Source organism: Panicum virgatum, chromosome 4N (assembly GCF_016808335.1).
Source record: "Panicum virgatum strain AP13 chromosome 4N, P.virgatum_v5, whole genome shotgun sequence".
Taxonomy (NCBI): Eukaryota; Viridiplantae; Streptophyta; class Magnoliopsida; order Poales; family Poaceae; genus Panicum; species Panicum virgatum.
In genome coordinates this window covers 1,145,010-1,280,357 of record NC_053148.1, presented here as the reverse complement: position 1 = coordinate 1,280,357, position 135,348 = coordinate 1,145,010, and the positions used below count along the sequence as shown (strand labels likewise).

Below are 135,348 nucleotides of genomic sequence, written 5' to 3'. Positions count from 1 at the left end.
GAAGAAAGAGAGACCCCATAATATGGGAGGGGCCTCTTGGACCTGATTCCTTTCCGGAACCAGTGTTTGAGTTTCCGCCACAGCACAAGAGTGAATTTACCAATCAAACTCCTCTTCGACAATACGATAACCGTAGAGAACCGTGGTCAAAATGCAGACATGGTGAGGACTGCTTAGTGCAGATGTGCACCGACGGGATGGATGGTGGTCGGCGTTTCTTCAAATGCCCACACGCATGGGTAATACTCGGTTGTTTTATTTCTTTATCTTCATTGAGACACCTTATATGAAATTTATTTTGCAGTCTTCAGATGCTCCAGAAAACTGTGATTTTACCAGGTGGGTCGATCCTGCACCAATTGATTCAGTTCAGGAGTTCATCGAGTACCTCTAGATAAAGATCTTTGATCTGGAATGCAAGGTGAACCATTACGAGGAAGTGAGCGAGGGTAACAAAGACGACGAAGATGATGATACCAGCAATGCTGCCGCTTCACAGGATGAACCATGCACTATTCCTTACTGCAACTACCCTTGTCACAAGAAGAAGGGCCCTGCCCCTCCGGCGCCACCGCCTGCACCACCTGCAATGGGTGGATACTGCGGAGAAGGCTCAACGCAGTTTGCTACGTGGGGGTACGGCTACTAGGACTACCTAGTGCTAGTGACATGCTGCATCGTTGTGTTTGTTGTGTTTTTTTAAATTACCTAAGGCATGTTAGCTTAGTTCAGAATCTGTTTACCGTAGTTGCAACGAGTTCTGCCATGCCACTGCATGTCTGATGTGTGTTTCATTAACGTTGTATTATGATGTAATTCCTATGGTTTACATTGTGTAATGCAGTTTTTAGTTCTTAATTCTTACCGTTATATTTGATGTGTGGTTCACAGTATTCTAGTCTCCTGAAAAGGTCCGAAAATATTAAAGGCAAGTTCGAAGATTCACTAGATTGTTTGTACGTGCATGGCACCTCGGCGCCGTGATCTGTGGTGCCAAGACGTGTTATCTCGGCGCCACATATTACGGCGCCGACCCCCAGGGTCTATTTCTGCAAAAAATTACAAAAGGGCATATATCTGAAATTATTTCGTGAAAAGGGCTAAATTGCAAAACTTACGGCCGGGCGGGGTGGCCGGCCCCAGGGACCTGCGCGCAATTTTTTCCGTGAATTTTTTTCCAAAAATACCCCTGTCGCCCCGCTGCTGGGCGGCTGGCGGCCGGAGTATATTCCTGTAAATTTCCAAATCGAAAATATATTTTTATAAAAAACAAAAATAAAAAATATAAAAATAAAAAGACCCCGCCCCCTGACCCATCAAAAAGCCCAACCCAACTCAATCCCTTACAATTGTTGGCTTGCGGTTTTTTCTTTTTTATATTTAAAAAAATTTAAAATTTCAAAAATATATGTCCGTTTTGGAAAATTTGAAAAATATACCCCGGTCGCCCTATGGGGGGGCGACAGGGCTCAAATGTAATTTTTTTCTTCTTCAAATTTGCAACAAAGTACCTGGAGAAAAAAAAGAGGGGGCCTGTCGCCCCCCCAACGGGCGACAGGGGCCTTCCCCTCTATTTAAGCCCTGGCCGCCATTCGCCGCCATTCCCTGTCATTTGAGCCTAAAAATTCAGGAAAAAAGAGAGGGGTGAGGAGAAGAAAAGCGGCGAAGCTCTGCCGAATTGCGTACTCCTGATCTACAGGTAACTTCCGTATGAATCCATTGATATTGTATAATGGGACACCTGCTAGAACGTCGGAAGATATACATGAGAGTATGTGAACTAGCAAATCATTCTAATATCATTGGATTCTTACAAAGTTCTTGTAAGATATGGATGCGGCCAGAGGTGTATGAGATGCACATTAAGGTAACTCTCATTCAGTTCTAATCCCGTCCGTCATTTCGAATCCATATTTATGAAACAGTAACATTGTTTTTTAATTATATGCTAGGATTACCCCGAGGACACGGAGTTGATTAACAAAACGATACCAAATTTCCGTAAATTGGTATGTATCTTCGGTGGTGGACTTATGCCGCAAACTAGACGAAGGAGGCGGATAAGATCTTCGGGTGATAGTACTTGGCCTGCGCAAGAACAGATGCCCGGATGTTCGTCGAGTCATGCTTCAGCACCTCAACCACCAACTTGTGTTAACTGGGATGACGACATGGATGACTTCATGCCCCCCAAACCATGGCCTCCAACACATGATGTTCCTCCCCCTGTACATGAACCTAGAATCAGAAAGGAGACAAATGGAAAGGCAAGAGGTTCGTCAAGTCATGTTGCACCACCTACAGCACAAACTTGTGTTAACTGGGATGACGACATGGATGACTTCATGCCTCCCAAACCATGGCCTCCAACACATGATGTTCCTCCCCCTGTACATGAATGTAGATCCAGAAAAGAGAGAAAGGGAAAGCCAAGAGGTTCGTCGAGCCATACTACACCACCTGCAGCACCACAATCTGTCAACTGGGATGACGACCTATATGATTTCATGCCATGATCTATAACATATGATGTTCATCGGTTTAAGATGTATTCGCATTTAGTATTGTTAATGTTGTATTATGCTTGTATGTATGTCTCGTATCTAACTTGCATTCACTGGACATGTACATAATGTCGAGTTTGAATCGTACTTAGTCGTAATGGAGCATCGAAGTATAAGCATACCATCTATTGTATGTAATGGAAAATACGAGAGTGATCAGTGACGAACGTTGAAGTGTATAAATAAGCGGTCCACAGCTATCACACATGCAGTGGCATGTCTGAACCCGTTACAAACTACGGTAAACAGATTCCGGACTAACCTAACATGCCTTAGGTAATTTAAAAAAAAACAGAACAAACACAACGATGCAGCATGTCACTAGCACTAGGGAAGTCCTAGTAGCCGTACCCCCACGTAGCAAACTGCGTTGAGCCTTCTCCGCAGTATCCACCAATTGCAGGTGGTGCAGGCGGTGGTGCCGGAGGCGCAGGGCCCTTCTTCTTGTGACAAGGGAAGTTGCAGTAAGGAATAGTGCATGGTTCATCCTGTGAACCGGCTGCATTGCTGGTATCATCAACTTCGTCGTCTTTGTTACCCTCGCTCACTTCCTAATAATGGTTCACCTTGCATTCCAGATCAAAGATCTTTATCTGGAGGTACTTGATGAACTCCTGAACAGAATCAATTGGTGCAGGATCTATCCACCTAGTAAAACCACAGTTTTCTGGAGCATCGGAAGACTGCAAAACAAATTTCATGTAAGGTGTCTCATTGAAGATAAAGAAATGAAACAACCGAGTATTACCCATGCGTGTGGACATTTAAAGAAACGCCGACCGCCATCCATCCCGTCGGTGCACATCTGCACTAAGCAGTCCGCACCATGTCTGTATTTTGGCCACGGTTCTCTACGGTTATCGTATTGTCGAAGAGGAGTTTCATTGGTAAATTCACTCTTGTGCTGTGGCGGAAACTCAAACACTGGTTCTGGAAAGGAATCAGGTCCAAGAGGCCCCTCCCATATTATGGGGTCTCCCTTTCTTCCCCCTTTTTCTTTCCCAAAACTATAGTAATTCTTCCCGCTAGACCCACCTCCAGACATTGGGTATACAATGAGGTTTGGTGTTTGAGTTGTGCTGGGAGTTCACAAACTTGGGAGTATTTATAGGCGCACAAAGGTCTGATACCCGGAGTGTGGAGTGTAAATGCACCTAAAAAACCTACATGACAACACAGTGAAGAGGCTAGCTGACCTAACACTGAAAATGCTAGATTCGATGCTCGAAATGACTACTCGATGCATCTCTGTGCATGCAGACTCACATCACTGCATTGCTGCCGCTCGGTCGATCGCGCCTAGATGCCGCCTTCCCCACTACACGCCACAGACCTTCGTTGTAGAATGACAGGTCCGTCGTCCTCGCCAGAGAGACTGCTTTGAAGGTGAGCTGGTGTGGTTGCCGTCTTGTCACATCTATTTGAAATGGTGGAAGAGCACTGCTATTTGAAACCCGTGATCGCCGTGCTGAGCAGTGGCAACCTGTGATCTCGTACTCGCAGCTAGATACACTATGGTTCCTATTTTGAGCTATTCGAGCGTGTAGTCGTCATCATCGTCGGCGGGTGAGGTCTCCGGATGCTTTTTAGTATTCTAGTGACATGAAAATGTGTGCTTTTTTCAGCAGACCCCGATGTATTTCTTAGTTCTTAATTCTTATCGTTATATTAATAAAATGTGTGTTTTTAGTATTCTAGTGACATGAAAAGCTCCTAAAATATTAAGGACAAGTTCAAAGATTTCATAGACTCCCGGCTACAACTACAAATTAATGGTAAAGGCTACAACACACAAAGTTAAGCTCTCAACTTAAAACATAAACAACTGATTGCAGTGGCATGTGCACGCGACAAGATAATTTCTTGTTGCATCTAAACCTATCATGCCTTATGGAATGTAAAATGCCGGGATTACATGGTACTACTCTACTGAGTGCACCTAGGATATTTGCCCTTCCTAATTGCTTCGGCCCCGGCTTCCTTCGCACGGCGTGCCCTCTCTCGCTTTATCTCCCTGTCAGCTTCACGTTCGGCCGCCGCCTTACGATCCACCTCTTCAATCCTCTTGCGGATCTCTTCTTGCTCTTTCTTGCGCTTCTCCTCTTACTGTTCCTCGTGCTTCATTCGGCGCCAACGTTCTGCAGCCCACCTTGCTTTTTGTTCCACAATGTCCTTTGCCTGCTGCGACTGCACGGTGTCGAACCACTGCATAAAATCACAAAGAGGCGGAGGAGACTTTGTCCAACACAAGTTAGAATCATAACTCAATGTTAGGTCACAGAGAAAAATAGCATATGTTCTCCTGCTACCTTGGCCCGGTCTTTGCTGTATCGCTTAGGTGGATCATATTCGTAGTTCTCACACATAAAGAACCTCATGCCGTAGTCATCTCCTAAAATCTCAGATTGCATGAACTTGCATAACGAACCGCAGAAGTACATTGGCACATCAATTCCTTCGGGTACGGTGGCTTTACACTTGCTCCACAGAATGTAGGTTGATCCTGACGAAGACATTGGCGCTATTGTGTGGTGCGCCAAATAAAAAAACAATGATTTAAGCAATGCACATATCGTATACCAAATCGATGCGTGAAAATATAGGTACTGTCATAATTCTATTGTCTTATACTGCAATATCAATAAGGTACTGTCATAATTCTATTCTAATGTATAATTATTTTATTTGAAAAAGTCTGTAATAGTACTCAAATTGTAATACTAAACCAGTGTTCTAAAGCACCAAATCTAATTCAGCTAATCCACTAATTAAATTAAATTGTTATACAATATCAACGAATTTATACGGAAGTTACCGGTAGATCACAAGTGCGGAATTCGGCAGAGCTTCGCCGCTTCCCTTCTCCTTACCCCTCTCTTTTTTCTGGATTTTTGGTGGATTTTTTGAAGTCAAATGAGGAGGGAATGATGGGGGGAGGCCTTATATAGGGAGGGCTGACCCCCCTAGGCCCCCCCCAGTCGCCCGCGGGAGGGGCGACCGGCCCCCGTCGCCCCTGGGGTGGGCGACAGGGGCCTGTCGCCCGCGGGAGGGGCGACCGGCCCCCTCTTTTTTTTTCCAGGGACTTTGTTATAAATTTGAAGAAGAAAAAAATTACATTTGAGCCCTGTCGCCCCCATAGGGCGACCGGGGTATATTTTTGAAATTTTCCAAAACGGACATATATTTTTGAAATTTTATTTTTTTTAAATATAAAAAAGAAAAAACCGATGTTGGCTTCATGGGTCCCCTTTGGTCTACAAACCAGGCGCGGCCCATGTTGCGACGTACTACCGGCCTACCGGCCCATATAGCACGCATCTTAAGGCCACACGTGGACGGGAGCGATCGCCTCCGCGCGGCCATAGCACGACGGGCGCCTCACTCCCCCGGCCCGACGCCCGAAGAAATCAAATCCTCGCCGAGCCAAACCGCTGCGCAGCGCCATGGAGAGGCTTATCTCTTCCTCGCCGCTCCCCCGCCGCGCGCCCGGCGCGGCCTCCGCCGTCACCAAGCCCCGCGCGCCGCCCGGTCCGCCGTCCTTCCTCGCCTCCACGCCATGCCGCGGCAGCGTCCGGGGAGCCGGGCTCCCCCTCAGGCCGCCCCTCGCGTCGCTCCTCGCCACCGCCAGGCACCGGCCGCGCGCGACGCCGTCGTCACCTGCCGCCGCCGCCGCGCCCTCGCCGGCGGGAGGCGAGGCTAATGCCGCGTCATCCTCGACACGCCGCTTCTTCCAGAAGGTGAGGCATCAGGCATGCATACCGAGCACTCCATTGGTCCATTTCGTCGTGGAATCCTCTTCCTGATGGTGTGCTGTCCGTGCCTATCAAGTAGGAACAGGGAGTATGAGTATCCGGCTAATCGCATAGCATCTGTTTACTGTAATGGGGTTCCATTTGCGTTTATATTGCCATTTTCCATGATTCTAAGCTAGAATGAACACAAAGAATTAAGGGTCGAAGAACAAACACTGCAATAATATTCTTATAAGAGATAGTAGCAGAAGCTCTGCCATTTCTTTAGATGAAGGAAGACCTTGCCATTTCTTTAGATGAAGGAAGACCTTGCCATTTAATTCAATTTATTTTAAGCATTAAAAGGGGAAAAAAAGGAAACTCCATAAGTTGATAACAATTCGTTGCGTTCGCTTGGCTGTGGTTGATGGCTAGTGCTGATTTGTTATGAGAGAATAGTACTGCTGACTGGCTGGTAACTGGTGGCTGGTGCTGATTTAGTATGAGAGAACTGTACTGCTGGCTGGTTAGCTGACAAGCCAAGCGAACACAGCGAATGACAAGTGTGGTCTGGGCCAATGAAATGATAATATGGTTGAATTAGTAATATGTAGGATTTGCCATTCCGCTCATCGACGATTGAGCATCTCGAATCGAATGTCGACGAATGGAATAGCAAATCCTCTGAAAGCCTCCTTAGATGCTCAAATGGAGATGAACCCCATCCGGGTGCTTCACTTGATAGTTTTAATTCAATCGGCAGATCTCTTGTTGGTTCATTTCAAAAAAAAGAAGAAGCAAAACGGCAATCATCAGTTTTCTTCACAATTTCTTTTTTTGTCAGAGCACATTTGTGTGCAGTATTATTGCTCACAATTTGCCTTTTCTGCACTCTGACAGGTGACTTGTGCTGCAGCTGTCACTCTGCTCTCAGCGATGATCCTGACGCTAGTCCAGCCTTCCTGGGCGCCCCCGGCCCTGGCGCACTACCACCCCGTCGCCAAAGCGGGCACCACCCTCTTCAAGTCCGAGCTGCTCGGCAGCGCGTGGACGGGCTTCCTCGCCGGCTGCCTGCACACGCTCTCCGGCCCGGACCACCTCGCCGCGCTGGCGCCGCTCTCCATCGGCCGGTCCCGGGTGGAGAGCGCCGCGGTGGGCGCGCTCTGGGGCGTCGGCCACGACGCCGGCCAGGTGATGTTCGGCCTCCTGTTCCTCGGCCTCAGGGACCGCCTCTACATCGAGGTCATCCAGACCTGGAGCACCCGCGTCGTCGCGCTCACGCTGCTCGTCATCGGCGCGCTCGGGATCCGGGAGGCCGGCGAGGTGCCCGCGCCGTGCGTCGCGCTGGACAACGGCGAGTGCGACGTCAGCGGCCACCACCGCCACCCCGTCGAGGCGACGCTGCCGGGCGGCAAGAAGAAGATGAGCTTCGCGACGTTCGCCACCGGGATCGTCCACGGCCTGCAGCCGGACGCGCTCATGATGGTGCTGCCGGCGCTGGCCCTCCCCTCGCGCGCCGCCGGCGCCGCCTTCCTCGGCATGTTCCTCGTCGGGACCGTGGTCTCCATGGGGAGCTACACCGTCTTCATCGGCTCGTGCACGGAGGCGCTCAAGGACAGGGTCCCTCGGATCACGGAGAAGCTGACATGGGCGGCGTCGCTCGTGGCCATATCCATGGGGCTCGCCATCCTCGTCAGCCAGTCCTTCGGCATCACCTTGTACTGACATTCGCCTTGCAATGGCGTCGTCTTCTTCGTGCTCCCTTTGTTTCTAGTTCTAATTTCTGAAGTTGCTGCTGAGTAGGAACCTGGCATGAGGTCGAATTTTAATGTCCTGTCATGTGCGACAATTCAGAGCGCCTTCCTCTTGATCGAGAGAGGCACTGCTTGAGGGTTGATCATCAGATGTCGCATAAGGTGATCTTCAGATGAGTGAATTGCATGTGTTAGGTGATTGATCTTCGTACAAGCGAAATGCGTAAAGATGATCATATTCAGGATAAGTGGCATGTGTTATCGTCCCCTAATCACTCTGTTCGCTGTACTGGTGCTGGTGACTGGTGCTGGAGTGGTGTGAGAGAAAAATACTGTTGGCTGGCTGGTGGCTGGAGACTGGTGCTGGAGCTATGTGAGAGGAAAATACTGTTGGCTGGCTGGAGGAACCAAACAGCGAACAGAGTGAATGTATTGGTTGAACTTCAGGGATTGGTGAAAACTTGAAAGCAATTCAGATCCATCAACTTTACCGTTGGGTTTACTATTTTGCCACTTCTGAGAAACTGAAAATGTTGCCAACTTGTACAAAAAGAAACTCAACACTAAAAGTCAACTTCTACTAACATCAATGAGAACCCTTCTATTTCTTTCGACACAGAACTTCAAAAAGACTCATAGGGCAGTCCTCCTCGCCGCTTATTTTTCTTGAAAAAAAAGGAAATCTACATCACCTTGATTGATAGCCAGCCCATCTAGGCCCAGTCAACAGGGCAGGGCCCAAAGGCTCGGCCCGGCTCGTGTCCTCTCCTTCCTTGGTGGTGAAGTCCCAACTCCCCCCACGGCGTCTCGTCCCTCGTGTCGCGCACCAACTTCCAATTCCTCCTCCCACCTCCGCCTTCGCCGTCGAGATCTCGCGCGCCCGAGCTCCAGCTCGGCCTCGGCCCCGCGCCCGCCGCCATGGCGACGCGGAACCGGACGCCTCTCTACCGCAAGTACCGCGACGCGCTGCGCCACGTCCGCTCGCCGGCCGGGGCGCCGTCGTCGTCCGGCGGGGGCGGGGGAGGCGGCGGCGGCGGGCCGGTGATCGAGATGGCCTCTCTGCTGCGCTCCGACCGCACCTACGCGCCCCTCAGCACGGACGACCCCTCCGCCTCCAGGTGCCACAACCCTCCGACACCTCTCGCATCTCGTCCGGTCCCTTCTCTCCTGGGCATTAGCGAGGTAGCTAGCTGCGACGCGAAATTGCGAGATGGGAGTTGCTAAGCTAGATCGAGTGGCATATGATCATGCGAACAAGTGGAGTGGGCTAATTGGCGGGTGATTCAAGGGAATTGGTTGGACCGCAGATCACTAGACTCGCCCGTTAGCTTCTCTGATCTAGTCAACTTTTCTATATTAGCTAATTCCATGGCCAACGATCTGTGTAGCGTACGGCCGATTTTCTTTACTGGGCAATGGGGATTTGGATCACTAGATAGATCGGGCAAATGTAAGACTTATAGCATGTTGATCAGTGGCTTAGGTTAGTATGCTGGAATGGTGCGTTGCAATGTTTAACTACTTGCGTTGATGTGTCACTGGTAGGAAGCCTCACTGGTGGTGAGACGAATTATCTGGACTGACATTTGCTGTCTGGTGTTGCAGTAGAGGTGCCGTGACGGTCGGGCTGCCCCCAGCCTGGGTTGATGTTTCCGAAGAAATATCTGCAAACATGCAGCGGGCAAAGATGAAAATGGGGGAGTTGGCTAAGGCACATGCCAAAGCCTTGATGCCATCATTCGGCGATGGCAGAGACGACCAGCGAGCAATCGAGGTTCTTACACATGAGATAACGGACTTGCTGAAGAGGTCGGAGAAGAGGCTGCAGAAGCTGTCCATGAAAGATTCATCAGAGGATTCAAATGTCCGAAAGAATGTCCAGGTGATAATAGAACCATATTTAGCACTGGCAGTTACATGTTAAAGAGTGACAATTTGCTGATATTTTGTTTGATGGACAAACTACCTTTTGACTGTTATGTGCAGCGCTCTCTTGCTACAGACCTGCAAAACCTCTCAATGGAGTTCCGTAAAAAACAGTCGACTTATCTAAAGCAGCTTCGCCAACAAAAAGAGGTTCCTTTCTTTTGTGGTCAGATACATTAAGTGCTGATATACTACTTGTGTAACCCTGACTGAGATGCTTTTTTTTAATACCTTTGTAGGGTCAGGATGGTGTTGATTTGGAAATGAATATAAATGGGACGAAGTCTACATTTGAAGATGATGAGTTTGAGGACGTGGTATGCTTTTAGTTTTACATGCTGCACGCTTGATTTCTGTAATTCCGTTTCTCTCTGCACACTAGATATTAATGCATTCGAAGTCATTATTTCATTCTTTATTTGTTACTTGCTCACTCTCTGCCTCTCTGCGACTCCTTGTGACTTCCGTACGAGTCAAATCAAGATTTGCTTGCTTATTGATTTGCTTCAATTTATATCCATAAACATCAAAGATTGTAAAAATTGAAAAGAATAATGACAGAGCTGTGCCTTTTGTGCAGTGGTAAAATGTGCTTAATTGGGTTAGTCATACAGGTTCATAGGTCAGAATTATGTGGATGCTGACATCAATTTACTGGAGCACTGGAAATAGTCAAATGGATAGCTATCCTGCTGCTTCCCTGAAACCTTTTTTGTTTACACTGATGATTTTTGTATCTGTGTCTGGAGAACTTATTTGTTTACTGCAAACATATATGCTTTGGATAATGTAAAAGAGAATTGTAATTGTTGGATAAGCTTGGATTCTAAGCTATAGGCAAGCACTGAGCTAGGACCATATCCTTGAATATCTTCTGTTCATTTACCTAGTAACTTCTGGACTGATTAAGTGGGGTATGGCCATTAGGTTGCATCTCAACTATAGTTCTCGGTACAACTTGTTTCCCTGTTCAGAAATAAGAAATTTCAAATGAATTTCCTTATTGCTGCGCGTTTTGACTCCACCTCAACTCATTTGACTCTCCAACAAGATGTATATACAAAGGAAAGCGAGAAAGTTGTGTATCATTATGTGAGTAAAATCATAGAAGTTTCAGCTATTTCTTTATCTTGTCATGGCAAACTGCATTAGTCTATTAAACATAACATTATGCCCCTGCATTAACTCATCTAGGATATAGTCCTGCAAGATGGTTGGTCAGTGAAAATAAAACTCTGCTTTCATTGAAAGAAAGACACTTTAGGAAATTTCTTGGCATTCTATCTTATCAGTAACTTTTTCTCTCTTTTTTTTTGGAATGTTTGTATTCATGCATAGTATCTGATCAGGCTGGATTTATATTTGATATGCTAGAAATACTTGTTGGGATTCAGACTATTAAATGATGAGAAGTCGAGCAGTTCTTTATATTTAAGTTGCTGGTTTTATACCAGGGTTTCTCTGAGGTTCAGATGTCAAAACTCAAGAAAAGTGAAGCGTTCACCAGAGAAAGGGAGAGAGAAATCGAACAGGTTAGTTTTTCATTTCTTTGATGGTTCCGCTAATCAATTCCATGCTATATATATTTTCCTTTTGACATCACATTTTCCTGAAGTCTGTTTGCTATTGTATGCTTGTTGTTTGAAGGTTGTCGAATCAGTCAATGAGCTTGCACAGATCATGAAGGATCTTTCAGTTCTCGTGATTGATCAGGTATATAAAATTCTGATTAATTTCCATTGATCGGTGCTGATTACTAGTTTGGGCCATGCTCTTGATTTCTTCTTTGAACAGGGAACTATCATTGATCGGATAGACTACAATATACAGAACGTTGCAGCTTCTGTTGAGGAGGGTTACAAACAATTGCAAAAGGTTTCATCCTCAAACCACCTTTACTCTCACTAGTAAAAGGGTATCCCCTTTCTGGATTTCTGACTTTCTGTATAATGGACCCTCAGTAAAGAATAACTAAACCTTGATGCTACATCCTACATTCCAGGACTTCAAGCTGCAAAATGATAAAATGAAAAATATGATGCTTATCGAGTAGAATGATAGGTATTTGGAAATTTAATCTTTTGATGTCTCCGGGTTGCCGTAAAAAAATGTCATCATGGGAAGCATGTATTCAAATATTCAACTTTTTTTGGCCAATATTATCTCTAAATACCATGATTGTTTTTTTCTAGATTAATCATACAAAGTAGTTTTCAGTGTTATATACCGTGCTTATATATCTTGAACAAAATGAGTTTTGATTAAGAAAACAGCATCTTGTGCTTTATTTCCCTGACTGTAAAAGATCGCATGTTTACCATGAAACATGGGCAGTAAATTTGTAACCGGGCCTTCAGTTTACTGCTTACCGCAGGCACTGTCTCGTGCCTTTATGATCTCTCTCTTTCTCTCTCTGCATTCATGATGTTATGTGTTGTATACATTATTTTAGAGGTTTCACAGCAGTCATCTGTGCTTCACTTGCAGAGCCTAATGATCATAGGGTTTCTTGAAATAAATAAATAAAGGAAAATAGTTGGCAGCATCAGTATCTGAAGCTTGCAGTCTAATATCTTGGTCCTTCTGTTCTGCAGGCTGAGAGGACACAGAAGAAAGGGGGCATGGTGATGTGTGCCACTGTCCTTGTCATTCTGATCTTCATCATGATCGTCCTTCTGATTTTGAAGAAGATCATTTTCTGACAGACATAGCTATCTCTTTTTTATGGTTGATGGACGGCATCCCGCATCCATGCTCATCTACTCATTCGAGAGGATTACACAGTGCCCTGCATATTGGAAACGCCGCAGTTCGTTTGAATAGCGCGATACGACTTACTGATCTGGAGATGGTTCTTCTGCCCATATCCATAATGGCTGGGCCAGCAACTGTCCTCAGTCCTCGCCACAATTTTTTGCAGTGCTGCAGATGTAGAGATGTCATTTTCATACATGCCTCATTTTTTGGGAGAAAAAATGTGAAGAGTTGTGTTTGACACATTTCGCCTTCCTGATTGTCTTGGAGCAACCAGGTTAGGTTTGTGTACGCCTCTGTATAGAGTGAGTTGTATCATCCAGTTCTCTTAAATCAAAATGTAGCTTTAGTTCCTGTCCACCACTGTTCAATTTCCTGCATTATTTTTCTGGTCGTCCTTCTCTAGAGTTCCTTCTGCCATCCATTCTGAGCTAGTGTCATTTTATTGTACCAGGGAATCCTAATTTTTTTTGCGACATTTTTTCTTCCTTTTGTTTTATGCTGTATCGACGTGTAATCGTGTTCCTTGGCCTGCTAACATGTAGTACCTGACAAACCATGTTTCCTTCGATGTTAAAAATGCTACAATGGTTTCTACAGCATGTGGTTGGAAATTGCAATGGCATTTTCTTTTCAGATGTGGGGCAGCCAGCCATCCTGATGCTGCCAGTTCATCACACAAGTTCGTCTGCTGGTTTTTCTGATTATCGCTGCAATCAGCCTTTAAATTCATCTGCTGATTTTTCTGATTATGGATGCAATCAGGCTGCAAGCTTATTTGCCGATTATTGCTGGCTGAGCCATGAAGGTCAATCAGTCAGCTGCCTGCTCGGTCTCTCCCATGGCCATGGTTTTGACCAGCTGGTCCCTCCCAAAGCCAAGCCATGGATGGTTGCAGCGAGGGGATGATGGTACGTGCTGGTGGTGATGTAAGATCCTCGGGTGTGCCCCCCCAACACCCACACCCACATTGTAAGAGGTAATTGAATCCAGCCTCGTCTTGTCCTTTTGCCCCCATTTATAGGGCTTGTTTGCTTGGTGCCCTGGCAAAGCTGCCTGGCCCAGGCAGCGAGCTCAGGCGTCCGATTTTGATGGCCTGGGGTCAGGATCGCTGCCTGGGCGGCGTGCTGCCTGGCAGGGCTGCATCCAAACAAGCCTCTGCCTGGCTCAGCTGCTGCTGCAACTTGGGCAGCACCCAGCTGAGCTCTCTCTATCTATCGTCTATGTTTTCAGTTTTTTCTATCTGACTATCTCCTCACCCTAGGCACACACACCCCACCCCTATCTAGGTTTTCTATTGCTTTTGTAGAGAGAGCCAGAGAGGGAGGGGGCAACCCTGTCTGCAGACTGCCCTATCAATCTTACTTAACATAGTGAGAGGAGAGAGAAACATGAGGAAGAGGAATTGCTAATCTGTTACTTTTAGGATCTGGTAGGCTGATACATACAACCACAGGAACTCATTCATCTTTTGGGTTGGGGTTTCCTTGTACCATAGGATCGTATATTGAAAATGTGAGAAAGGCAGTGCTGGTAATAGCGGCGACGGCCGTACCGGATGCAGGACCTTGAATGCTCTGGTGTCCGTCCGTCGCTCTTCTTGTCCAGCCCTCACGTTGATACCTGCCTGCGTTTACGCGGCAGTACTGAGATTTACTGGGGTCAGTGAAATCTCGGCCGCTGTTGGTGGCAGTACAGACATGTGGTAACCCTAACCCCCCCATTCAAACCTGTACGGACGACAAGTAAAACCGTGGATTTAGGGTTCTTGTTTGTGTGCCTCGGCTCTGAGGTTGTTGTTGACGCAGCACAGCAGTACGTCTGGCCTTTATTGTACGCCTGAACAAAACAGTTGCTGTACGGGTATGCTTTTCCTGTGCTATATACACTGTGCACGGACATACACTGGATCTCTCTGGTGGTGTACGTGTACAAACTTTTGTTGGGGGCGTCTCGCCTGGCCTGACTGGTGCCGCATGATTGGGTCGCCGGCTGAATGGGGGTGCCGTTGGTTGGTTGTGATGGATTTCGCTATGGGTGATGGGGATGACGGTTTGTTGGGAAGCACCACCCAACGTTTCTGGCGTCCTCGTGAGCGATAGTACAACGCAAAACCTTTTTTTACCCCCTCAAGTGCCTATGGCTTATTTCACGACACGAGCGTTAACCGTAAGAAACGATTCTGAAATGGACCGATCTCGGCTATATGTCTTGAGTCTCGACATCACTGTTTTAATAGTCCATTGCTACGCGGACTTTTTTTTTCTAGAAAATATACTACTGGTTCTTGGCACGCTAGTGAGCTAGTCGATTGTCGAAGTGGATCCCTTTTCCTCCTGTACTCGTGTTCCTCCTTCCTTCCTTCCTCCTAATTCAACCTCCTTAGTGAAGTAGTGAAAAGCTCTTGTAACACCGTTGACCGCATATTTTCTACACCTCTTGAAGTAGTGACCGTTGAGCATAGCCCCTGCGCAAGAATGACACGCACAAAAAAAATACCGTTGTCCAGCGATTTAAGCATTGTTATGTTTGTGCTCCGCTCGAGCACTATTCCATCCGCATCTTATTAATCCTACATCCATCGTGACCTTTTCTAACCTTTGGTGTCCCGCACCCCTCATCCAACCCATCCTGGTAGTTCATGGCAACTACGATCAGTAATTTCTCGTCGCCTTGCTGCTTAAGATGTTCGTAGTCTTTTAAGCCTAACATTTCCAGGATCCCACATGTTGCTTCCTCGGCTTAAACCCTATTTCCCTAACCCTTCCATTCATCTCCTTCGAATCTGACGAGGGCTACACTCTGCTCCCAATACATACGCAGTGTAGATGTATCCCAAAATACAATATGCTCATGTATCTAGTACTTGTTTTTTTAAAAAAAATCATAAATCTTGCGGTTCAGCATATATTAATAAGGAGAAAATTTGTCAACGGTGCAATCAACTAACGATCAAACCAGCATGAAAGAAGTTGAGGAAAAAATAGCATGGAAGTAGTACAATGGGAGGGAGTTGGAAAAGAAAAGAGATGTGAATACCCGAGGCTGCCCCGGGAAGGGCAGCAGGGGGGCAGGGCAGGCCCCGGCCCCGGCCCCGGCCCCGGCCCCCGGGGCAGTACAAGAAGACAGGCCACCAGACAGGCGGCCAGCCAGCGGGTGAGGCTTGAGGCCGGCGCAATCGCTAGCAAAGCAAATCCAAGCGGCCTTCCTCCCTCCTATCTGCAGATCCCCCCACCGACTCCGTCCCCTCCCCCTCCTCCATTAATGGCCGCCACCAAGAACCCTCCAACTCCCACCTGACCTCCCTCCCGACTCGCCTCCGTCGCCGTCCGTTCCCCACGCCCTCTGCCTGTACGTTCTTGGTCGGCCTAAAGGAGGAAGGGAAGGGTGGGGGTGGAGCCAACCGGTGGGGGCCAGGCCATCGATGCTGAGCTCGGCATCCTCGGCGGGGGCGGGGATGGGGGTGGGGGGAGGGGGAGGGTACCCGCCGCCGCAGCGCGGGGCGGCGGTGTTCACCGCGGCGCAGTGGGCGGAGCTGGAGCAGCAGGCGCTCATATACAAGTACCTCATGGCCGGCGTCCCCGTCCCGCCCGATCTCCTACTCCCCGTCCGCCCCAGCCCCCACTCCGCCGCCGCATTCTCCTTCGCCAACCCCGGCGCCGCCGCGTCACCCTGCTACCATCACCACCACCCGTCCCGTGAGCTCCCCTCGCTTGCTCTCCTCTGCTCGTACTAGCTTATGCTTATCGCCTTCTGATGTATCAGGAATCTCGCTGAAATGGATGCGTGCTTGCTGGGATAGGGGCAAAAACAAGTGGTTTCTTTTGGGAATATTTTCTTTTTTTATTACCTTTTTTTGAGGAGAAATAGATAGATAGATCTTTTGCCTGCTTATTGGGATTGGTTTGGTTGTGCTTTTGCCGATTTATTGATGCTTAAGCATACAGTACTAGCATCTGTCGATGCTTAAGCATATGCTGGCATCTGGCTGTTTATATGGATCTTTGGTGTTTTGTTTTCCATTTGCACAAGCAATGCTATTCTTTATTCAAACTTTTAAACAAAGCAGAGCATCTTTGCATCGGGTCGGTCAAATGTTTATTAACTTTTGATCTAACTCAGTACATCTCCATTCCAATAATATTGAGTGGGTGGCGACGGGTGCGTGGATTCAATGTGACCCATCTGTGGTGTTCCTGCAGTGAGTTACTACGCGTACTATGGGAAGAAGCTGGACCCGGAGCCGTGGCGGTGCCGCCGCACCGACGGCAAGAAGTGGCGGTGCTCCAAGGAGGCGCACCCCGACTCCAAGTACTGCGAGCGCCACATGCACCGTGGCCGCAACCGTTCAAGAAAGCCTGTGGAATCCAAGACCGCCTCGCCTGCGCATCCGTCGCAGCCCCAGTTGTCCACCGTGACAACGACGACCCGAGAGAGAGCGCCCCTTGACTCCCTCACCGTGGGGGGTAAAACTCATGGCCTGTCTCTCGGTGGGGCTGGCTCATCGCAGCTTCACGTCGATGCTTCGAATGCTCATTATCGTTATGGCAGCAAGTATGGTTACACTCAACCTCCCCTTTCAGCTCTCATTATTGCTATTCAAAACTGCTCATTGAATAGGTTTGACAAGGTTGCCTCATTTGGTTGCAAATTATACTGGAACACAGCTACTAATCTAGGTTTCCTTGCATGATTGGATGGGTTCCGAGTTACTAACATATCATTTGTGGTAGAACAATTATTGATGATGCCATGCTTTCCCTTGGTTCTCTTTGCGCTGTTATTGCAGAAGCACATCTTCCACTCAGTTCTTGCAGTTTTAGCCCTTCTATTATTATATATTAATCTTGTGTAGTTTACTTGTAATGTCAACTGCCTTGCCTGCTATGCCCTGGGCCCTGGCTGGTTCTGTTACCTTATAGATGTCTATAAATTTATATGTTCTGGAGAACTATGGCTGGCAGCTGCCATGTCCATGCCCTCTACAACTTAGGCCTGTCTTTTAGACAGATACATTATTGACCCCCTTTCCTGTACATCATCTTACTTCAAGATATTAATTTTCATTTGCCTTAATGATGCTGTAGTTTTTAATTATTTAGGGATCAGCAATTAGAGTAACTTGAGGCTAGTGACTCATTGTGCTGCTTTTGAGTTGTTTCCCCCTTTTTTGAAACAGATAGTTTAAGGTACTTCATGAGCTTGATGTTGTGTCTTAGTTAACATTTGTCGGCAATTTATCTGCACATATTTCATTTCATTCGAAGCAAATGAATATATAGCTGGTTGCTTTAAGCAGAATGATCATACTAGAGTGCAAACAATACTGCTGACTTGACTAGTTTCAACCAGCTCATAATTCTTCGTAGCAACTTGTAGTTGTCACGTATCCATAACTGATTGATTGTGCAGGTACCCTCTTGGAGCTAAAGCTGATGCTGGCGAACTGAGCTTCTTCTCCGGAGCATCAGGAAACTCCAGGGGCTTCACTATTGATTCTCCAACAGAAAACTCATGGAACTCCCTGCCGTCCAATGTGCCCCCATTTACACTGTCAAAGAGTAGAGATTCTGGTCTCCTGCCTGGTACCTACTCCTATTCCCAACTGGAGCCGCCACAGGAGCTTGGCCAGGTCACCATCGCCTCCCTGTCCCAGGAGCAGGAGCGCCACTCTTTCAGCAGCGGAGCTGGTGGGTTGCTAGGAAATGTGAAGCAGGAGAACCAGCCGTTGAGGCCCTTCTTCGATGAGTGGCCTGGGACGCGGGATTCATGGTCGGAGATGGACGACGCAAGGCCCAATAGGACCTCTTTCTCAACGACTCAGCTCTCAATCTCCATCCCAATGCCCAGATGTGAGTTTCCTATGGGTCTGGTGGTACCTTGACCATCTCAGAAGTTGATTTATTTTTCTTCTTCTTTTGTTTACTGCTCTGAATCACATTGGACGTGGACTGATCATATGGATTGCATCTTTTCTTTTTTCAGGTGATTGAGAAGCTCGTGCCACCTCAAGGTGGGGTTGTGTGACGTGCATCAGGCATTGTATTCGCCGTTAGCGGGTCAGAGATTGATCGGCCATGGCGTGCCTGCGCTTGCCCTAGCTATTTCTTTCACTGTAACGCACTAAGAACTCTTTGTAAGAGCAGGATCCCCTATGGCCCTATGGATCAATGGAGCCCATAGAACTCCATCCTGTTTTCTAAGGTATTACCACGCTTTGTATTGTATCCGGACCCAGGACCGTCAGTGGTCGATTGCAGTAGATGATGCAGGTGTTTGTGTGCTTTCCCGCTTGTGCAATCTGATGGCGAATCTGATCTTGTAGCATCTGGTTCTGGTGCCCATCCAGTAGTCCACTGTCCTCAAGCTAGCAGCAGCAGATTTTTAGGCTGTTTGGCTGGTCTGGTCTCGGCTTGTCTCGGTTTATTTTCTCTTACACTACTATTCAGGAGTCGTTTAGTTTCTAAAAATTTTTGGGGTCCGTTTAACCACTTATTAGGAGTATTAAATATAGATTAATTATAAAACTAATTACACGAATGGACGGGAAATCGCGAGACGAATTTATTAAGACTAATTAATCTGTATTTTGAGGTTGGTTACTGTTGTCGGTGTCCTGACCCGGTGGTCCGGACCCAACTAGTGATGATGTCGCGTGTTTCTCGTCCCAGATGGTTGATGCAGGAGGCAACACAGTCATACAGGGGTTTATCCTGGTTCCGGCCGCGGGGCCGTACGTCCAGCAAAGGGGTGTGCGAGAGCACTGTACTGTAATGCACCGGGGGTGCCTGTAATAGGGGGTACAAGCGAGGCGAGAGAGGGAGGGAAGCTCCCAGGTCTCTGCTAGAGGAGGAGTTGATTGAGGCGAGTGCCAATATCGGAGCTCAGAAGAGCATATGTGTTCTGTGAGTGGTGCTGAGTGTTGTGTTTTGCCAGATCCCGAAGATAGAGCTCGCCTCCCCCCTTTTATAGACACAAGGAGGGGCGGTGTACATGCATAGGAGATTGCGGAAGTCGTCGTCTTCTCCCCGAATCGCGGGGGTGTAGTGGTCGAGCACTGTAGAAAGTATACTGCAGGGTATGGCGCCTGGCGTGGCAGTCGTCCTGGGCGTCGTCCTTGGCCTTGCGGAGATCGCGCCGGCGTCCTTGTAGCTCCAGCGGGAGGCGTGGTGGTTGCTGTAGGGGGTACCATCCTCCAAGCGTGGCGTGGCGACGTTCCGAGGGTCCTGCAGGCCAGGGTCTTGTCTTGGTCAAGGTCGGAGCCGCTTCCGAGGATCGTGCCCATGCCGTTCGAGGGTTCCGCAGAGGGGAAAGTGTGAAGGAAGTACGGGGAGTTGGCAGCACAGTGGTTGGAGCAGTGCCGAGCACGTTTCGCACTGCGTCGCAGGTTCCCACAATGTCGCCACAGCGTTCGGAATGGCGGAGCAGTGACCGGAGTTGGCGGACGGGACTCCGGTCACAGCCACTGTGGGGAATGGAGGCCTGACGTCGTCTGACTCGGGCGCTGCGGAGGAGTGGTTGGCATTTAATGCCTCCGTACAGCGGGCGGGCGAGCGGAAGGGTCGTTTGTCCTTTCCATCGAGGGATGGCCTCGAGCGAGGCGGAGTCGATCCGCTCCCCTGAGGGTAGGCTCCCTACCCTCGAGCGAGACGGAGTCAGTACGCTCTCTTGAGGGTTGGCTCACTACCCTCGAGCGAAACGGAAACGTGAGGCGCTTGTCGAGGGTCCCGGCGGGAGGCCCTCGAGCGAGGCGGAGATTGCCCCGCGGGTTCGAGGGGGCTCAGAGGGGCCGCACTGTGTACATGGGTCGTGGATTGAGTTTCTTTGAGTCCTTTCCTTTCCTTTGGATTGGAGGGAGACTGTAGGCCTTCGTGGGCCCGATCGCCCAACATATGTTTTGCGTTTTAAGGGTGATTTAGTCCTCTGATTAGGGTGCCCCTAATCATGGTACCCGACAGTAGCCCCGAGCCTTTGTGGGGATGAGCATCAGCCCTGCAGAGGCTTGACTCCTCGAGGGCGTGACCCGGGTGCTGACCGTGGGGATCTTGGTTCGCCCGGCGAGGGCGCAACGGTGCTCCGGAGAGCGTTGTCGGAAAAGATTGATCCAAAGTAGGGGTTTCTTGTTGGAGAAGAAACGAGGAGGCCACTCCAAGTTGTCTATGCAGATCATAGTCGCCTCGAGCACCATGGCTTAGCCGCTGGGGATGTCGCCGTTTGTGCTGATGGGGGCGATCGAGCTGGTCTGCAGAGGGTTCTGCTCCTCGAATGTGTGAGATTCCTCCGTGGGGGCGCGTCAGCGCACCCGCGGGTGTAGCCCCCGAGGCCTTGGAGGAGTGCTTGCACTCGTCCAAGGGCTATATGCGTCGCTCTGCATGGTTGCTTAACTGGGGTGGCCGTCCAGCGTCTTTTTCAGCCAGCCTCGGCATTTTTCGTGCTGGCGCAGCGACTCGGAGTCCTGTTGAACCATCTGGCAGGTGCGCGTTAAGAGTGGGGGTTTTGGCTAAACACGTGGAACTTCACAATCGACGGTTGTCGATCCATTCGAGAGTGCGGCCTAAGCCGCGGTATGCGAGGAGCCCCCGAGCCCTGGCCTGCGTGAAGGCGTTCAGGGGACCCTCGACTTTTATTACGACCCTCATCGCCCTTCTGCAGGGTGGAGGGGTGAAGCGCACCATGCTACCCATGCCCGGGCCGCGAGCTATGACTGCTTCAGTGAGCGGTTATCGGGTGGTTCAAGTGGACGTCCGTGCCCATTCGATAAGGGTCGGCTCGTGGTCCATGGACACATCACATAAAGCGCTCGCAAAGGTTCGCTAGGCGGGGCTCAGACCCATTCGATAGGGTCCGAGGGTTCGGTGCTCTCCCTCGATGGGATCCCCCTGCTAGGCACCCTCGACTGGCCTTGAACACTGCGTAGGATGTCTCGAACTCCGCATTCGAGGGTAGCTTGTACGGCACATCCATGCAGTCCCTGACTCTGGCGATCTAGGGCGCCTATCGAACCCTCGATGGCTAGGCTTCGAACCCCTGATCAGTAAGGCCTCGAAATTGATTTCCTTCGACGGTAAGAAATCCCCGGGGGGAATATTCCATAATGGTTCGCTAAAAGGGCGTGGAGTCGCCAGTTGTGCGCGCGAGTCTCCCTTGGTTGTGGGCGACGTGGCCCAGAACGCGCGGGTTGTGTGGGCGTGCCTTTTCAGGCGGCAGTCTCGGGTAGGCGGAGCAGCGTGGGCGGTGGCTGACGGATGGAACAGTGTTACAGTCGCACCATGCCCGTTGGTTACCGCGCCGTAATTATCGCCAAGGGCGTGCGTGGGGGCACCGCGGTCGTGGGGCCCAGCTGTCGGCGACAGCAAAATCTACCACATTTAATGCGGTGGATTCGGGCTGCGGCGGCGAATCCGCCCGTCTTGATGGATAAAAGCGGGAAAGGGGGATCGTCTGGGCTCATCTGGCCATCTTGCCTTCGTCTCCCCTGCCTTCTCCGCCTCCCCTGCGTCCAGAGCCCAGAGCCGAGAGCAAGAGGAGGAAGAAGAAGGAGAGAGCGAGAGCGCACCTTAGTCATCGTAGAGCTTGTTTCCCCGCATTCCCCGGCGGTTCGAAGCGATGTCGGATGTTCAGGAGCCGTTGCCGTGCGGGAAGTCCACTGCCACCGCGACGGTTTTGGAGCAGCTGGTCGCAGAGAGGCTGCTTCCGGTGAACAACAACTCTGAGCGGTCGGCGTGGATTCCCCCGTGGCCGGAGGAGACCGAGCCGAATCCCCCCGACGGCTATGTCGTGAGCCTTGTGCGGCTCCACGAGCGGGGATTCGGCGTCCCCGTCAGCAGATTTATGCGGGCGCTGTGCGACTACTATGGGGTAGAGTTGCACAATTTCGCCCCCAACTCCATCTCGCAAGCGGCGGTCTTCGTCGCCGTCTGCGAGGGGTATCTGGGGATCGAAGCACACTGGGATCTATGGATCCACCTATTCCGTGGTGAGCTTTTCGTCGAGAATGTGCGGGTCCAGCCAAAGAGGTATGCTCGTGCCGACGGCCTCATGCTTCATGTGCGCGGGTACAGGTCGCACCTGTACATCCCTAGCAAGATGACGATGAACAACGCCGGGTGGACTCGGGGGTGGTTTTACCTGCGCAACTTCGGCAACCGGCTCCCGGCATTCACCAACAAGGTGCTCCGGGAGAGGCCGGAAAAGTGGAGCTGGGGGTATCACCCCCACCGCATCAGGCCAGGCTCGAGGTGCCCACCAACGCGTTGCAGCGTCTGGCGAGGAAGGGGTTGACGGCGGCGGTCGTCATCGCAAACTTTCATCGGCAGAGGGTGATTCCTCTCATGGAGAGGAACCTGCCAATTTTTGACCTCACCCCCGAGGCCCCGTACGTGGGCTCGAGGACGTCGAATGTGCTGCTCCCCCGTGATGTCGCTACCCGGAGGATGAAGAGTGTGGTGGCGGAGTTCCCCGACAACCCCGAGGATCTTTGGAAGATCAAGATGCGCCCCGAGGCGGGGTACCTTTATGTGGTGAGGCTAAGTTTCAATTCGTTGTCGATTTTGCGCTGTTTCCTCCCCACTTCTTGTTCCTGACTTGGTTGCGTTTACAGGGGGTGAGCTACAAGGGCCATGTCTTGAAGCCCCCAGTCCCGGAGGAACGTGAAGCCAGCCGCCTGCATGGAGAGGCGGTGAAGAAGAAGAAGGACGCGGCGAAGCAGGCCGCCACCAGGAAGAGGGAGAGGAAGGAGAAGCACGAGAAGGAGTGCAGGATTCCACTGACGGAGGGAAGGCCGCAGCCCGCCACACCCGAGTCTACCGAGGAGGAGGACTCCTCGGACGTGGAGCTCAACTTCTCGGACAACGACGAGGTGGTGACTGGCGCGGGCTCCCCGCCGGCCTATCAAGGGGCTGGTGGCGAGGAAGCGACGGTGGCGCTGGGCGAGGCGAGGCTCACACCGGGGTCGTTGGTTGATCCGCCCCCTGCGAGGACAGAGCGGAGGTCGCCCACACCGGTGGCGGGATGGAGGGCGCCCACGCCGGCCGCGGGCAGGAGATCATCCATGCCCATGATAGGGCAGGGGTCGCCCCCACCGGCGACGGGTAGGAGGACACCCGCGCCCATGGTGTCGACGGGCGGCGGCTGGTCCGCGGCGAGTGCGGAGACGCCCACGCAGACGGCCTCGAGGTGCCAGGCCGACCCGAGGGCGGCGCCCTCGGGCCAGTCGTCGGGAGGTGTCAGTGTGTCGCAAGCCCGGAGAAGCAGCACGGGCAAGCGCAGCATGAGCTCCCGATCGGAGTAAGCGATCTCAGATTTGTTTTCGTTTTTACTCGACCCTCCAGTTCTGTTGACTTCAATGTTTCTTCCCCGATTGCCTGTCTGCAGGGCCACCTCCAAGCATTCGGTCTGCCTTGCGCCGACCAAGGTCCTCAAGACCGGGGCGCACGCGACGCCGCACACGGCGCCGCAGCCCCTGATCGGAGTGGACCCGGTCTTAGAGGCTGGGGCCGAAAAGCTCCGAGCATCGGTGGCCCGAGGGACCCTGGAGGCCCAACTGGCCCGAGCGCTGGAGGATGGGGGCGACGCTGGCCAGAGCGGCGTTGAAACAGCCGCTCGGGCTGACGCCGAGGAGGAGGTCGGCCGGGGCGGCGCGAGTGATGCCGCCCAGCCGGGCGCCGAAGTCGAGGCCGATCGGGGCGACGCGGATAGCGTCGCCCAGCCGGTCGCAGGAGGAGGAGCTGGTGGGGAGATGCAAGAGCGCCCCGCCGGCCAAAGAGAGGGGGAGACCCTCGTCCTCGAGCCCTCAAGGGCTGGGGCCGAGGGTGTTATGGAGGAGGAGTCGGCGCCAGGGGCGCTGGCGGTGGAGGAGTCCCGCGTCTCAGAGCCCGCGAGGGCCGGGGACGAGGGCGTTGTCGCAGCGGCGATGGCGCACATGGCTCCGAAGAACGTGGTGCCGGTGGTGCAGTTGCCGGAGAGCATGGACAAGTACGGGGACTCGAGGGAGATCGACCCTGCTGCTGCGACAAGCGCTGCCGGCCCGGTCTTCGAATTCGTTGCGGCTTCCGCGGAGATCCTCGGCACGGAGATGTACGAGGAGCTCGGCGACCAGGGGCATAGCGACGAGGGCAACTGGGAGATTGTTCAGTCCGGAATCCCCTCGGGGCCTACCCCCACCGAGCGAGAAGGAGATGACTAGCGGGCCCACGTCGTTCCCTTGGATTTTGCCGACGCCGAGCAGGAGGGTGACGCCTGACGCAACCATATGGCCGTCGGAGGCCAGATCGAGGAGGGGCTCTCTCGGATCGTGGATCTCTTTTCGAAGGCGTACCAGGATTCCAGTAGTGGAAGTGTTTTATTCGTCCACTTTAGATATTGCGAGTTTGCTTTCCTCTCATGTCTCTTCACACGCCTCCCTACTTGTAGCAACTCCTGTCCATGTCGAGGGAGAAGAGTGAAAGGCTGATGCGGTTGCACTCCAGGGTGCACTGGCTTGGCTCGCACAATGACACCCTAGTCACGCGACTGGGGGAGGCCAACGCACGAGCTGACTAAGTGACACCCCTGGAGGCGCGCATTCACGAGCTGGAGCGGGAGCTGGCCCGAGCCACCAGTGAGCGCGACGCCCAGCGAGCTGCAGCTGACTAGAAGGCCCAGGAGGCCGAGGCACATGAGGTCGAGCTGCGGCAAGCCAGAGCGGCGCTCGAGGAGAAGGAGCATGCCCTCGAAACGAAGGAGGCCGAGTTCCAACGTGAGAGGGCGACTGTTGCCACGCTCACCGGGACTCTCGAGGAAAAGGGCAAAGCCCTCGAGGAAAAGGTCATGGCCGTCCAGAACGCGAAGGCTGCCCTCAAGGAGAAGGAGAACTCCTTGTCCTCGCTCGAGGAAGCTGCACGGGTCCAGCTGAAAGAGGCACAGGGAGCTATCGCGGGTAAGTACCTGGGGTTTCGTTGCTGTTCGATTCTTTTTTATCACAACTTATCTTAGTTCCCTTGTTCAGAGCTGAAGAAGGCGGTGGCGAATGAGACCGCGACGAAGGAGGCTGTCAACACCACGCTCGCGGCGGCGCATGATGAGTACGCAGAGTTGGAGCGGACCGCTGTGAGTGTGTGTTAGGAGCTCGAGGGGGTCGGTGCCTTGTCTGGCAGCTCGGTGGCCAGCCGCCTGCGAGCGCTAGGTGGTCTGATCACCGAGCATGCCAAGAGAACTTTCCGCCTCGGTGTCCTACGAGCCCTCGCCGTGGCCTCGACACACTACGACATGGACCTCCGGTTGGTGTCGACGGGGTACGTCGTCCCGTCCGATGCTGATTCGGATACTACATCGGCCATCATGGATGACGCTGCCGCCGCCGCCGAGGAGTTCGCCACTACCTTGACCAAGAAGCTCGAAGCTGACATCCCCCCATACCTGAATTTGATGCTGTTGAAGATCCGTCGAGGGGAGAAGACAACCTGTAGGGAGTCTGGGCCTCGGAGCCCATGTAATTAGTTAGTACATGTTGTAATCATACTTCTGGATTAAGTAATTCATTATCGTATATTGACGGTGTGGCCCATCGAGGCCTTGTGCATTCGAGCCTTTGTTTCTCTACTTTATTTCCCTGTTCTCGTATGCGTTTTAGATAGGCCTCGGCGAGGATGATTGTGTTCACAAGCGACCTAGACGTAGGGAGGTGAGTAGGGATGTCGTATCCCGGAGGCGTAGGCGGTCCCGCGACTCGGCCGATCCCATTTCCTAGTCATTTGCGCCTTGCGTCGGCCCTCTCTAAGTATACGAGAAAGTTAGATACGGAAATTGTTTCAAAAAAATGTTGGCGATTTTTGGGGACGTTCGGGGGTTCCCCCCCGTAGTAGCCCCCGAGGGAGGCTTGGCTTTGCCGAGGGTAAAGCCAGGCGTACCTCAGTGTTCGTGCGTATCCGAGCCCCCGAGGGTCCGGAAAGTTCCCAAAAAAATAAATAAATAAGTAAAACATACTCCTTTATTGTTTCGGGAAATCTTAAGTACGAGTACAAACGATGTACAAATAGCTTGGAATTCTAAGGATAGAAGCAACGTAACTGCTGTATATTCCAAGCATTGGTGAAGACTTCGCCGTTTTCGTTCGCCAGCTTGTACGTGCCGGGCTTGAGCACCTCAGCGATGATATATGGGCCTTCCCACGGTGGTGAAAGCTTGTGGCATCCCCTGTTGTCCTGTCGAAGCCTCAGCACCAAGTCGGCCTTGTTGAGGTCTCGGCGTCAAACTCTCAGCGCTTGATACCTTCGTAGGGCCTGCTGATAACGCGCAGAGTAAAGGAGCGCCACGTCTTGAGCTTCGTCCACTTGATCCAGCGAGTCCTCGCGGGCTTGCTGGTTCTGCTGCTCTAGATAAGCCTTGAGCCTCGGTGACCCGTACTCCAAGTCCGTGGGGAGCATGGCCTCGGCGCCATAGACGAGGAAGAACAGGGTAAAGCCCGTGGCTCTGCTTGGGGTCATCCTCATGCTCCAGATAACCGAGGGCAGCTCTGTGAGCCACCTCCGGCCAAACTTGTTCAGCTTGTTGAAGATCCTTGGCTTGAGACCTTGGAGGATCATGCCATTGGCACGCTCCACTTGCCCATTCGTCTGTGGGTGCAACATAGCCGATCAATCCACGCGTATGTGGTAGCTGTCGCAGAATGCCAAAAAATTCTTGCCTGTGAACTGGGTGCCATTGTCGGTGATGATCGAATTCGGGACCCCAAACCTGAAGACAATGTCAGTAAAGAACAGAATAGCTTGCTCAGACCTGATCTTGCCGATGGGCCAAGCTTCGATCCACTTGGAGAACTTGTCGATTGCCACCAACAAGTGAGTGTAGCCTCGGGCGCCTTCTGCAGCGGGCCGACGAGGTCCAATCCCCACACGGCGAATGACCACGTGATGGGGATGGTCTGCAGAGCGTGGGCCGGTGTAAGGATCACCGGGGTGTCCGACCCTAGAGGGGGAGTGGTGAATACGGTCGCTAATCGCTTTCTATCCTAGGGCTCAATCTATTTGCATAAGATAAACCTAATACATCCTACACATGCTAGTTATGACTAAGGTTTATCTATGCTACTCTCTACTTACCCCTAAAAGACTTGCAACCTATAGTCAATCCTAATCAAACTAACTAGGAAAGTAAAGGTACGCAAGAAAGAGTAAATGCGGAACCGTAATACGGTAAGTAAAGAGGTAAGGGAGAGAATATGCAAACTCCCGTGAAGACACCAAGACACACGATTTAACGTGGTTCGGTTAGGACACCAAGTCCCTCCCTACGTCCACGGCCACTTGTTCAACACGAACAAGTGTGATGCCGAGTCTCTTCGCTTGATCACCGTCTTGCGTTCGCCACCAAGGCTCCCGGCAAGCAAAGGCTAAGTGACCCCAAGTCACCAAGACAAGGCCACCGCCACCGTCTCTCTCGAAGCGTCACCAACGGCACCGTCTTCACCATTGGAGCTTCTCACCAAGAGGTGACGTTGCCTCTCCACACCAAGTCGGAGAGTCACACGACAAGTACACAAGATGCTTGCCGCAGCAAGACTTTCTCTCAAGCTAGTTCTCTCAAGAACTAAGCCTAAACAAGCACTAAGCACTCTCACAAGTGTGCTTAAGCCTATATGATGTACAATGAAGCTCAAAGATGGTTGGAGATGATCTTTAACTCTTTTATGCTTCCATAGTCTCTAGCAACCTCAAATGACCCGGCCTTGGTGGTATATATAGGCAGCCCAAGCAAATATAGCCGTTGGAGAAAAGCTGCCAGAAAAACACTTAACACCGGTTAATCCGACGCACCTCCAAAAGCCATCGTCGGTTCAACCGGTCATACTACACTGCCCGCCTAAAAAACTAGCCATTACGTGTACGGGCAATCAACCGATGATGCGTCGGTTTAACCGGTGAGTGTAGTTGTCATGTGAACTTTGAAAAACAAACTCTCTGGCCAACTGCACCGACGTTCACCAAAACCCAATCGTCGGTTCATCCGGTGTATAGACATTGTCGGTACCCCAGGACTGGGGTACCCCCTCTTGCTGTGTCTAGGCAAGAGTCTCGTAGTTATCCTTAACTACGCCCTAATGGCTGAGCAGCCGGACCCCTGTGGTCCGGAGCCCTACTCTCCCGGCAAACGGCCCCGGACCCGTTCCCCGCTTGAGGAAGGTCCGGTGACGCCACATGTCCCGGAAGGAGGTAGCCCTCAGCCAAAACAGCTGGGGGGGCCCGGACCTCCCAGGGAGTACCGGACCCCCGCTGGGTCCCGGACCCCCATATACTATCCGGACCCCATAGCGGGATGGAGCCAACACCCCGCCTAGGGCTGGTCCGGAGCTGCCACGTGTCCGCAGGTGCGGGCACGCACGCGGGGCCGCGTGGCTTCCACTGGAAGACTCGCCTACCTACCGCATTCAATGCAGTAGACGGAAGTGCGCTTTGCCACAGCAGAGCCCGAGACGGCTTTTGCTAGGTTGCACTGTTGGTCGCGTGTTACCAAGGCGCACAGTGCAGTCGCTGGCGCCGTCCACGCCGCGTATGTCAGTCTACTATGCCAGTTAGACACGACAACTCGGCGACGGAATATCATAACGCCTACGCGGTAGACCCAACAGTCTACGCCACAACCTACACCGCCTCAACGGGTGCCTCGCCGATGGGACAGGTGAAGACCCCCCTCGGTGAGAGAGTCTACAGTGTGATGAAGCATATCCGACGAAGAGATCCTCAACCACTATAGCATCATTAATGTCTATTTTGTGGTATACCATACATCCTCGTTGGGCCCACCTGTCGGGGTCCAACACCTGTGTACGCGCCTCCCTTACGCTATAAAAGGGAGACGCCCGTTAGAGAAGGACTCAAGTCTGGAAGGGGACTGGGGGCAGAGGATAGACTCATCCACAGACTCAAGGGCAATACTACTCACAGTGGACGTAGGGTATTACGCTCCGGCGGCCCGAACCACTCTAATCCTCGAGTATTCTTGTGTGCCTACTTCATGCATAGATCTGAGATATCGCTTGCACTCGCCGTGTAACCACCCACAGGGATTAGGTGGGTGCTCATCCAAACGAGCACCCGTCCTTCCGCTGAGCCTGGGGGTCAAGCTGGCTTCAGCTCACCTTGAGCGGTCATCGGGCTGGCTTCCGTCGGCAGCTGGCAACGGCAGGGCCACTCCCATTCAAAGCCAAAGAATTTGCTCCCATGCTATCTAAGCGTGGGACCACTCTTGTGCTGGGAAGAGCCATGCAAGTTCCCAAGGTGATGCTGGATGATGCTGTACAAGCACGTCCAGGACGCCTTCGCCTCCGACGGCCGAGAAGAACCTCCAAGGTGGCAGCTCCACTCCGGCCAGGAACGTGCATGCCTCACGGAACGACGGCTTTAGGTTACCACTAGATAGGATTGAGTTAGTTTCTCCTTTGTAATGATATGGTGCCTACGTGTGGTCCATAGCGGTAAAGGTCCGCCCTTGTAAACCCGACCTCTGGCTTCATCGCACAAACAGGCGACACCAGCAAGTGGTCCAGAGCGGTAGAGGTCCGCCCTCGTAATCCCGACCTCTGGTGTACACCACGAATCAAGTAATGGGGGAGATTTGTTTTCTCAGTCCTATCTTCACATTAACCTGATAGCACATGTCCATTCAGCTTGCATGTTTCTTCCTCCCGTACGGAGTCTTTTCTTTTATTGCTGGAAGGCAGTTCGAACCCCTAGGGACCTGCTCAGGAGAAGTGGTGCCCGTATCCTGGGGTAGAGAAGCTCCGCATAGCTTAGCCTGGTAATGTACCCTAAGCCTACGTACTTCACTGCTCTGTTACGAGTCCCCTAGTATCCGAGACTGTTGTCCCTAGAGGTCCCGGGCTCCTTTCTAGCATAAGGCATGGTGTCCTACGCCTTACTGCAAGGTCCGGTGGCGTAATTCATGGGATCGTCAGCAACAGCTAAAGTCCACTCCGGTGGCCCACTCCGGCGGAGACCGCTCGCCACGGTCGTCTAAAGTCCACTCCGGTGGCCCGCTCCGGCGGAAACCGCTCGCCACGGTCGCCTAAAGTCCACTCCGGTGGCCCCCTCCGGCGGAGACCGCTCGCCACGGTCGCCTAAAGTCCACTCCGGTGGCCCGCTCCGACGGAGACCGCTTGCCACGGTCGACTCAAGTCCACTCCGATGGCCCGCTCCGGCGGAGACCGCTCGCCACGGTCGCCAGGAGCCGGGTCCGGGGAAGTTGTGCTTGCTCCCTGGGTGGTTCGAGGTCCGTGCAGCCGCTTTGCTTGGTTCCGTACCCTAAACCTGCACCTTAGCCACCCTGCGGAGAGCGCTCTAGTACCCGAACCTGGCAAAAGGTGTTCCGGCCTCCAAGGGATCCGGAGCACCCGCTCTCGACATAAGCACGCCGACACAGCCAAATTGCGTGGAAACACATCTTGATGGTGGCCCCACCCGCGGGTTCGTACCTCTCTCGAGGTGGGCCCGGGGGCCACAGTCGGTACCCCAGGACTGGGGTACCCCCTCTTGCTGTGTCTAGGCAAGAGTCTCGTAGTTATCCTTAACTACGCCCTAACGGCCAAGCAGCCGGACCCCTGTGGTCCGGAGCCCTACTCTCCCGGCAAACGGCCCCGGACCCGCTCCCCGCTTGAGGAAGGTCCGGTGACGCCACGTGTCCCGGAAGGAGGTAGCCCTCAGCCAAAACAGCTGGGGGGCCTGGACCTCCCGTGGAGCCCTGGACCTCCCAGGGAGTACCGGACCCTCGCTGGGTCCCGGACCCCCATATACTATCTGGACCCCACAGCGGGATGGCGCCAACACCCCGCCTGGGGCTGGTCCAGAGCTGCCACGTGTCCGCAGGTGCGGGCACGCACGCGGGGCCGCATGGCTTCCCCTGGAAGACTCGCCTACCTACCGCATTCAATGCGGTAGACGGAAGTGCGCTTTGCCACAGCAGAGCCCGAGACGGCTTTTGCCAGGTTGCACTGTTGGTCGCGTGTTACCAAGGCGCACAGTGCAGTCGCTGGCGCCATCCACGCCGCGTATGTCAGTCTACTATGCCAGTTAGACACGACAACTCGGCGACGGAGTATCAAAATGCCTACGCGGTAGACCCAACAGTCTACGCCGCAACCTACACCGCCTCAATGGGTGCCTCACCGATGGGACAGGTGAAGACCCCCCTCGGTGAGAGAGTCTACAGTGTGATGAAGCATATCCGACGAAGAGATCCTCAACCACTGTAGCACCATTAATGTATATTTTGTGGTATACCATACATCCTCGTTGGGCCTACCTGTCGGGGAGCAACACCTGTGTACGCGCCTCCCTTACGCTATAAAAGGGAGACGCCCGTTAGAGAAGGACTCAAGTCTGGAAGGGGACTGGGGGCAGAGGATAGACTCATCCACAGACTCAAGGGCAATACTACTCACAGTGGGCGTAGGGTATTACGCTCCGACGGCCCGAACCACTCTAATCCTCGAGTATTCTTGTGTGCCTACTTCATGCATAGATCTGAGATATCGCTTGCACTCCCCGTGTAACCACCCACAGGGATTAGGTGGGTGCTCTACGCCACCCGGCTGTGGCCCTCCTCCTAGAGCCACGACATCTAGCGCCGTCCGTGGGGATCGCGCAAGCGTTGGCCAGATCTTCGCTCTCCTCCTAGTTTCTGAGGTTGAGCTCATCCTCTGCAACGATGACGAGAAGATGGAGAATGGCACGGCGTCACCTACGCTGCATGCCCCGACACTGAGGCAACAGTGTCCTTGGTGCGGTGGTGCGCGGCAGCGGCGCCTGCTGTGCATCGCCACTATGACACCTCAGAGCCGGCACGGTGGCGCGCAGAGGCGACGCCTGCAGCACGTCACCCTGCGACACCCCTACGTCGGCCCAAGGTTTTCTCTCAAGCAACCACCGGGAGCCCCCACTGTCGGCACGACGTCGGCTCAAGGTTTCCTCTCAAGATGGAGATGGAGCCGACTCTCTCGGTGCTGCTGCAGACACGCCTCGACCTCTGCCGAGAGGCACGGGGGCCCTGAGCCAGCATCAAGGTGGGGTCGGCGAACGACCGCCCTTCTCCACGCTCCGTGCTCATCCAAACGAGCACCCGTCCTTCCGCTGAGCCTGGGGGTCAAGCTGGCTTCAGCTCACCTTGAGCGGTCATCGGGCTGGCTTCCGTCGGCAGCTGGCAACGGCAGGGCCACTCCCATTCAAAGCCAAAGAATTTGCTCCCATGCTATCTAAGCGTGGGACCACTCTTGTGCTGGGAAGAGCCATGCAAGTTCCCAAGGTGATGCTGGATGATGCTGTACAAGCACGTCCAGGACGCCTTCGCCTCCGACGGCCGAGAAGAACCTCCAAGGTGGCAGCTCCACTCCGGCCAGGAACGTGCATGCCTCACGGAACGACGGCTTTAGGTTACCACTAGATAGGATTGAGTTAGTTTCTCCTTTGTAATGATATGGTGCCTACGTGTGGTCCATAGCGGTAAAGGTCCGCCCTTGTAAACCCGACCTCTGGCTTCATCGCACAAACAGGCGACACCAGCAAGTGGTCCAGAGCGGTAGAGGTCCGCCCTCGTAATCCCGACCTCTGGTGTACACCACGAATCAAGTAATGGGGGAGATTTGTTTTCTCAGTCCTATCTTCACATTAACCTGATAGCACATGTCCATTCAGCTTGCATGTTTCTTCCTCCCGTACGGAGTCTTTTCTTTTATTGCTGGAAGGCAGTTCGAACCCCTAGGGACCTGCTCAGGAGAAGTGGTGCCCGTATCCTGGGGTAGAGAAGCTCCGCATAGCTTAGCCTGGTAATGTACCCTAAGCCTACGTACTTCACTGCTCTGTTACGAGTCCCCTAGTATCCGAGACTGTTGTCCCTAGAGGTCCCGGGCTCCTTTCTAGCATAAGGCATGGTGTCCTACGCCTTACTGCAAGGTCCGGTGGCGTAATTCATGGGATCGTCAGCAACAGCTAAAGTCCACTCCGGTGGCCCACTCCGGCGGAGACCGCTCGCCACGGTCGTCTAAAGTCCACTCCGGTGGCCCGCTCCGGCGGAAACCGCTCGCCACGGTCGTCTAAAGTCCACTCCGGTGGCCCCCTCCGGCGGAGACCGCTCGCCACGGTCGCCTAAAGTCCACTCCGGTGGCCCGCTCCGACGGAGACCGCTTGCCATGGTCGACTCAAGTCCACTCCGATGGCCCGCTCCGGCGGAGACCGCTCGCCACGGTCGCCAGGAGCCGGGTCCGGGGAAGTTGTGCTTGCTCCCTGGGTGGTTCGAGGTCCGTGCAGCCGCTTTGCTTGGTTCCGTACCCTAAACCTGCACCTTAGCCACCCTGCGGAGAGCGCTCTAGTACCCGAACCTGGCAAAAGGTGTTCCGGCCTCCAAGGGATCCGGAGCACCCGCTCTCGACATAAGCACGCCGACACAGCCAAATTGCGTGGAAACACATCTTGATGGTGGCCCCACCCGCGGGTTCGTACCTCTCTCGAGGTGGGCCCGGGGGCCACAGTCGGTACCCCAGGACTGGGGTACCCCCTCTTGCTGTGTCTAGGCAAGAGTCTCGTAGTTATCCTTAACTACGCCCTAACGGCCGAGCAGCCGGACCCCTGTGGTCCGGAGCCCTACTCTCCCGGCAAACGGCCCCGGACCCGCTCCCCGCTTGAGGAAGGTCCGGTGACGCCACGTGTCCCGGAAGGAGGTAGCCCTCAGCCAAAACAGCTGGGGGGCCCGGACCTCCCGTGGAGCCCTGGACCTCCCAGGGAGTACCGGACCCTCGCTGGGTCCCGGACCCCCATATACTATCTGGACCCCACAGCGGGATGGCGCCAACACCCCGCCTGGGGCTGGTCCAGAGCTGCCACGTGTCCGCAGGTGCGGGCACGCACGCGGGGCCGCATGGCTTCCCCTGGAAGACTCGCCTACCTACCGCATTCAATGCGGTAGACGGAAGTGCGCTTTGCCACAGCAGAGCCCGAGACGGCTTTTGCCAGGTTGCACTGTTGGTCGCGTGTTACCAAGGCGCACAGTGCAGTCGCTGGCGCCATCCACGCCGCATATGTCAGTCTACTATGCCAGTTAGACACGACAACTCGGCGACGGAGTATCAAAATGCCTACGCGGTAGACCCAACAGTCTACGCCGCAACCTACACCGCCTCAATGGGTGCCTCACCGATGGGACAGGTGAAGACCCCCCTCGGTGAGAGAGTCTACAGTGTGATGAAGCATATCCGACGAAGAGATCCTCAACCACTGTAGCACCATTAATGTATATTTTGTGGTATACCATACATCCTCGTTGGGCCTACCTGTCGGGGAGCAACACCTGTGTACGCGCCTCCCTTACGCTATAAAAGGGAGACGCCCGTTAGAGAGGGACTCAAGTCTGGAAGGGGACTGGGGGCAGAGGATAGACTCATCCACAGACTCAAGGGCAATACTACTCACAGTGGACGTAGGGTATTACGCTCCGGCGGCCTGAACCACTCTAATCCTCGAGTGTTCTTATGTGCCTACTTCATGCATAGATCTGAGATATCGCTTACACTCCCCGTGTAACCACCCACAGGGATTAGGCGGGTGCTCTACGCCACCCGGATGTGGCCCTCCTCCTAGAGCCACGACAGACATTGCCTCAGCTTCTGGGTCCATTGCACCGACGTACTCAACTTCCCTAACGTCGGTTCAACCGGTGAAACCAAACTTCCTGGTGTGCTCCAAGTCAATGCACCGACGTACGTGATTTTCTTAGCGTCGGTTCAACCGGTGATACTAAAGTATCTCGTTGTGCTCCAAGTCAATGCACCGACGTATGTGATTTTCTTAGCGTCGGTTCAACCGGTGATACTAAAGTATCCCTGTCTTGATTTCTTTGACTTGGTTTCTTTGAGGGTCTCTTCAATTCTTTGTCCCTTGGACCGAAGGGGCGGAACCACCGTAGGGGCGGCCCTTCGGGCCTAGCTACGCCTATCTTCTCTTTGTCATCACTTGAACCTAAAAGCCTGAGAATGGTCATCTTAACAATCATATTAGTCCAAGTGTTGTGTTGACTATATCAATCACCAAAACATTATATTGAAATACGGCATGAGAGACCATTTTCGCTACAGCCGGGAGGTGTGTCTTTCGGGCGTAGAACTGGCAACCCTCGCAGGTCCGCACAATGTTAGTGGCGTCGGCGACCGCTGTGGGCCAGTAGAAGCCCTGTCGAAATGCATTGCCCACGAGGGTGCGCGGCGCGGCGTGGTGGCCGCAGATGCCAGCGTGGATGTCCCGGATCAGCTCCTTGCCCTCGGGGATGGGGATGCATCGCTGCAAAATGCCCGAGGGACTGTGCTTGTACAGCTCGTCGTCGATCAAGATGAAAGACTTAGCTCGCGATCCGAGGGTAGCACCCCTTGGTTGATCCAGTCGAGGTACTGGTCGCGCCAGTCTTGCAAAAGTGGAGCCTTGTCGATCTGCATTGCCTCGCCCTCATCCTCCGAGGGTGCCTCGGTTCAGTCTCCATGGGCTCGGACTCATCCGCCGAGGGGTTCCCGCTGGGGGGGGCTCGGCGTTTGAGGGGCCCGGTTCCGCCAGATCCTTGAAATCGACGGAGGGCTTGGCGATGTCGCGAGCAAAGATGTTCGGGGGGACGGTGGTCCACCCTGACGCGATCTTGGCTAATTCGTCGGCATCCTGGTTGTACTTGCGCGGGACGCGGTTGAGTTCTAGGCCGTCGAACTTGTCTTCGAGGTGGCATACTGTGTTGCAGTATGCCTCCATCTTTGGGTCGTGACAGCTAGACTTCTTCATCACTTGGTCGATGATGAGATGAGAGTCACCACGTACGTCGAGGCGCTTGACGCCGAGCTCGATGGCGATGCGGAGGCCACTGAGGAGGGCCTCGTACTCCGCCATGTTGTTGGACGCAGGGATGTATAGGCAAATTACGTAGCGCATGTGCTCTCCGAGGGGTGAGATGTAGAGGAGGCCGACACCGGCGCCGGTTTTCATCACCGACCCATCGAAGTACATGGTCCAGCATTCAGCTTGGATTTGCGGTGGGGGCAGCTGAGTTTCCGTCCATTCAACGACGAAGTCGGCCAAGATTTGGGACTTGATCGCCTTGTGAGGCGCGTAGGTGAGAGTTTCTCCCATCAGCTCCACGGACCACTTGGCAATTCTACCCTCGTCTTCCCTGTTCCGGACTATCTCTCCTAGAGGGAAAGACGAGACCACGGTGACGGGATGGGCCTCGAAGTAGTGGCGCAGCTTGCGCTGAGCCAAGACCACCGCGTATAGCAGCTTCTGGATCTGCGGATAACGTGTCTTGGTTTCGGACAATACTTCGCTGATGTAGTACACCGGCCATTGGACAGGCAGAGCATGGCCCTCCTCTTGTCTTTCGACAATGATCACCGCGCTGACCACTTGGGTCGTCGCAGCCACGTACAGGTAGAGGGGCTCGCCGTCTATGGGTGCTGTGAGAATGGGGGCATGAGTGAGCGATGCCTTCTGCCTGTCGAGGGCTTCTTGAGCCTCGGGGGTCCACGTGAAGCGCTCAATTTTCCTCAGGAGTCATTACAGAGGCAAGTCTTTTTCGTCGAGGCGTGAGATGAAACGGCCGAGAGCTGCGAGGCAGCCCATGACCCTCTGTACCCCCTTCAAGTCTCGGACCAGTCCCATCCGTGTGATGGCCTCGACTTTTTCAGGGTTGGGCTCGATGCCCCACTAGGAGACAATGAAGCCCAAGAGCATGCCTCGAGGTACCCCGAAAATGCATTTTTCCGGGTTGAGTTTTACCCCTTTGGCCCTTAGGCAATCGAACGCGATCCTGAGATCAGCGACCAGGTCGTCCGCCTTCCTAGATTTTACAACGATGTCATCGACATATGCCTCTACATTCCGCCCGATATGGTCCCCGAATACGTGAAGCATACACCGCTGGTATGTAGCTCCGGCGTTTCTGAGACCAAAAGGCATCGTGACATAGCAGTACATGCCGAATGGTGTGATAAAAGAGGTCACGAGCTGGTCGGACTCTTTCATCTTGATTTGGTGGTAACCAGAATAAGCGTCAAGAAAGGATAAAAGTTTGCATCCCGCAGTTGAATCAACGATTTGATCAATACGCGGCAAAGGAAAGGGAACCTTCGGACATGCTTTATTTAAACTAGTGTAGTCTACGCACATTCTCCAACTTCCATTCTTTTTCTTCACTAATACAGGATTAGCTAGCCACTTGGGATGGAATACCTCCTTGACAAATCCGGCCGCCAGAAGTTTCTTTAGCTCCTCGCCGATCGCCCGGCGCTTGAGCTCGTCGAAGCGTCGCAGGCACTGCTTCACCGGCTTGGAGTTGGGTCGGATGTCAAGGGAGTGTTTGACGACCTCCCTCGGTATGCCAGGCATGTCTGAGGGGCCCCACGCAAAGATGTCTGCGTTGGCGCGGAGAAAGTCGACGAGCACCACTTCCTATTTGCTGTCGAGGGTGGCGCTGACCTGCAACGCCTTGTCGTCTGGGTGATTCGGGTTGAGGGGCACCTTCTTGATACCCTCGGCGGGTTCGAAGCTGCCCGCATGCCGGTGCGTGGAGTCCAAGGCCTCGCTTGCCATCTTGTCGAGGGTGGCTGCGAGGGCCTCGTCCTCTACTTGAGCCTCCGCGTGCTCGACGCACTCGACGTCGCACTCGTAGGCGTGTTCGAACGAGGAGCCGACAGTGATGACACCCTTTGGACCCGGCATCTTCAGCTTGAGGTAGATGTAGTTGTGGATGGCCATGAACTTGGCATAGCAGGGACGCCCAAGGATGGCGTGGTAGGCTCCCCGAAACCCCACCACCTCAAAGGTGAGTACTTCCTTGCGGAAGTTAGCTGCCATGCCGAAGCAGACGGGTAGGTCGATCAGGCCGAGGGGTTGGACTCGCTTCCCCGGCACAATGCCATGAAATGGCGACTTGCTGGGGCGGAGCTTGTCTAATCCGATCCCCATGAGCTCTAAGGTGTGGGCGTACATGATGTTGAGGCTACTGCCTCCATCCATGAGCACCTTGAAGAAGCGAGTGTTGCCGATGATGGGGTCGACAACAAGCAGGTACTGTCCCGGGTGTGGGACATAGTCGGGGTGGTCCTCGTGGCCGAAGGAAATTGTGTCCTCCGACTAGCCGAGGTAGGATGGCATGGCCTTGGTGACGGAGAAGACTTCCCGGCCCTCACGCTTGCGCTGCCGAGAGGTCACGTTCGTCGTCGGCCCTCCGAAGATGAAGAAGGCATTCTCCACCGGGGGGAACTCGTCGTCTCCACCCTTGTCGCCAGCGTCCTTCTTCTTGTCCTCGTCGCGATATGCGACACGGTTGTAGTACTTCCGAAGCATCTCGCACTGCTCGAGGGTGTGGTTGACCGAGCCATTGTGGTAAGGGCACAGCTTCTTGAGCATATCGTCGAATAGGCCGCCACCGCCTCGAGGGGGGCCTCGAGGTCCTTTGCGGTCCGGGGCGGCGATGAAGGCCTCGTCGGAGTCCTCCGCCTGTCCCAGTCTACGCTGGTTCGGTGGGGCCAGCTTCTTTCCTTTCTTCCCCCGCTTTTGCTTCTTGGCGGGGGTGTTGGTCTTGGCGCTGCTGCCCTCTACGGGCGCATCTTCCTTGCGCTTGTTCGCCTTGTCATTAAAGATGGCACCAACTGCCTCCTCGCCAGCGGCGTAGTTGGTGGCGGCATCGAACAGCTCTTTGGTACTGGCGGGACGGCTTCGCGCAAGCTCGTGCACCAGGTTCCTGCACGTCGTGCCTTCGAGGAAAGCGTTGATAACCTCGACGTGGGTGACGCTGGGGAGCTCGGTGCATTGCTTGGAGAAGCGCCGCACGTAGTCGCGCAGGGACTCATTGGCTTTCTGCCAACACCCTTTGGGGTCCCAAGAGTTCCCAGGGCGCTTTCTAAGTGCCCTGGAAGTTGCCCATGAAGATCTTGACTAGGTCGGCCCAGTTGTGGATCTGGTCCGCGGGCAAGTGCTCGAGCCACGTTTGTGTGGCATCAGCGAGGTGAAGGGGGAGGTTGCGGATGATGACCGCGTCGTCCATCGTACCGCCTAGCTGGCATGCTAGGCGGTAGTCGTTGAGCCAGACCGCGGGATCGGTCTCGCCCGAGTACTTGACGAGGGTGGTGGGCTGTCGAAAGCGCGGGGGAAAGGGAGCGGTACGAATCTCCCGGCTGAACACACGGGTGCCCGGAGGCTTCGGTGACTCGCCCCTGTCATGCTCGGGGTCGAAGCGACCACCCCGTCGAGGGGTGTACTTCCTGTCATTGATGATGTTGTGGGCGTCGCCGTCGCCGGCGTGTCCGCGCGTGTCGTGGAGTCGCTCCCTTGCGGAAGTCCTTCCGATGCAGTCGTGCACCGAGGGTGCCTTCGCACCGTCTGCTGCGGCTGCCTTTCTCTTCCCTCCTGGTGGAGTGTGCACCGAAGCCTCGTGGTCCTGCTGTGCTGTCCCACCGGCATACGTATTCGAGACGCAGAGCTCTCAGCTTGCTGCACCGCAGCCTGCTCGATGAGCACCTGTGCCTTGCGGCGCAGGTTGCGACCCGAAGTCGTCGATGGCTCGGGCATTGCTTGGAGTAGGTAGGCCGCAGCGACGAGTTTTTCGCCGGCCGTTTTCAATTCCGGTGGTTTGTCGACGTTGTCGTCGGCTAGGATCCGCTCCCGGGCGACGCGCCACGCCGCTTGGGCATGTGCGCCACGCGCAGTGCGCTGCTGCTCGAGTACGGTGCGCAGCTCCTGTGTCTGCCGGCGCTGCTCATCGAGCTTGGCTTGAAGTTCCTTGAGTTGAGCCAGCTGTGCCTGCCACGCCGCCGATCTTGACGAAGAAGAAGGGGTCGCGGCAGGCACCACCGCTTGGTTTGCTTGCGCGTCTGCCCCGCCGTTCCCGTCGTTGCCCACAACGTCATGGATTTGCCCGTCCACAAGCTCGACCATGAAGCACGCCCGAGTGGGATCGTAATCCCCCTCGCTGGAGTCCTCAGAGCAGGTGAGGCAGTACGCCGCTGCGAGCTGGAACGAGCGGAAAGCATCGAGGTCACGGACCCCGTAGTAGTCCTCGGCCTCTTCGGCCATGAAGTTGTCCATGAAGAAGTTGATGTCGTCGGCGATCGAGCCCACCATCTCGGGGTAGGAGTCGTCAGGAGATGACGCGATGAGGTTGCAGATTGAGAGGAGGTGATGACCCGGCAGATACTCGTATTTGGTGAAGTTGGTGCTGGATGAAGAGTCGTAGGTGGCAGCATTGCGCATCCCGAAGGGAAAGGGCGACGGCGCAGTCACGCCCTCCCTGGGAGGCACTGGGGCTGCAGTCGATGGTGGTGCCGGCGCAGATGGCACCGGAACACGTGATGACGAAGTGGTGGCACCGTCGGCCGAGACGTTGAGCTGCGACATGCCAACCTCAATCCACGTGGGGGAGCTGAGGCATGCCGCCCTGCGCCGCTCCATGCGCGCTTGTCGCGAGCGCTGGCCCGAGCGCCTGTTGCACCGGGCTGGTAAAGTCGGAGTGCCGGTGTTGCGTCTGGGCGAGAGGAGCTCCATGAGGTAACCGTTGCCAGTTGCCCTGAACTCAAGACTCCCGAACCAAATCTCATATCCCGCTGGGAGCGGATCCGAGGCACCCATGGGAAATGGGTTGGATCTGTTCACCATCCCTGGAGATCAAATGGGAACAAAAGAGAAATGTCATGCAGCGGCCCCTACCTGGCGCGCCAACTGTCGGTGTCCTGACCCGGTGGTCCGGACCCAACTAGTAATGATGCCGCGTGTTCCTCGTCCCAGATGGTAAATGCAGGAGGCAACACAGTCACGCACGGGTTTATCCTGGTTCCGGCCGCGGGGGCCGTACGTCCAGCAAAGGGGTGTGCGAGAGCACTATACTGTCTTGCACCGGGGGTGCCTGTAGTAGGGGGTACAAGCGAGGCGAGAGAGGGAGGGAAGCTCCCAGGTCTCTGCTAGAGGAGGAGTTGATTAAGGCGAGTGCCAATATCGGGGCTCAGAAGAGCGTATGTGCTCTGTGAGTGGTGCTGAGTGTTGTATTCTGCCAGATCCCGAAGATCCTTTTATAGACACAAGGAGGGGCGGTGTACATGCACAGGAGATCGCGGAAGTCGTCGTCTTCTTCCCGAATCGCGGGGGTGCAGAGGTCGAGCACTGTAGAAAGTATACTGCAGGGTATGGCGCCTGGCGTGGCAGTCGTCCTGGGCGTCGTCCTTGGCCTTGCGGAGATCGCGCCGGCGTCCTTGTAGCTCCAGCGGGCGGCGTGGTGGTTGCTGTAGGGGGTACCATCCTCCAGGCATGGCGTGGCGATGTTCCGAGGGTCCTGCAGGCCAGGGTCTTGTCCTGGTCAAGGTCGGAGCCGCTTCCGAGGGTCGTGCCCATGCCGTTCGAGGGTTCCACGGAGGGGAAAGTGTGAAGGAAGTACTGGGAGTTGACAGCACAGTGGTTGGAGCAGTGCCGAGCACATCTCGCACTGCGTCGCAGGTTCCCACAGTGTCGCCACAGCGTCCGGAATGGCGGAGCAGTGACCGGAGTTGGCGGACGGGACTCCGGTCGCAGCCACTGTGAGGAATGGAGGCCTGACGTTGTCTGACTCGGGTGCTACGGAGGAGTGTCGCCACTACGGGTGTAACTTTTCACGACGAATCTAATGATAGTAATTAATCGATGATTGGCTACAGTGATGCTACAGTAACCATCCTCTAATCGTGCGGTCAAAGGCCTCATTAGGTTCGTCTCGCGAAGTAGCGCAGGGTTGTGGAGTTAGTTTTGTAAATTGCCTTTATTTAGTACCCCTAATTATTGGTCAAAATTTTTGTGCTACTTGTACTACTTCGAACCAATCAGGGCCCTGATCTTGGGTTCGTGTTCGCGATAGGCCCCTTTTTTTCTCCTCGTACGAATTCAACACGGACGTAAGACTGACCACAGCGGATCGAGTAAATGGACGAGTAAAGGACGGAATCATACTGTAGCAAGCACTGTAGACAGAGTGGGAGGTGGGGTAGGGAATAGGGATGGGGGAGAGGATGCTCCATCCGCTGTGGTCGGTCTAACGTTCTGATGCGTTGATTCATTATCTCCTCTTTTTTTTGAAAGGACAAAAGGTAAGAGAAAAGAAAGCTTGAGGAGAGAGGAAAGGCTGCACGTGAGAGTAGTGAGACCTGCCCTGGCCGGGCCTCTCGTGCGCAGCTAGCTGAAAAGAGGGGGCGGCGGAATGGCTCCGAAGTTCGCAGCAGCTTTTGAGCTGAAACCGGCACGTTGCATGGCCGAAAAGGCTGCGGCGCTGCCGGTGTTGGCGAGCCATTGGCAGTGGCAGATGTCGCTTCCATCTTAAAGGGCATAGTCAAACGTGATGCCCTGAGGAAGCAGGAAATCAATCACGCCGACCATAATGCCCAGGGCGGCAGAGCCCACCCCGCATCGGTACTCACAACGGCGTCACGTCGTGCAACAAAGCTTTGCGGCAGCAGCGGCGGCCATGCCTCTCCCCGTCCGTCACCTCACTCGCCTCACATACCTGCATGTAGTATTGTTTGCCCAGAAACCTATGTATCCGCTTGCTGCCAGCAATCAAGACGGCATTATAGCACAATATAGAAAAGAAACAGGAGATGCAACTGAAAACAAGCTGATACTGCAAACCGTTTTGTATTAGCCGCATGTCACGATTCATACAAGACCGACTGAACAAGCAAACGAGCAGGCAAATGTAGGAACAGCTTAACAATAACAAGCATGTGTCCCAGACACAATGTATAGCACAGAACAGAAAGCATAATCAAACACAATGTCCCATGGAGGAGGGAGACGAATCCAGCGGCTCTCGTAGGTCACCCAAGGGTTAACGTAATGCACGAGCCGGGACGCCTCTTATTACTCATCACGAACAAGCACGGCAATAGACACTGTTGGGCACTGGGCAACATCTGTAGCTGCAAAGAAGCTTGATGGTTTATTCTGAGGGGGAGTGGTGAACTGTAGTGGCGACACTTGGGGTGAAGGCGGGGACGTCGAATCCGTTTCTTGGAGGCTTCAGCTCACGAGCTTCCTCTGAAGGAGAGCCCTGTCGCCTGGCATCTCATAGGGGCGCCGGAAGGGGTCGGCCGGGCTGGGCCACGCCCTGGATCCCACGGGCAAGGGGCGCTTGATAGCGCTCCCGTGGGTTCTGGCCTTCAGGTCTGTGAACCTCTCGGGACCCAAACCAGACACCCTGTTGGGGCCCATTGACAACTGAGACAGCTTCTCAGCAAGGTCAGGTGCGCGGGGGCTCTGGTCCTTGGCGAGGTAATTGCCTATGGATCAAAGTTTGCCATGTTATTCCAGAGTAACCAGACTCGCTTCAGGTATGCAAACAGAATGTGAGGAAGCAGGACTCACCATTACTCCTTACAGCTGCTGCTCTGGACCAAGACTGATTCATCACGTTCGCCTTTGTCACTTTGTGGTTAGCCTCAGGTGGCTGCAGAGTGCAGAAGATAATAAATTATCGAGCTCCCTCTAAAAAAAAGGTCTCGAGTTGCTGAAAATGTAGCAACCAACAATATGAACAACAAAAGATATTATATTCACCTGATGATCCAACTCCAATTTCCTTTGCACACCAGCTGCAACATTGACAAGTCAGGAAAAGTATGAACTCCAGAAGCAAAGCCACAAATCCTTATAAGAAAACTGAGTACGCTATGCCAGACCGAATGGAGTACCTGCTCTTACTGGAGCATTATTGCTAAGATACGAGTAATTAACTGTTGGCCTCCCATTGGGTACAGTCCCCATGGAGTACCTCCTAGCATTCTTCTGGTCCACAGCTCCTTTAGCCCCAACTACAAAAGTAAAGATCCATTATATTAACTTGTTTAAAAATGATGTACTAATGGAAAAAAACGTACAGATCCATTATAGTAACTTGTTTATAAATGATGTACTAATGAAAAAGAACATGAATGTGCAGATCTGAAGGATAGGGAGATACCTGATGTACTAATGAGAAAGAACATGAATGTGCAGATCTGAAGGATAGTGAGATACCTGATGGTGGTGTTGATGCATATCCAGTTGATTTGTAACGAAGCGAAGGAGGGACATAGAAGCATGGCTGCAACACATGATGATGGTAAGGTCAGGAAGTAAATTAATTCATCATCAAGTAGTATGAAAATCTGTCAGATATATGACCTGGAAGAAGGGATGCTGCAAAACCTCCACTGCTGTTGGCCTTCTCCGTGGATCCCATGAGCAAAGCCACTGTAGGAGATAATTTGTTATCCATTATTTACATTGGACATTTAAACAACAAAAAGGTAGGTACAATTTAAGCATAGAGGTAGGAAATATTGAATGTCGACATTTACCGAAATAAGGTTGATTGCATCTTCACTCGCCGAGGGAATCACTTCCGAAAGATGTATGCTTTCACACTGTACAAATATGGTATAGCACGTTTAAGTAACAGTAACAATCACTAAGATCTTACCAGAGAGAGAGAGAGGGAAAGATCCATCTCTATACCTGAGGAAACTGAAAACCGATAGATGCTGCAAGCTGCAGACCTTCAGGCCAAGTACGCTGATTTGGAGTGCCAAGAATGCTACAGATTTTGTAAAGTTCATCTGCTTCACTGAAGAAGATAAAACATGGGAGTTAGATAACCCTTATGTATAGAAATAGTAACTTTGGAGCAGCATAATCAGTTGCTGCTGAGAATCGGGTGTTATTCAAGATCACCTTTCCGTAAAGCATATTACTATTTTGATACAGAAAGGGCAGCATTATATTCTATTATCTTTTATTAATATATGGCTAACATTAACTATATCACTTATGCATACTTGTCCTAGCAAGCAGCCCCAGTTCATTAGGGAGTTTTATATGTTTGATTAGTTGGCACACGTGTACCTTGATCCAGGAAAAAGGGGTCGAAGTGAAAAAAGCTCCGCAATAATGGCACCCATGGCCCACATGTCTGAAAATGTGATGAGGAACAAACATATTAATAAAATGGCACCAATTTTACTTTCTTGATTTGTGGTAAAGGCATATTATTCTCCACTTACCAACTGTTGCATTATAAACAGTAGCTTGAAGAAGAACTTCAGGGGCACGATACCTAGTTAATAGTAAAACATCAGCACATTTAATCTATTGTTTGGTGCATTTTAATTGTAAGCAAATATAAGACTTGAAACATAGCCTACCAACGAGTGGACACGTATTCTGTATAAGGTGGTTCAGAAGAAATCTCACGAGCAAGCCCAAAATCCGCTATCTTGATGAGCTCCTTAGTAACCAGCAAATTTTCTGAAATTGCATAAATTACAAGATCAGTAATGAAGGTTGATGTTTGATAACACTGAACACATTCCAGATGGAAAGATTACATGTACATTAAATAAGGATCGGTACTCGAATATTTCATTAGTTTCACTTTTTTATTTCTTTTGCTCTTATACACACACAGCTTACCATGAATCCATGATGCACTTCCTGGTTCTGGTTCTGTAATGAACCACTCTATTTAACTACATCACACACTGGGCATGAACAGAACTTTTATTGAAGTTGCAAGTTCATCAATACTTAAACTATTCACAGAATATAAAAATCACCGGAGGGTAAACCACAATATCCTTATCTAACTAAAGCAATTTTAAGCTTGAATTCATACAAGGCTTCTTTAACTTAACAAACACATGTATACTAAAAGGATGAAGCTCACATTAAAAAAATTACAAGACAACTGTGTTTGAGCTCATATGTGAGAGCTTTGTTTTTGCAACAAACAGTGCACAGAGCTCAACTGTTGTAACATTAAATGTAAAATCCAGTGCAAAATCACAATACCAGGCTTAAGGTCACGGTGAAAATATCCACGTTGATGCATGTGACTCAGAGCTTGAAATATTTGAAAGCACCAATTTCGGACTTCAGTCTCAGAGAAGGGCTTCCCTCTGGTCTTCATCAGCTGATAGAGATTGCATTCCTAAGATCACCACAATGAACAAAAAACACAAACCACAGTCACCTCACAGACTACAAGCACAGAAACAACGCATAAACAAGGGTTATGAATTGACCATACCATGTACTCAAAAACAAAGAACAACATGTCATTCTCCCTTATGACTTCCTTGAGCTTCACAATGTTTGGATGGTTCATCCTTCGCAGGGACTGATAACAATTTAACAAAAAGTAACTCAAGAGAATGCCACAGAAAACATGATAGATATTAGATAGGTCATAAAGCAACAACCACCTTCACTTCACGGAGGTTTATGCACTCTTCCCAAGAATAATATTTTTTCTTCATTTTCTTGATCGCAACCTATCAATATATGTATGTCGATGAGGTAAGAAGGCAGAGGAATGGGCAACCAAACTGTGGCTACTGAAAAAAAAAACAATTGTAACAAAAGAAAAAAAAGGGCAAGCCGAATGACATACCACTTCACCACTTTCTTTATGGATAGCGCGCCAAACACTCCCAAATGTTCCATCACCAACTTCCTTGATAATCGTATACCTGCAACTCAATACAAAAATGAGGTAAGCAGACATCCAAAACAACTTTGACAGGATTCCAAGTCATAATCAACTGAGGATGGAGGATAGTTACCTCTCCATTTTATTAGCAGGTGGTCCACAAAACTGCTCTTATTTTAGAACAGTTGTATAGTCACAAACAAGACTCATATATGTATGACAGCAGTGTCTTTGGATGTTAGAGCACCAAAGTCACTGGAGACTCTTCTCAAAGCTCTGTAAGCAATACCCATGATTTGTGACAACAAAATCTTGAACACCTCTCCTCTGAAATTAGCAGATAATGGATCAGGGAATTCTAAAAGTAAATAGAATTACATTTTCTAATTTTGCAGTACAGACGAACAAGGAATGGACCAGGTCTACATTAAGAAGTGCACAAGTACCTAAGGTTATGCCATCGCAAGTGAAGCTTGATGACGTGTAACCAATACACACCAAACTTTGGGCTGATCAAACTGAGAACTTACGGTGACAGGGTAGAACAAAGCTAGCAGCAACAAAGAAAACCAGAACCTGCTGAGGAAAAAAGATGCATGAGAATAGAGAAAGGCAGGGTATATAATAATGTCAATATCTTCTCCGGTGAAAGGATACCTAGAGCTTATATGTGAGGAGAAAGCTCTAAGTGTTATATCCAAGTGTCCAAAGATGTCTCGACGGTAACTTTTGCTGGCTGACCAGTGCCAAGACAAAGATTACCAAAATGTTGCCAGAGAAACAGATCCACCATGCTCAAATGAGTGTGCTACAGCTGCACTGTAATCACTAGGCAACTCTAATGTCTGACAGCATGGGACCAGGCACGGCAGTCGCTAAGAGCAGTTTGATCCTCAGGTGCAGTTGACAAAAGAGATGACAAGGAAGTCTCCGTAAAGACAAAACCTCCAGCCAAGAACTTCCTCGAGCAGCGAGATGTGGGATACAGAGGAACTTGCTGCGTAAGGGGTGTACTCCATATCCTTGGCGAAAATGCTATAATTCCAGCAGAGTGCGGCGATGAAACCTGCATCAGTATAGGAAGTGGTAATTAAGCAACAAATCACCAGGCTCTGAACATGTGAAAAAGAAGTTACCCAGGACAACAGAACCAAACTACATAGATTATGTTGATCAGGCAGAGCACGGAGAAGAATCAAAATAAAATAAATAGAGAGCAAGCATGCATGGATGCATTCAACAACAGCTGATGCCTAGGGATTCTCCTACAATAAACAATGCTGTATTTATCAATTGGAACTGCGCTCAAAGGTCTCAACAATTTGATTCAACTGATGCTTTCATCTCTCATGTTGAACATCTTGAAATACACCAGTGCCAATTAGCATAAACTTCTGATACGATAAAAGCACATGAATTGGACATAATTAGTGGTACACCAAAATTTACATCTATCACAAGCTGCGCAGTCCCTCAAAACAAACCAATTAGCCATCGCGCCGTGAAACCGGCACGATCATTAACCGATGCGTAACTGAGCATGATAACGCACCAGAATGGAGACGAAACCCTAAACAAACCGAACCCCTAACAAAATAGCGAACCACGGTCAAATTTCACAAATCAAACACCGATACGACCCCTACGCGCACGAAATTTGAACCAGAGCAGCCCCCGGAGCTCGCGAATCTCGCACGGATCAGATCACACGAATCGCTCCCCTGATCCCTTCCCCGGATCTCACGACACGCCGCGCCGATCGGTCAACCGTCGCACGATCCCCCCTCCCGATCGACCTCGCCGAATCCCAACCCGCCTAGAGCCCAAATTGAACCCACCCAACCCACCCCCGCCGCTCCCCCCGCATCAATCAATTCCGACCGAACGAGGCTCGAATTGGGCGCACCTGGGAGCCTCTCGGCATAACCGCGCGCCGCCGCCGCCGCCGAAGGGTCCAGGGGACTTGGCCGCCGCCTCCTCCAGCGCTGATGGTGGTGGGGGGAGGGACGGGCGGGGTGGGGTGGGTCAACACCGCCGCGCGCGGTGTGGCGGAGGAGCAGCCGGGGAGAGGGGTGGACGGACGGGGTGGGTGGGTGAGTTGCTTGGGGGATTTTCTGCCGCCCTTCCCTCGCCTTTAATTATCTTCCCGTCCGTCTCCGTCCAACATGGCGCGTGGTTTTTGCACCCCGATCCCTCAGTGACTCGGATATCGCAGAACCGGACACGCCGCGGTTTCCACGCGACGCGACCACCTCGTGTTCTTCGGCGATCTTTCCGAGCGTTTGAACGCCAACATCGTGGGATCAGCTATTGTTAACCTCTTTCACAAGCTTTGTGTGTTTCATCAGTGCTTCTACTTTTTTTTCTTGTCTCCCTATTTTGTGTTCTCTTTTTTTTCAAAAGAAAAACTTGTGCTTCCCAATTTTGTTTTTTTTCTTTGACTCTAACACAATTTGTAATAGGACATACCTTCATAAACTGATTATAGCTTCTTTTAGATCTACTTTCATTGAATTTCAATTGTATAAACGGAACTTTGGCACAAGTTTGTTGCGAGGGGGTCAGTCGCTAACAATGTCAACTTAGTTTGCTCTATCACTGAGACGTTGAGACACTAATACAAAAGCCAACAACATGTCGTGGGTCTTCTTTAAAAACAGGCGGAATGAGATGGATTGAATCCTAAAGTGAAAAGACCCTAAGTTTTTTTCCCTTGGACTCTTGATTCTGATTGTTTGAAAAGAAAGAAGATACACGAGGGACCCAGATGGATTAAGCGCAATTGAAATAGTCTGCCCAGTCGAACAAATTTGAAATCTCCACCTATCTGACCAATCCCCTCGCAATTCTATGTTTTATTAGTGGTTAAAATTGTTAGATAAACTGAATAGGGACTGAATTCTATCTTCTTCATACTTAGCTTAAACTATTATACTGTACAGCCCAGGTGTTCATTCTACCAATATTTTTTTCTTCACATTTTTGTATGACTGAACATATTTTTATTTTATACAAATATTTCTACTGTTATGAGTTTCCATGATTTGTTCTATTTATATAGTTTTTTTCCACTTCAATAACTTTTGTTGCAATTGAAGCTGTAAATTTTTTCCTTTTGTAATAGTTCTTACTTTTGGCAGTCACAGTTTCATCCTAGATCCGGAACCTCTTTCTCTTGAACATTAAACATTTATTTCGATTTATAAAAATTGTCCTACCTTCATAAAAATGTTTCCAAAAAGTACTATCCAAATATATTCAAGTGTTGTCTTAGTTTAGCAAAAAACACAATCAAAATTTTATTTAAACCCTCCATTAAGGAATTTTTCATTGGGATTATGTATGTCATGATGAGTTTTTTTTCATGCAAAGTTACAAACTATGCTGGCTGGCGTAGGTGGTGGTTGGTACGTAGCCTGTGGATCAACTCCTATCGTTAATTCTTATATGAGTTTGCATTTAACTTTCTCGTGACTTTACATGTGTTCTGCAACTTGTTGCGAAATGTGTTAAACATGAATATGTGTAGAACACTTTGAAGTAGTATAAAGGGAGATTCGACATATCACCTTACACTTTGCATTTAATGCCCCACACATTATTTGTGCCCGACATACATTAGTATAAGTTTGTATCACCAATATATACTAATATGGCCGACACACATTAGCGTCGATTGGCGATCTCAACCTGTACTAATGTGTATGTATTAGTACCGGTTCAACCATTATACTGGTATAATTATGCAGGATGGAATGCGTGTTTTCTAGTAGTAAGAACTTTCTATATCAAATCAGACAGACTATTCCATAGAGCTGATGAATGTCTCCATATCCTCCTTACTTACAATCACCGGGGGTGGGGTAGGGGTTGATTTTTTCTCTCTAACCCTTGGCATAATGCAACCGTTCTACAGGAATGTAAGGGTGTACATATTTTTTTAATAAAAAATATACCTTCCACGATTTTAAATAGATAATAGATACACACCATCAAATCCACCTTTAGTTCTCATAACAACATAGAGAATTGTTGTTTTTCTCCAACCTACCACAAATCACCAATACAATCAATTCCACATATCTCCATATTTAGCTAGTAAACATCATTGTGCAACTGTATCTTCACCTTACAAGTGATATCGGTATAGACAACCATCACTGTGTCACTTTGTCCCTATTGAACATAATTATCTCTCGGACACTCTTTACCAACCTAAGGTCCTATTTGGGAATCTTTGGATATTATGGCCAAAATAATATACAAAACAAACGTGATTCTGGTTTGTTTCCATGAAAATTGATCCTCATAGCCACGAGCGAACAATATGTGAGAATCATCCCAGCCCGTCGCTTGGGGTCCGGGAAAAACCCTATCGATTCTAGTAAACCCTATTTGCAAAATTGCCCCAGGAGTTGGTAGGAAATTACTCGCCCTCTGCCATCATATAAAAGATGCCTTCTAGAGTTCGGATAGCCCTCCCCCACCTGACATTGGTTTGTTGTGCTGTCGCCGCCACCGCCAAAGGGTGAGGCACGCACCCCCTCCGATCTGTTGTGCCGCTGCCGCCAAGGTGTGAGGTGCACACTCCCCCCTCCGGTCTTTTGTGCCACCGCCGCCGCCAAGGGTGAGGCACGCACCCAGTGGCGGACCTAGCAGGTAGTCCAGGTAGGCCTAGGACTACCTGGATTTTGGCCCAACAAACTGACAGACCAATTAGCAGTCCCTTGTAGCCCACCAGCCACCAACGCTCTCGAGCCGCGCAATGCCTGATGCGCGAGTGCACGACTGCCAAGCTGGGACTTCTGCATTCTGCATTTCTGGTCTAGCTGGCACTCGATCCAGACGCCATGACATTCATGCGGTGAGCGGCTGTGAAGCTAGCAGGAGCTGTCGTGCCCCCGAGACCTCAATGGCAAAAGCCACGGGCCACTGCCACGTAGCCTACCTAATCCATATTTCTCCTGCTTCTGAAATATAATGCAAACCGCAAGTGTCAATTCAACTATTAGTGGGTGCGTCTGTTGGCATTGTTGTTGTTTCTATTCTTTGCAATCAATCTAGTGGAGAATCATATGAGAAATTGCATGAGTCATTTGTTGAAGTTAAAGTATTAAACATGTGTTCCAATTTTTACAATGTAATTTACGCAAGTATCAAACTTATATTTGTTGAAGTTAAAGTATTGTGTATCCTTTTCTAAATTAGTATTATACTTTTATGGATTTTTACATATAAAGTGAATTGTTGAAGAATAATATAAGTATATTACCAAATTGTATATTGGACAATACCATATTTTACATTGGATTTTTTTTACTAGGCATACCATAACTTTAAATCCTAGGTCCGCCACTGCACGCACCCCCTCCATCCGGCTACCAAAATCCATTCGGATGCATAAAGTACCTCTTTTGATGCCCCTGCAATCGACGCCCTCCATCCAACAGCTCACGGGGCCCCTCTGGTAAAGGACGGGACGCGACATCCGCCGCCGCCGCCGGTACGTCGCACCCTCCTACAAAAGTAGCAATTGATTTTGATCCTACCATTTATGATTGCAAGATTTGTTGTGTTTAGATGAAAAGAGGGTCACAAATCATTCTCGTGCGAATGCGCTACAGTTGGTTTACCAAACTCGGAATGATTTATTAGAATATTGCAGAACAAGTCGATCAGTGGAGTGTTGCTCTACTTGCCACTTCTGTTTCATTGAAGAAAATACTATATAGATGGTAAACAGGGTGTGGCTACGCGCACGCAAAAAAATGACCATAAAAAAGAAAAGCAAAAATGGTAAGGTCTTCTGTTCACTAGTTCAGTGGACCAGTGGAACAACCACCATTATTTAGTAATGCTCATATTATGTACATAAGTGTATATTCCATTATGTATTACACATAATTTGGTGGCAAGATGGTAGAGGTAGAATTTGGTCTGTAGACTAGGATTCAAATCATTCTTCCTTTTTCTTATCAACTATAGGACATTCGACGCCCCGAACGATCTATTTCATGGTCGCCTCCTAGCACCCGTCCACTCCGACTCCCGCTCCCCACACCCTCCTCGACGGCCTTGGCGGGCGAGAAGGGCGTCCGCCGCGGCCCTTGGTGAGCCTCGTCGTGCCCTTGCGCGCAGCCCCTGAGCCCGCCACACCTCGCCGCTTACGAGGCCACGGCTGCCCCTGGGCGCCGCCAAATCTGCTAGCGAGGCCACGATCACCCTTAGCCGCCGCCAGATCTGCCGCCTCTGGTGAGCTGCTCATCAATTCCTCGCGGCTACGGCTTTTCCCTCGTCTTGCTCGATCGATTTGAGCCCCCATCCCTCCATTTCGCCGCCTTGCAGGACCTCCCTGACGATGAGTTTCGCCGCCGCCGTCGCCTGTTCGTGGAACGTCCTCGTCGCCGAGCATCCCCACCCCGCAACCCCCCTTGGTGAGCCTCGCCGCATCCCTATGCAGCCCTTGCGCGCAGTGGCGGATCCAGAATTGATTAGGGGGCTGGTTTTTTCTTCCTCTCCCTCCCTTTCTTCTTACTCTCCTTTTTCCTCCTCTTTTCTTCTCAAAAATGGAGGGGGGAGGGGGGGCTCCATAGTTTTTTGGGTCTAGGGGGGCTCGAGCCCCACTAGATCCAGTGATGCCTCCGCCCCTGCCTGCACACGCGCCTGCCATTCTGCCGCCCCTTGCCGTCAGCGAGGCCACGGCCGCCCCTGCGCGCCGTGCCGCGCAGCGCGCGGGTTGGCCACATCGTGTAGGGGACTAACATGAGATGTTGCAATGAGTCTTTTTGGATGTTGCAAAAGATGATTTATACTATTTGCAATGGGTGATCAGTTTTATTCAATGTTTTGAATTTGTGATTTCTGATGTTGCAGCATATAATTTTGGATGTCCCAAATGGTAAGCGTCAATGTTGTAGACATTGTTTCTATATGTTGCCATTTTTGAATAAAAGTTGCATGAAACAGAGCTATGATGTTGCAACAGGAATTTTGCTCTTTCAATCCAGATGTTGTCATGCATTGCAGTACATGTTTTTTGATGTTGCAAAATTAATTTTTTATGTTGCAAGTGTGTATTCTTGATGTTGTAACGGAGCTCCAATAAAAGAAATCAGACATTCGGGCACTAGCAACGCAGTTTTTTCATTGTTTTAAACTTTGTGCCTTCCTCAACGTTGTATTGGGCCGATTTCAGCTGATAAAACTACACATAATATGTGAATTTTCCTTGTTGAAACCAATCTCTTAAGTGAACCGAGCTGACGAGGCCATCACTACAACATCGTTGCTTTTATTTTCTTCTTCATTTTGCTACCCGGTTCATCCACTGTGTTCTTTCTTTTTTTATCAGCCATTTTGTTGATCTCACGTAATTTTTGTTACAGGAGCTAAGACCATGGGGAGCATCACACCCATGGATACCACCACAATGTCCATGCTCTTGGCGATGGCCGGACCCCAGGGCTGGGCTGAGCTCCCAACTGGAATTCTGCACGCCATCATTCACCTGCTGAGCAGCACCCGAGACGTTCTCGCCTTCATCGCCACCTGCCCCACCTGGCGTGCGGCCTTCATGGAAGCCAAACCCACCTTCTGCAAGCTCCTCCCACCTCTCATGATCCGAAGCTGCGCCCAGTTAAGCAACGATGCCCACCACTCCGGTGTTCATCACACGTGGCAGCTCATGGACCCGGCCAATCCAAGCCTCCGGTTCTACCGCCCAGTCCCGGCGACCATTCCACCCGGCATGGAGTTCGTAGGGTGCTCCTACGGCCATGCCATCTTCGCCGACCTGTCGGTCTCGGAGACGGGAGGCAACATCACCATGATCGACGTGTTCACCGGCGTCCAAGTCTCCCCTCCACCATGCCCGGTGTTAGCAAAGGCGGCCGCCCGCGTGGTCCACTTCATCGATCTCCTCTGCTGCACACTCACAGCTCCAGTATCATCGCCCAAGGCATGCCTCCTCGTCAGCACCAACGACATTGTTGGCCGGCTGCTTGTTTGGCGAGTCGGGAGCGATGACTGGCAGCACGCGAGAACGGCTCATGCCGGGATGGGACCCATCGACCAGATCGTGGTGTTCGGGGACAAGATCATCGCCTTGGACATCGACCTGAGCCTCTTCACCGTGCACCTGGGCGACGATGAGCTTGGCAGGAGCATCCGACCCCTGCTCATCGTGGAGGAGGACGATGACGGCATGGTCAACAGGGAGGCGCTTCTGAACGCGCGGCTGGTGGTGGTGTGTGGAGACAAGCTCGCCTTGGTTGCCTCGCCGAGTCCTGATGACTGGGATACCCTTGTTTTCTTCCACCTCGACGGCCTCGGCTCGCCGACGGAACCGCCAAGGTGGTCGCCGGTGCCGGAGCTGGAGGGCGCGCTCTTCATCAGCGGCGGCCATGGAGTGCAGACGGTCTTCGAGGGTTGGTATGGAAGGTGGGTGCTCTCCAGAGCCCGCCCGGAGAGGTGGGGAGGGAGGACAGGCCATGTCGCCTTCGCCGGCCATGCCAACGTTGTGTACCCGTTCCCCACCGGGAGGTTGCTGCCCAGCTGGGTGTCGCCCAGCGTGCTCTCCCCGGATGGTTAGCCTGCCACCGCCGTGCATTTCGGTTTGTTTGCGATTGCTATTTGTTGGCTCGGCTCCTCAGGAGCCTGCCCTGAAGTTGGTGCTTGGTTAAAGACTTGTCATCTTTGCTACTGCTATTGCTCAATTCCGTGTTTCCTTTTCGATAACAAACACAACGCAAAATGCTGCTGCTGTTTTGGACACTTGATCTATCTGTGAACCAACCCTCTTTTTCCCCTTGAGGAGTTGATGCTTTGTTTCCTTCTTTACTTTTTCTTTCCCTTTCGATACGGGATGCTTCATTTTCTTGACGTCCGGGTCTCAGCTCACAACAGGGAATAAGTAGTCAGGTGTCTCAGTCAGGTGCAGTGTCTTGAGTCTTGACAGGTGACACAGGCTACTGAAATGTGATGCAGATTACTGAAATTGGAGCTCTAAACTGGTACTCCCTCTATTCACTTTTGATAGCTATATTTCAAAAACTTAAATGTTCAAAAATGATAGCTATATTTACTATTAGCATGGGTATTGGCAATAAATAGCACTAGTTACAAGGAGTTCCTAGTTAAAACATTGGATGACCAACAAAAAAGTCTGTGGCATTTATTAGATTGATAAGCACACTTGTGGTACCCTTGGTCATTGTGTCATATGAAAATATATCTATCAAAACTGAATGGAGAGAGTAGTAACTTGTGGAACTTCCAGAAAGAGACAAGGGATTTTTTTCATCAGGAAGGAAGCTTGCGGTTCAGCGACGCCTCCACGGCTCCATCAGGTAGGCAGCACGTTCTTGTGACAGTCTTACCACAAGGACCGAGCTATTAGCAGGATCATAGAATCTCAGGTATTGACCCATCATTTGCCCACGAATATCTAGATGCACAAGATATATTAGTTCAAAGGAAAAAATTACTGCCTTCCTGTTTAACAACTAGCATTTCCTAGTATTTCGACATGTTATTGCATTTCTTGAAGACCATGAAGGAAAGCAAACATGCTCTCAAAACCCAAAACAGAATGGCTTCAGTCCAAACAGCAGTGTAATAATGGCAGACGGGCACAGTGCATTGCCTCATTCAGGGCTAGACAAGGGCTCTCCTTGTCAATGGAAGTAACCGAGGACCTGACCCCCCACGTTCTGCTTGATTGCTTCCTCATGATCCAAAACACCGTTCGGTGTAGTGATCACAACATAGCCCCACTGCGAAGCAAATCACACCAAATAAACAGGAAAGGGCGTTAGTGACCATAAAGGGATGCTACTGCTGCTAATGGTGGGGAGAATCAGAATGGAACACCCCAAAACAACACAAATGCACTGCCTGATATAATGGTCATCAGAGTATGTGTTTTTGCCAATTTCCGAGTAAAAACTGAAACTTAGATTCTACAGTGGTACTTTTTGTAGGAAGTTAATACAATAACAGATAAGGAACAAACAGGACATGCAAATGTCAATAGATATAAAAATACCTGTCTTGTTGGGAGCATCCGAACTCTGTATTGTTCTATCTCCTTGGCTCTGATGTCTTGCCTGTAAGTAAGAGCTTTGCAATCTTTGATACGTCCATGAAGCTCCACATTAATTTTCCCAACTCTATGCGGATCAATGACCTCGAAGTTTTTGATATACCCTGTTAAACATCAAACAAATCGCGAGAAGAAATTTTCAGAACAACAAAGAGTACAGTAGAAGGAATCCTGCCAAGATGCAAAATCTCAGAAAATCAGTTTGACAATCCGCATGGATATGCGATTAAAACAAAAAGGGGAAAACCACGCCACTATTCCATGCCACCTTGAGTTCAATGGAGCTCTGTTATCCATAAAAACTAAGTTGAAGAGTGCCTGGAGTCGAAAACTCTTAACTGGTGGAAATTCCTCAAACTGACAGTAATCTAAGAGAAAAGTGGGTGGATGCATGCTACTATACTTCACAGCTCACATGTTCTCAACTCTTTCAAGTGCTAACCAATGAAGGAAGACAAAACACTTGCTCTCGAAAGCTAAAGAGAGCTTGGTGGAGTACAACGGTAATAGACTTGTTAAAATCTGGTGAATTTGAATGTGCGCTCTTGTCTTAATCCCCCTAAAGACATTTGCCTTAACTCAGACATAGGATACGCACTAAAACTTTGGAACTGAGGATAGGTGTCACCGCATTTATCAATGTGCAATGAGTCGATAGCAAGGTAGCAAGGGTATGGTACCGAAGAAGCCAATTTCGATGTCGACATGGCCGATTTGCCCTGTGCCCCTGTCAGCCCAACCCCTCTAGCAGCAGCACGGCACTCGCAAAACGCCCAATACATGCACTCACTTCTAGAAATGGGATCGATTACTCGGGTAACGACTCGAATTAGCATACGATCCCTAGGTTTTGCTCGAATGATGAAACCCTGGTGTGCTAATTGGGCAGACCCACTGGATGATGGGATGAGGCTGCATGCTACCTACTAGTAGAAATGAAGGTGCAGGTAACTACAGTAGCGAGGAGCGGAGCACTCTCCATACCTCGGTGCTTCATGATGTTGAGGAAGGAGACCATGACGCCGGAGATGGGCTGGAGGAGCGCCGTGGCATTCCCCCGGCGGTCCGCGTTGACCATCTTGCGCAGTGCGTCGTTCAGGATCCGCCGCCCCATCGCGATCACTTGGCCGCGGCCGGTGGATCTGCTCGCCTCGCCTCTCCGTCCGCCGCCGCCGCGCTTAGCCGCTTACTCTTTCTCCCCCGGGTAGCCGGCGGCGCTCGCGAGAGGGAGGCTGAGGCGAGGCGAGGGCACGCGCTCGGAGTGGGCCTAGGTCTAGGCTGGCGCTCCGTTTCGGCCCATATAGCCCAAATTAACTGTAGATTTAACTGGGCCGGTCCAGTTAAACGGGAGCTTTAACTGGGCTATTGGGTACGGTGAGGCCCAGTTCCAGCGCGCGCGCGAGGGCTCCCGCCACCTCCATCCGCGGCGGCTTCCCGCGCACGAACCCCATTTGCACTCGCATCCTTTTACCGCCATTTTCTTGGCGCCAAAATCCCCTTGCATTTCCCGCCACGCGCCCCCTCCTCCTATAAACTCCCCCCCAATTCCTTTCTCTTCTCCACACCGCGACACGCTTGCAGAGATCTAGTGAGAGGGACAGATCTACAGGGAGAGGGAGGAAGAGAGGTCTAGGGAGAGAAGAGAGATCACCATGGTTGTGGCGCTGGGACCCGGCCGGTTCTACGGCAGCAGCCTCCCGCGGCCGCGTTTCTTCCCCGGCGACCGCGTCGACCCGCTGCCGTCTGTCACCGAGCCGCTACTCGCCTGGGCGCAGGAGGCGCACTGGTCCATGGGCGGCCTCGGCGTCAAGCGCCTCCGCCTCCAGGGCCGCATCGAGGGGTCCATCGACAAGCTCCGCCGCCGCGCGCGCCGCGACGCCAGGGCCAAGGCCCGGGCCGCCGGCCACAAGCCCGCGTCGCTCGCCGCGCTCGGCTCCGACGACGAAGCCAGCGACGGTGACTCCGACGAGGAGGAGGCCGCGGCACAGGAGCGGATCCTGAAGCGGGAGGTCGTCGACGACGACGAGGACTCCGACGGGTCCGACCAGTCGGAGGAGGAGGAGGACGATGAGCCCCTCGCGACCATCGCCACCGCGGCCAAGAGGAAGCGCGCGAGGAAGCTCAGCGACGAGTTCGACCGCATCGCCGCGCAGCAGGAGCTGGAGAAGAAGCAGAAGGCGGCGGCCGCGGCCCCGGCGAAGACGTCCCCGAGGAGGCAGTCTTCAGCACCAGCGGCAAAGGCGCCGGCGCGGGCGTCGCCAAAGAGGAAGGCTTCCGCACCAGCTGCCGGGGCGCCGGCGAGGGCGTCGCCAAAGAGGAAGGCTGCCGCGGCGGCCGCGCCGGTGACTGGGGCAAGGAGGACCTCGCCGAGGAACAAGCACTGAGCGGTGGCCGCCGTATGTGTCCTGATCTGTTAGGTTTTCTCTAGGCTATTATGTGGGGTGGTAGTCTTGGAAATGTAATGAATTACTGTATGACCTGTGCTGGATGTTGGAATGATGATGAAATGGAATGGATGATGATTACCCCTGGATTAACTAGCTATCTTTATTTCTGAACATGTTGCAGTTTTTTGGCCTTGCTTAAATGTGGTGTCTTAGATCTCTTTTTTGTATCACTAGCTGAGCCTATCACATTCTTGAGAAATACTGAAATTGTTTACCATCGTTTAATTTGCCGAAGATATGATGAATTGTGGTGCTTTTGATTGTGAAAGTTGTTCCTGCTAGCTGATGTCTGAACGAAGTTGCATTTCTTGGTTTTCTGTGGTGCTGTAATCTGTATCGTCAAATGAATGCGTACTCTGTGAAATCTAAGTAAAACGCGGCTCCTAATCATTCGGCTAATTGGAGAAATCATATGGGTATGCTTCTGTCTGAAATAACGCTGTCCTGTTGTCATTCATTTTGCTATTTAATTTAATGCTCTACTTAGTTTCATCTTAGTGTACATGCCATAGGAAGCAAAATGTAATCCCTGACCCCTTTGGTTGGTGGTACATGTTAAACTTGAGATAGCATGGAAAAGAATAGTACATTCAGGGCAGTGCTGTAATCCTCGCTGCCCTTCTGGATTTTGTGTATATATGTTTCTAGGACTTTTCAAGTCTAATTCTATTAGCTCAGAGAAACAGGTCGAAAAGATATTAGGTGATCATGTGTTGGAGTCAGATACAACTCTTTCGATCTCTTCTAGTAGCCGCTCCTTCTCTTCAGTCAACTCCTCATTTTGCTTCTGAAGCTCCTCGATCTGTTTGGTCTGTTCTGAATCTTTCCTGTGATTGGTTAAAATACTTGAGTAAATAGCTTTATAAGAATGGCTTATGATTACTGGACAAGAATTTGCCTTGGAATAGAAACATGTGTCCTTGGAACAGTGTACTCACCTGTTCATGAAAGATAGGTTAAGCTTCAGTGATCGGACCTCCTTCTCAAGGGTTTCGCAACGCTTAAGTACAGCTTGCATGTCAGATGGTATTACTGGTGTGGAACTTCTTTCCTTTGCTTCTGCCATTCTGAACCATAAAAATGCAATCTAACATCATATACTGTACGCGAATTAGAACTTATTGTTCAAGACCATATTTTTAAGAGGGAGAACCATCACATACTTGCGTGAGCGCTCAACCCTGCGCTTCTTTGTAGGATCTCCATTATCAGCTGCATAAGCTAATTAATTAGGTCGTTTGGTGATCAAGAATACAGTACACAAGTCAAACCATATGCTATATCTTTTTAGGAGGGTGTTCTCATTTGGCACGAGCATATCATAATTTCATGTATTTCATGTTTCCCAATGTATAAACACTGGTGAGTGATTATTTTGAGAGGTCACCATATGCCACATGTTTGGTGCCTACATAAAAGAGCTGTCTGCTGCATATACCTGCTTGCTCTGATGAAATGGATCCCATTCGAGTTAATGCCGTTTTCTGCCAATGTGTAAAATGATCATTTGAAATATTATACTGGATGAAACTTTGGATGTTCCAAAAGTAATAATCGAGCCTACCTTTCTGTCATCTTTCACATTATCCTTTAGGATCCTCTCCCTGTATTCTGTGCATTCAAACAAAATAAAATCTATGTTATTCTCCCATGGATAACAATGATAAAGTGGATGAATCAAACATTCACACATCCATGTTGTAGTGACTAATAGGTATTGGCATAAGGGCATGTTTTGCTATAACTCAGGGATAACTATATAGATAAAACTATACCTTTGCCTTTTGATCTGCAGTCAGTTGCTCCATTTGCAGCATTTTTTCTAGTGCTCTCACAAACAGACATTGCTTGCCCCATAGGAGGTAGCTCATCACACACTTCAAATCCAGCTGAATGAGCAGTCATAGCAGTAGATGATCCGCTGTGCGAGGCCTCTCGAGATGCTGCGCCGAACCAAACCTGATTTGCAGGGGCAGCAAAGTTACCATTATTTGGTTCCATGGGCCTATCAACTTTTGGAAGCATCGGGGAATCCTGAACATGGGATGTTGTCACTAGGGGAAAGATATCTGTTCCTCCAAGAATGTTTTGTTGAAACTGCTGAGTGTCATAGAATCCAAAAGAATTGCCTACTGTGGTGTCTTTGTTAGCATGGCTACCGAGCTTCTTGCGCTCGAGCGTGTCCTTGAGCATACTCACAACTGAGGTAACTGTATCTTGTGACACCATATTTGGATTATCCAGTGGGGATGTTGATGAACTTGAAGGAGATACAAATTTTGGAGTCTGAACAGGAGATACAAATTTTGGAGTCTGAACAGGTGTGTTGCTCATCAGAGTACTGTTTGTTGTGTTTGTAAAATCTTGTTTGAATTGGTTAGCTGGTTCAATGCATCCTGTAGTTATTGGTGCCACATGAGTCTGCATTGCAGCATATCTTCTCCTGCAAAAATAACCAAATTTTGGAGAAATTCGAGGCAAGAACCATAGATTTCATCTTGGAAGGTAATAGCACATTTAGAATCTGAAACTCCTGCCTTAGTTCTGAGGAACGGCTTCTAGTCATTGGTTGAGTGCTGTGGAACCAGGCCTACACATGAACAAATTAAGAAAAAGGAGAAAAAAACATCATTTACTTGCTTCATAAATTAGTATAGGCAGTAGTAACTGGATGTTGATTTTTTTCCATGAACACAACTGGATAGTGAATTTAGCTAACCTTTGCTAGAAGTAGGTCACTAGCCTGCATTCCTTTCTCCGCAGCATTCCTATTGTATGGCAAATGACAAGATTAATATTACTTGGACTACATAAATCTTACACTAGAAGAAACTGGTGTGTAAGGTACGGTACTTGAGTAATTGCTGGTTATTATTATTTGGATATTCAACAGAAGGAATTGCTGAATTCTGTGGAACCAAGTTGTCAGTGAGAAAATTTTGTTGAGCAATGTCATGCTGTTGATTCGGAAGGCCTGCAGCTTCTGATGACAACCTGCATAGTTTTGCATGCCATCCTGTGAGTTATTTGTTGCAATTATTAACTATACAATATGCACTCATAACAATAGCTCAAGTTTATGTAAATTTCTGTGTTTGACTTCGTTCAGCTGTGTAAAAAGTTCAGCACCATTTCCTCGCGGGGAGGGGGGGGGATGTTTATCACCATTTACATGCTCAATAAAATAACGATGCAGTGCAGAAATATGCGGTTACAAATTGGAGTTACTATTTCATGACTTCCGACTTTAAATTGGACAGTATGATCTATTTGGTATCTTGAAGCATATCACGTTCAGATGATTTTCCTGAGATTACTTTCAAGTTAATCATGATGTTTTATTTTAAGGTGTTGACTCCATCCAAATACACAGTTATTTTCATCACTGCATACTTACAAGATCTAGCCAGTTAGCTAATTCTGCATCATTTAGCAGTATCTTACCTAGATGGCTGTCGAGGACGATTGTTTGCTGAACCAAATCCTGGGATCTGCAAATAAACAGCCAATAATTTTAGGTGATAATTTCGACTTTCGAGTAAGAGGTTAGCCAGCATAGTAAGTAGTTTTAGTAACTCATGCTCATATTAGCTTACTGATATATCTGTTATGTACTTTCTAAATGATAGAAGAAGTGAGTGAACCCCAGCAAAACAAAATCTATCTTCTGAAACATGAATTGTTTCACCTTTCATGCACAGAGAGAAAAAGAAATCACAGGTAAACTCAGAATCCTTGCCTCTCCATTCATAAGCCAGCTGTTGAACAACTCCTCGCTGTCTTCTCTGAAACTTTGCGACATATTCCTGAACCCCAACATCTCCATACTTGGTGCAGCTGCCACACCCATAGAGTTCTCCATCACTGCCTTGAGGAAGATCTCCTCACTGGTGTTCCTGAACAAGTCAGACAAGCCCCTGCCCTCCATCTCCATGAACTCCCTCTCAGTTCAACCTCCCTTGTCCCCTCTTATGATGAAATGAAACACTAGACCAGATTGATAATAGGAGTAACGCGAAAAGCTGTCTTTAGTAGTATTGCAGTAGTAGGGTCACTATGGGAGAACACTTGAAATTCAAGGAACAGAAGTAATGAAACAAATGAGATAATATAAAATAGAATCCCACCTAAAGCACTCATAAAACTAATAAAATGGAACTTGGCAGAAGAGTGCAAGCACAGAAGACATGTAATAGTTGAGTGTTGCACTAGCTGGGACTAAACAAATCTGGTGGCAGGTATCTTTCTCTTCAGTAGTAGCAAAGATTCCATTCTCCTAATTTTGTCTCATCAGTGGAAAAAATGGCCTATGAATAATTTGGCCGCTTTCGCACCAATGAACGAACACATAAATACAGTTCATATACCAGGTATGAAGAGCAGTGGCAAAGCTACGTTGATGTACCCTGGTGCGGTGGTGCCATGGCACCATGGTAAAATTTTTTTTACCACTAACTAGACCCAAATACACCATGCATTATGTATTTCTACTAAGAATTATATTTCTTTTAAGAGGTGCACCAGGGTTAGTTTACAGCTACCTTCGCCTGTGATGAAGAGAAGAGCGGTGCATTGCTTGGATTACACATCTTGATATGATGACACTCTACATGGTCTGGAAAAATGCAACACAAGATCAGACAATACTTTTGGCAGCTGCTCCAGATTTCGCTTGTGATATTCTATATTTACTCAATTACTCTAAAATATCAAAGGCATTTGGATCATTGTAGGTCTGGAGAGTTCTAATCCATGGATTAATTTGTAGCAACCTGGTCTAAGGTGGTGACATCATCACTGAGATGCATGTTAACATAATATAATGCAGCAATTGGAGGAAGTGGATGGCCAGTCTAAGTGCTCACAGGCCTACAAGGCATGACAGCGACATATTTGAATCATAATACTGACGCAAGACTCAAAAGCGCCGGTTTGGAGCCTCCCTGACATGAACTTCCCACCAAATCATCATCATTTGTTCTATTACTGGTCAGGTAAACTGATTCCTCTCGTCAAGTTTAATTGCCAATATGTCAACGGCAAAAAAGCCTTGCTTTGGAAGCATCTGGTGATGCTGACCACGCTCCAGCCAGTCCAACTGAAACGCGCAACTGTAAATCTCCAGATGTGATTTTTTAAAAGAAAAGAATTAAAATTTTCACCTTCTGTTTCAGATGCTTGAGTGAAAAAAAAAATCATTTTACTGCTATCAGATAACAGCATGCTGTTAGGTAACAGCAGAACCTAATACTTTCAGCATTTCTTGAACCGACTGCAGGAGTATGATCTGTTCACATGAATGCGCATATGATTTTTCACTGACAGCGACCCTACTCTTCCTATTCATTTTCCATTTAGAGGAACAAAGACTCCGTGAGGTCTGACCAGGACAATGAACCAAGATCTCTCTTGACTGTCCAAGAGTCGACATCCTTTATCATTTCATTTCTCTAACAGAAAACAATTCCCGGATTAGGTGGCCCGTCAGCATCAGCTACGATCATAGAGCAAGTATTGTACACAAGGATATAAAAAAACAAGCACGTATTCTATACGAGCTGTACCTTGCAATCTTGCAGGCTGCGCTCGTAGCCCATAGCTGTTGTCCATTGCTGCAAGCCGCACCTGGCGGCACCGGCCCGGCGACGGATTCTGCCGCCGGCACACGACGCGCATCCCCGACGGCGACGGCATCCATCGTCTGACCTCAGAGATCGCGCTTCTTTTAAATCCCCTACTGATGTCGCCGGAGTGCCAAACTGCAAGCTTATTCAATTTCAGAGCTTTGACAGTGTCGAAGGTGTCGATGGGAGGAGCAGAGCAGGTTCAGTTCAGGGTGATCGTCAGCACCCGTGCCTGCCTGCATAATTCCGGACAAATACAAAGATATTATATTTAGCATAGCGGCTCGTGATTGGGTCTAGAGATGAATATTCTATGGAGCGATCCGGAGATGCTGATTAAAATTTGCGCAAGTGATTAAAATCCAGCCTTCACATATGCCAGGCGTCAGAGACAGTTCAGACCTTGGTGATGAATGGTCCAGAGTGGCTACTTTGGTGATGAATGGTCACGACTTGGCAGCCCGGCCTTGAAGAGGCCCAATAAGGGTGGGTGCCTCGAGGTGATGATGGTTCACGGAAGCATCGCCTGAAGGGACCGGCCCATCAGCGGCGGCCCACGAGCGAGGAGCCGAGGAAGCTTCGTCTTCCTCGCGCCGCTGCCCACTTCTGCCTCGGAGGCTCGGAGCAGCTCCCGCCGCCGCCCCTGCTCGGCACTCGCCCCCGCGGCGCCAGCCACCTCTACCTCCGAGGGCTCCCGCCGCCGCCTCTGCTTGGCGCGGGTCTTCTTGTGTCTCACCCTCGCGCCGTCGTCCTCCTCCGCCCCGGCCGGCGGATCTCGCCGCCGCGCCGCCCACCCACCATCCACCGCCGGCGCATCCCCGTCCTCCCCCTAACCATGGATTCGCGTTTCGTAACGCGGGCGCTATACTCCCTGTTCTTCTTCCCCGAGCTCCCTCCCTTCTCTGTTCTTCCATCTCGGCACCTCCATCCTCCGGCGCAGCGGTGGCCACCAGAGGCGGCAACGGCCACTGCGGCCCGCACCCTCGGCCACGCGGCCAGGGCGCGCGGGCGCGGCCACGCCGCGCGCAGGGGCGCGCACAGGAGGTCCTCCATGATGGTGCACGAGGGGGCCCTGCTCCTGGGGTGCCCTCCCTTCGTCCTCCTCCTTCCTGGTGCAGGGGCGCCAAACGGGGGGCAGTCACCGGCGCGCGGCGCGCAGCCACGGCGCCAAGGGGTCGTCGGCTTCCTGGCCTCGCGCGAGGGTGAAGGCCCGTCGGCCGCGGGCGCCTCGTCGCCGGGGAACTCGCCGAGCTCGCCCGCGCAACCCTGGCACCTCCACAGCCGGTACAGCCCGCCCGCGCCGTCGTTGGGAAAGAAGGCGACGTAGGCGAGGAACGCCAGCGTGGCCGCGATGAGCATGGACAGCGACGCCGCCACGCACCGCCGGCGCTGGTCGCCGCCGCCCTCCACGGCCTTCCATTTGTGCAGCATCCGCAACGGCCCACGATCGCCGCCTTCCACGCGCTACCGCAACGATCCCGCGGGGATCTCGCGACGCGCAACGGAGTGGCCGGCTGCAGGGCCCCCTGGCGGCGGCGGCTGCAGAGCAGGAAGGGGGCCGGGAGGGGGCGACGCGGCGCGCCCTGGCGGCGGCAGCAGCAGATCGGGAGGGGGCCGGGAGGTGGTGACGCGCGGCGGCGCGCCCTAGCAGCAGATCGGGAGGAGGGCAGCAGCGTACTACCGGCGGCGTCGCACTGCCGGCGGCGGCGCGCCCTGGCAGCAGATCGGGAGGAGGGCGGCAGCGCACTGCCGCCGGCGGCGCTCGTACGAGCGGCTGGGTGGGAGGGGCGGACAGGAGAGAAACCATGGGGCGTAATGGTCATTTGTATGGATGGGTCCCACCTGTAAAGGTTCTAACTCTGTTAAATTTTAACGGAATATGAATGTAATGTCACACGTATCAAAAAAAATTCACGTGATGGCACAGACAACCCACTCAATTTTTCAATGGCATACACGGCGCGACAAACTTATGCATGTCAAAGATTCTTGTTTCGTCTGTTAAAGTGAACCAATGCAAACTAGGTGCATACTCTTTATCTTAAGATGCCATTCAGTATTTGACTATTTGGCTGCATGTACGTATGGTTCTGTAATTTCATCTTGCTTTTACTGAATTGCTCTAGTAGAATCTTGCATCTCGAATCTCTGGTTGCTGCCGGGCTGCTCGAGTGCAGTTGTAGCAGTGCAATGCGGAGCTGTGCTGCTCGAGGGCTGGAACTTGAATCCAGAATTCGAATTTGAAATGTTGGATATTTACATTTTAGCCGATGTTTGATGCAAATTCAGTGAAATACTTGTTCAACGTAAGAATCTAAAAAATTTAGAAACCTAAAAAGATTTAGTGAGTCTAGTAATCGTCATGGCGTAGAGGATATGAGACATAGTGGCAGTGGTAAGTTGGTTCTTTACCTGTATACCCTTTACCCTTATGTAATAAGTTGGTCGTTATCTTCGTACCAGTAAAAAGTTTAGTTGCACTTCTATATCCTCATGTGAACTTTTATTTACCTCTGTGCCCATTCAGACTAACAGTGTCAAACGGAGTTGTAGAAAGACTATTTTGCCCTTTGCATGGGAGGTGCTGGATACCGGGCAAATTTTGGATCAGGACGAGCAGTGCACGGCCGGATGGCCAGTGCCTCGCCCGGCGGACGGCGGCACCTCTTCTACTTTCCCTGCCACATCAACTCCTGGCCCAGCAGCTGGGCGGCCGGGGTATATTTTTGTAAAATTTTCATATCGAAAATATATTTTTGTAAAAAACGGAAATAAAAAATATAGAAATAAAAAAACCGCGCGAGCGTCCGGATGCAAGTGGGCGCAGGCCCACCTGCAATTCTGCCAAATCCACCTGCGAAATTCGGCCTCGTGAGCATCTGCAGAGGCCTGCTTTTGTAAGTGGGCTTTCGCAGGCAAGCCCGCGATGTCCGCCACGGCCTGCATAGCCCATGAGAGCGCCTCCATGCAGCGCCCGCCCGAGGTGGCTACGGCACTCGATCTCGGGGACGACGCCCGCTCTAGACGGCGGCGGCATTCGATTCCGGTGACGACGCCCACTCCTGGCGGAGGAACCTGCTGTTTGCTGCCGCCTCTGCTTGGCGCGGGTCTTCTTGTGTCTCACCCTCGCGCCGTCGTCCTCCTCCGCCCCGGCCGGCGGATCTCGCCGCCGCGCCGCCCACCCACCATCCACCGCCGGCGCATCCCCGCCCTCCCCTAACCATGGATTCGCGTTTCGTAACGCGGGCGCTATACTCCGTGTTCTTCTTCCCCGAGCTCCCTCCCTTCTCTGTTCTTCCATCTCGGCGCCTCCATCCTCCGGCGCAGGGGCGGCCAGCGGCGGCCACCAGAGGCGGCAACGGCCACTGCGGCCCGCACCCTCGGCCACGTGGGCGCGGCCACGCCGCGTGCAGGGGCGCGCACAGGAGGTCCTCCATGATGGTGCACGAGGGGGCCCTGCTCCTGGGGTGCCCTCCCTTCGTCCTCCTCCTTCCTGGTGCAGGGGCGCCAAACGGGGGGCAGTCACCGGCGCGCGGCGCGCAGCCACGGCGCCCAGGGATCGTCGGCTTCCTGGCCTCGCGCGAGGGTGAAGGTCCGTCGGCCGCGGGCGCCTCGTCGCCGGGGAACTCGCCGAGCTCGCCCGCGCAACCCTGGCACCTCCACAGCCGGTACAGCCCGCCCGCGCCGTCGTTGGGAAAGAAGGCGACGTAGGCGAGGAACGCCAGCGTGGCCGCGATGAGCATGGACAGCGACGCCGCCACGCACCGCCGGCGCTGGTCGCCGCCGCCGCACCCGCCGCCCTCCACGGCCTTCCATTTGTGCAGCATCCGCACCGGCCCACGATCGCCGCCTTCCACGTGCTACCGCAACGATCCCGCGGGGATCTCGCGACGCGCAACGGAGTGGCCGGCTGCAAGGCCCCCTGGCGGCGGCGGCTGCAGAGCAGGAAGGGGGCCGGGAGGGGGCGACGCGGCGCGCCCTGGCGGCGGCGGCAGCAGATCGGGAGGGGGCCGGGAGGTGGTGACGCGCGGCGGCGCGACCTTCGACGGCGGCGCGCCCTAGCACCAGATCGGGAGGAGGGCAGCAGCGTACTACCGGCGGCGGCGCACTGCCGGCGGCGGTGCGCCCTGGCAGCAGATCGGGAGGAGGGCGGCAGCGCACTGCCGCCGGCGGCGCTCGTACGAGCGGCTGGGTGGGAGGGGCGGACAGGAGAGAAACCCTGGGGCATAATGGTCATTTGTATGGATGGGTCCCACCTGTAAGGGTTCTAACTCTGTTAAATTTTAACGGAATATGGATGTAATGTCACACGTATCAAAAAAAATCGCGCGATGGCACAGACAACCCACTCAATTTTTCAATGACATGCACGGCGCGACAAACTTTCTTAATAGCATGCATGTCAAAGATTCTTGTTTCGTCTGTTAAAGTGAACCAATGCAAACTAGGTGCATATACTCTTTATCTTAAGATGCCATTCAGTATTTGACTATTTGGCTGCATGTACGTATGGTTCTGTAATTTCGTCTTGCTTTTACTGAATTGCTCTAGTAGAATCTTGCATCTCAAATCTCTGGTTGCTGCCGGGCTGCTCGTTGCCGTTGTAGCGGTGCAATGCGGAGCTGTGCTGCTCGAGGGCTGGAACTTGAATCCAGAATTCGAATTTGAAATGTTGGATATTTAGATTTCAGCCGATGTTTGATGCAAATTCAGTGAAATACTTGTTCAAGGTAAGAATCTAAAAAAATTTAGAAACCTAAAAAGATTTACGAGTCTAGTAATCGTCATGGCGTAGAGGATAGGAGACATAGTGGCAGTGGTAAGTTGGTCATTTACCTGTCTACCCTTTACCCTTATGTAATAAGTTGGTCGTTATCTTTATACCTCTAAAAACTTTAGTCGCACCTCTATACCGTCATGTGAACTTTTATTTACCTATGTGCCCATTCAGACTAACAGTGTCAAACGGAGTTGTAGAAAGACTATTTTGCCCTTTGTATGGGAGGTGCTGGATACCGGATGGCCAGTGCCTCGCTCGGCGGACGGCGGCACCTCTTCTACTTTCCCTGCCACATCAACTCCTGGCCCAGCAGACCGCGAGCGTCCGGATGCAAGTGGGCGCAGGCCCACCTGCAATTCTGCCAAATCCACCTGCGAAATTCGGCCTCGTGAGCATCTGCAGAGGCCTGCTTTTGTAAGTGGGCTTTCGCAGGCAAGCCCGCGATGTCCGCCACGGCCTGCATAGCCCATGAGAGCGCCTCCATGCAGCGCCCGCCCGAGGTGGCTATGGCACTCGATCTCGGGGACGACGCCCGCTCTAGACGGCGGCGGCATTCGATTCCGGTGACGACGCCCACTCCTGGCGGAGGAACCTGCTGTTTGCGCCCGCGAAGCTGCAAACGAATCGCGGGCCAAGAGCCGCAGCCTGCAGGCCACGCAGGCAGCGCTCCTGTTGCCAGACCGATTTGATTCTCTGGGCTCCATCCTTTCAAATCAGCTAGTATACTTGGTTATTATTAGCTTGATTACCCTCACTTCCTTGTATACCAGCTATGATTAGAGCTTCCTTCCTCATGACGCATGCAAGCTTATACAGAAACTTGCGGTGGCATCTGGCATGCAGGGATCCAGGACGCTGGGCAGGGTCGCGGGGGGACTGCAGCTCGTGCTCGATTGCGAGACCAACGGAGCCCATGGCCGCCACCATCGACGGCTGGATGAAGCGTCTCGTGGAGGTCGGCGAGAAAGGCGACTACAAAGTGCCGCAACCATTTCCAGCGTCAGGGGCTGAGGAAGGGCGGCTGCGGTCCCGGCGGCGGCGGTGCCCGGCAACGGCCCCGCGCGAGGGCGTTGGCGGCGGCGCCCGGCGGCCGTGGCTCCTGGGCTGCGGCGCCCAGCAGCAGCCTCGCGCGATGGTGGCTGCGCCCGGCAGCGGCCCAGCGCGAGGGCGGCGGCCCCGGCGGCCGCGGCTGTCCTGGCGGTGGCAGCGCCCGGCACCCGCTCGCCGCGGCTCAGCACTCCTGTTCGCGACTCGTGAGAAAATTGGAACGAGCAGGAGTAAGCACGGAGTAATTAATGGATGGATCAGAGTAACATGGACATTTTTTTTATTGGTAGATTCTACCTGTCAGAATTTTGTTATTAACATAATATAGATGAAAGAGTATTAGGGATAAACAAAAGTTCTTGTAAAGATATAGAATTGCGACTAAATTTTTTAGGGGTATGGAGCTAACGACCAACTTGTATAAGAGTATACAAATAAATGACTCTAAATATGGTTTTAAATAGTGGACTATGGCAAATAGTGGTATGTTTTTTTTCGAGGCTAAAAGGCTATAGCGGAGGCTATAGCGGGCTATGCCAAATAGCAGTTTACTATTAAATCATAAAAAATACAAGTAATAGATGCACAAAAATAGAGTAATTAGTGAATTTCATAAATATAACTATATTTCTAGAGCTACGGGAACATTACTTAAGTTGACAATACAATAAAATTCATACAATCAAATATTAAGTTATTCAAAATACCAAAACAATAGCACTGAGTTAAGGATAAGGCTATAGCGACGCTAAAGCTATGCCATTTAACACAGCTATAGCGCAATTTAGTGTCCATAGTTGCCATAGCGACACAAATACAAATAGCGTAGCGGGAGTCATCTAAAAAGGCTATAGCGGAGCAGCGGAGGTACAGCGGGGCTATAGCCGGCTATTTAAAACCATGACTCTAAATACAACCGAAAACAAAATGAATTCCTAAAAAAACGAAATGAATTCATTAGACGGGCCTATATACTAAAGTGAGGCCCAGTAGCGTCCATGGTGAGGACCAAAGCCCACGGTCAGTTTGAGCCCAATCCCCGGCGCGGCCGCTTATCCCCTCCCTCTCCGTCCGCCTCATCTCGTCTTGCCTCGCAGCTGGAGGCTTCCCCTGCGCAAGCGGAGCGACTCCATGGCGTCCACCGTGCTGGTGGGAGTGGGCGGCGGCCCCTCTCTCGGTCCCGTCGCCGCCTCCAACTGCAGCTCCGCCGCCGCATCCTTCACCCAGCGAGCCGGTGGCGACCCCCGACGGCGTGGCCGCCGCCTCGTCCTCCTACGGAGAGGAGGTGCTGGGGTGAGTGTGTGTTTCCCCCGTCCCCTTCTTGTCTTGGCATTCACCAGTTGGTAGCTCCATTTGAGACGTAGTCCGTGCTTGGTTATCTGTGGTCTATTGCGTTTAGTATTGTGTGGTTAGCGTCTTGTCAGAACAGGGAAGTGGTTCTTGTTTTCTTGTGTGCAACAATATTTACTTTATTCTTGTGATGTTAATCAGTGCATTAACAGGTCTTTTTTTGAAATCTGGTTGAGTTCATCTCCAATGTCAAACAAGTAGGTTAGCCACAACATTTTCTATCTCTGTGTGTGTGTCAGAAGAAGACTACCGCCATCTTCAACTGTAAAATTATTAGGACCTGCAACACTCTCTTCATGTCAACTATATCATTTTTGGGTCAAGGAGGCCTCGCCTACTTGATTGCATGTTTGATTTGATGTGATAGAGTGAATGCTTTTGGTCAGGGAGAGAGGACAGGTAGATGGAACCGGACAGTATTTCATTGTGCCAATGACGCAAATGTCGTGACTGAGGATGATACTGTGGATGGTGATGCTACTGATGATGAAAGTGAAACAGACCTTGAGGCTACCGCTAATGACACTATTGGTTCTGATGGTGATACCGAAGATGAACCTGAGGATGTTGAGTGGATAAAGCAGCAGCCACTTCCTTATCCTTTTGTAAGTACTCAGGGTGTCAATTTGCTAAGGTTAGTAGCCAAATGGGATGATGGACAGATATGGTAATGTAGGATGCTCTGGAGCCATACATAAGCAAGGAGACGGTTCAGCAGCACTGGGGTGTTCATCAGCAGATGCATGTGGATAGGCTCAACAGCATGATCGGTGGCAGTGAGTGGGAAGGCATGCCACTGGGGCAGATGATGCTGTCCTCTTTCAACGAGGGCAGGGAGCAGCCTCATCCTCCCTTCTTCCATGCTGCCCAGGTACCATTGCATACAGTGCATCTTTGCTGACTTGTGTATACTTCAAGTGCCTAATTCTTGGCCATGTTTTTTAGGTATGGAACCATGATTTTTATTGGCGATCCATGAAACCTGGTGGTGGGGGCAAACCACCGGAACGGCTTCTGAAGTTTATTAATAGAGACTTTGGCTCCTATGAGCACATGATCCAACTATTCATGGATGCTGCACTGACTCAGTTTGGTTCTGGATGGGTTTGGCTTTCTTGTAAGTGATGCTAACGACCTTGCCTCTTACCTTCACTGTTCTAATATTTAGCTTGCGCATGTTGGTGTGATGAGCATGAACTCTTTCCTAATAACTGCTTGTAGACAAAGGAAGCAAGTTGCCATATGTGAAATCAAGAAGTCCAATCCCATCTGACAATTATGGTAGGCTGGTAATCTCAAAGACTCCAAATGCCATCAACCCTCTTGTTTGGGGCCACTCTGTGAGTATCTTTAAGTCTGCAACTTTCCTCCCTTGCATCATCATGACTAGTATATCCATAGGAGTCTCATGAATCCATTTCTTTGGCAGCCGCTCCTTGCCATTGATGTTTGGGAGGTACGGATGATGCAACATATGTTCCTTTACCTTATTTCTTTTTCCTAAAAATACACCTTTACTAACAATTCTCTTCACTTCTGCGAACAGCATGCATACTACCTGGATTACGAGGTTAGATGCTTACAGCTTCATCAGTAGTTAAGTAAGGCATTTTTCTCTGACTTGGTTTGTCTTTCTTTACATCCTTGCAGGATCGAAGGGCTGATTACGTTGACGCGGTCATAGAGAAGCTTGTGTCGTGGGAAGCAGTTGAGTCGAGGCTAACAAAAGCCATACAACGGGCGGTAGAAAGAGATGGGCATCTCAAGAAGAGAATTCTGAAGAAACGACAATTGGCTCAGGCGAGTGGCCAGATTAGAGCTAAGCCGCAAGAGGCAAGGAGACCATGAAGTTGCCTGCAGCAGTCCTGCGGATGCATGGCAATGTAGCTGGTAGATGAGGTGCATCTCGGTCCCTGTGTAGCTGAATTGATCCGCAAAGATGGGGACGGACTGACTCTGTAGGGCAGACCACTGGAGAACGCGATCAACCTTTTGCCTGTGACAGTCTTCAGAGTTTGCGTGCGCACACTGCGGATGACACCCTCAGTACTGCACAGGTGGGGCTAAATTTTGTAAGAACGAGGATTAGGTTAGAGGTAGGATAGAAAGCACTTTGTTTTGCTCACTATTCCTTTCCTTGTGGGATGCGAGTGACAATGGTAGACGTTCTGAACCTTTGGTTGACGAACCAAGACTGCAGGGTGCTCTTAGTGCAGTCTCTAGATAAATTTGTTGTCACCATCACCTCACCTGTGAGAATGTTCCCATTTGTTAAGGGGCATATATTTTCTTTTAGATGATGGAATTTTCCGGCCTCTACGGTTTAGCGTACACAGCCTTCAAATATTACATTGTTTTCACTTCATCATCTCTATATGGCATATGTAATCGATGACCTGGAAGTGCCTCATTGTTTGGATCCCATATAACCATAATTACATTGTTTAGCTAACTGCAGCCGTCGCCCCTCTGTCTGTCTGTCTGCAACCGATGGGGTGGGCCAACGGGCCGAACCTGCCGGGCCAGCTCCAGGCCAGGCAAGGCCCAGCACGCCACACCATAAGACCAGTTGGTAAATAAGTCCAAGTGGGAGACCCTGTTCGAGAAGATCATCCCTTTCCTCATCCCTTGCGCTGCGCATATATCAGCCGGGGGCCTTGGGACCTCCCGCCCCCGCATCCATCCATCCGTCCCCTCGAAGCAATCGACTGGAATTGGAAAGAAGCGAGGGACGAGAGCAGCAGCGCCCGCCGTCGGCATGGGTCTGCAGGTACGAATCCCCTACTCCAAGCAGCTGCTTCAGTGTTTCTCTTCTTGGAATCGGCCGAGCTGACGCGCGCGCTAGATTGATTCTGTGGTGGAATTCACGATTGCCCTGATTCGACCGAGTAGTATGCTTCTTGTGCTGTCTGTGGTTTGTCCCTGCATGTATGTATGTAGTTGGCTGGTAGAGCGCGCTGAATACTTACTGATCGGTTTTGCACGTGGTTCAGGTTTCAGAGCGTTGCAGCGAAATTGAAACACCCTCCTTTGCTGCCTTTATCAGTCTGTTTACCTTGGCTCTGAAAACTGTAGCATCTATGATCTATCTACTGCGTGCATAAAAATCTACACAAAGTATTTTGCCTCTCCTCTATCATCCCCCCTTGTGCAAGCTGGCAGCACAGTACTGTTACTGCTTGCAAAGCTAGAGCATGGTGATCGGTTCGATTCTCCCTCTAATGCAAACTAGCGCCGTTTTGTTACTGCTCGCACAGTGATGAAAACTTTGCTAATCAACTCTGTCGGTAGACCAATAAAAGAAAAGAAAATAGAAAATTCTGCCGGTAGGCTGGTTGTTAACCTACCGGCTTCGCTTCCAAGTTCCAAAAAGAAAAGAAAAAACTTTCCTGACCAGCTCTCTCTCTCTCTCTGTGTGTGTGTGTGTGTGTGTGTGTGTGTTTGTTTTTGTTTTGACAGGAGGAATTTGAGGAGCACGCGGAGAAGGCCAAGACCTTGCCTGACTCCACTACAGATGAGAACAAGCTGATCCTCTACGGGCTCTACAAGCAAGCAACCGTTGGTGATGTCAACACTGGTATGTATGCCTTTTTTTTTAATCTCTTACTGCTCAGATGTTACAAGATTTCAAATTTTACTCACATGCTGTCTTGCCTAAGCTGCTGCAATGTTCAGCGTTTCTCATGCTGATTGAACACTGAAAAACATTATTTCACTGGCAGCAGGCTTGTTTTTCTTATGGTGTGCTTGATTATGTCATGGATTCCATGCTTGATGTGTGGAGTGAAAGAGTTTGGAGAGCAATGCGCACTTGTATTAGCTTTCACAGAGGTACATATACATGTGCTGCAGTGTACAACAGACTCCATGCTAACGGCCGGCGTAGTGGCTGGGAGCTACGGATCATGGCGCAAGACGCGGAGCGCGGAGCGTGGACGCAGGATGCGGACGCGAGACGCGGAGCGTGGACGCAGGACGCGGACGCGAGCCTTAGCTGAATAACGGAAGACCCGTTCTACACACATGCAATTAGCCACGCTGACACCCCCCCGCAGTTTGTGCGTCGTCTACAATGCTCAAACTGGATCGAAAGTCTTCGAATTGTGCCGTTGGCAGCCCCTTCGTCATGATGTCGGCGAGCTGCTGTCCAGTTGGGACGTGCATGACGCGGACGGAACCAACAGCGACTTTCTCCCGGACAAAATGCACGTCGAGCTCCACATGCTTGGTGCGTCCATGATGCACTGGATCCGTCGAGAGGTAGACTGCGGAGATGTTGTCACATAGACGATGGTGGCCTTGTCGACGGGTACCTGCAATTCGCCAAGGAGATGCCGAAGCCAGTAGCACTCAGCAGTGACATTGGCCACACCTCGATACTCCGCCTCCGTGCTGGAGGGCGACACCACAGCCTGTCTCTTGGACGACCACGAGACGAGCGAGTCACCAAGGAACACACAGAACCCCGAGGTGGAGCGCCGCATGTCCGGGCAGCCCGCCCAGTCCGCATCGGAGTAGGCGACGAGCTGAGGCGTTGTCGACCGCCGGAGTTGAAGCCCCTTGCGTGCTGAGCCACGGATGTACCGGAGAATTCGCTTGACGAAGGTCCAGTGAGCGTCGCGCGAGTCATGCATATGAATACATGCTTGCTGAACGGCGTAGGTGATGTCGGGCCGCGTCAGTGTGAGATACTGGAGGGCGCCAATGATGCTGCGGTAGAAGGTTGCATCAGCCACTGGTTGTCCAATGGCGCTTGGGAGCTTGGCCTTGGTGTCGACAGGCGTGGGCACCGGCTTGCAGTCCAGCAGGCTGGCACGTTCGAGGATGTCGTCGGCATACTGCTCTTGCGAGAGAAAGAATCCCTCGGAAGTGCGAACCTGAATGCCGAGGAAGAAGTGTACCGGGCCGAGGTCCTTCATCGCAAACTCTTGGCGAAGTTGATCGACGATGCGCTGCAGGAACTGTGGAGAGGATGCAGCAAGGATGATGTCGTCGACGTACAACAGCAGGTGCGCGACGTCGGAGCCGCGGTGGAGGACAAACAGTGAGCTATCGGACTTGGAGGAGATGAAGCCGAGGCGCTGCAGGTGTGTGGCGAAACGCTGGAACCAGGCTCTTGGCGCCTGCTTGAGTCCGTAAAGGGACTTGCGCAGTAGGCAGACGGCGTCGGGGTGCTTTGGGTCGACGAAGCCGGCGGGCTGTTGGCAGTACACTTGCTCTGTCAGATCGCCATGGAGAAAGGCGTTCTTGACGTCAAGTTGATGTACGGGCCAGTCGCGCGCCGCGGCAAGATGCAGCACGGTCCGAATTGTTGCGGGCTTGACGACCGGTGAGAAGGTCTGATCGAAATCGAGGCCCGGGCGTTGGAAGAAGCCACGCACAACCCATCGAGCTTTGTGACGCTCGAGGGAACCATCGGCGGCGAGCTTGTTCTTGAAGATCCACTTGCCGCTGATGACGTGAGCACCATGAGGCCGGGGAACAAGCTCCCAGGTGCCGTTGGCCTGAAGCGCACGGTACTCATCCTGCATGGCTGCAAGCCAGGCGGGATCCCGAAGAGCGGCACGCACGGTGTGTGGTACCTGGTCTGTGGTGGCGACGTTGGCGTAGCGCGGATTGGGCCGGACGATGCCAGCCTTGAACCGCGTGACCATCGGGTGTGAAGGAGCGGGAGGCACAGGCGGGGTAGGTTCCGTCGTCGACGTGGGCGAGCTCGCGGTTGGATTGCCGAGCGGAGCGCCAGGCGAAGATGGAGCACCAGGCGGAGTGCCGGGCGAGGTCGGAGCACCAAGTGGAGCACCGGGCAAGGTTGGAGCGTCGGGCGCGCCGTGGGCGGTTGGAGTGCCGAGCGGAGCACCGGTCGGGGTCGAGGACGAGTGCACTGGCGGCGGACTCAGGGCCGCTGGAGACTGGCGAACGGAGCCCGGTGGTGACTGTGCCGGCTCTGCGGAGAGCTGAACGCCCGAGGCTGGTGGCGGCGTTCGTGGCGACGTGCTGGTTGTCGCTTGGGGCGCCAGACCGGACGGAGTGCGCGGGGTTACGAAGACCGGAACCTGGTCGACGTGGGCGCGTGGGACTTTCGGTGGCGTCGAGGGTGGAGACTGCACCTGGCGAAAAGGAAAAACCAGCTCGTCGAAAATGACGTGTCTGGAGGTTAGTACACGCCGCGTGGAGGGATCGTAGCACCGATAGCCTTTGGTATTATCCGGGTACCCAAGGAAGATGCACGGGATGGAGCGTGGTGCAAGTTTGTGCGGTGCTGTGGCAGTGGTATTGGGAAAACACCTACAACCGAAGACACGAAGATGAGTGTATTCTGGTTGTTGCCCAAACAAGAGGAGATATGGAGTGGCGTGATTGCGAGGAGTGCAAGGCCGACGATTGAGGAGGTAGGCAGCGGTCTGCAGAGCATCAGGCCAGAATGTGGGCGGCATGGCGGCATGGAGGAGCATCGTGCGAACGCTAGCATTCAGTGTGCGCAGAATACGCTCGGCGCGGCCATTCTGTGGAGACGTGTAAGGGCAGGTGAGACAGAAAACGATGCCGCGCGTGGCGAGGAAGGATCGGAAAGCGGCATTGTCGAACTCCTTGCCGTTGTCTGTCTGGAATGCCAAGATGGGTAGACCGAACTGAGTCTGCACAAACGCGTGAAAGGCGACAAGAGTGGGGACGACATCAGACTTGCGCCGCAGAGGGAAGGTCCAGACGTAGTGAGAGTAATCGTCGAGCACGGCGAGGTAGTATTGGAGACCGGAGCTGCTCAGCACCGGTGAGGTCCATACATCACAGTGAAGGAGACAGAAAGGATAAGGGGAAATTGTGGATGATGCACTAAATGGTTTGCGAACATGTTTGCCGACTCGGCAAGAAGTACATGAATGCTTATTTGTGGGCGTACAATCGAAATCAAAAGATTGTAAAATGCGTGCTAAAACAGGGCTGCCGGGGTGCCCCAACCGTGCATGCCAAAGGTCGACCGAGACATGGAAGCCATGAGCGGTGGTCGCAGCGGCTGAGCGGAGAGGGTAGAGATCGCCGGCGCTGTCACTGCGGAGAAGAACCTTCCTGCTGTGCAGATCATTGATGGAAAAACCGAAAGGGTCAAACTCAACAGAAACTGAATTATCACGCGTGAGTTGACGGACAGAAACGAGATTCTGAATTAAAGAGGGAGAAACAAGGACATCACGAAGAAGAAGGGGGGAAGAGGAAGTGGGTACGGTGGCATCACCAGCACAGTGCACTGGGAGGGAAGCACCATTGCCAACGATTATGCGAGAAGAAGATGGAACAGTGGAAGAGAGCATACCGGAGTGGCCCGCCATGTGCGTCGAGGCGCCGGTGTCAAACAGCCAGTCGGTGGCGCTTGGCGGGGCAGACTGAAGAGACAGACCAGCGAGGGCCTGGTAGAGGGCCGGTGGCAGAGCGCCGGCCGGAGTGTGCTGAGCCACCAGAGATTGCTGAGGCGCCGCACCCGAACGGGCGCCGAGAACACCAGCAGATGGCGGAGTGCTGGGCAGCTGACTGAGCGGCCACGCTTGAACGAGACCAGTCCAGGGGTTCACCCAGGAGACCATGGGTGGAGCGCGTGGAGCGGCGGCGGCGGTTTGGCCTGCGGAGTGGCCTCCGGTTGGACCAGCAGTACGTCCCACTTGCTTCTTGCGCTTCCGAGGGCGATCGGAAGAACCGGTGGTGGGGTTGGCTGGGGACGCAGCGGAGGATCCGGTGACGGGGGTGTTGGTGGAGATGCCGGCGGATCGCGCTGTAGCGAGGAGAGCGGTGGACGCTGCCTTCTTCGCCCAGTTGGTGATGTAGGTCTCCTCCTGGAGGAGGAAGGACTGTGCCTGGCGAAAGGTCATCGGCGGCCGGGAAGCGGACATGGTGGAAACGCAGTGGGCGAACTTGTCGTTCAGACCACCGAGGAGGCCGACGACGAGGTCATGGTCGGGCATGGGCGATCCGAGATCGCGCAGTTTGTCGGCAAGGACCTTGAGTTCGCCGCAGTAGGCAGCCACCGGCAGATCACCCTGGGAAAGGGCGTGGAACTCCTGGCGCACCTGGACAGTGCGCTGGAGGACATTGTCGAGGAACTGGTCGCAGATGTCTGTCCAGGCGCGGTAGGCATCATGCTCAGGGTGGATGATGGCGGAGAGGAGGCTGGAGGAGAGTGTGGCGTAAAGCCACGAGACGATGCAAACGTCGATCTGCGACCACTCGGCATTGGCACGCATGAGGCGGGCGTCGGTGGTGCCGTCGACGTGGTCGACCAAGCCGAACTTGCGGAAGGCGATGTTGAAGTAGGTTCGCCAGGTGCCGAACTTGGAGTCGCCGAGATCCAGAGTCACCGGGACGTGAGAGTGGATGTTGATGAGCTGCGCCGTGGTCGCCGAGATGGCTATGGAGCGGGGAGTGAAGGGGTTCACGAGATCATCATCATCAGAGATGGAGCTGGCCATGGCGCACGAATCAGGATGGAAAGGCGATTGGTACCATGAAAGAGTTTGGAGAGCAATGCGCACTTGTATTAGCTTTCACAGAGGTACATATACATGTGCTGCAGTGTACAACAGACTCCATGCTAACGGCCGGTGTAGTGGCCGGGAGCTACGGATCATGGCGCAAGACGCGGAGCGTGGACGCAGGACGCGGACGCGAGCCTTAGCTGAATAACGGAAGACCCGTTCTACACACATACAATTAGCCACGCTGACATGGAGACCCATGGATATTTTCATGGAGCACCTTGTAACTTATAGAGTGTGATGTCGAAAATAAGTTAGCTCTTGGAAATTGCGGTTGATTTTTCATGAATACTGGAGTAGCTTGCATACCAAGTAACCTTTTGATTTTGTTAACGTGCAATTCTTCAGTCTCCATGATATGAAGTGAGATTCAAGATATTTAGGGATTCCCAAATTTTATGAGGCTCAGTCTGCAAGCTCCTCTGTACCTCTCTATTCTCACAAGCTTCCTCAATAGTAATGCAATTCATCAGATTACTCTCTTCGAAAAGATCAATTCTTTAGATTGTGATTAGCCTTTTGTTTCAAGGAAAAAGGATTGCACCACAACGAGTGATATGGTCCACCTCAAAGCACGCATTTGTACACCATTTTTTTCCCTGAAGAAAGCTGAATTAGCTTTTGGCTAGTATATCAATCAGTCACACTGAACCATCCTGTTTTATCTGTCAGGGCGTCCTGCCTTCTACGACCTGAAAGGCAAAGCTAAATGGGATGCTTGGAAGGCCGTGGAAGGTTTGTTGAGACTTGTTCCATATGTGCAATGTCTCTCGGACCGAATTCCCAATTAACTCTTACACATCCTTTGCCACTTTTGTCTGAACAGGGAAGTCCAAGGAGGAAGCGATGACTGATTACATCACCAAGGTGAAGCAGCTGCTGGAGGAGGCTGCTGCTGCATCCACTTCCTAGGCCACGAAAACACCACCATCCATAGTGCTGCGTGCATCAATAAGTAATAAACATTGTTATCTGTCAGATGGCTCCAGGTTTCATCTATACATGTAATTGTTCGTCGTCATGGATGTTCAGTGTCGTTTAAGGCTGCAAAACTCATGTGAAAACAAATGGATGCTGTCTCAGCTCATCACCATATGGATCTTCAAAATCTGTTATTTCTGCACCCGCATTTTCATGCCCATGAGTACAGTACGAGTCTGCAGCCATGTTTCTGCATCTGCAGGACCGATTGGTATTGCTGCAAAAGTTCAGGATATGTCTTTCATGTTGTTGGGCACGCATCTGACTGTATCCTCAATAATATTGAATTATTGATACTCCTATACGATGCAGATCTTTATCTAATTAGGCACTTTGTTTGTTGTTTTCAGTGAAGTTTTGTCCTTCCAAAGCAAGAAAGGCAAAGATGATAAAAGAAAGCTTATTTGTGCCGCAAAAGGTCGGGCGGCCGATTTGGCTAGCCCCCCAACAGATCCTTGAGTTCGATTTTCATTTGAAGCGAATTGGCTATTCATGTAAAAAAAACCCCTTGCTGTGCTCGCCGCGAGGTTTGATCCTCTTAGCCATTAGGTATAGATCAGGGTTCGGAGGGTTTCTCTGGGATGGCAATTTTACCTGCACCCGCGGGTACCCGATCCGACAGGTGAGGGTATGAGCATGAAATTTTACCCGTGGGTATGAGTATGGGTATAAAATTTTACCCGCGGGTAGAACGTGGGTAAAAAATTTTATCCGCGGGTACCCGAATACAAAAAATAATCTAGTGAACTCATATCATTCACAAATTTTATATCTCCTTTTCTTGTGATTGTATGAACTAAATAGATGGATAGTGAGATTGTGTGAACTAATAGATGTGAAAATGACATTTACATTTTGCTTATTATTTGTAGTGAAGCGCATAATCATTGTTATATTTTTTAGATGAAATACATAACTAGAATTGAACGCATATACTTACATACAGCTACAAAATAGATGTTGAAAATAAGAAAAAAAGGTGTAAGATGATCCGTTTAATTCTACTAATGCTTTGCGTTCGTCTATATAGATTATAAATTCAAAATATGCTAGTACCAAATAATAGATTATTTATGTTATTATTAAAATATCCGATGGGTACCCGAAACCCGACTCGTACCCGGTGGATACGGGTATGGATATAAAATTTTAGCCGCTAGACTTCGCAGGTACGGATATACCTTAGAGTTTCGTATATTGTGGCGGCGGTTATTTGCTCTATCCGCACCATACCCCACCCGTTGCCATCCCTGTTCTCTGCCGAGTAGCCGGTTAGCTTCCTTCTCAGCAGTCATCCAGATCAGGTAGGCAACCGGGAATGGCCACAACTGTTGATGTGTGGTGTCAAGTACAGTAAACGCTTGTTTCACTGACACCCCGGACCCACATCAGCCGGCAGTCAACGCCATTCTTCCGGCGCCCGCCGCCCTTGCACACTGGGTCACTGACAAGTGGACCCGTACCGCTCTACTTCCTGCCACTTTCCCCCAGATCCCCCTCCTCTCCTAATCAGCCTCAGAGGAACCAAAAGCTACTCTAAACCCTACTCCGCCTCCCGCTCGCAGCCACTGACAGCCATGCCCCACCGTGTCGCCGCCCTCCTCCTGCTCCTCCCGCTCGCCGCCGCGTCGGAGGAAGCTGCGGCGGCGGCGGCCGCGCCGCCGGTGGAGGCAGATGCCGTGACCGAGTCCGCGCTGCTGGACCGGCACGCGGCGCAGCTCGCGAGGCTGGAGGAGCTCGCGGAGTCGCTCGGCAGGTCCGTCCGCGCGCTCGAGTCCGCGCTCGCCAGATCCGCGGACCCGGATCCCCCGCCACCGGGCGCCGCCTCGACCACAGCGGCAGCCGTCGGGGACCGGCGCGCCCCGCAGGGCGTGGCGGTCACCAAGCGCCGGCCCGTCTGGTCCGAGCGGTTCCACTTCGCGGCGGCCGCGCGGCTCGGGGAGGGCGCGTACGCCGCGGCGGCGGCGGCGCTGCCTTACGAGGACGCCGACGGGCTCACCAAGTACTTCGCCGTGGGAGACTCCCGCGGCCGCGTCTTCGTCTTCTCCGCCGCCGGGGACGCGGTGCTCGAGCTCGAGGCTGCCTCCGGCGAGTCCCAGGTCACCGCACTCCTCGCCTACCTCTCGCCGCGCCGCGCCGACTGCCTCCTCTTCACCGGCCATGCCGACGGCTCCATCGCCGCGCACCGCCTCATCGAGTCGTCCCCGCACGGCGACGACTGGCTCACCCTCGCGGCCGCGTCCTCCCGCCTCCTCGTCCGCGGCATCGATGCCGCCCCCGTGGTCCACCTCGAGGCCCACCACGCCGGCCGCGCGCGCTACGTGCTCGCCTGCGACGCCGGCGGCCGCATCCGCGTCTTCACGGAGAACGGTACGCTCTACGGCACCGCCATCGCTTCGTCGACCCCTCTCGCCTTTGTGAAGCAGCGGCTCCTCTTCCTCACGGAGGCTGGAGCTGCCTCGCTCGACCTCCGCTCCCTGTCCGTCCGGGAGACGCCTTGTGAGGGCCTTGCTGAAGCGCTCAATGGCACCCGCGTCAAGGCCTACTCTTTTGACCCCTCTGAGCGATTCAAGGCCTACGGCTTCACTGAAGCTGGCGACCTCGTGCATGTCCTCCTGCTTGGTGATGTTTCCAGCCTCAAATGCCGGGTCCGTGCTGTCAAGAAGTCTGAGATTGACAGTCCAGTTGCCATACAGACGATCAAGGGTTATCTCTTGGTGGCGAGCCATGATAAGATCCTTGTGTACAACACCTCATCTCAGTATTATGGGAGGGTTGGTGCGCCACGGCCATTGTTTGCCACAACCATCAAGGACATCAAATCTGTGTTTGCGGGTTCTGGTGGTGTGCTGCCCTCTGCACCAGCTGGGAAACCTGTTATTGCAGCTGACCGGGAGAAGCTGGTGATTTTGGGTCTAGGGGATGGCCACATTGCCATCTATCGGTCCAACTTCCCAGTGTACAGGCCAGAGAGCAATGCTGTGGTATGGAGTGGTCCAGCTCTGCTTTTCCTCCTGTTCTTGATTGGCATTTGGCAAGTATATGTGAAAAAGAAGGATTCGTTGGGATGGACACCAGAGGAGACGTTTAACACCTCTGTAACAGCTCCAACAGGGAGCCTCCTGAATCATCCAACTAGTGATCGGGCTTTTGCGGATAGCACAGCAAGAACTAGTGACCGTGGCTATGTAGATGGAACAGCAAGGGCTAGTGATAGAAGCTATGTGGATGCCACTACAAGAACTACAGACCGAGGTTATGCTGATGCTACTAGGGCTGTGGATATGCGAGGTGGGGCATTGAGGAGTGTTCCAAGAAGGTACGTGTCCCCTACTAGATATGCAGGGACATCCGGAATTCAATACCGACCAGCTTCGGCTGAGTCTGGTATTAGGGGTACACCAGAGCTGAAGTATCGAGGCCCAGGTATGGAGCCCCCTGGTTTCCCCAAGAAAAGGGAGGCATTGTTCTCGAACAACCAGGCTGTGGTAGATGATCATGTTGATTGAGGATTGGCTAGGTCAGTGTAGGCAGCCCCCTAAATTTTGATCTAGTTTTGAAGATCCTTTGGGATGCCAGTGATCTGCCTGTGATGTTGTATGTTGTAACTTAAAAGAATGTTGTATTGTATGGGTACATGACAGCCATTTAAATATGATGCTGCAAATGGTGAAATAACCTGGAAATCATGAGTTGCATTTTTTTTATAAACCATGTCTAAGTTTTTTTCTGTTGTGCTTTCAATCTTTACTAACACGGCAAGATTGCTAAAGCTTATGTTGATCTTTAAACAGTGATGTGTTTGCAATTGCTGAGTACTCAAGGCTTTACTAGTGCCCCCCCCCCCCTCCCCCCCAAAAAAAAGGTACTATGGAAGGAACCAGTAGATCCAGTGAATGGATTATAATTTTAGCTATTCATCCAGGTCTCAAAATTATGTTGTGGAACAGCATAGGAAAAATATTTCAAAAGTTGGTGTGGTTATTTGTGACGGTGACACATATTGCGTGATGTTGGGTACATTATTTGAACTTGCAGTTTCTTGTCACTATCTTATACCTATGTTGCATTAAGAAGGGTATCACTATCTGGTTTCCCCAAGTAAAGGGAGGCATTGTTCTCAAACAACCAGGCAGTGGTAGATGATCATGTTGATTGATTGGCTGGGTCAGTGTAGGCAGCCCCCTAAATTTTGGTCTGGTTTTGAAGGTCCTTTGGGATGCCAGTGATGTTTCTGTGTTGTTGTATGTTGTAACTTAAAAGAATGTTGTATTGTACAGGTATTTTAAGGCCATTTAAATATGATGTGGCAAATGGTGAATAATGGAAACTATGGGTTGTTCGTTTTATACTCTTGATGTGATTTTCATATTTACTGGTATATATGGTAGATACTTGTAGATATTCTAGGAATTTCTTTTGTTCCTATGGTCCAGATTGAAGCACCACACAAGTTTTAAGGACAATTAGTTTGCAGACGTGTATGGATATGAATACGCTGCCTTCATAATGTTGGTGTTTGTTTGCAAGTTTTGAAGATGAATTTTTTTTTTATGCTTTCATATCTACTTGATTTTTCGAATTTCTTATCTACCTCTAGTAGATTTGAGTTTTGGGTTTCTGGGTCAGAAATATATGTTTAGTTGATTACCAAAGAAATTCAACATGTACTAGGTGCTACACTTGCCACTACTACTGGTATCAAATGTTGCAAGCTATGCAATCATATTCGTATTCATGTCTAACAGCTTCCAATTATATCCACGTTCTTGCAACAGCTAAAAAATCAACCTGTACTTGGTGCTACACTTGAACAATATGTATTCCAGGATGGCTAAACAGCTACTCATGTAAAATGTTTGATTCAGACTGCTCCTACCACTACTCCGATGACGACTTTGACAGGGCGAAGGGCGATGTACTTATTTCTTCACTCGGAGATGTCCATCGTGTGATGCGCATTCCGAAAAAGTACGGGGGGTATCTCAGTACATTATCTCCTCCTTCAATGCATTAGATCTGCTGGAGGGGATGAGAAGTTGTGCAAGGACCAATGTTTGATCTTAGTGGGGAACATTCGGAGGCTACAATAGGTCGTCGAACTGCACGCAACAATTGGACGACTCTACACATAGCTGCATCATGTGGGTGCTGACTGCTGAGAGTCATGTACCTCGGTTGAACTGTGTAACAAAGTTGACCGTCCTTCCCCAAAAAGAGTTCTGTAAAGACGCAAATCGCTTGAAACAATCAGTCTCATAACATACGAGCACACAGATGTTCGTTAACGTTGACCCAAAAAATGGCTTAAGTCTGGCATCAAAGTGGGCAGCATGACCCAAACCAAACAAACAGTGTTCATGAATTGCTGGATGTTTAAGTTTTTCAGCAGGATATCACCAAAAAAACGACCGGTGCTGATAAACTGTTGTCATCAACGATTGGAACAATCAAACAGCACGAGCAGGTAATTGAGAACATAAAACAAGAATTAAACAAATTGGATAAACTTCCACAAATTAGTAAAACAATACCACAGTGAGAAAAGAAAACAATACGATTCAGCAGCAAACGTAATTCATGCGGAAAGTACCTAAGCCGCATATAGCGAAGGCAGGAGATAGGTAATCGATGGAATTCTTTACTGCCTGGTGGGGAATTTCACCAAAGGAACAGAAGTCATTGAATGACAAGTAAGCTTGAAGCCCAGTGTTCACTCACTGGCAAAGTGAAAATCACCAAATATCCTGACCGCAGTTTGTTTTATTACAATTAGGGCCTAGAAAAGAAACTTTGGCTTCATGGTGGGAATAAGTCGCTGAGCCAGCTTCTCCTGCCTACTCGGTGGACTTGACGATGAAGTTCTGGCGGCTGATGGGGTTCATGACGACCGGTGGGCCGGCAGTGCGAGGCCAAGCCTGGAACTTGGTGTCCGTTGCTTTCCACCACTCCTTGTCGGAAACAGTACCGGGGGTGGTACCTGTGTCCACAAAGAATGAAGGAGCTCAGTTACATACTTACAAGGAGTCGCACACAGGATTCCTTCAAGAACCTATGTAAGATTACAGTATTACACTCACCTCCAAATACCTTCTTGTCTGAAATAAACGTGTCACAGAGGTATGCAATGGCGAAGGATCCGACCAGTGAGCCCACAATGTAGCCGGCCGTCATTTTTGCTGAGGAAACATGAAATGAAGTACAAACTATCAGGTCTGGGAAAACAATGAATTGTACATAAATCATTCGCAAGTGTAAAAGCTTTATAGAAGAGGCAGGGCTATAAATACAAACAGATACATAAAGAGAACAGAATCTAGCAAAACACAGAATGCACAAATACCAGAGGTAAGAAAAGGCATGCTTCTTTGTAACAAGCACTAGCTGTGCAGAACTGCAGATAGATTATGTTATGTTTTCTTATGCAACAAGCGCTACCTTTGCAGAACTGCAGATAGATCATGTTATGTTTTAGAGATGAGAGACTGAACCATCAGCTACTCAGCTGCTCATTTCATTGGTACTTTCATGAAACATGTGATGCCACAAATGTTTACAGACCTACGGAGAAAAATAACTGCGGTAAAATTCAAACCAATGAACATGCCATTTCCCAACATGCCTTCTAAAAAACTCGTATGTCACGAGACAGACAAAATGAACGAAGCAAGGAAAAAAAACAACAGCTGACGAACAGCCTAACAAGGTAAGAAACACATACTTTTCATGCATCAAGCGCATGAGTGCACATGGATAGTCCATCGTTTGTAGCAGCAAATTACTAAACAAACATCTAAACTTAGCTGCTCACATCAATGCTACATACACTATTTGCCTTCATGAAAAAGTGACACTATTCATCTCGCCAGACTTAGGGTGACAGACATATTACATACACACAGAACCATTCAGACACAATGTGACCCTACATCGTTATACTAGCAAATAGCTTACTTTGCATCTGATATGACACCATTGAACTTATCACTCTACAATACACCATCTAAATGAACAGGCCTCCTATATGTGATGAACTGAGGACACTTGTGTCATCGTACCCTGTCTCTGTGTCTGAGCAGGCAAACAGAGATCAAGCAAACCTCCAGGATCAACACGGCACACTCCAAATCAACACTTGAACCCAACAAATAAGTCCGCGATCTGTCCCCCTCGGGTTGGAAAGCTCCCTGAATCGAAGAACACCAAACGTCCTGAACCCTAGCGGATCGGTCAGGATAGAGCCGGCGCGATGCACAGGGGTTCCCAAAGCTAAACCAATCGACACGAGACCAACAACCGGATCGAATCCCACCAAACCGCGCCACGGATCAAGAGGTAGCCCTTCCTCCTCTCTGAGGCGACTGCGCAACCCGCTCGGATCCCGATCGAGGCCGCGGTCACCCTACACAGATCTGCCCGGCTGGCGCCTGCCGTGCCATACGGATCTCGCCGCCGCCTGGTGGGCTATCCCAACACGAAAGCAAGGAAAGGGCGGGGAGTACCTGAGGGATCGCCGCCGCCGCCGCCGCCGCACGGGGAGAAGGAAGAGAGGTGAGAGCCGCGTGGGGAGACCGAGGGATCGAAAATGAGAGAGGAGAATGGAGAGGGATGGGTTCGGTCACAAATCGGGAATGGGCCTTGAGCCTCTCTTCTCTTCGCTCACTGGGCCTTTGGGCTCCTGACTGGGCCTCAAGTGTGGGCTCGTATTGACCGTAAGGCTGACCACAGCGGAGGGAGCAAGAGCAAATTTGCTCCCTCCTCGTTTCCCACGCCTCTCTGTCTACAGTGCCAAACAGTGCATCTACAGTGTCAAACAGTGTATTTGCTCCTTTATTTGCTCCTTTCACTGTGGACGGTCTAACTAACCCCTCCTGCTTTCCCTTATTCTATGCTAGTTATATTAAATGTTTGAGTCGTTTTCATTGTTGTGTTACGAAACCACTCATACCATTTTGCCAGTGTTTTTTTTCCAATTATTTGTTGTAGGAGTACTCTTACTTGCTAAGGCTTGCTAGTATTGGGAAGCTTTGGATGGTGCTGCATAGCCTTTTTTTTGCCTCCTTTTCTTTTTATCTTTATTATTTTCCTTTCCTAGTAGTACTCATCAAGAACAGCCGTCAACACTTTTGTGCTGGCAGGTAGAGTATTGTTGGTGCGAACCTGTTGACCGGTCTCTTTCACGCGGGCGGCCCCACGTGGAGTTACCTGGTTGGTTGTTACAAAGAAATGCTAGACTTACCTGTGTAGTGGAAGTTGCTTAATGGAAGTACAGTGGTATGGTATAGGCCATACTTACTCCGGTGCACAGTCACTCATTTCACCTTAGGGTCTGTTTAGTTCATTTTGCAAAAAAATTTGCAAAAGAATCTTGGTCATTTGAAGTACTAAATGAAGTCTATTTGCAAAACTTTTTGCATAGATGAGTTTTAAATCGCGAGACGAATCTAATGATGCTAATTAATCCATGTTTAATCAATAATTAGCGGATGGTACTGTAGCATCACTGTTGCAAATCATGGATTGAGTAGGCTCATTAGATTCGTCTCGCGATTTACAGCCCAACCATGCAAAAAGTTTTGTAAATAGACTTTATTTAGTATTTCAAATTAGCAAGATTCCTTTTCACTTTAATGCGTTTACGGTTTTTTTGCGTTTACATGTAAAGAACTAAACAAGGCCTTAGGTACAAGATATTTTTACTCGTTTCCATTATCTAAAAAAATGTTAGAGCATCTCCAAGAGCTATTCTAAAATCTACTATCTAAATCGTTATTTAGAGAGTCCTTTGAGTAAAATCATTTTCCATAACTTTATATTTTCCAACATTTTTTTTGTAGTCTAGAGAGCTATCCTTATTCTCTGTCTTTGACTAGCATGAAATCCGAAATAGAGAATATCTATATTTGGATATTCAATTGAAGAGGTTGTTGGAGGGTAAGTTTTCAACAAAATCTCTATTCCTATAAATTAGAGAAGATATAAATAGTCTTTTAAAGATGCTCTTAAGCAAATGAGCAAGTGATTATTGGACATTTGCTGTTAGGCAGTTTGGTTGGTCGGTCTATTATGTGGGGAAGAAAATAGATCACAGCTTGCTAGCTCACCTTCCATTGCTTGGTGCTCCTAGCAACCTTTTTTTCCCCCCTTTTTGAGATGGGAAATTCCATCCTCAAGCTAAGCCAGAGCCAAAGGCAAAGCACAAAAGAATACTCCTGCACTGCTCCAAAAGAAAAGGCTCCTGCACCGCGTCCACCGCGCGCCGGCCGAGGAACCACGCCTGGCGGGCCCCAAGTGTCAGCGCGGTCGCGCGGGTCCACCGTGGTCCGTCCCCGCATCCTGCGACGCCTCGAACCGGCAGACGTGGCAGGCCGGCGCGCGCGGCGTCCCACGTGAAAGTCGCTGACGCGTGGGCCCACGTCCCCCCATGGGCAGTGGCGTGCTCCGGCTCCCCAAGCCCGAAGCGAAAAGCGATGACGGCGGCTGGTGGCAAGAGCCGCGGTATAAACGCAAAATTCGGTGGAAATCAAATCCATCCCCCCCCATTGCTTTGCTTGCAGTTGCAGTTGCTGCTGCAGCGTCCCTCCAGAGGGAGAAGGGCAAGGAGGCGGAGACAGAGGAAGGGTTGGTGGTTGGTTGGTGGAGAGGAGAGGTGGGTGGGGGAGATGGAGCGGAAGGTGGTGGCGGTGTGCGCGGTGGTCGGGTTCCTTGGCGTCCTCTCGGCGGCGCTCGGCTTCGCGGCGGAGGCCACACGCGTCAAGGTGCGCCTCACTTCGCCTTCTCCGTCCCTCTTCCCGCCGACGCGCCGCGCGTGCCTTTTGATGAGCCACCGTTCTTGGGGTGGACGGGCTCTGCTTGCCTGCTTGCTCCGGGTTAGATCTCGGTTCCGTTCGCGGAGGGGCCAACGGCGGAGGAAGATTGGGGGGCTCCTCCTCGTGGCAGGCCGCAGGGGTGCTTCGTTCGCTCGCTGCAGTACAGTCTCCTCTATCCTGCAGTGCCGGAAAAAAGGCTCTGCTTGTTTGGGACTGCTAGAAAAGTGGCGCCTTTTGCGGGGTTGGTGTGTATCTTGGGGCTTTGGATCTTGCTGTTGTACGCTTGCGCATTGGAGGCCGGATGGTGGTGATCGCGTCTGGAGTTCGCTGGTATGATGATGAAGCCAGGACTCCGGCCTCTCGTTTAGGTCTATGATGATGAATGGTGAAATTGTCTTGTGATAGAAATGGTACGCTGTGATCGTGTGACGTTCAGTGCTTGATTCATTTGATCTTGGTACAAACTAATCCAACTGGTTTGAATTAATCTTGATTTTCGCCGCCCCCCCTCCCTTTTTTTTTTGCCCTTCTGTTAGCATTGCTCATCTTTGGTATCACATTTTACTAGGATCTTGCGTAATACAGAACAGTAGTTTTAACGTTTTTGCATATCACACTTGTTGTGAACAACAACATAGCCTTTTTTCCCAAGCAAGTTGGGGTAGGCTAGAGATGAAACCCGAAAGAAATAAGTTTAAGGTTCAGGCACATTAATAGCTAGTCTCCAAGCGCTCCTATCCAAAGCTATCTCTTTAGAGATATTCCAATCCTTAAGGTCTCTCTTAACCGACTCATCTCACGTCAGTTTAGGTCTATCTCTACCCCTCTTTACATTATCGACCCGCTCAAGAACCCCATTACGCACCGGCGCCTCAGGAGGCCTTCGTTGGACATGTCCAAACCATCCCAGCCGATGCTGGGTAAGTTTCTTCTCAATTGGTGCCACCCCGACCCTATCTCGAATAACTTCGTTCCGGACTCTATCCCTCCTTGTGTGCCCGCAAAACCACCGCAACATCCGCATCTCTGCTACACTCAGTTGCTGGACATGTCGCCTTTTTGTAGGCCAACATTCAGCACCGTATAACATCGCCGGATGAATTGTTGTCCTATAGAATTTGCCTTTTAACTTTTGTGGCACCCTCTTGTCACAAATGATGCCAGAAGCTTGCCGCCATTTCAACCAGCCAGCTGAAATTCTATGCCTAACATCTTCATCAATGTCGCCATACTTTTGTAGCACCGATCTTAAATACCGAAAAGTATCCTTCTGGACCACCACTTGCCCATCTAGACTAACGTCTCCCCCCCCTCATGCCCAGTCGCGCTGAAATCGCACATCATGTACTCGGTTTTGGTCCTACTAAGTCTGAACCCTTTCGACTCTAGCGTGCGTCTCCACAGCTCTAACTTCCTATTAACCCCTGCCCTACTCTCGTCAACTAACACCACATCATCAGCAAAGACCATACACTAAGGAATCTCACCTTGTTTATCCCTTGTGACCTCATCCATCACTAAAGCAAATAAATAAGGGCTCAATGCTGACCCCTGGTGTAGGCCTATGTTAATAGGAAAGTCAGTGGTGTTGCCATCACATGTCCGGAAAAACGTCGTCGCATCCTTGTACATATCCTTAATGAGGGTAATGTACTTAGTTGGGACTTTGTGCTTCTCCAAAGCCCACCACATGACATTTCTCGATACTTTGTCATATGCCTTCTCAAGGACAATGAAGACCATGTGCAAGTCCTTCTTCTGCTCCCTATATCTCTCCATCAATTGTCGTATTAAGAAAATCGCCTCCATGGTTGACTTTCCGGGCATGAACCCAAATTGGTTTTGGGTCACACTTGTCACTCTTCTTAGGCGATGCTCGATAATCCTCTCCCAAATCTTCATCGTATGGCTCATCAACTTAATTCCACGGTAGTTAGTACAACTTTGAACATCACTCTTGTTTTTGAAGATAGGTACTAATATACTTCTCCTCCATTCTTCCGACATCTTGTTTGACCGAAAAATGAGATTAAAAAACTTAGTTAACCATACTATTGCTCTATCTCCTAGGCATCTCCACACCTCAATGGGAATGCCATCAGGGCCCATCGCTTTACCTCCCTTCATCCTCTTCAAAGCCTCCCTGATCTCTACCTCCTGAATTCTCCTCACAAAATGTCTATTGGTATCGTCAAAAGAGTCATCTAACTCAAGGGTAGGGCTCTCACTCTCCCCATTAAACAATTTGTCAAAGTACTCTCTCCATCTATCTATGATCTCATCATTCACTAGTATTCGATCTGTCCCATCTTTAATGCATTTGATTTGGTTGATGTCCCTTGTCTTCCGCTCGCGGATCCTAGCCATCCTATAAATGTCCTTCTCCCCTTCTTTCGTGCCTAGCCGCTGATACAGTTCATCATACGCCTTACCCTTTGCTACACTCACAGCTCGCTTTGCAACCCTTTTTCACTAATTTATAGCCCTCGATGTTGGCTGCACTCTTGTCAAGGTGGAGGCGCTTGAAACACTCCTTCTCCTTAATAGCCCTTTGCACCTCGTCGTTCCATCACCAGGTGTCTTTCCCCTCCTGTTTGTCTCCCCTACTCACGCCAAACAACTCTGAGGCCACCTTCCGAACACATGTTGCCTTCTTTAGCCACATGTCATCTGCGTCTTCTCCTTCTTCCCAAAGCCCCTCATCTAGCATCCTTTCCTTAAATGCTTGTGCCGCTTCCCCTCTAAACTTCCACCACTTTGTTCTTGCAATCTTGGCACGTTTGTCCCGGTGGACACGTACCCGAAGACAAAAGTCCGCCACCACAAGCTTGTGTTGAGGGACAACACACTCCCCAGGTATCACCTTACAATCTAAGCAATCACGTCTATTGTAACAGAACCGCCCAAATTAAACCGGATTAAGTGCGCTAACTATCATCTTAAGTGTTAATCAAGTAAACACGCACTTAAAACGGTGTAATCCGGCAGCCTATTGGGTTATGGATCGAAAACACTGGAAGTCTCGCACGAAGACGAGCACAGATGATTACAAGCAGACTAAAGTTCTCAAAGTTAAGTTTACAAAGCAAAGTATTACAATTAAGTTTAAATAAAAGTTATCAGAGTTAAAAGTGCAGCGGAAAATTTAGAAAGGAAGTTCAGTTGGAAAACCACGAGACCTACGAAGTCGGGAGGATGTCACATCGAGCCCACCGACGTGAATCCTGGTCAGCTTCCACCAATAATAAATACCTGAAAACAGGGTGACAACAAACCCTGAGTATACTAATACTCAGCAAGACTTACCCGACACGGGTATACTTAGCCCACTATCTAGACATGCAAAGCTTTTTGGCTTTGGAGTTTGTTTTGCTGAAAGGCTACTAATACTGGATCCTTACTTTCAATATTTTAGCTCAATTTAAGTTTATCAAGTACCAACTAAATTTGCCTGACATCTAAAGCAAGCATGGTTGATCACATTAAACCTCTATTAAAACCATTCAACCATCTTCAACTCATTCTCATTTCATCCTTTACTACGATGTGACAAAGTGACCAAGGTTCTCTTAACCGAGAGAGACGGCGAATTGATCCGATTTAACCTTGCAAGGTGGACCTAACTCACACGACAAGTGCAGCCACGCCCAGGGATTGCATTATCGTTCGATAATCAACGATTATCGACTCATAATCGAAGCCGATTTTAGCGATAATCACGATTATCATGATAATCGAAGCCAATATCAACGATAATCTGTATTGATTATCGCTACCGGGCTCCACTGATAAATACCTTACCGTTGGTAAGGTATTCCCTGGCCACGCCGGACCACATATGTCAACCGTTCCCATCATTACCCCGACGTCTGAATCACGCCTGCCAAAACCCGGGTGAAGGGTCCCTCACAGCGAACTCCCAGAGAACTAGGAGGCGACATACACTCCAACACCCGCCATCATCCCACTCCCAGAGTAGCAGGTCGCGATTCAAAGTATCGTTGCAAATCAGGTATTTAGCTTACCGGTTTCGACTACCTCCTACTTCCGGCATGTGGTTAGTACTGTTCAAACTCGGTCAGCACTGCCAACAATGGTACGGTCCTCAATCGACACAGGCGGAGGTCCACTTTCCAAACATTCCATATCCATAATCCAATTCCTCTCCGCCCGGTCTCCATTTTTCTTTCCTCACAGATTCATTCTCAAACCACTTTTCCATAAGTAACAAAAACCTATAGCTCGCGAGCGACAGCAATCACTCGACTTCTACCGGATCCTAGTTAAGCATGGCAATACTAACGACACCTGTATATTAGTATAGACTCATAGGTACCTAGGGAAAAACATGCATACTAGGGTTCCATACAACTCCTAAAAACGTAAATGCACAAATAATTAAATAAACATTGAATACTCAAATTAGGGGTTATGCTCCGGGGCTTGCGTGGGTTTGACACAAAGTCAGTTAGTTACCTTGTAGTCTTGCACCGGTTTGACATCATCCCAGTCCAAGCATGCACTCCAGTCGGTCCTTCCGTCTTCTGGATTGGTCCACCCGTGCACCATCTTCTGGCTCGGCTTCAACATTGCCCTCCGGTTCCACGTGTCGCACATTTAGCGTACCTAGATGATATGCAATGATGCAAATGTCAGAATGCACGGACAATGCATCGAAAAGGGCAAGCAAGATAAGCACAAGGTCGTTATTGCATGGGCATGAGCATCTAAAGAAGTGAAGGTTAAATAAACATCACACAAGTCTACCGTAGAGATAGCAAGTACAACAAGCATGGTACTCAACTAGCAGACGATATAAATAAAGTGTTTCGCTTCCAAAAAGCATTACATAACTTATTTTGGAAAAGCTAAGACACAGCGTAAAGCAGGAAAAGTTAGACTAGAACTTCATTAACTAGCAAGCAAGTATGAGCAAGAGAGCACACTAAGGTTTTCATTTAGCTTAACCAGCCAACATAAGCAAGATGGAAATAACTAGGGACTTCTATTCAACTAAAAAGCACATAGAACCAAGCGATATGAAAGCAACCCATATTCTGATTCTAAACACAACCACCTGAAATGTAAACTGAACTAAGCCATATAAAGCAAACCACATATGATCAAAATGAGTTAACACACAACAAAACATTTCCTAGTAACCGCATACAAGGAAAACTAACACTAGGAACTAAACAAAAAGTATAAACTTAACTTGCAATCATAAACTGGTAACCAAATTTTACCAGCATGATAAGCTACTAAGAAGAAGTGTAAAAACAATTAACCAACATTTATTGATAACATAAAGCATTCATTTTAGCCTCGACAAGACAACTGAACAAAAATATATTTACAAACATGCACATAGCTTCTGGTTCTGAAATTTTTATAGTGAACTAAACATGTAATGAGTAAGCTACTGCATAAATTTCATAATTTTTCGACTTTCCGAAATGCAGATATTAAATAAGCAAGCTAAAACAAGCATTACTCATGATTAAATCAAACATCATAAAAACATTAAACAAACAGCAGATTAAATATTTTTCCTAAGTTCTACCTGCCAAAATAAAACTAACCCAACTGGTTTTATATTTTTCTCATGCTCCTAACTCCATTTATGCATTAAACAAGCTAAAAAGGCATTTATCTAGCATAATTAAAACTGCACCCAAAAATTTTCAAACAACACATTTCTTGGTTCTATCTTATAGAGCATAAAAATATGAATCTAACAAAATTGGTTTTGCATTTTTAGCATTTTCCTACTATTTTCTACGGATTTTCAAAGTTTCAAGCGATTTGGTCCCTAAAATACTATTCCTATGAGTCTATGACATTGCAGAAAACCCCCTGGACTTACTCTAATTGCTGCACGAGGTCCCTGGTCTCCATTACAGTGAGCTCGTGCTCACTGAGCTCCCTGGGGATGGCACTCCCGGCCTCCATTCTTGAAGCTAAAGGCATGGGGAGAGAGAGGAGAGTCAGGGGGTTCCTTTTTGGTGGCTCCAAGCACCACGGGAGAAGGGGTGGAATAGGGTCAGTCCCAAACAGCCATTGCTGCCACCTCGAGAGCTCGTGAGGAGCTCTGTTCCGGCGGGGAAAAGAAAGGGCGCGAGTTGGGGCTGGTATAGGAGGGTATGGGGGTGCTTACCAAGGCCTCGAATCCAGCGGGGAATGGCCGGAGGAAGGAGCTTGATGTTGGGGGCGGAGCAGCAGCTCTACTCGGCTCTCGTCTGCGCGAGGAGACGACGCCGTGGACGACTTGAACACGGAACATGCTGGCCGGTTCGGGAGACTTCGGAAAGAAATATCTGGACCCATAAACTGTAGCCGATTAGCACTAATGATCAAGTTAATCTCCCAATTAATCTTAATTAAGGTAAATAACACACGGAGTGTTACATCTATCCTCCCTCCTAGCAAGGATAAAGTCGATCTGGCTCGAGTGTTGTCCACTACGAAACGTCACAAGATGGGATTCTCTCTTCTTAAACACGGTATTCGCTATCAACAAGTCGTAGTCTAACGCGAAGTTCAACACATCCTCCCCCTCTTGACTCCTGCTACCATACCCAAAACCCCCGTGCACTCGCTCGAACCCTACATTAGTCGCACCCACATGGCCGTTGAGATCTCCTCCTATGAAGAGTTTCTCGCTGGTAGGCACGGTACTAACCATGCTATCTAGATCTTCCCAGAACTGCATCTTGGTGCTCTCACTAAGGCCTACCTGAGGGGCATAGGCACTGATCACATTCAAAACCGAATCTCCAACTACCAACCGGATTAGGATAATCCGGTCGCCTTGCCTTCTAACCTCTACGACTCCATCCTTAAGGCTCCTATCAATCAAATCAAGATGCCTACACTATTCCTACCCGGAGTTGCTCCCGTGTACCAAAGCTTGAAGCCAGTATCCTCAACCTCCTTCGCCTTCTGACCCTTCCATTTAGTCTCCTGAATGCATAGAATATTTACACGCCTCCTAATTACTGCATCAACTAGCTCTCGCAACTTACCCGTTAAGGACCCTACGTTCCAGCTACCTATACGAATCCTAGTTGGCTCGGCTAGCTTCCTTACCCTTCGCACCCGTCGAAGGAAGTGCGAAGACCCTTGCTCATTTTTCACTACACCCGGGCGTAGATGCAGCGCGCCATTCAGGTGACGACCCGACCCTTGCTCACTTATCATCGTACCCAGGTCACGATACGACGCGCCCTTGGGGGGATGGCGATCCGGCCCTTGCCCATTTATCACCACACCCGGGTTCCGATGTAGCGCGTCGCTAAGAGGGTTACGCCCCAACGAGTTTCTTGTGAGTTTCAAATCCATTAGAGTGGCTATTTTTTATGCTGGTTTGCCAAAACCTAACGCAACCCTCCTCCTTTACCCGGGCTTGGGACCGGCTATTGTGAGAGCGCTATTGTGAGAGCGCTAAAATCTTAGGTGAGTCATCACTAGCTTCAGGTGTAATTGCGGTATGTCACTCCTCCATACAAATCCTAAGGGCTAAGGCACATAGGCATATCACAGATTTTCTCCTCCATACAAATCCTAAGGGCTAAGGCACATAGGCATATCACAGATTTTCGCGATGAGGAGGCACACGCTGTTCTTCCATTTTAAAATGCATCCGCTGTCATGCTTTATTGCAGAGGATACATTTATGCATGTTTATGCCAATTTGATTTTGTTGTCTTCGAGGTAACTTCACATAGGAATTAGCAAATTTATTTACAATTGACTGTTTCAAGCTAGCTTCCCATATGAGAGGTTCTGGAAATGATAGTCATTCTAGAGCTAATAAATTATGCGTATAATTATGCTCATGTCCAATATAACGTGCATCACTTGACTCGTGCAGGTTTCGGATGTTCAAACAGATTCTCCTGGTGAATGTATATACCCAAGAAGCCCAGCCTTAGCGCTTGGGTTAATATCTGCCGTCTGTCTTATGCTTGCGCATTCTGTTATAAATACGGTTGCTGGTTGCATCTGTTGTAAGAGGCATCCTGTTCCATCAGACACTAACTGGAGTGTTGCTCTGATCTCATTTATCATATCATGGTAACATTCTGACCTAGAAGTTTATGATCTGTTTTGTTCTGTATGTAAAATCTACACTGCCTTTTAGTGATTTGCTTAGGAATGATGGAACTCTGAATATTGCTATTTTAGGTTGAATGTCAAACATTTCTGCCCTAGAAGGCTACCAGTATCTGCTTTATTCTTGTTTCACATTGTATAAACAACATTGAACGTTGAACGTTGCCTTTCAGCTATTCGGCTTAATAATTGTAGGACTCCGAATATTGCTTGTTATGTTGAACGTTGAACACTCAGGCTTAGCCTTGATACAATAGCTATACACACATTGCATTCCAGTTACTTCTTTGTAGTTTATTTGTTCTATTCATGGCATTGTCCAATGCTCAGGATTGTTGTATATATCGAATTCTTGACTGGTATTTGACTTGTTTCATTATTCTTGATGTTGCATCAGGGAAACACTTAGAAAGAACAATGTAGCATTGATGCCATAAATCTGCAACCTTTACTAAATACACGATCTGGCCTAGTAGTTATCACATTGTTAATTGGCTGGTGTTTATTGTAATCCTTGAAAGCAACACATATGAGGAGTCCACATGCTGGATCTGTATAATAGCTTGTGCATAGATCCCAAGCACAAGCTCCATCGCAGTCTGATTGTGTTATCCAAGGAGCACCTGGTTAACTTTTGGGTTTTTGTAAGTGGTGATATATGTGCTAGTACCTTCTTATTCCAAGCTAGGGTTCATCTCTATACATTTCTGTTGGAGTGTTGGTTATCTCGCTGGTTTTCTTGAAAGTGCAAAGAAATGATTCTTGAATATTATATTTCAACAATGTGCAAACTTCTTGTTAGTAATTGTTAGCACCTGATAACAACATCCCAGATATGTTTACTTTCTGCAGGTGCACTTTCATAATAGCATTCCTACTCCTGCTGACGGGAGCTGCACTAAATGATCAGAGAGGTGCGGAGAACATGTACTTTGGTAGCTTCTGCTATGTGGTGAAGCCAGGGGTCTTCTCCGGGGGAGCAGTGCTATCTCTTGCCAGTGTGGCACTGGCGATAGTTTACTATGTCGCCCTGTCGTCATCGAAGAGTCCTCCACCGACATTCGCAACCCCGCGCCCGCAGAACCAAGGCATCGCTATGGGCCAACCTGTGATCCCCCAGCAGAGCAGTGAACCCGTCTTTGTCCATGAGGACACTTACAATCGGCAACAGTTCCCGTGACCATGACTGTATGTTCTGATGGTCACTCTGATCGGGTACTTTGTGCCTTTATGCTTGGTCTGTATAGGGTTGCAGGTTAGAACAATAGCAGTCAGCATTGTTGTTAGCTAGATTAATGTTTGCCTTTCTCTTGTTTATCGAGCACTGTTGCGGCATGCCTGTTTCATCGTTATGGACGTTTGATTCTGAATGAACTGGGTATTGTTGAACGAGCTTGTTTGCAAATGCAGATGTTCTATATGATAGTGAGATACTGAATGTGAAGTAACAAGTAAGGGATCAATGATCTCCCTTCTCCACGGAATGAAATTTCGTCGTTTTCAGAAGCAAGGAGGAACTGTGGATGCCAGCTCCTCCCTGAACTGAGCAACGGTGTCGCGGACAATGTTGCCGGCACGCACCGTCGCATCGACCTCGGTGATCCCCTCCGCCGCGTCGATCTTGAGCAGGTCGAGCTGGCTTTGCAGCAAACTCGCCGGCATGAAGTGTTTCCCTTCGCTTGACCTCCTCTGCATCCTCTCGGTGATCACCTCTGCCGACGTCCTCAGGCACACGAACTTCACCCTGCAGGTGGCGTAGTCCCCCGGCTTGTAGCTCCGGTCAGCCGCCCGGATGACCTCCCTGTACTTGAGCCGCAGCGCCGAGCAACTGACGGCCACGTTCTCACCGCCGTCGAGTCGCTCCCGGATGGCGTCTTGGAGGGATTCCAGCCATGGCGTGCGGTCGGCGTCGGAGAGCGGGATGCCCTTGCTCATCTTCGCTGTTTTCATGGACATGAAGTGGAGAAAAGTTCAGAATGTGTGGACTGGCTGTAGCTATCAGTTCAGGTGGCATTTCAGGGATCATGAAAGCTGCAGCTTCAGAACTATCATCATGCATGGTGATGTACCTTTGTTTTCCTGGGAATGGTAGTCGTCTGCTTCGATGAAGCTGCAACCCAGGGCTTCAGCAAGCAGTGCCGCGACGGTTCTGCAAATTCGCGAAAAAATGATTCATTTCATAGAACTATCATTGGCAGAATGCCAGAATATCCAACCGCCTGCAAAGACAAAAAAAAAACTTGGGAGAACACAAAATTCAGGCCAGGCCAAGGAGTCGTTCTCTCATATTCCTAGGAGCCAAAAATAGAAAATAATGGCGTCAACATCGAACTGATGGGGCATTGGTAATGCTCTGTTTTTTTTTCTTCTTGAAATAAAACTGGTAATGTCTCTGTCTCTAAGGTTTCTTTCCTCACTTGACGATCTGCGCTTATCTTCAATGCGTACGAAAGGCAGTACAATTGACCGGAAGCCACGAACAGATCTATGTAAGCAAACCTTGACAAAGTAACTGGAGAGGATGAATGGTGATCTTACGATTTGCCGCAGCCGCTGACTCCCATGATCACGATGGCTAATCCTGCAACCCAAGTTTTCCCAAAAGATCAGTTAGCAAGTAGCAACCATCCAATCCCAACCTCTGCTTGTTAGCAGCAGTGGCTACTGGATGCATCCCATTCTTGGCTTGTTCACTACAGCAGGTGTGCTGCGTTTTGGAATTCAGATGAGCGGTCAATTCAGATCGCAACCTCTGCGGATGAACAGCCGCTACAGGCAATCAGCAGTTGAGAACTGAATCTCTTGCGAGATGCTACTTTACAATCAGGACCACCGAGGAAGATTTGGGAGCATGCAACTGGCGGCTCAATCGCAGCCGCAGATGCAGCCTTGCCTGAGCTCAGTTCCGAAGAGAAGAGATCGAGGAGACAGGAAGAACGTGCAGGAGATTGACCCTACTGACCTGGACGCGCGAGGGGGGGATCGGAGCCCGCCATGGCGCTCCACCTCCTTGATTCTGCTTCCACGGGTCCTCTGGTCAAAGACAAGGGGATGGCCAGTTGAAGACGACGACGGCAACAACCAACAGCTGCGCTGCTTGCTCGGTTCCATTTGGTCCATTTCCAGACCCGGGACCGGGATGCACAAGTTGCTGACTTCAGCTTCATCCCAAAGTCCAAGAACAGGGCCTATCTAAATGTTTGGCTAAATGAACATTGTAATTTTTTTTAGATTTTGCTTTTAAAAAGGCCACCTTTTCTTTGCAATTTGGTTAAATGAACATTGTAAGAAAGCATCATACGACAACACACACGAGTAATGACGGCCACTGCCCTTGGAGAAGCATGGGCCCTGCACGGAACTGGAATCCGGTGGCTCTGTTCACACTTCAGACAGAACTGACCAAGAAAACAAGGCAGCACACAGGTCTGTTTGATCCACCCAAATGCTGACCAAGCTTATCACACTGGCTTATCCACAAACAGACAGATGGTCGAATGAACGTCTGGAGAGCACACTGGCTTCGTAGTTCAAAGTATACGCTGACTACTGAATGAGGGAAGCAAGGGCAACCTGAAATTCAGCACACACACATAGCGGTACCTAGAAACATATCACGACACGAGAAAGCCAGTATACATTGAGCATCAGGTTCATCTGATCTAACAGTAATTCTATTGAGTCAACCCAAGTAACGGACAGGGACGAGGCACTACAGACAGACAGCTGCTTGACTAGTGCTACTTCCTAAACAACCCTGAGCTCTGAAGTGCCTTGCAGTAGTCCGCAATGACGGGGGATTTCTTCACCATGTCCCAGATCTTCGCTGAGCTTCTCAACCAGTCGCGCTCTGACAGATTCTTTGAGAATGACCTTGCCGGCCATGACAGGATCTGCAAACGCACAAGTATTCATATTAGACTGACTTGACCAGATCTTGACTGGAATGAGTTCAAAAGGACGGACGTGAGGTAACCTTAGCTTCTCAAATTAATTCAACTAGTCCACTTAATAAAAGCAGTAAAACAAGTAGCGATTCCTATGATTTACTAGACTACGGGTGAGAATGATGATTGGATGACAATTAGTGTTTTGAAAGGAATAGGTTATTGGACTTTAAAATAGGTCTGGGACTAGAGTAACATAAGAAAAATGTTGTGTTAGACCTTAACAGAATCTTTAATTTGTCCCATGTAGTTGGACAGCCGACAGGCAAAGCTCGACGCAGCGTAGCACACCCAGATAAATGTCCCCATATGCGATCAGGTGGATGAACATGTGCAAATAAAGCTCATATCGTGTGTGTTTGCAAGGGAGGTTTGGTAATTGGTACAGCCTGTTGTCAAGCTTTGGACCACCAGATCTTAGTCAACCAGCTTGCTGATGACAGTTTTGCAGAATGGTGGCGGAAGGCTGAGGCAATGGACAAGTTGAAAGTGCAAAGGGTTCAATTCACTAATTAATCCAGGTGTTTGGTTGATCTGGAACCAGCGGAACGGCTGCGTGTTTGAGAAAAGAAAACATTGTCCCATGTAACTGACACATTATCAATTCATAAGCTATGTTGGAAAAATTGTAGGATTCTCAAGCCTGGTAAATATTCCCTTTATATCATGCAAACTCCTAATTGTAGTAACCAACTAACCATACCTGATCGCGAAGCATTCCCAGCATGCATGAGTGTGTTCCATACTCAAACTTTGCTGAGTTGTCATGTCCTCTCAGGGGAAGAAGAAATATATCTTGCCGGCTGGAGGCCATGTCCTCAACTTTCGCACTTGAAGAAACTGATGAATCAGAAACTTGGCCTGTCGCACTGGTACAACCAATTCTAAAAGAGGACGAGCTGAAGTGCTTCTCAAGAGCTTTTCTAAGAAGCGTATGTTTTGAAGGAGAAAAATCTTGTCCCCGCAATCTGCTCCATCAGAAAGACATAACAATTAAAACTCTGTATGTATTTAGATTTAGAAAACGAGTACAGAGCTGATTTAGGTGTGGAAATATTACGTTAAGATGTTCTTTTTTTCAAAAAGAAAAAATAAATGCTTTTACCAAGACACAGAGTGCATAGATCTCTTTGTTCATCAAAATACAAACGATCACATAAGTTTCCCTAACAAAAAGAGGGCCATAGCAGCGAGTAATACTGACCTAGCATGCACAAAACAGAGATCAGAAAGGTAGTCTTCACTGCCTGATTGGTCATCATTTTTGTTTTCCTTGTCTTGGGATGCTGATGGGGTCAACAAGGATGGATCTGGTATGTTGTGCTTCAGTAAATCAACCTGCAAAAGTGTACCGGAAGTCCGGAACATTCATTTAGCCTTATTCCAAAAAACAAACTCCCAAAAAACAACTTATTTACTTAGGATATGTCAGAAAAATGTGACGGCACAAACATGTACAATTATAAAATCATTAAAACACTAATTGGCGAAACATTTTATTAAAAAAAGGTCACTTTTCTAGGAAGTTATGTGAAAACTCAGACCCTCAACCAAGAAGCTATAGACGTAATTTTCTCTGTTCTTTGAGATGGGGCTGATGGGCTAATAGAATGACAATGGAAGGTACAAATTATAGCAGATAACTTACTGTAAGCATGAGCTCCCACATGGACAAATCATTCATCCCTTCTGACACGACCAACAATATATTACAAACAGATGCCAAGAAAACACCAAGCTACAGAAATTCCTTGCAGAAAACAGAAAATATTGATCAATTATTAGGTATTGCCCAACGCGCTAGCAGTAGCACAACCAAGTTTAACAACTGAAGTTTAGTCTTTACCTGGATTCCCATTAGCTCATGAGCCAGGTCTGCTGATAAGGGGTCACCATTAAGGACAGGGATTATGGATGAAGCATCTGGCCTCACGCTCAGCATGTCAATTAGAACAGAGGGACTGTACACTGGCTGCAGGGCAAAAATGATTTCATTTGACAAATTGACTGACAAGCAAGATATCTGGAACATTTTTTTAGCATTTGGATTGAAGAAAAAGAATAAAAATAACTTAATCTCACCTGAGTGTCAAGGAGTATGACTCGCTCATTAGAAATCCTGAGGTCAATACCAATAGTACAGTGTTTCCCCATCAATTTGACTTCCTCGGTTTGTGTAGGAAAAGGAGGAAGCATACCTAAAGACAATGTTCAACAATATTAGCTTTGACTGATCCAAGTGTTAGAATAGAACAAATCATGAGCCAAAAAAAATGGAGTGCTCAGCAGCCTTATGGACACAAATGAGGTTCTATAATGCTTATACTGAGGAAGATAGAATCTGGGCAGGCAGTTACATTTTATTTGGTGGAAACATTAGGAACAGTGTTCATGCCATTAACTGCAAAGCGCATCTACACAGTAATGCCTATAATTGCATACTGCTACAACAACTGATGCAGATTGGAATGTTTCCTCAACACAGAAAAAGAAAATAACAGAAAGTAAAGCTGTATTGTACCAGGTGAGCTTGCATCATATCCATAAAGCTCGTTCATGATGGTTGACTTGCCTACACCAGGAGGACCAATTACCCCAATGACCATGAAATCATTGTTCTCGGTCAAATACTGCAATACATGGCCAGCACTAGTAAGCTCTGAGGAATAATTAAAAGAACCTCTCACTAATTTTCTCGCATTAAAATCCCATCCCTTCTAACTGTAGCATCATGTCCAAAGAATCGTAGCAAAACTGCACACGAACGAGTACAATCAATAGAAAAAGGGCGTACCCAGTGCCGTAGGCTTCCCGCATTGTGCGGGGTCTGGGGAAGGGTTGTTTTTAAGAGCATGTCATCGCATGTTAAGAGCATCTATTACCATGAACAAGTAACAAAATTCACAATAACCCAATGTGTAGAGGAGCCTTATTTGAGAACCAAGACCAACAAAGAATAAGAATAAGAATACTAAAAACTAAGATTACACATTTAAAAAGAACTACTTCACAATAAGGATTAAGGCAACAGCTAGACTGAACAATGCGATATAATAACGAAAACACTAAAGGCATACACTTCTTAGCCTTAAAACTAGCTGCACCGGCCATCAGTATACCCTATCTGCCTGGCATCGAAAACTAGCCTCCTCTTGTACATATGGAAACCAGCAAAGGTTAAGTCCTCTGCACTGGCCGTGAAAACTGACAGCACGCACCGGTAGGATCTTGTCGGTGTGGGCCTCCCACGAGTCGGATACGAGGCTGAGCGATCCCGGCTGCGGCGCCTGGCGCGCGCGGCCCCCGGCCCCACCTGGGCCCCCGCCGTCGTCGTCGGCGTCGGAGGACGAGGCATGCGGCAGGGGCGGCTTGGCGAGGAGGATCTTGGGCGGTGGCGGGGGAGGCGGGTGGTGGTGGTGGGAGGAGGAGGAGGATCCCCGCGGCGGCGGTCCGGCGGCCATCGCGCCTCGGCCGTGGGCGTGGGGTGGGGACTTGTACTTTGCTCTCCAGTGGCAAAGCAGGGCCAGGCCAGTCTCGCGGAGAAAGGGCCTATATGGGCTCTGTCCTTGGTGGGCCGAATTTCATGCTGGTCCTGTGTTGTCCCTCTCAAGAATGCTGAGTTGGTCTTTGCGGTGGAGTAGAGTAGCGCTTTTTTCTTTTTTATATTAAAAAAATCAAAAATTCAAAAATATATGTCCGTTTTGAAAAATTTCAAAAATACCCCCGGTCGCCCCCCTATTGAGCGACAGGCCCTAAGTATAATTTTTTTTTCAAATTCGCAAGGAGGTCCCTGGGCAAAAAAAAATGCAGGGGGGCCTGTCGCCCCCCCCAACGGGCGACATGGGCCTGTCGCCCACCCCAGGAGCGACAGGGGCCTGTCGCCCGTTGGGGGGGCGACAGGGTCCCTCCCCCTATATAAGTCCTGGCCGTCATTCCCTTTGTCATTTGAGCCTAAAAATTCAGAAAAAAAGAGAGGGATGAGGAGAAGAAAAGCGGCGAAGCTCTGCCGAATTGCGTACTCCTGATCTACAGGTAACTTCCGTATGAATCCATTAATATTGTATAATAATTTAATTTAATTAGTGGATTAGCTGAATTAGATTTGGTGCTTTAGAACACTTGTTTAGTATTACAATTTCAGTACTATTACAGACTTGTTTTTAAATTAATTATGAATTAGAATAGAATTATGAAAGTACCTTATTGATATTGCAGCATAAGGCAATGGCTGCCTCCAATTGTGGATGATTTTCATGGACCGAAAAAAATCTAGTATAATACTTGATATCATGACCCATCTTGTTATCAGTAAGAAGTTGGATCCGTTAGCGGATGGTACGATAGAGATGGTGTTGTCTAAAGTAGTAGAGTTTAAAGATTTCACATTATTTCGAGGTATTACGACGCAAGATGTAAAGGGACACATGCTAGAATGTCGGAAGATATACATAAAAGTATGTGAACTAGCGAATCATCCTAATATCATTGGATTCTTACAAAGTTCTTGTAAGATATGGATGTGGCCAGAGGTGTATGAGATGCACATTAAGCTAACTCTCATTCAGTTGTAATCCCGTCCGTCATTTCGAATCCATATTTATGAAATAGTAACATTATTTTTTAATTATATGCTAGGATTACCCCGAGGACACGGAGTTGATTAACAAAATGATACCAAATTTCCATAAATTGGTATGTATCTTCGGTGGACTTATGCCGCAAACCAGACGAAGGAGGTGGATAAGATCTTCGGGTGATAGTACTTGGCCTGCGCAAGAACTGATGCCCGGAGGTTCGTCGAGTCATGCTGCAGCATCTCAACCACCAAATTGTGTTAACTGGGATGACGACATGGATGACTTCATGCCCCCCAAATCATAGCCTCCAACACATGATGTTCCTCCCCCTTTACATGAACCTAGAATCAGAAAAGAGACAAAGGGAAAGACAAGAGGTTCGTCAAGTAATGTTGCACCACCTGCAGCACAAATTTGTGTTAACTGGGATGACGACATGGATGACTTCATGCCCCCAAACCATGGCCTCCAACACATGATGTTCCTCCCCCTGTACATGAACGTTGATCCAGAAAAGAGAGAAAGGGAAAGCCAAGAGGTTCATCGAGCCATACTACACCACCTGCAGCACCACCATCTGTCAACTGGGATGATGACCTAAAAATTTCATGCCATGATCTATAACATATGATATTCATCGGTTTAAGATGTATTCGCATTTAGTATTGTTAATGTTGTATTATGCTTGTATGTATGTCTCGTACCTAACTTGCATTCACTGGACATGTACATAATGTCGAGTTTGAATCGTACTTAGTCGTAATGGAGCATCGAAATATAAACATACCATCTATTGTATTTAATAGAAAATACGAGAGTGATCAGAGACGAACGTTGAAGTGTATAAATAAGCGGTCCACAGCTATCTCATTACAAATAAATATCAGAGATACAAACATCAGATATATCTAACCACCCCTATGGCGTTGGACCCTCTTAGGCCTCTGCTGGGCACGGACATGGCCCTCGGAGCTTTTCATGTCACTAGAATACTAAAAGCACACATGTAATTAATATAACGATAATAAATAAGAACTAAGAAATGCATTACGTAATGTGAACCATCAAATTTTACATCATAATACAACGATAATGAAACACACATCACATATGCAGTGGCATGTCAGAACCCGTTGCAAACTACGGTAAACAGATTCCGGACTAACCTAACATGCCTTAGGTAATTTAAAAAAACAAAATAAACACAACGATGCAGCATGTCACTAGCACTAGGGTAGTCCTAGTAGCTGTACCCCCACGTAGCAAACTGCGTTGAGCCTTCTCCGCAGTATCCACCCATTGCAGGTGGTGCAGGCGGTGGTGCCGGAGGCGCAGGGCCCTTCTTCTTGTGACAAGGGCAGTTGCAGTAAGGAATAGTGCATGGTTCATCCTGTGAACCGGCTGCATTGCTGGTATCATCAACTTCGTCATCTTTGTTACCCTCGCTAACTTCCTCATAATGGTTCACCTTGCATTCCAGATCAAAGATCTTTATCTGGAGTTACTCAATGAACTCCTGAACAGAATCAATTGGTGCAGGATCTACCCACCTAGTAAAACCACAGTTTTCTGGAGCATCGGAATACTGCAAAACAAATTTCATGTAAAGTGTCTCATTGAAGATAAGGAAATGAAACAACCGACTATTACCCATGTGTGTGGACATTTAAAGAAATGCCGACCGCCATCCATCCCGTCGGTGCACATCTGCACTAAGCAGTCCTCACCATGTCTGCATTTTGGCCACGGTTCTCTACGGTTATCGTATTGTCGAAGAAGAGTTTCATTGGTAAATTCACTCTTGTGCTGTGGCGGAAACTCAAACACTGGTTCCGGAAAGGAATCAGGTTCAAGAGGCCCCTCCCATATTATGGGGTCTCCCTTTCTTCCCCCTTTTTCTTTCCCAAAACCATAGTAATTCTTCCCGCTAGATCCACCTCCAGACATTGGGTATACAATGAGGTTTGGTGTTTGAGTTGTGCTGGGAGTTCACAAACTTGGGAGTATTTATAGGCGCACAATGAAGGCGTTGTCGCAGTTCCACGTTGCAATTTCAGTATTGATTGCAGCAGACCTGCATGCCTATCGCTAATAAGGCACACATCTGGACGTGCAGCAACAACATGAACCTTCACTCGTTCAAGGAACCAATACCAACTGTCTAAGTTCTTATTCTCAACAAATGCAAATACGAGTGAAACTATTTGGTTGTTGCAATCTACCCCGATTGCGGTGAGTATCTGACCTTTATACCTTCCAGTCAGAAATGTGCCATCAATGCAGATCACTGGAAGACAACACTGAAATGCTCTAACACAAATATATATGCAAAAGAAGGCTCGTTGCATAATTCTTTGCCCCCTAGTCACGGCTGGTACAAGGTATGTGTCATAAAAGCTTCCAGGATTTCTAGCAGCAACCTGAGATAACATACGAGGTAGGTTATCATATGATGCCTTGTATGTGCCGAACCGCATCTCGAACACCCTTTGTTTAGCCCGCCATGCCTTCAAATAACTAATGGTGTACTGGTAAGTCTGCTCAATGTGTCGAACAATCATTTTCGGCTCATAATTTAGGTTGTCCATAATCAACCCATATATTTGTTTTGCAACAAAGTCGCATGATATATTGCGATGCGAGGGAAGAACTTCTGACAGCAAACAAGTGTGCTCTGTCACAATGCTATGTATCCTCTCTCCCTCATCAGCAAGGCTCTGTGGTCCCATGTTTTGGTTCTCTGTCTCTTCTGACTCATCTTGCTCAACATAATTGATCTCTCTTCGAATACTCGGAGTTGCTTGATCTGCACCATGTTGGATTTCATTTTGTGTCTTCTCCCGGATTTGAACAAGAATGGCCAGAGGCCACCCACGCTCTAGAGCTGCTTGCATGTATTTCTGCCAGTCATCAGTGCTGTGTATCATCATCAATTCCCATGAATCACTTTCTACCTCCCAATTAACAAGAGACTGGACGGTGATCACATGTGTCAACGGATCAACACGGAACCCACGTTGCAGCCACTTACATATGGAACCAAAACTCCTTTCCAGAGGTTTATCTATGGCGCTAGATGTGCACTTAAAGGCAGAAAGATCTACTCCATTTGACCCATACAAAATATTGTAGTCACCATAAAATACTTGAAACTGCATCTTGCTCGACATATCTGTATATCACAGAATACTTATCAAGTTATACTCTTTACTTCACTACCTTATTCAATAATCCGTAAAAACTAAGTATGAAATTCAACTACAACGTATAAGTATTCATAACTACGTGATGACACTCAAATTCTATACTGCATATGCCAAATTCTATTCTAAATCATAATTAATTTATAAACACGTTTCTAATAGTACTGCAATTGTAATAATAAATGCGTAGTACTAATTTTCTAAACTAATTTACTACTACGTAACTAAAAACTAAAGTATCATTAAACTCCTACTTAAATGGTTCTACTATAGCACTAATTAAATTAAATTACTCTATAATACCAATGGAACAATATATAAACTAAATGTACTAATCTGCAGATCACAAGTGCTGAATCCGGCAGGGCTTCGCCGCTTCCCTTCTCCTCACCCCTCTATTTTTTTTCTGGATTTTTGGTGGAATTTTCGGGCTCAAATGAGGAGGGAAGGGGGGTCGGAGGCTTATATAGCCGCGGGTACCCCGGTCGCCCGAGGGGGGGGGGGCGACAGGCCCCCCTGTCGCCCGGGGGACAGGCCCCCCTGCTGCGCCTCTGGGCGGGGCCCCCTGTCGCCCGAGGGGGGGGGGGCGACAGGCCCCTTGCATTTTTTTTCCCAGGGACCTCGTTGCGAATTTGAAAAAAAAATTACACTAAGGGCCTGTCGCCCTATGAGGGGGCGACCGGGGGGTATTTTTGATACTTTTCAAAACGGACGTATATTTTTGAAATTTTGATTTTTTTAAATATAAAAAAGAAAAAAGCGCGTGGTTCAGCTGGTGCTGCCGAACGCCTATGGGGCGGGTGGGCTGATCAGCCCAGCCAGCCCAGCCGAATATGCTCATCCGAACGGCGGGGCCCTTTTGGGTCGGGCTTGCCGCAGATTCCATTTCCAACCAAATGGCATGCTTGGTGCAAACCTCTTAATGTAGCACAAGGTTTTGTAGCCCCGTGAGCCTGTCAAAAAGATAATATACTTAAATATTTCCATGTGAACCATGCCTCTGTTACTTGCCTTTTGTTTCCTGTCTTGCATTGCACATATGGTTTGAGGTTGCTTCCTGTTTACTCATCTAGTTTGTAACACTTTCCTTTCCTGTATCAGTAACCAACCATTTCCTGTGTTAAGTGGTGTGGTTTCAGCAATGTCTGGCAAGTACATCATCGCTGGCCTTGCTGCCTCCTTCGCCATCGCATATGGTTCCGACGTCCTGGTGGCGCAGAAGAAGGTTTTCGGAGGTAAGGAAGGGTGCCCGATCCTCATGCTGCCACCGCAAAACATCCCTGCTCCTGTTAATATCTGTACTGAATGGTGATCAGGCACAACACCAAGGACTGTGTCGGACAAGGAGTGGTGGGAGGCGACGGACAAGAAGTTCCAGGCCTGGCCTCGCACGGTCGCACCGCAGGGCCTCCGGTGGTCATGAACCCCATCAGCCGGCAGAACTTCATCGTCAAGGATCTCAAGCCTTGATCAGGTAGAGCCTTGATCAGCTGCCCTCGCACTTGTCGATGTTTCGCTCGCCTTTGTTAGATTTGAAGTTCCGAACCTGAACTTTCAACTGCATGTTCAGGCTTTGATGGACCAAACTGGGCACACAGTGGGAAACTGATGGTTGTTGCTGCAACTACAAGCTGCCTGTGCTGTGTCCACAGATTAGTAGTACTTGGTCTGTCTGAATAAATGAGTGCTGCCTTTCGTCCAGTGCAGTCTTGTCTCTGCGGAAGCATATTTGCTTTAGACATTTGTCATCCCGGATCATCGTTCTTACGCTGCGCGGCCTCAGCTTTGTTTGTGTGCCCTCTCTGAGGTGTCAGCTGTCAAGTGATCTGTGTGTGTCGTGCTGGGTGACTGGAATATGTGCCTTGCCTACTGATGCCTACTGATGAAAGATTTGTTGGGCTAGTTGCTTCAACCCCAGCTTCCAGGTGTCCTCTCATTGTGAGATGAAGAATGAAGATGGCCGGCCACCTCTTGGCAAGAATCTTGCCGCCGATCGAGGCGCTTCTTCAGTGGCCCGCACGACGCTTATCTGCATCTGCGTGCGTGTCTGTTAGAAATGACACGGCTGTAAATTTTGTCAGGTAGAAACAGCTTGCGTAGATCACCCCCCGTCTCGGAAGATCTCGCGTTTTGACTGAACTCCTACAGGTTGTTTTCTTCAGAATCAGAGGCCTGCTGACGCGTGAGCAAAAAGGGCGGTGGCCGGTGGCACGCAGCCAGCGACGTCGCCTCTACACTCTGGCCGTAGCCGCCGGCCTCGTGTCTCTCTCTCTCTCTCGTTTTCGTCCACCGACCGGCGAGCAGCGCCCGGGTCCTATAAAACTGCCGCGCCCAACCCCTATGGCATCGTGTCGCCACGCCATTACTGACCAGAGACCGCCTCCTCTGCACTCTGCACACATCGTCGCGTCCCCGATCCGGGAGCAGTAAACTAACAAGGGAGGGATCCTCATCCAGGTCCAGACCAGCAGCAAGGCGAGAGGACGACCGTACCGTACCGATAGGCGATAAGTTCTTGCTCTGCTCTCCGGCCCACGGTAGATCCGCTTCTTCGCTGACCAGTCTTTGCTCCCGCTAGCTAGCTACCTGTCCGCTGCTCCATGTCCATGGCCACGAGAGCGATCGCCACCGCCCGCCGGAGTGGGCTCGCCGCCGCGTTCTCCTCGTGCAGGTAACATCGCGCACCGTCTGAGCCCGTTCAGGGTTCATGGATGCATTTTCGATCTGGAAGTTCTCGAACCTTGCACGTGTGACTGACCCTGATGATCTTTGCAGGCGCGGAGGAGCTCGGGGTTTGTCGCACAGCAGCACCCAGCTTCGCCGGGAGGAGGACCAGAGCGCCGACCGTCACGGCGAGGCGGCGGCGGTCACCGCGGCGCAGGTGGAGGCGTCGATGAACCGCAAGAACGTGGAGGTGGTCCAGGGGGACCGATCCGCGACGCTGCTCCCGGACGACGCGGTCGACGCGCTGGGAGACGTGGGCGCCGAGGCCGACGACGCCTGGGTGCCCGACCAGGAGACGGGCGTCTTCGTCCCCGCGGAGGAGGCCGCCGGCAGCGGCAGCGTCAGCGGCGCCGACGGCCCGCACGAGCAGCCTGGGCCGTCGGTGCTGGACCAGGCGGTGTTTGTGCGCGAGGACATGGAGGACGTCGAGAGGCCCGCCGTCGACATGGGCAGCGCCGACGCCAAGTGAACGCCCGCGCCTCGCCGCCGCCGCGTAGACTTGTTAAGGAGTCTCTCACCCCGGCGGACCCGTAGGCCTGTAGCTGCAACTAGCAATGGAGGACGATAGCTGTAGCAAGTATCGTTCAAAAGATAGCTGTAGCAAGTAAGCTTCCTCCCTGATGGAATAAATCCCTTCTCCTCTTTCTACAAGGTTCCAAAAGTTACTGCTAGTTCGAAGCTCCAAGAATTTGCATCTCAAGTTCCCCTTAGACCTGATCCAATAACCTGCATCACATTCTAGTGGTCTCAGTCACCTGCATCACATTCTAGTGAAGACACTGTTCTCTGTTTAGACTTTGAGACCCGGAAGAAGGAAGTGAAGCATCGCTTATATTAAAAAAAAAAAGAAGCAAGCGGACTCTTTTTTTTTCTCTTCAAAATAGGATTCCATCCCGTATGCAAGTACGGATGGGGTTTAGAATCCTATTTTGAAGAGAAAAAAAGAAAACAGAAACGAAGCCCCAAACCTCAACGGAGAAAAAAAAAGGTTTACATACAGATCAAGAGTCCAAAACAGCAGCATTTTGCATTGTATCTATAAACATGCTAGAGAGCGAGCAATAACAGAGACAAGTCTTTACCCGAGCACCAACTTCAGAGCCGATCCAGTAAACTGCAATAGCAAATCTTACTATTACTGCTATTACTAATTATAATTGTAGAAGTTTCGATATGAAGCTACCTAAAATTTTAGGTGGACATTCTAAAAATTTAGAGAAAAAATTATAAAAATTCTCATAAAAATTAAAAATATTCGACCATTAATCCGACAACTCGAATCATAACAAAAACTACAGGTCTTCATCCAAGCACCAACTTCAGAGCCGATCCAACATATAACAATAGCAAATGAACACCAGAGCGGTGGGCATCGTTGCTTAACTGGGCGCAGCTTCGGATCATGAGAGGTGGGAGGAGCTTGCTGCTCGCAGAAGGTGGGTTTGGCTTCCATGAAGGCAGCACGCCAGGTGGGGCAGGTGGCGATGAAGGCGAGAACGTCGCGGGTGCTGCTCAGCAGGTGAATGATGGAGTGCAGAATTCCAGTTGGGAGCTCAGCCCAGCCCTGGGGTCCGGCCATCGCCAAGAGCATGGACATTGTGGTGGTATCCATGGGTGTGATGCTCCCCATGGTCTTAGCTCCTGTAACAAAAATCGCGTGAGATCAACAAAATGGCTGCTAAAAAAAGAAAGAACACAGTGGAGGAACCGGGTAGCAAAATGAAGAAGAATATAAAAGCAACGATGCTGTAGTGATGGCCCCGTCAGCTCGGTTCACTTAACAGATTGGTTTCAACAAAGGGAAAAGGCACATATTATGTGTAGTTTTTTCGGCTGAAATCGGCCCAATGCAACATTGAGGAAGGCACAAAGTTTAAAACAATGAAAAAACAGCATTGCTAGTGCCCGAATGTCCGATAATTTTTTTTTATTGGAGCTCTGTTACAACATCAAGAATACATGCTTGCAACATAAAAAATTAATTTTGCAACATCCAAAAACATGTACTGCAATGCATGACAACATCTGGATTAAAAGAGCAAAATTCTTGCTGCAACTTCAGTCTATTAAAAAATGGCAACATAGAGAAACAATGTTTGCAACATTGACGCTTACCATTTGGAACATCCAAAATTATATGTTGCAACATCAGAAATCATAAATTCAAAACATCGAATAAAACTGATCACCCATTGCAATAGTATAAATCATCTTTTGCAACATCCAAAAAGACTCATTGCAACATCTCGTGTTAGCCCCCTACAGGATGTGGCCAGCCCGCGCGCTACACGGCGCGGCGCGCAGGGGCGGCCGTGGCCTCGCTAATGGCAAGGGGCGGCAGAATGGCAGGCGCGCGCATAGGCAGGGGCGGAGGCATTATTGGATCTAGTGGGGCTCGAGCCCCCCTAGACCCAAACAAAAAATCATGGAGCCTCCCTCCATTTTTGAGAAGAAAAGAGGAGGAAAAAAGAGAGGAAGAAGAAAGGGAGAGAGAGGAAGAAGAAATCAGCCCCCCTAATCAATTCTGGATCCGCCACTGCACGCAGGGGCTGCATAGGGATGCGGCGAGGCTCACCAAGGGGGGTCGCAAGGTGGGGATGCTCGGCGACGAGGACGTTCCACGGACAGTTGACGGCGGCAGCGGAACTCATCGTCAGGGAGGTCCTGCAAGGCGGCGAAATGGAGGGATGGGGGCTCAAATCGGTCGAGTAGGACGAGGGGAAAGCCATATCCGCAAGGAATTGATGAGCAGCTCACCAGAGGCGGCAGATCTAGCGGCGCCTAAGGGCGACCGTGGCCACGCTGGCGAATTTGGCAGTGCCCAGGGGCAGCCGTGGCCTCGTAGGCGGCGAGGGATGGCGGGCTCAGGGGCTGCGCGCGGGGGGCACGACGAGGCTCACCAAGGGTCGCGGCCGCCGCCCTTCTCGCCCGCCAAGGCCGTCGAGGAGGGTGTGGGGAGCGGGAGTCAGAGTGGACGGGTGCTAGAAGGAGGCGACCATGAAATAGATCGTCTGGGGCGTCAAATGTCCTATAATTGATAAATAAAAAAAGGAAGAGGATTTGAATCCTAGTCTATAGACCAAATTCTAACTCTACCATCTTGCCAGCAAATTATGTATAATACATAATGGAATATACATTTATGTACATAATATGAGCATTACTAAATAATGGTGGTTGTTCCACTGGTCGAACCACTGAACTAGTGAACAGAAGACCTCACCGTTTCTGCTTTTCTTTTTCATGGTCATTTTTTGCGTATGCGCAGCCACACCCCATTTACCATCTATATAGTATTTTCTTCGATGAAAAAGGAGTGGCAAGTAGAGCAACACTCCACTGATCGACTTGTTATGCAATATTCTAATAAATAATTCCTGCTGCAACATCATAGCTCTATTTTATGCAACATCTATTCAAAAATGGTAACATAGAGAAACAATGTTTGCAACATTGACGCTTACAATTTGGGACATCCAAAATTATATGTTGCAACATCAGAAATCATAAATTCAAAACATCGAATAAAACTGATCACCCATTGCAATAGTATAAATCATCTTTTGCAACATCCAAAAAGACTCATTGCAACATCTCGTGTTAGCCCCCTACAGGATGTGGCCAGCCCGCGCGCTGCACGGCGCGGCGCGCAGGGGCGGCCGTGGCCTCGCTAATGGCAAGGGGCGGCAGAATGGCAGGCGCGCGCGCAGGGGCTGCATAGGGATGCGGCGAGGCTCACCAAGGGGGGTCACGGGGTGGGGATACTCGGCGATGACGATGTTCTACGGACAGCCGACGGCGGCAACGGAGCTTATCGTCAGGGAAGTCCTGCAAGGCGGCGAAACGGAGGGATGGGGGCTCAAATCAGTCGAGCAGGATGAGGGGAAAGCCGTAGCCGCGAGGAATTGATGAGCGGTTCACCGAAGGTGGCAGATCTGGCGGTGCCTAAGGGCGACCGTGGCCTCGCTAGCGGATTTGGCGGCGCCCTGGGGCAGTCATGGCCTCGTAGGCAGTGAGGGATGGCGGGCTCAGGGGCTGCGCGCGGGGGCACGACGAGGCTCACCAAGGGTCGCGGCTGCCGCCCTTCTCACCCGCCAAGGCCGTCGAGGAGGGTGTGGGGAGCAGGAGTCGGAATGGGCGGGTGCTAGGAGGCGACCATGAAATAGATCGTCCGGGGTGTCGGATGTCCTATGATTGATAAATAAAAAAGGAAGAAGGATTTGAATCCTGGTCTATAGACCAAATTCTACCTCTACCATCTTGCCAGCAAATTATGTGTAATACGTAATGGAATATACACTGATATACATAATATGAGCATTACTACATTATGGTTGTTGTTCCATTGGTCGAACCACTGAACCAGTGAACCGAAGACCTCACCGTTTCCTCTTTTCATTTTTATGGTCATTTTTCGCGTGCATGCAGCCACACCCTGTTTACCATCTATAGTATTTTCTTCGATGAAACAGGAGTGGCAAGTAGAGGAACACTCTACTTGCTATGCAATATTCTAATAAATCATTCCCAATTTGGTAAACCAATTGTAGTGCATTCTCATGTGAATGATTTATGACCCTTTTTTCATCTAAACACAACAAATCTTGAAATCAGAAATGGTAGGATCAAAATGAATGCTACCTTTGTAGGAGGGCGCGGCGTACCGGCGGCGGCGGATGTCGCGTCCCGGGATTTCGGTCGCAGGGGCATCAAAAGAGGTACTTTAGGCAACCGAATGGATTTCGATAGCCGGATGGAGGGGGTGTGTGCCTCACCCTTGGCGGCGGCTGTCAGCGTAATGAGGATGGGTCCCCATAACCCCGGACTTATACGCGATTAAGGGAAGAAAGACCCACCAGCCGCGTCAGCCGGTGACGTCAACCGAGAGCAGCTGTGGGCCCACCAGAGACGTCCGCCCACAGGAGGTGGGCACCCACCAAGAACGGGCCGGGCCGGGCCTGGCCGGCACATGAAGCCCGGGGGACGTTTTCTTCCCCTCGAAGACACCCACCCGGTAAAAAAGATCTTTACCAGATAGTTACGGCGCCTCGCCACCGGACTCCATGCGGAGCCTGAGGGGGTGCACGGCTTCCCCATAAGAATACTATGATTGTGGTATCCATGTGTTAGATGCTCTCCATGGTCTTAGCTCCTGTAACAAAAATTACAAAATGGCTGCTAAAAAAGCAAGAACACAATGGAGGAACCAGGTAGCGAAATGAAGAAGAAAATAAAAGCAGCGATGCTGTAGAGATGGCCAGTGCTCCAGCGTCATTAGCAAGGGAAGAAAACACAAACCGAAAGAAGCAGAAACCAGCGACCTCGTCAGCTCGGTTCACTTAAAAGTTGATTGGTTTAAACAAGGGAAAAGTCGCATATTCCTTGTAGTATTTTTTTTGGCTGAAATCGGCCCAATACAACACAGATGAAAGCACAAAACGTAAAACAACAACAACAAAAAAGAATAAAAAAGAAGAAGGATTTGAATCCTGGTATATATACCAAATTCCACCTCCACCATCTCGCCAGCAAATAATGTGTAATACATAATGGAATATACACTAATACATTACTGAATCTTGTGGTTGTTCCACTAGTCGAACCACTGAACCAGTGAACCGACGACCTCGCCGGTTCTGCTTTTCATTTTATGGTCGCCGTTATGGTCGCTTTACACATGGACGTGCACCGGCAACTTATTTACCATCTATAGTATTTTCTTCGATGAAACAGAAGTGGCAAGCACATAAATTTTGGAGCACCACTCTACTGATTGACTTGCTGTGCAATATTCTAATAAATCATGCTAGAATTGGTAAACCAAACCCAGACACTCGATCAATGGGAGGTAGATTTAAAACAGACTCTCAAATCGAGATTAATCCAGCTCCTTCGGGAGGAAGAAATTAAATGGTACCAAAGAGGGAAGACCACGAAATTACTTTTTGGTGATATGAACACCAAATATTTCCATCTTATTGCAAATGAGAAACATAGGAAAACGAGAATTTTCCAGCTAGAAGATGATGGAAAAATCATTAAATGGGATGAACAACTTAAAAAATACATCACTGATTACTATTGCGGTCTGTTTGGCCCTTCGGACATCTCTCCTTTGACCATGGATGAGAATAGAAGGGAGGATATACCGCAGGTGACAGATGATGAAAAAGAGAAATTAATAGCGAATTTCTCATATAATAATATTAGAGATGCTATTTTCCAAATGGAACACAATAAGACACCTAGTCCGGATGGTTTCCCAGCTGAATTTTATCAAGCTTTCTGGGATCTAATCAAGGATGATTTAATGGCTATATTGTAGAATTCCACAATGGGACCCTTCCTCTCTATAGTCTTAATTTTGGCATTATAACCCTCCTTCCAAAGAAGGATAATGCGATACAAATTCAACAGTACCGTCATATCTGTCTCCTGAATGTGAGTTTCAAAATTTTCACAAAAGTGGCGGTTAACAGACTGACACAAGTGGCAGATAAGGTCATCCGACCAATACAATCTGCGTTCATGCCAGGGAGATACATCTTGGAAGGGGGTTGTAATCATACATGAAATTTTACATGAACTTCACAAAAATAAGATGAATGGGGTAATCTTAAAAGTGGATTTTGAAAAAGCCTATGACAAGGTAAAATGGTCTTTTCTCCAACAAACGCTGAAGATGAAAGGATTTCCCGAGAAGTGGTGCTCATGGATTGAATCCTTTGTGTCTAAAGGAAGTGTTGTGGTGAAGGTCAATGATGACATAGAAAAAAATTTCCAGACTAAAAAAGGACTTAGACAAGGCGATCCATTGTCTCCTTTGCTCTTTAATCTTGTTGCAGATATGTTAGCAGTTATGATTGCTAGAGCAAAGCAGGGTGGACAAATCTCAGGTCATTTGCCCCATCTTGTTGATGACATTATTTCAATTCTACAATATGCAGATGATACTATTATCTTTATGGAACATAATTTCGATGAAGCCAGAAACATGAAACTCATTTTGACTATCTTTGAGCAATTATCTGGCCTCAAAATAAATTACCATAAGAGTGAACTTATCTACTTTGGTGAAGCGAAAGAGGTAGAATCTGACTACATGAACATTTTTGGATGTCAGGTAGCGGAAACTCCTCTAACTTACTTGGGAATACCGTTACACCATAAAAGAATAAGTAATAAAGACTAGAAGATCATAGAAGACAGGTTTGAACGTAAACTGAGTATATGGAAAGGCAAACTACTCTCCTATGGAGGCAGGCTTACTCTCATAAACTCGGTTTTAAGCAAATTATCTGTCTATATGCTTTGTTTCTTTGAAATCCCTAAAGAAGTTCTCAAAAAACTAAATTTTTATATATCTAGATTCTTCTGGCAAGGGGATGGTCACAAAAGAAAATATAGATTATCTAAATGAGATATATTATGTAGACTAAAAGAACAAGGTTGACTAGGAATTATGGATTTAAACGTCCAAAACAAATGTCTTTTAAGTAAATGGTTGTTCAAACTTACTAATGAAGATGGCATTTGGCAACAGATACTCAGGAATAAATATCTTAAATCCAAAACCCTCACTCAGGTTGAGAAAAAACCTGGTGATTCACAGTTTTGGTCAGGGCTTATGTTAGTAAAACAAAATTTTATTAAATGGATGAATGGATGACATTTAAGGTACATGATGGGAAACAAACCAGATTTTGGGAAGACAAGTGGCTGGGGAACTCGGCCCTTAAAGATCAATATCCCAATTTGTTCAATCTGGTTCATCGCAAATATGTTACCGTTCATACAGTGCTTAATGGAGACCCTTTGAATATCTCGTTTAGGAGACACCTTACGGGAGTTAACCTGAGAGACTGGATGGATTTGGGACATCGCGTTGCTAACATCCAGCTGGGAGATAATAAGTATATCGAAATCTGGCAACTTCACAAAAGTGGCCAATTTTCAGTTCGTTCTATGTACTCAGCTCTATTAGATGTTTGAGTTTTACCCATAAACAAACCCGTATGGAAATTGAAAATTCCTTTGAAAGTAAAAGTTTTTATTTGGCTACTCCACCGTGGGGTTATCCTGACAAAGGATAATTTAGCCAAGCGTAATTGGAAGAGGAGCAAACAATATTGTTTTTTGCATGAATAACGAAACTATTGTGCATCTCTTCTTCGGGTGTCATATGGCTAGGTTACTTTGGAGGATATTTTCATCACCTTCGGTCTTACAAAACCTAATAATATTATGCATTTATTCGGGTCGTGGCTGCAGGGTTTTATGTGGAAAAAGAAAAAAAATTATGTTTACGGGCTTATGTGCGCTTTTCTGGTCAATCTGGTTATCCAGAAATGATGTACTTTTTCATAATACCCAAAAACAAACTGTTCTTCAGATCATTTTCAGGGCCACTTATCTTACCAGGACATGGGCGATTTTGCAAAAGGAGAAGGACAAAGTCTTGATTGTAGATGCATGTCGCACCTTGGAAGTGACGGCGATGGACATCTTTGCACGGAACAGGTGGCAGTTTAGTAATAGGCTTTGTGGCTTGTAATTTGCTTCCTGTTTATCTCTCTAAGTTTGTAATAAGGGCCAGATATAACTCTTTGATATAGAGGCCGGGATATTGTTTAATATTCCTTTATCTAAAATAATACAACAAATCTTGCAATCAGAAATGGTTGATTCAAAATTAATATTACTTTTGTAGGAGGGTGTGGCACACCGGCAGTGTCAGATGTCATGTGCGGTCCTTTACCAGAGGGGCCCCATGAGCTGCTGGATGGAGGGCGTCGATAGTAGGGGCATCAAAAGAGGTATTTTAGGCGGCCGAACATATTTCGGTAGCCGGATGGAGGGTGTGCGCACCTCACCCCTTGGCGGCGGTGGCGGCAGATGTCGTATGCCGTCCTTTACCGGAGGGGCCTCGTGAGCTGCTGGATAGAGGGCTTCGATTGTAGGGGCATTAAAAAGAGGTCCTTTAGACGGCTGGACGGATTTCGATAGCTGGATGGTGGAGGTGTGCGCCTTACACCGCAGTGTCGGCGGCAGCACAACAGACCGGAGGGGGGGGTGCACGTCTCACCCCTTGGTGGCAGCGGCACAACAAACCGGAGGGGTTGCGTGCCTCACCCCTTGGCAGCGGCGGCAGCGGCGGTGACGGTGGCGGCACAACAGGCCGGAGGGGTTGCACGCCTCACCCCTTGTCGGCGGCGGTAGTGATGGCGGCGGCACAACAGATCGGAGGGGGTGCACTCCTCACCCCTTGGTGGTGGTGGTGATGGCAGCGGCGACACAACAGACCAATGTGATTAGGCGGGGGAGGAGTATCTGGACCCTAGAAAGGCATCTTTTATATGATGGCAGAGGGCAAGTAATTTCCTACTAATTACATGGGCAATTTTGTAAATGGTTTACTAGAATAGAGAGAGTTTTTTCCAGACCCCAAGCGACGTGCTGGGATGATTCTCATATATAATTGTTCACTCGTGGCTAGGAGGATTGATTTTCATGTAAACATCCGGAATCACATTGTTTTGTATCAGAAGAAGGCACAAAACGTAAAACAACAAAAAAATAAGAATAAAAAAGGAAGAAGGATTTCAATCATGGTCGATAGACTAAATTCCACCTCCACCATCTTGCCGGCAAATTATGTGTAATACATAATGGAATATACACTAATATACAAAATATGAGCATTAATGAATCGTGGTGGTTGTTCCACTGGTCGGACCACTCAAACAGTGAACCGACAACCTCATCGATTTAGCTTCTCATTTTATGGTCGTTTTATGCATGGATATATGATCCATGGTCAGTCCTTCATCTTCATCAAATTCATCTTCTTGATATATGATCCAACGGTTCAAAATTCATAAAAGGTTTTGAAGAATGTGGAGAAGACACTGCCTATGTAAAGGTTCAGGTGCATCCTTATAGTGTTTAGTTAGAGAGAAAAATTCACCTCCCCCACACTTAAATAAAGCATCCAAAGCAGGATCACAAATTAGGTGGACGTTTTCTTTCGTAGCTTCTCTCTTTCCCTTGTACTTAATAAACAGCTGCCACTTCCGGGGGAAAACTCTAACTCCTAACTCAAACCTAACTAAAAAAATCGGCAATTCGTAATGCTCTCTTCCTTTTCTGACCCCTTTTCAGGAGCGCGCGTGACTCGATGAAATTCCAAGATCAACCATTCCCGAGGAAGTATAGATGGCCAAATGCACAGCGTCTAATGGGATGCACGAGATACGACACTAAAAACACGACACGGACACAACCTGACATGGTGGACTAAGTGCCAGTGTCAGTATGATACGATCGTAGTATCGTGCATGGGCCGAAACTTTAGCACGCAGTACCGGCACGAGCACGATACGACTAATAGATTGGCACGATTCAACCCCTTAAACCCATAAACTCCTCATACAAATATTGTCCTCTAAACCCTGATTCACCTCACTTGCTAGTTGCTACCTCCAACCAGCCGCCGCCCATTCTCCTCTCTCTCTCTCACACGCATGCGAGTCTCCGACGGCTCCCCGGACCCGCGCCTCCCCAGCCACCACGACGGCTCCCCATCGCCTGTGCTCCAACGGCCTCCCTCACGCGGCCGCGCCTGACCGTCTCCGCTGCAGGCTCGCCCAGCCTCCTCACGCCTAACCGCCGCCTCGTCAGTCCTCCGTGCATCCATGCACCGCCGCCACCACCTCGCCCGGCCACCGAGCATCCATGCCGCCGCCGCCGCCGGCCTCTCGGGCTCGGGCCGGCACGGAAACGCCGAGCCATGCCTACCGTGCTAGCACGGCACGACCGTGCGTACGTGCGGGCCGCGGCACCGGCACCGTGTGCCGGCACGGCACGACACGACTAAACCTTCGTGCTAGTCGTGTCGTGCCAGCACCGTTCCCGTGTCGCACGTTTGTAAAGTACATGCAGATTGCATCCAACAGTCTGGTTCTTGCGGACATGGACAACGCCGAGAAACCAACTCCATGAGATATTTTGTTTGATATAGTTTGATTTGATTTAGAAGGTTCTAGAGGTTACTAGTGCAGAACTGCAGATTGATAAACTCCTTTTATGACAGAAATAAACTCCATGACTCCTGATGTAGAAGTTTCTAGAAGTTACTAGTGCGGAGCTCTTAGAACTAGCAACGGATGTTCTTTATATTTGCTAAATATTAAAACATCATAACATTTCAGTTTTGTGTGAAGACGCTGCGTTTGGTATTTTGATCATAACGGAGTAGTATGTTAGCAAGAGCAATGTGAACTTGATTTATTTGGCATGCATCACGTGATGGAGTTGGCCGGAACAGCCTGGAACTCGTGCACGACGCCGTCGATCTCGATGGCGCTGCACCCGGGTTCCTTGATCAGATTGCTCCTCCTCATCTTCTTCCTCACCCGCACCGCTCGGCCGTGCCGTCCCCTGGAGGCGTACATGTTGGACATGAGCACGTAGTCCCTGGAGTCGCCGTCGTCGTCGTTCATGCACCGCATCAGCCGCTCGGCTCGCTCGACGTCGCCGCGCGCCCGGCAGGCCGCGAGGAGGGAGCCCCGGACGAGCGCGTCGGGCGGCACGGGCATCGCCGCCACGAGCGCCTCCGCCTCGTCCAGCCTCCCCGCGCGGCCGAGCATGTCGACGGCGCAGCCGTAGTGCTCGATGCCCGGCGTCACGCCGTGGCACCGCGCCATGTCGCTCAGGTGCCGGAGCCCGTCCTCGACGCGGCCGGCGTGGCAGCACGCCGAGGAGCGCCACGCCGTTCGGGCGCACGCCGGCGCGCCGCATGGCCGCGAACAGCGCCAGGGCGTCCTCGGCACGGCCGTGCGTCGCGAGCCCCAGGATCATGGACGCGTACGTGTACACGTCGCGCCGCGCCATGCCGTCGAACACCGCCACGGCTTGGTCGACCGCGCCGCACTTGGCGTACATGTCGAGCAGGGCGTTGCCGACGACGCCGTCGGCCTCGCGGCGCCCCAGCCGCCTGCGCATGTACGCGTGCACCCACCGCCCGGTGTCGAGCGCTCCGAGGACGGCGACGAGCGTCGCGTCGTCCGGGTGCACCCCCGCGCGCTGCATCTCCCGGAACAGGGCCAGCGCCTCGCCGTGCTCGCCGGCGCGGGCGAACGCCGAGATCATCGTGTTCCATGACACGACGGTCTTGTTCGCCGGCATCGCCCTGAACCATCTGTGCGCCGCCGCCACGTCGCCGCACTTGGCGTACATGTCCACCAGCGCGTTCCACGCGACGACGTCGAGCTCGACCGGCCGTGCCGTGACGCGCCGGTGCGCCTCCCTGGCGAGCGCGAGGTCCCTCACCTCCGCGCAGGCCGCGAACCCCGCGGCGGCTGCCACCGCGTCCACGGCCACGCCGCAGTCGCCGTCCGCCATCTCTAGGAACAGCGCCACGGCGTCGTCGGAGAACCCCAGCCGCGCGTGGCCGGTCACCATGGCCGTCCAGGAAACCACGTCCCGGCCATCCGGGAACCCCTGGAACAGGGCCCCCGCGGCGGCGCGGTCGCCGCGCGCGAGGTAGAGCGCGATGAGGCTGTTGCGGACGGTGCGCTCGCGGTCCAGCCCCAGCTTGGCGGCGTGAGCGTGCACCGCCGCCGCGGAGGAGGACGCGGACACCGCCTTGATGAGCGCCCGGAGGCCGCGGGCATCCGTCGGGGCTCCTTGCCGGAGCGAGGCCGACACAGCGTCGGCCCTCGGATCTCCATGCCCAAGACGGTCGTGAATTGGAGTTGCTGGCTTGCTGCTGTGCGGGAGGTGAAGTGGCTTCTGCTGGAAAGGATAGGGCGCCATGGCCACAGCCCACAGCCACAGGTGAGTGAGCTGCACTGTGGTGCCGCGCGCCGGGGCCTCTGCTTGGAGTTTTGGATAACACAGAGAGGCTGACGTGTGGGGGCAGATGTGCAGGCGCCAATTCCTGTGAGGCTTTTTTTAGATCACAATGAATGCACAATGCCGTTAAATTACAAAATGAGCATCTTTGAAGACCGGGACTGCAAATTCACAGTACAACTTATAAACTCACACATTCACAATGAGCATCTTTGAAGACCGGGACGGCAAATTCTCGAAATTGACGAAGTCACCACTAGCGCCTCACTATCGATGGGAACGTCGCATACCACTGAATGCACAATGCCGTTAAATTACAAAATATTTGCTCCCAAGAGGAATCAAACCCAGGACCTCAGATGCTACCGGGGCTTTTATAACTATTAGGCTACAGGCTCTTTCGCTCTGGTGAGACATTTCAAACGTCAATTTATAAACCTAAATCACTCTCGCAAACTGACACAATAAAATTTGAGGACAACAACGCAGAATCAATGCAAACAGATGTGTAAACATGTTAAGGGTGCTTCATTAACTTTGGGTGTGTTTAGTTCATTTTGGATTTTGGAAGGGAATCTTTTAACATTTGAAGTATTAAATGTAGACTAATCATAAAACTAATTATAGATCTCGTCTGTAAACTAGTATGTAAACTACGAGACAAATCTAATGAGTCTAATTAATCTATCATTAGCATATGTTATTGTAGATTTACGGTAGCAATTTAGTATCTAATCACGCCCTAATTAGGCTCATTAGATTCGTCTCGCAATTTACAGTCCATTTGTGTAATGCAATTTATTTTTCAACTATATTTAATACACCATGCAGACGATTTACAAAAATTTTGGATTTTGAGATTTTGGATCTAAACACGGCCTTTGTAAAGAAATAGGGTGGATAAATAAGCAATTGCATTATTCAGTTCCGAAACTAAATCATGAAAAAAAATCAAAGACTAGCATGATATTCTCAAACATATTAGACACCAAGGACACCACGATCATGCTAGTTCTGAGATTTTCAGTATTGTCATATGGTACCTGTCAACCAAGTCGTTGTAGTATAGTGGTGAGTAAAACGCTTCCAGGGCTTCCGCTCGGCTCGGCTCGTTCTTTCCCGTCTACAGTAGAGAGCAGAGGAAAAGGGCGACCGCGAGGCGAGCCCCTCTTCCGGCGGCGATTCCGCTGCTCTCCTCCTTCTCCGTCGGCCGGTCTGGCGGGGGGAGGGCTGCGGAATCGACGTGCGGATGTAAATAGTTTAGGTAGTTGTTTGCCTAGGGCTAGGTTTTGCTTGCCGTCGCCTCTCGACGGTGGAGCAAGGGTTGGCCGTCAAGGAGATCTCCTCGCTCTTGTTCGTCGGATGGCAGCTGTGGCGGTGATTCTCCTTCGGCTGCTGTTCCTTCCCCTTGTGGCCTCCGTGGGCGACGAGGTGGAGTGGATTTTGGTCCTTCAGAGCGGCTCAGGTGAGATCTCGGTCTTGCTAGGGTTTCCCCGTGAGGTTGGTTGGGGTCCTTCGGTTGGTTTGCGGATGGATCTCGTGTGGGTTGGCCGAGAGTTTGCTGGTTCCTTGGTCGGATTTTGTGAAGGGATCTGGGATTCTTGGCCGGCTCGGTCTCTGCTTCATCTCTGCGAAGGGATGGTAGCTTCCAGTCATCCCCATGGTGGGATGTGGATTCCGGCCGTCAGTTTCCGTCCTGGCGGCGGCGGATGCTTCCGGCGGACCTCGATGGAGAAGATGCCGATGTTCGTTCAAAGCTTTAGATGCGGCTTGGTGGTGGTTCCGAGTCAGGTGGCTCTTGCGGCTTCACATGTGTGGGTCTTCTTTGTTCGAGCTCTGCTGGAGAAGACGGTGGCCGGCGGCGAGCAGCTTCTGCGGCGAGGCGTCGGGTGGATTGGAGAAGAACTTGGAAGAAGTGCGACTTTGCAAAGAAGTCCTCCTTGTACTTGTTTGCAATTTCCTTTTCTTTCCTGGTTGTGATTGTAACCTGGGGATGTACTGTTACTGTCCATTTTAATCTATATCCCTTCGCAAAAAAAATAGTGTAGTGGTGAGTATTCCCGCCTGTCACGCGGGCTGTCGGGTTCGATCCCCGGCAACGGTTTTTTTTTCCGGCCATCCATGCACATGAGAAAGGCAACGTATGCTGCCGGCAACGGCATTTCTTTTTTTTCCGGCCATCCATGCACATGAGAAAGGCAACGTATGCTGCTCACCTCGTCCTTCTCGTCGTCGGTGACCTCGAACTCCACACAAGTGTATTGCCTGAGGATGGTGTCGCGGTCACGTTGTTTCGCGGCGAAGCTTTCCTGCATCTTGATGAACCGCGGATTCAAGGTAGGCAAATGGTTGGAAGGGCGGGGGAAGGGGGGTGTTCCGCGATGTGCTCGACATATTCCTTTTCCGGCCGTATCACCACCTTCTTCCTCCTCTTCCCGGCCTAGGAATCGCTGTCCCCACCCCCAGCACCTTCTCATCGATTCGGCGTGCGCCTTCTCATCGTCGGGCTTGGGATTCTTCTCCGCCTTGTTTGATCCGGCATGCGCCTCCATGTCGCGGAACCGGACCAAGCTCTAGTTCTGATTTTGGGAGGAGGTGGCGACGGCGTAATTTTTTTATGTTGTCCCTGCTTGTAGTTATTTGGGCCGGCCGATGCCACACAAATACATAACTGAATGCTTCTCGTCGGAGCCCAGCGGGCCCGTAATCAAGCCCATAGTGGGATTTTTCTTTTTTTTTAAAGGAAAGACAGAGTGGGATTTCCGCGCCCACGACGACAAGAAGGCCCATCCAGCGCCCACGACGACAAAAAACGCGCACCGTTGCTCGCTTGGTTGCTTCTAGACACTTCCACAATGGCCGAGGGTGCGCTGCTCAGTCGGGATGCGATCGACCCCCGCCCACCAAGCCAACAGTTTCGCCGTCTGCACCCTGGAATTATCTGATTTTGCATCAAATGTCGATTTGGATCTTGTTAATTGATAACCATGTGCTTTTCTTTTTCCTTTTCGATTGCAATCACATCCCATGCTCCGTGTTTTACGTTCACCTTTCTATGGGGTTATAGCAGAATACCTGCTAATTGTGAATTTGTCACTATATGTACCTCGCTCCATAAAAATATTCAGCCTGTTTCGGCTGCACTTGAATGGTTGGGCTGGAGGAGCAACACTATAGCTACAGTACCACATATTATCCCGTCAAATAGGTCGTTGAGCGTGTATAGTAACCAGCCGTTACAGTAACCATCTGCTACATAATCAACCGCTATAGTATAAGTCCTCTCTCAAAATTAGCCTCTACACTGAATCAGCCAACCAAATCCAGCCATCCAAACAGACTGATTTGTGTCACTACTAAGACGAGTAATATTAGTTTCTAATAGTTGTGGGGATCCCTGGTTTTTTACATGATGTTCTAATAAAGTTACTTTTCATCCCAGCTTACTACATTCTCATGCACTTCATTACATGCTGAAATGATAATGCAAAGGCGGATACATCTAATGTATGCACTAAGGTAAAATTATCATATTTGCCATGATACTTAGCCAATCTTACTTAAAAGTTCGACGATAAAATTTTGCATGTGTCAGATAAGTCTCGGGGCATTTCATCATTTTGTTTAAAAATAATTAAAGTTTGATGATTAAAATTTTCATGAGACTGGGACAAAGTTCAGGGGTATTTCATCATTTTTTTTTCAAAAGTGTGCCTTGTGAGATCTAGTTGGTTGGAATAAAGGGGTTGTTTGGTTGACAATCATACTTTACCACGCTCAAGATTAGACAAGTGTGGCAAAGAGTTTATCCATCACGCTTTTCTTGTCTAAGAAAATTTTATCACTTTTTCTTACCTATGATATATGGAGCCCAAAAGAATCTTGTCTAAGCTTAGTTACCAATCAAACACATACCAACTTGATCAAACTTGCATAAAGTTAGGTGTGACAAAGTGTAGCTATGAACCAAACACCCTCATAATCTTTTATTGGTTTAGACAAACACTATCACCCTATTCGGTCGGTTGGTGCCTGGTGCTGATTTATTGTGAGAGAAAAGTACTACTGGTTGGCTAGTGGTTGGTGCTAATTTGATATGAGAAAAAAGCACTGTTGGCTGGCTGGCTGGCTGGCTGACCAGTTACCCGAACAAGCTGTATGATGAGGAATTTCGATATTTGACAACGAATACGCACATCTCACTTATTTTGAAATTAAATTCGCAAGTCTTTCAAAATATAACACTGATTGTGCGAATTATTTCAAAATGAGGGATTTCTCCTCTTTTTCTCAATTTTGCAAATTTCTTTTTTGTTTTGGTTTTACAGCACATGAACTGGCCAGTTTGCCCCTGTCCCTGCCGATTGGATCGAAATTCGTCCGTGTTCTTCTCTCCTCTCTTGGTCTCGAACGAACAGCACCGCCGGCCCCCTGCCGGTGAAACAGAGCACCGCCGGCCGGAGTGCTGCTGGCCGTGTTCCCAATCTCCAAGGCGAGACCTGCACCGCGAAGCTTGGCAACGGCGGGCCGAATGCCGCGGTGCGCCGCGCGATGCTCCTCCTCCCCGCCGCCATCGAGCATCGGGCGCAGTGGGCCAGGCAACCTCCGCCATCGCTGCGCCGCTCACGGCGCCCCTCTCCACGCCGTTTAGGCTGCTCGCATGGACGCCGGAGAAGATGGCCAATTGAAGCGGAAACAAGAGATTTGCATCTGATTTGGCGTTGATATGGCTTGGGTTGCATAGAAACCAATAAGTGTGGTATAGGTATCAAAGCGTCTTCATCAATCGTGCTTTGATTTGATTAGTTGAGCATCGTACGTGATTGATCTTTCTCACGAAATGGAAGATTAGATAGTTGCAGTTGAGATCTCGTTGCAGTTTTATAGTTTGCATTGTGTACTAGTCAATTGCTATATCTGATAATGTCTCCAGCTTGAACGGCGTGGGAATGAGCGCTGCGAGCCGGCTGGCCGCTGCGCCCGATGCCGTTGTCGCCGGCGGCGCCCAGCGCCAGCGGGGAGGAGGCGCATCGCGCGGCGCACCGCAGCGTCGGGCCCGCCGTCGCCATGCTTCGTGGTGCAGGCTTGACGAGGAACACGACCGGCGGTGCTCCTGCAGCGGCGCTCCGATCGGCGGCGGCGGGCGGCGTTGCTGTTCGTGCGCCAAGCCGCAGAGAGGAGAGATCGAGAGAGAAAGAGAAGAACACGGCAGAGAGGGCATTCGATCGAACTAGAACTCTGGGCGCGGCGTTGCCGCGCCGTTCATATTCTGGCCAGTGTTTTCTTCTTGACAGCTAATGGTTTGGCCAGCGTTTTCGTGGGGGACATATCGTATGCAATCAGCATTCCCGTGCAATCGTGCAATCCGCGAATATGAAACATCGGATCTCAATCCAACGGTCGCTGCTATTTTGCACTTAAACCCCCCGCACCTCATCAGCGCCGGCACTCCCTCACCCGCCTCGAGCGCATCTCCCTCCCCGGTGCCTCTCTGCTCCTCCTCCCCGGTGCCTCCGCATGCCCACCGGCGAGGGAGACGAAGGGGAAGCCGCCGCACCCGCGCACGCCAAGGACGCGACGGCCTCCTCCGCCGCGACGAGCTGCTCCCCGTCCACCACGATGAGCTGCTCCCCGCCTCGCCACAAGGCCCCGCCCCGTGCGGGGAGGTCTGGCCTCACCGTGGCCGCCGCGCCGCGTCTGCCCCGCCCCACCGAGGCGCTGCGGCCGTCCCGCCCTGCCGCGGAGGCATTCAGGCATGGACGCACGCCACCATGGGAGGCCGCGAGCTCCATGGCCGCGCCGCAGCGTCGTCGTCGTGCCGCGCCCCGCTCCTCCTCTGCGGCCGCGCGGGATGGGGCGAGCGGCGGAGGGAGGAAGGACCACCGCCGGGCGGAGGACGCCACGGCGAGCAGAGGAGCCACGCCGAGCAGAGGAACCGGCCAGCCCGCGCGCGCAGGGAGCGCGGCGAGGACGCGCGGCAAGGGGGCCGCGGCGAGGCCCCGCGCGGAGGGAGGCGGCCCTGTGCGCTGACGAGGGCGTCCCGCCGCCGCGATAGCGGAGGTCGAGGCAGGCCGAGCTCGAGCGCCGACGAAGGAGGGAGCAGGGGCCGGCCCTGCTCGCCACACCGCCGCGGCCGGCGCGAGCGGAGGGAGCAGGGGCCGCGGCCGCGGCCGCCGCAGCCGCCCGCCCCAGCTCGCCATGGCTCGCGCGGGTCCACTGCCGCGCCGTCCACTCCGCCTCGCCATCATCCGTCGCGTCGTCCGTGCGCTCGTGCAGAGGGAGTAGGGGAGGGGCAGCGGGGCCCCTGTTCCGCGCCCGCCCGGTGCGGTGAGGGAGGCACCGGGGAGGAGGAGCAGAGAGGCACCGGGGAGGGAGATGCGCTCGAGGCGGGTGAGGGAGTGCCGGCGCTGATGAGGTGCGGGGGGTTTAAGTGCAAAATAGCAGCGATCGTTGGATTGAGATCCGATGTTTCATATTCGCGGATTGCACGATTGCACGGGAATGCTGATTGCATACGATATGTCTCCGTTTTCGTGTAAGACTGTAAACTAATTAAGTCACGATTGCTTTGCAGTGTCAGCATGTGGAAGCATCGAAATAGTACAACATATGTGCGAATGATCCACATGAGATTTTGACATGCTTTATTTGTAATAGGTCAAGAGATTTTGATTAGTGCCTTAGTGCTCCCTGTTTTGTTTTGCTTGTCCTATGAGTAAATTAGCTTAGCCAAGACATAGTATGGATATGTATCCCCGTCGTGTACTATCTGTCTCTGCTGTTTTGACTACTGATCGAGATAGCTACCTCTAGCTCAAAAACATGTTGACAGTATCCCGAAACTTTTGAAGGAAGAAACATTACTACAAATCTAGCAGACATCTCAAAATTTGACTTTAGAGAAGAGATATTACAACTCATGCAACATTTACATAAGGAGCTGTCATAGGGATCAACCATCCACAAAATCATGGGTATGCCTATTTTTGTGAAAGTACTCCAATTCCCACTTTGGAATTTCAATCGAGAAACTTTGTTGCCGTTCAACCTCTATTTCCTATGTCAAAACCAAGACTTAGAGAATGAATAGCCTGTACGTAGAAATACCATATGCAAGTTCAGAAGGCTACTTGTAACTGAAAAGACTGACTTCTCAAGTTCAACTTTTTTTTCGAAAATTAATCAAGTTCAACTTTGGAAATGCCATATGAGAGCAAGAACAATACTGCCAAAGCTTGACCTTGGTGGGTTTGGCAATATTTGGCAGCTTGTAAATACTCAACATGTGCTAGTCAAATCCTAAGAAAGCAATGTGCTAATCGATTTGGCAATCTCTATTGTGTACAAATGTTTGATAAGAATCCTAATAATTCTGCATTCTAACAAGTGGTCTGATACTTGGATATGGAATGTTACATTTGGAAATCAGGTAAGTAGGAAGTAGTAAGCAAGACCTTCATTTCATTAGTTGATAGATATAGATGGGAGATTTCCTACATGAACAGTAGTACATAAGTGTTGCCTAGAACTGGAGTAAAACGTTATGATGCCCCAATCAGCTTTCACTGAATATATATGTACATATTAAATCAAATTCACATTGTCTAGCTACCCAAGGGAGCAAGGCAAAGCTGGCAGCTATGATGTTTATAAGTTTCGAATTCATACCTATATGAAAGTAAAGAGTGCAATTGGTAACTGAAGTACTGAACATAAGAACATACCTTTCATGGCGTTAGAATGTCTTGGATGTTGCATCATACTCTCTTGAATCAGAGTCACATTTCCATGTTTCATGCTAAATGAGCTCTACAAGTTCTAGTCCGCTAAAACTTCTGAAAACACAAGATACTTGAGCACTTACCTTGGAGGCATTTCTTTGAGCAGTTGCTGTGCATAGTGTGTGTCGATGCCCCCTATGGCCCTACGTCTTTATGGGCTCTACCCGGCGTATGTTCCGCTAAACTAATAATAAGGAATTATAACCAGCAGTATAATTAATGAAAGAATTAATACACATGGTAGATACATACCTTTTGGAATTTGATTGTTGCTTAGCCACC

At 50.0% G+C, this 135,348-nt stretch overlaps 16 protein-coding genes, 2 long non-coding RNA genes and 1 pseudogene across 32 annotated transcripts in view; 10 read left to right on the top strand and 9 right to left on the bottom strand.

Annotated features, from left to right (window-relative positions):
* The first annotated feature begins 5,950 nt into the window (after window positions 1-5,950).
* On the top strand, window positions 5,951-8,297 carry LOC120668992. The gene is made up of 2 exons (XM_039948813.1): window positions 5,951-6,301; window positions 7,196-8,297. The coding sequence occupies exons 1-2, from the start codon at window positions 6,008-6,010 to the stop codon at window positions 8,018-8,020; spliced, it is 1,119 nt and encodes a 372-aa protein (XP_039804747.1). The 5' UTR covers window positions 5,951-6,007; the 3' UTR covers window positions 8,021-8,297.
* A 532-nt stretch (window positions 8,298-8,829) lies between these two features.
* LOC120668995 (syntaxin-43-like) lies at window positions 8,830-13,288 on the top strand. Of its 2 annotated transcripts, none has more exons than XM_039948816.1 (8): window positions 8,830-9,167; window positions 9,655-9,931; window positions 10,036-10,125; window positions 10,215-10,292; window positions 11,430-11,507; window positions 11,623-11,688; window positions 11,770-11,850; window positions 12,570-13,288. In XM_039948816.1, exons 1-8 carry the CDS (start codon window positions 8,968-8,970, stop codon window positions 12,675-12,677), a joined length of 978 nt encoding a protein of 325 aa, XP_039804750.1. In that variant the 5' UTR covers window positions 8,830-8,967; the 3' UTR covers window positions 12,678-13,288. The 2 variants fall into 2 exon arrangements, 1 of the variants encoding a protein (XP_039804750.1); XR_005672650.1 differs by having other exon boundaries at window positions 8,844-9,167; window positions 11,350-11,507.
* Window positions 13,289-15,874: 2,586 nt separating this feature from the next.
* LOC120668993 (growth-regulating factor 5-like) lies at window positions 15,875-19,016 on the top strand. Of its 2 annotated transcripts, XM_039948815.1 has the most exons (4): window positions 15,877-16,427; window positions 16,932-17,283; window positions 18,142-18,581; window positions 18,715-19,016. In XM_039948815.1, exons 1-4 carry the CDS (start codon window positions 16,154-16,156, stop codon window positions 18,720-18,722), a joined length of 1,074 nt encoding a protein of 357 aa, XP_039804749.1. In that variant the 5' UTR covers window positions 15,877-16,153; the 3' UTR covers window positions 18,723-19,016. The 2 variants fall into 2 exon arrangements, with proteins under 2 accessions (XP_039804748.1, XP_039804749.1); XM_039948814.1 differs by lacking the exon at window positions 18,715-19,016 and having other exon boundaries at window positions 15,875-16,427; window positions 18,142-18,628.
* Window positions 19,017-43,340: 24,324 nt separating this feature from the next.
* On the bottom strand, window positions 43,341-49,374 carry LOC120669646 (cyclin-dependent kinase F-4-like). 2 transcript variants are annotated; one of them, XM_039949452.1, is made up of 19 exons: window positions 49,109-49,374; window positions 47,860-48,268; window positions 47,649-47,778; window positions 47,336-47,529; window positions 47,164-47,242; window positions 46,976-47,044; window positions 46,801-46,890; window positions 46,563-46,701; window positions 45,917-46,019; window positions 45,776-45,828; window positions 45,618-45,684; window positions 45,231-45,339; window positions 45,074-45,139; window positions 44,898-44,966; window positions 44,751-44,817; window positions 44,426-44,545; window positions 44,292-44,326; window positions 44,100-44,181; window positions 43,341-44,014 (listed from the first exon to the last, which is right to left on the bottom strand). In XM_039949452.1, exons 4-19 carry the CDS (start codon window positions 47,341-47,343, stop codon window positions 43,755-43,757), a joined length of 1,416 nt encoding a protein of 471 aa, XP_039805386.1. In that variant the 5' UTR covers window positions 47,344-47,529; window positions 47,649-47,778; window positions 47,860-48,268; window positions 49,109-49,374; the 3' UTR covers window positions 43,341-43,754. The 2 variants fall into 2 exon arrangements, with proteins under 2 accessions (XP_039805386.1, XP_039805387.1); XM_039949453.1 differs by having other exon boundaries at window positions 47,649-47,781; window positions 49,109-49,296.
* Window positions 49,375-56,604: 7,230 nt separating this feature from the next.
* Window positions 56,605-58,556, bottom strand: LOC120670885 (40S ribosomal protein S15a-5-like). The gene is made up of 3 exons (XM_039951064.1): window positions 58,289-58,556; window positions 57,248-57,408; window positions 56,605-56,975 (listed from the first exon to the last, which is right to left on the bottom strand). Exons 1-3 carry the CDS (start codon window positions 58,416-58,418, stop codon window positions 56,877-56,879), a joined length of 390 nt encoding a protein of 129 aa, XP_039806998.1. The 5' UTR covers window positions 58,419-58,556; the 3' UTR covers window positions 56,605-56,876.
* A 297-nt stretch (window positions 58,557-58,853) lies between these two features.
* Window positions 58,854-59,848, top strand: LOC120669948 (60S ribosomal protein L22-like). Its single transcript, XM_039949876.1, has one exon. The coding sequence runs from the start codon at window positions 58,957-58,959 to the stop codon at window positions 59,686-59,688; it is 732 nt and encodes a 243-aa protein (XP_039805810.1). The 5' UTR covers window positions 58,854-58,956; the 3' UTR covers window positions 59,689-59,848.
* Window positions 59,849-60,234: 386 nt separating this feature from the next.
* On the bottom strand, window positions 60,235-65,924 carry LOC120669947 (protein CYCLOPS-like). Of its 8 annotated transcripts, none has more exons than XR_005672902.1 (13): window positions 65,778-65,924; window positions 65,316-65,611; window positions 64,293-64,366; window positions 63,196-63,242; window positions 62,605-62,745; window positions 62,471-62,519; window positions 62,289-62,341; window positions 61,527-62,194; window positions 61,316-61,362; window positions 61,190-61,198; window positions 60,915-60,972; window positions 60,690-60,818; window positions 60,264-60,578 (listed from the first exon to the last, which is right to left on the bottom strand). XR_005672902.1 is itself a non-coding variant. In XM_039949872.1 (13 exons), exons 3-13 carry the CDS (start codon window positions 63,683-63,685, stop codon window positions 60,458-60,460), a joined length of 1,554 nt encoding a protein of 517 aa, XP_039805806.1. In that variant the 5' UTR covers window positions 63,686-64,366; window positions 65,316-65,611; window positions 65,778-65,924; the 3' UTR covers window positions 60,264-60,457. The 8 variants fall into 8 exon arrangements, 6 of the variants coding, with proteins under 6 accessions (XP_039805807.1, XP_039805806.1, XP_039805808.1 ...); XR_005672903.1 differs by having other exon boundaries at window positions 60,915-60,963; XM_039949872.1 differs by having other exon boundaries at window positions 61,190-61,235; window positions 63,491-64,366.
* Window positions 65,925-72,276: 6,352 nt separating this feature from the next.
* Window positions 72,277-74,920, top strand: LOC120669918 (superoxide dismutase [Fe] 1, chloroplastic-like). Its single transcript, XM_039949821.1, has 8 exons — window positions 72,277-72,495; window positions 72,939-73,157; window positions 73,229-73,423; window positions 73,498-73,669; window positions 73,774-73,892; window positions 73,982-74,008; window positions 74,099-74,122; window positions 74,203-74,920. The coding sequence occupies exons 1-8, from the start codon at window positions 72,334-72,336 to the stop codon at window positions 74,398-74,400; spliced, it is 1,116 nt and encodes a 371-aa protein (XP_039805755.1). The 5' UTR covers window positions 72,277-72,333; the 3' UTR covers window positions 74,401-74,920.
* Window positions 74,921-75,121: 201 nt separating this feature from the next.
* On the top strand, window positions 75,122-82,359 carry LOC120669919 (acyl-CoA-binding domain-containing protein 1-like). Its single transcript, XM_039949822.1, has 4 exons — window positions 75,122-75,322; window positions 76,012-76,129; window positions 81,747-81,809; window positions 81,901-82,359. Exons 1-4 carry the CDS (start codon window positions 75,311-75,313, stop codon window positions 81,984-81,986), a joined length of 279 nt encoding a protein of 92 aa, XP_039805756.1. The 5' UTR covers window positions 75,122-75,310; the 3' UTR covers window positions 81,987-82,359.
* A 1,199-nt stretch (window positions 82,360-83,558) lies between these two features.
* On the top strand, window positions 83,559-85,785 carry LOC120669917 (uncharacterized membrane protein At1g75140-like). Its single transcript, XM_039949820.1, has one exon. The coding sequence runs from the start codon at window positions 83,633-83,635 to the stop codon at window positions 85,562-85,564; it is 1,932 nt and encodes a 643-aa protein (XP_039805754.1). The 5' UTR covers window positions 83,559-83,632; the 3' UTR covers window positions 85,565-85,785.
* Window positions 85,786-87,674: 1,889 nt separating this feature from the next.
* LOC120669920 lies at window positions 87,675-89,718 on the bottom strand. Of its 3 annotated transcripts, none has more exons than XM_039949824.1 (3): window positions 89,558-89,718; window positions 88,136-88,234; window positions 87,675-88,035 (listed from the first exon to the last, which is right to left on the bottom strand). In XM_039949824.1, the coding sequence occupies exons 2-3, from the start codon at window positions 88,227-88,229 to the stop codon at window positions 87,893-87,895; spliced, it is 237 nt and encodes a 78-aa protein (XP_039805758.1). In that variant the 5' UTR covers window positions 88,230-88,234; window positions 89,558-89,718; the 3' UTR covers window positions 87,675-87,892. The 3 variants fall into 3 exon arrangements, with proteins under 3 accessions (XP_039805758.1, XP_039805759.1, XP_039805757.1); XM_039949825.1 differs by having other exon boundaries at window positions 88,136-88,240; window positions 89,564-89,656; XM_039949823.1 differs by lacking the exon at window positions 89,558-89,718 and adding an exon at window positions 88,494-88,533.
* Window positions 89,719-91,543: 1,825 nt separating this feature from the next.
* LOC120669567 (protein MODIFYING WALL LIGNIN-2-like) lies at window positions 91,544-101,399 on the top strand. The gene is made up of 3 exons (XM_039949352.1): window positions 91,544-91,813; window positions 99,738-99,940; window positions 100,832-101,399. The coding sequence occupies exons 1-3, from the start codon at window positions 91,718-91,720 to the stop codon at window positions 101,157-101,159; spliced, it is 627 nt and encodes a 208-aa protein (XP_039805286.1). The 5' UTR covers window positions 91,544-91,717; the 3' UTR covers window positions 101,160-101,399.
* LOC120669569 lies at window positions 96,347-98,199 on the bottom strand. The gene is made up of 3 exons (XR_005672703.1): window positions 98,022-98,199; window positions 97,731-97,824; window positions 96,347-96,490 (listed from the first exon to the last, which is right to left on the bottom strand). It is a non-coding gene; the product is annotated as an uncharacterized LOC120669569 (long non-coding RNA).
* On the bottom strand, window positions 101,362-103,195 carry LOC120669568 (gluconokinase-like). 3 transcript variants are annotated; one of them, XM_039949353.1, is made up of 4 exons: window positions 102,942-103,130; window positions 102,518-102,560; window positions 102,049-102,128; window positions 101,362-101,919 (listed from the first exon to the last, which is right to left on the bottom strand). In XM_039949353.1, exons 1-4 carry the CDS (start codon window positions 102,973-102,975, stop codon window positions 101,480-101,482), a joined length of 597 nt encoding a protein of 198 aa, XP_039805287.1. In that variant the 5' UTR covers window positions 102,976-103,130; the 3' UTR covers window positions 101,362-101,479. The 3 variants fall into 3 exon arrangements, with proteins under 3 accessions (XP_039805287.1, XP_039805289.1, XP_039805288.1); XM_039949355.1 differs by having other exon boundaries at window positions 102,518-102,731; window positions 102,942-103,078; XM_039949354.1 differs by lacking the exon at window positions 102,518-102,560 and having other exon boundaries at window positions 102,942-103,195.
* A 215-nt stretch (window positions 103,196-103,410) lies between these two features.
* LOC120669566 (protein SMG9-like) lies at window positions 103,411-107,446 on the bottom strand. Its single transcript, XM_039949351.1, has 8 exons — window positions 107,145-107,446; window positions 106,448-106,556; window positions 106,009-106,124; window positions 105,773-105,898; window positions 105,575-105,664; window positions 105,131-105,264; window positions 104,630-104,894; window positions 103,411-103,872 (listed from the first exon to the last, which is right to left on the bottom strand). The coding sequence occupies exons 1-8, from the start codon at window positions 107,385-107,387 to the stop codon at window positions 103,720-103,722; spliced, it is 1,236 nt and encodes a 411-aa protein (XP_039805285.1). The 5' UTR covers window positions 107,388-107,446; the 3' UTR covers window positions 103,411-103,719.
* Window positions 107,447-112,618: 5,172 nt separating this feature from the next.
* LOC120671223 lies at window positions 112,619-113,568 on the top strand (annotated as a pseudogene).
* A 307-nt stretch (window positions 113,569-113,875) lies between these two features.
* On the top strand, window positions 113,876-115,463 carry LOC120668917. Its single transcript, XM_039948725.1, has 2 exons — window positions 113,876-114,377; window positions 114,482-115,463. The coding sequence occupies exons 1-2, from the start codon at window positions 114,307-114,309 to the stop codon at window positions 114,897-114,899; spliced, it is 489 nt and encodes a 162-aa protein (XP_039804659.1). The 5' UTR covers window positions 113,876-114,306; the 3' UTR covers window positions 114,900-115,463.
* A 10,267-nt stretch (window positions 115,464-125,730) lies between these two features.
* Window positions 125,731-127,246, bottom strand: LOC120670360 (pentatricopeptide repeat-containing protein At1g08070, chloroplastic-like). The gene is made up of 2 exons (XM_039950441.1): window positions 126,215-127,246; window positions 125,731-126,159 (listed from the first exon to the last, which is right to left on the bottom strand). Exons 1-2 carry the CDS (start codon window positions 127,244-127,246, stop codon window positions 125,731-125,733), a joined length of 1,461 nt encoding a protein of 486 aa, XP_039806375.1.
* Window positions 127,247-134,066: 6,820 nt separating this feature from the next.
* The window catches only part of LOC120668806, a 2,918-nt gene continuing 1,636 nt past the window's right edge, over window positions 134,067-135,348 (bottom strand). The window contains exons 2-3 of the long non-coding RNA XR_005672574.1: window positions 135,319-135,348; window positions 134,067-135,250 (exon numbers count right to left, since the gene is read on the bottom strand). The exon at window positions 135,319-135,348 is cut by the window's right edge and continues 40 nt beyond it. This is a non-coding gene — a long non-coding RNA (uncharacterized LOC120668806). The remainder of the gene's footprint in view (window positions 135,251-135,318) is intronic.

Coding starts and splice junctions, on each gene's coding strand:
- LOC120668992 (XM_039948813.1), top strand. CDS start 6,008: ATGGAGAGGCTTATCTCTTCCTCGCCGCTCCCCCGCCGCGCGCCCGGC. Junction 6,302..7,195: donor CACGCCGCTTCTTCCAGAAG/GTGAGGCATCAG, acceptor GCACTCTGACAG/GTGACTTGTGCTGCAGCTGT.
- LOC120668995 (XM_039948816.1), top strand. CDS start 8,968: ATGGCGACGCGGAACCGGACGCCTCTCTACCGCAAGTACCGCGACGCG. Junction 10,126..10,214: donor AGCTTCGCCAACAAAAAGAG/GTTCCTTTCTTT, acceptor ATACCTTTGTAG/GGTCAGGATGGTGTTGATTT. Junction 11,851..12,569: donor GTTACAAACAATTGCAAAAG/GTTTCATCCTCA, acceptor TCTGTTCTGCAG/GCTGAGAGGACACAGAAGAA.
- LOC120668993 (XM_039948814.1), top strand. CDS start 16,154: ATGCTGAGCTCGGCATCCTCGGCGGGGGCGGGGATGGGGGTGGGGGGA. Junction 16,428..16,931: donor CCATCACCACCACCCGTCCC/GTGAGCTCCCCT, acceptor GTGTTCCTGCAG/TGAGTTACTACGCGTACTAT. Junction 17,284..18,141: donor CATTATCGTTATGGCAGCAA/GTATGGTTACAC, acceptor TTGATTGTGCAG/GTACCCTCTTGGAGCTAAAG.
- LOC120669646 (XM_039949452.1), bottom strand. Junction 47,045..47,163: donor ATAAAGAAAGTGGTGAAGTG/GTATGTCATTCG, acceptor ATATATTGATAG/GTTGCGATCAAGAAAATGAA. Junction 45,829..45,916: donor GAATACGTGTCCACTCGTTG/GTAGGCTATGTT, acceptor ACTATTAACTAG/GTATCGTGCCCCTGAAGTTC.
- LOC120670885 (XM_039951064.1), bottom strand. CDS start 58,418: ATGGGGCGGCGGATCCTGAACGACGCACTGCGCAAGATGGTCAACGCG. Junction 57,409..58,288: donor CAACATCATGAAGCACCGAG/GTATGGAGAGTG, acceptor GATGTTTAACAG/GGTATATCAAAAACTTCGAG. Junction 56,976..57,247: donor GGATGCTCCCAACAAGACAG/GTATTTTTATAT, acceptor TTTGCTTCGCAG/TGGGGCTATGTTGTGATCAC.
- LOC120669948 (XM_039949876.1), top strand. CDS start 58,957: ATGGTTGTGGCGCTGGGACCCGGCCGGTTCTACGGCAGCAGCCTCCCG.
- LOC120669947 (XM_039949870.1), bottom strand. CDS start 65,445: ATGCCGTCGCCGTCGGGGATGCGCGTCGTGTGCCGGCGGCAGAATCCG. Junction 62,342..62,470: donor GTGACCTACTTCTAGCAAAG/GTTAGCTAAATT, acceptor GTTCATGTGTAG/GCCTGGTTCCACAGCACTCA. Junction 60,579..60,689: donor AACCTATCTTTCATGAACAG/GTGAGTACACTG, acceptor AACCAATCACAG/GAAAGATTCAGAACAGACCA.
- LOC120669918 (XM_039949821.1), top strand. CDS start 72,334: ATGGCGTCCACCGTGCTGGTGGGAGTGGGCGGCGGCCCCTCTCTCGGT. Junction 73,158..73,228: donor AGCCACTTCCTTATCCTTTT/GTAAGTACTCAG, acceptor ATGGTAATGTAG/GATGCTCTGGAGCCATACAT. Junction 74,009..74,098: donor TTGCCATTGATGTTTGGGAG/GTACGGATGATG, acceptor TTCTGCGAACAG/CATGCATACTACCTGGATTA.
- LOC120669919 (XM_039949822.1), top strand. Junction 76,130..81,746: donor CGTTGGTGATGTCAACACTG/GTATGTATGCCT, acceptor TTTATCTGTCAG/GGCGTCCTGCCTTCTACGAC. Junction 81,810..81,900: donor TGCTTGGAAGGCCGTGGAAG/GTTTGTTGAGAC, acceptor TTGTCTGAACAG/GGAAGTCCAAGGAGGAAGCG.
- LOC120669917 (XM_039949820.1), top strand. CDS start 83,633: ATGCCCCACCGTGTCGCCGCCCTCCTCCTGCTCCTCCCGCTCGCCGCC.
- LOC120669920 (XM_039949823.1), bottom strand. CDS start 88,518: ATGATCTATCTGCAGTTCTGCAAAG. Junction 88,235..88,493: donor CTATCTGCAGTTCTGCAAAG/GTAGCGCTTGTT, acceptor ATGTTTCCTCAG/CAAAAATGACGGCCGGCTAC. Junction 88,036..88,135: donor AGACAAGAAGGTATTTGGAG/GTGAGTGTAATA, acceptor TTGTGGACACAG/GTACCACCCCCGGTACTGTT.
- LOC120669567 (XM_039949352.1), top strand. CDS start 91,718: ATGGAGCGGAAGGTGGTGGCGGTGTGCGCGGTGGTCGGGTTCCTTGGC. Junction 91,814..99,737: donor CGGAGGCCACACGCGTCAAG/GTGCGCCTCACT, acceptor TGACTCGTGCAG/GTTTCGGATGTTCAAACAGA. Junction 99,941..100,831: donor ATCTCATTTATCATATCATG/GTAACATTCTGA, acceptor TACTTTCTGCAG/GTGCACTTTCATAATAGCAT.
- LOC120669568 (XM_039949354.1), bottom strand. CDS start 103,099: ATGGACCAAATGGAACCGAGCAAGCAGCGCAGCTGTTGGTTGTTGCCG. Junction 102,129..102,941: donor TCCCCCCCTCGCGCGTCCAG/GTCAGTAGGGTC, acceptor GCGAATTTGCAG/AACCGTCGCGGCACTGCTTG. Junction 101,920..102,048: donor CCATTCCCAGGAAAACAAAG/GTACATCACCAT, acceptor CCATGAAAACAG/CGAAGATGAGCAAGGGCATC.
- LOC120669566 (XM_039949351.1), bottom strand. CDS start 107,387: ATGGCCGCCGGACCGCCGCCGCGGGGATCCTCCTCCTCCTCCCACCAC. Junction 106,125..106,447: donor ATATGATGCAAGCTCACCTG/GTACAATACAGC, acceptor CATTGTCTTTAG/GTATGCTTCCTCCTTTTCCT. Junction 104,895..105,130: donor CTCTGTTTTGTGCATGCTAG/GTCAGTATTACT, acceptor CTGATGGAGCAG/ATTGCGGGGACAAGATTTTT.
- LOC120668917 (XM_039948725.1), top strand. CDS start 114,307: ATGTCCATGGCCACGAGAGCGATCGCCACCGCCCGCCGGAGTGGGCTC. Junction 114,378..114,481: donor GCCGCGTTCTCCTCGTGCAG/GTAACATCGCGC, acceptor TGATCTTTGCAG/GCGCGGAGGAGCTCGGGGTT.
- LOC120670360 (XM_039950441.1), bottom strand. CDS start 127,246: ATGGCGCCCTATCCTTTCCAGCAGAAGCCACTTCACCTCCCGCACAGC. Junction 126,160..126,214: donor CGGCCATGCGGCGCGCCGGC/GTGCGCCCGAAC, acceptor GGCCGCGTCGAG/GACGGGCTCCGGCACCTGAG.